We start from the raw sequence: 143,042 nt of genomic DNA on the forward strand, positions 1-143,042 counted from the left end.
CCCTGTTTGCCGCTGACCGCCTTGTGTCCGGTCCTGCAGGTGGTTCTGATCCACTCCCACGCCGCCCTGGCCGACCCGGGCCTGCTGTCCAGCGTGCGGCGCCAGGCCAAAGAGGTTCTGCTGGAGAAAGGGGTGGAGCTGATCCTGGGTGGGAGGAACCTTCCAAACCGACATTTTATCACAGTGACAGCGTCTCAAAGGGGCTTGACATGCGTTTAGAATTCAGATACAGAATTTGATAACGGTCCTGAGACCCCGGAGCGGCACGACAAACCTCCACAAACCCGGAACAGGTCGACATTTGAAAAGGAATTCCCTTTACTGGGATTGTTTTTTTAAATAGTTCCTGAGGAGACAGTAAGAAAATACCAAAACATAAAGTTATAAATAAGACGATAGAAATACTTTAAAACAAGGCACTAACACTGCCAGGGTTAGGGGTTTTATTCATTATAATAATATGGAAAATGTCCTTATGAAATGAACGTTAAAGTGGTAATCCATAAGATTGTTTGGTTTAAAAATGATGTGAAGTGAGCGAGAACGAGAGGAAGCCTGGACGTCTGATGGATTCACACTTTAAACTCATACATGTTTAAAGAGCGTTCCTGTCTGTCTGTCTGTCTGTCTGTCTGTCCCCTCAGGACAGAAGGTGTCTCGCCTCCAGGAGGTGGAGCTGAATGTGACCAGGAGGAACACCGTCCTCTCCACAGACAAGGGGGTGGAGATCGTCACTGACCTGGTCGTGTGCTGCACGGGACAGAGGATCAACTCTGCCGCCTATGCCTCCGGCCTGGGTGAGGCTGCACCACCCACTACCAACACCCAGTGTCCTACACCCACGACCCAGCCACACTCAACGTCCTACACCCATTACCTACACTACCACCAATGTTGTAAACCCAAAGTCCTACACCTGCTCCCTAAACCCACTCCCTACACCCAACACCCTACACCCTACACCCAACACCCTACACCCTCTCCTTTAACCCTCTCCCTACACCCACTACCTACATCGACTACTGACACTTAACGTCCTACACCCAACGCCCTACAGTACACCACCTTATTGTAATTGAATGACTTGAACTTCACTAGATAAGCCAGAGGGATAGAAAGTTACATTTCTTAATGAAGTGACTTTCTAGTTTTGGTCATTATTCATATAATCAATGGAAACACACACGTGTCCATTTGAGAAGGTGGCTTCCCGCCACTAATGCCAAGTTTCAACATTTTGAAACTAAATAAAATCATTAATTTTTACAAACTGTAAAACAAATGTTTTGTGAAGTCAAAATATTATTTGTAAACAAAACAAGTCTTAAAATGAAAACAACTATTTTGCCAAAGTGTCTTTGTAAAGCAGAATATATTGGATTTTTATGCAAATTTTATACTATTTTTGTGTTTTAAGTTTAGTTTAAAAAAAATGTGGTGTGTGTGTGTGTGTGTGTGTGTGTGTGTGTGTGTGTGTGTGTGTGTGTGTGTGTGTGTGTGTGTGTGTGTGTGTGTGTGTGTGTGTGTGTGTGTCCACCAGCCAGCAGTGTGGCGGAGGACGGGGCTCTGAGGGTGAACTCTCACCTCCAGGTGGAAGGACACTCCAACGTCTACGCCGTAGGAGACTGCGCCAACGTCAACGAGCCCAAGATGGCGTACCACGCCGGGCTCCACGCCTCCGTCGCCGTAGGCAACATCGCGAACAGCGTGACAGGAAAGAGCCTCAGCTCCTACCACACAGGTACACAACACAGAATTATTTATCCTGGTTATACTACATACACAAGTATATTCTAAGTATTTTAGAGGATGGTTGGAGGAGTGTGTTCTCTGTTCCCTCGCTGAGCAGCAGCTTGAATGCACATTTTTACTCATGAACATGAGAATCATCTTAATCTTTGTACATGTTTTGTTTTCTATAACATGTTTTACACTGTGACAGTGTTAAGGTCATTTCGAAGCCGGGAGTTTCAGCCAAAAACCTCAAAATGCAATAAAAACTAGAAGTAAGCCTTTGAATTCATCTTTAGATTTTGCTTTGTGGTGGAATTATCCTTCAATCACAGAATGTCCCTCTTTCCATCTGGACGAGCAGAAGAAGCCTTTCTCAGTCACACTTTAAAAGTCGTCTCAGTCTTGGTTTGATTAGATTTCCAGAAGGAATATCAGAGCTCATCCAGGTCTAAGTGAATCTTAAATAAAACATTTGGTTTAATGGGTGATTATCTGGACTAGGACCAGACAGGAGCCGATTAGTCCTCCACCTCCTCAGTCTGGAATTCATCTTAAATGAAGCAACGTCTTTTTAAATTCTGGATTATCTCAAGCAGGATGATCCGAGTCCTGATTTAGATTAAACCCCTCACCAGGTAACGTGACCATGCTTCTGGCCATGGGCCCTGACGACGGCGTGGGCCAGTACAACGCCGTGCGACTCCCTCGCTGGGTGGTCACTTTAGGAAAGAGCAAAGACCTCCTGCTGTGGAAGAGCTGGAAGGAGATGCAGCAGAGCACCACCTGACGGCAGAGCACCACCTACACTGAAGCCAGGGCTGCAGGTGGAGTCGCGATATCAACCTTGAGAACATTTAAGTGTTAACAATCTCATGCACGCACGAACAATGTGTCAGGAAAAAGAAGCTCCAGACGTGTCACTCAGCTGCAGCAGTCTTGAGTTTCACATCTGGAGTCAAACTGTCCCAAGTTATTTCAGTAGCTGTGTGTGCGCTGGAATGAGTTTTACTTTACTTTCACTGAGTGGACGCCAGGGGCTGCAGTCCCTCAAGGTCGCCTACGCCGTGAGAGGCTAAACCCCGCTGGCCTGATCAACTTCCAGGATAAGAGGGTCCCCAAGATCCCACTAGGAAAGATGCCGGCTGGGTTACCACGGCAACACATGCCTCGGCGCTAGCCCGGTAACCATGGTAACTCGGCCGGTCGGTAGCAGGCTAGATTGAGGACTCGAGGCTCAGAGTGTCGCTGATCAGCGTCCGACACCAAGCAGATGCTTGACTTTAGTTCCAGTCGTTAGATCATGACAAATACATCTTCTAGTGCCCTTGTCTTAATGTGTTTGTTGTCGTCACTAAATCTAATGACCTTCACACCCAGTACAACCAGCTGGTCACACCCAGTACAACCAGCTGGTCACACCCAGTACAACCAGCTGGTCACATGGTGTTTACATTTGTGCTTTGTGTGTTTTTACAGGACTTCCTTGGAGAAAGTTTAAAACAAAACATTTTCTTTATTATATTTTTCAAACATTAATAAAAAACAAAAAAAAAAAAACAGCCTGTGTTTCATTCTTAACATTTGGTTACAGTCAACACGTACAGATCAGTGGCTGTGTGTTTGTATTAAATCTTGTCGTCGTCATGATCTTTCACAGTGTCTCCAGCTTTCATTTGGCTGTTTTGTTTTTAGACAAACGTTGCCTTTTCTGCTGTGCACCTTCCCCACAAAACTCAGATGAGGATAAAAGTTCATTACCGCAGCTCACCAGGGCATCATGGGAAAAATAAAAAAATTTGAATCAGACAAACTATAAAAATAAGTTAATATTTAGGTCCAGATATTAAAATATAAGTTTGCATTTGTTCTGGAAGAAGCGTCAAGGAGCTTCATGTCAACTTAAAACACGTCTCAAATAACTTATTACAACTTCATATTTAACAGTTTAAACAGCAGCAAGGTACCGATGTACAACACAACTTTCAGACTTCAATTAGAAAATCCTTTCGACCATTTCCTTCATCAGATGGAAAAGTCAGTCGTCTCCCCCCCGACCCGTCAAAACCACGACAATAAATAAAAAGACAAAACGTTTGAAAAGGAAGTGGAAGAAAGACATGCGAGTTCTCCGGCCACTGGGGCAGCAGCCATCAATGAAATCTCAATAAATTAACAAAATCCCAATGAACAAACCAAACCATCCACCTCAGTGACTCAACGTGACGCGGGCGGGGCAGCTGGAGTTTTGCCTCCACCCTGTTGGCTTCCGGCCGGAGGTGTGTGTGGTGAGATGCAGGGGAACCTGCGTGATTCCGGTTGAACCAGTTGAGAACTGCCCTGCTGGGCAGAACGCAGCCCTGGTTTCGATGACTCAGAAGAAACAAAAACAGTATCACACCCAAAGGAATGTCCCAGGCTTCCGGAACCAGGCGTCGCTGGACGTGACGTGAGGAGGGGAGACGAGTGTCCCTGGAGCCTCGGTGAAAAGCATTCCTCTAGTCCTAGGCAATGTGTCGGGGGACACCAGAGAAGGACGCCTACGCAACGTCCTCGAGGAACGACGCCAGGCGTCCTGATGAGTGGAGCACCGGCTGTGGAAAGTGGTCTGGAGGTACACGAGGTTCACAAAAAATATTTAAAAAAATTAAATTAAAATGGAAAAAAAAAAAGAGGAGTTCTGGTCTCTGCACAGAGAACTTCGAAACGGGTGCAAACCCACATGTGGGCGACTTCAATGTGAAATCCTGAAACTGGCGATGGAGGACTTGAGTTCCAGGCATCGAGCTCTCTTCCAGGAAGGTCGGCCGGAGTGTTCGCTGTTTAGGTTGAAGGAAGTTGAAAAGACAGTTAAATATTACTAAGACAAGTGGGCCAAAGCGTCCAACGAGTCCCAAACAGACCCAAGAGCCCAGCTGAAGACCACCCCAAACCAGAAGTCACTGACCGCCCAGAGACCGGTCCCTCCTCCGTGGATCTTCGTAGAACCTAGTCCGTCTTGGTGGTCTTGGGTGCCCCGCCCCGGAGGTAGGTCTGGTAGAAGAACTGGCAGAACAGCACCAGGTAGCTGAGGTACATGAGCGCCGCCCACAGGATGTTGTCCAGGTAGGAGTGGCAGTCTCCCTGCTGCATCCAGCGGTAGACCAGCGCGCTGACCGTCAGCCCCATGGCCATCTGGGCGATCTGCGCGCTGGTGATGACCACGGCGAAGGGCCGCGGGACACGCAGGCCGGCGGCGCGTGCCGCGTAGTAGCTGTACATCAGGGCGTGCACCGAGTAGTTCATGGTCATGAACCAGCCGCCGCCGGCCACCATGTCCTTGTAGGAGTACCAGGAGTAGAGCAGCACGGTGATGTGGTGGTACCAGTGGAGGAAGATGAGGCGCTGCTTCCTCAGGACGATGAAGGCCGTGTCGCCTAGGGAGAGACGGCGCAAGTTCAAATTAAAAACTCGAGACAGTTATCGACTTGATAATCTGAGCCAGAGTCAGCCGACTGAGTGGTGCAAACCTGCTCCGCGTCATGGCCCTGAATGCTTATATCGCTGACTGGCTGCACATTTTTCTTTCCTTATCCAAGGAATTTGGCTCCAAGCAAAGCAGCGATCGAACACATTTTTTCCCCTTTAATCCCCAGTTCTCACACGAAGGCGTAGTATTGTCCACATGAACCCACCGAGTTCAGGAGCCTTGCTCAGTACGAAGGCGTAGGCCCAGAACTTGCTGACGGGTCCGTTGTAGAAGCTCTGGTGGCAGATGGACTGTCTGAAGCCGCTGGTGGAGAGGATGCAGAACATGCACCAACCCGTACGCAGAGCGCCCACGATGCTGAGGAGGAAGAAAAGAGGCAAATGTGGCATCAGGACACCATCAGGACACCATCAGGACACCATCAGGACACCATCACATCCTGGATGAAGTGTCTCTGCTCTAGTTCGGGAGAGAACAGTGAAAGTGGATCCAAACGGTGATGAAGGGACGTTCTCTACGTCTCGGAAAATAAATAATGGCCAAGTTGAGCTTGTAACCATTTTGCTGGGGACCCCGTGGAACCCCTGAAGAGCCCTGTTTGTCTGTCTGTCTGTCTGTCTGTCTGTCTCCCTGCTCCAAGCCCCGTCTGCCTGTCCCTCCCAGAACCCGGTGTTACCTGAACAGTGCCAGGCTGAGGGACCAGAGCACCAGCGGCCGGCGGAGGTTCATCTTCTGTCGTTCCCTCATGAAGCGCTGTCCTCCGAACACCAGCGCCGCGTACAGAGCGCAGAACACGAAGGCCTTGGTCCTGGAGGGAGAGACAGGCAGAACCTCGGTTCAGACCGGTTGTTTCGGGTTCCGAGGACGTTGACTTAGTACGTCCTTGGAATTGACACCTAAATGATCCGTCATGCATGTGACCGCAGCCTGGCAACCCCCCAGGTTCGCCACACTTTACTCAAAAAAATACTCTGTATTCCTTTGCTGTGACTTCACATTACACTATTACATCACATTAGTCTTACATCATCACAGATATTCTTGAATGAGTTAAATATAGATTATAGGGGAAAGTCTTTTCACTGCCTCAGCAAGAACAGAAACCTTTATTTGTAAAGCACATTTTATACACAACATGTAACGCAAAGTGACTTACATTAATATAAATCAAATCATAATAAAGAAAGGAAAAGAGCTAAATGCATTTAATACACAGTAAGTATCACATTTCCATTTAGGGTCGATTCAGACGGACATTGAAGGATCACTCCCATTAAATCAGGAAATTACTTTCAATCATTACTTCCCTTGAGTTATTGGTCTCGAATAATAAGTCCTGAACTTACAGGTCATCAGGTGCTTGCACTCCTCCAAGCACCTAATGACCTGTTTTTAAGTCTGACTCATCCATCCTTAGAGCTCCTAAAATAATTTCTAACCCAGATTTCCCCCCCGTGACATTTTTACCCAGGCAGGTGAGTTGAACACTGTGTAAACAGTTAGTACTTTTGATTATGATATTATGATTTCCCCCTGGGAAAGTATTTCTGATTCTGACTAAATAAACACTAGGAGGTAAATACACCAAATGTAACCAGGCCTGACGATGAAATAAACCTTGTGTTAAAGTCCTTATGATTTCACAAGCTTATTAAAGGTCCTTATAACTAAATGAACACGGTGTCAAAATGAAAGCAGTCCTTGTAAAGAAGTGAGCTCCGCGTGGGATCCTTCTCACCAGTTCTGCTGCATCCACTGCAGCGCGCTCCTCTCGTCGAAGCGCCGCTCGAAGCCATATTCCAACAGAGGAAGCTCCAGCTCCGAGACGTTCATCCTAAAGCTCCTCAACAGAGAATGACTCCCACCTGCCTGTCTCACGCCCCTACGTACAACAAATCAACCCGTCTGTGGGAAGCGCGGCGGTGCGTGCGTGTGCGTGCTCACCTGCAGAGCTCATAATGAAGCCTCTCGGCGGAGGGCGTGGCCTGACTGCCCTAACCTGCTGCAGGGGCGGGGCCACGTCAGCCGTCACTGGAGGGGGCGTGGTCACTCGCTGTCTTGAGGTCGGTAGCGTGGGGGCTCTCAATGTGGGGTCCGCGGTCCCCTAGGGGTTCTCGGAGGAATTGCAGAGGATCTGCAGCGAAATTATTTTATTTATATTATTAATTCATTGTTTTTGTATCTTTTTTAATCTGTAAATCTGTGAATATGTTAATATTAGGCCACACAGCAGTTTACAACCAACAATCATTGTTTTTGTATCTTTTTTAATCTGTAAATCTGTGAATATGTTAATATTAGGCCACACAGCAGTTTACAACCAACAGTGTGTAGAGTGTTGGGTTTTTTTTTTGGAGGTGGTCCTCAGGCAATGAAGAGGGGTTTGCTGTAGAAAAGTGCACTAGTACAAATCCTAAACAGAAATGAAACATGCACCTATATATATATATATATATATATATATATATATATATATATATATATATATATATATATATATATATGTTATTTTTTTTCCCCCCTAACTTGTGGCATTTATCGAACAAGAATGCGATGCAACTTGACTTTCCAGCTCCACACCACTTTCTATTGTGCTTACGGAATTTGAAAATTGTTAGCGTACCGTGTCATTTCTATTGTTATCGACATGAAAGCCCACGGAGCACAGCCACACCCAGTGAACCTCCACCACTGTTACTGTGATCAACTTCAGCTGCGTTTAACCACGTGCACTTCAAGAAGGCTGCCGAGAAAGGGGAACGTTCACAAGGCACAACTGGTTCTTTATCATTGATTCACACATTTTCTTACTCATTTGTGTGAAAGGTCTTGTTCATAAATCAGACCCATATCCACAGTGGATAAGGGTGGAAGACTCTTCATGTTGTGTATGGATTGGAAGACAACTAACTAGACAGCAGGTGTGAAAACATGGCAGGATGTTCACTTTCTGAACGGGGAATTTTCCACCTCTGCGGTTCGGATTAAATGTTACACTGATGGAGATGGACACAAACAAATGCCTGGATGGTGTTGCTGTAATCTGGGAAGATGTGTTCACGATCAGCCTCAGCCACCTGCAGTCACACACACACACAGTACGAGAATTCTACTAATTTAGCCTCAGTTTTATTCTAGTTTACCAATTGTTTTACTTTTCTTTCGGTTTATTGATCTGTTTCACTGTTAAGTTCATTCCATAAATTATTGTATATGACCACATTTTTCTGATGTATTTTTGGGGTCAATTCTATCCTTTTTTTTATTTGTATTATGTTTGTGTTATTTGATAGTTTGTCATATGTTGTTGATTACAGTTAACTGTTGTTGTTTATTTCCGCATTTTTCCTTATATTGCCATTTTCTAATAATCTATCTATTGCACAAGCAGTACTGAAGATCCAGATGATGTATCCCTGAAGTTAGAATACTGTACTTTATTTTCTAAGCGTAGAGGAGGGTGCTGAAGTCCAGCCCAAACTTAGATTCATTTTGTCTGATGCATGTTTTAAATGAGATAATTTGGTGCAAAACCAATAATACCACAGGTGTGTAAAACCAGTCGAATGTGGTTTCGTGGTTCGTTTTACCTTTTTTTTTTCACTGCGGAATGATTTAAACAAATGATTGAGTATACTCAGCCTTCATTGGATGTGCAGGCTTTTTAATTGTTGACCTGTTTACAGAGTCTGCATTTGGCATGGAAAAATAGACGTGTTTTTATCTTAAATGCCACTCAGTTACACCAGTATTTTAGGTAAAGCCAACGGCAGGTCAGTGCATGCTTAGTGCGGCTGAAAGACAGAAATCAAACCACGATCGCCAGGAGATGATGCTGGTTTGACCTCCTGTGCTTAGTCCTGACTCCTGTCTGTCTGTGGTCTTGCAGATCAGCTTTAATCGTGTAGCCAGAGGAGTGCTTCTTCTTTTACACTTCCCACACCTCTTTAACTCAGATGAAGCAGAGAAACTGCGGTACAGCCCTTTCCACCCTCTCAGCTAGGGCCATTAGCCTGTGTGTGTTTTAACCATGGGTGTGGTTCATACCTTTTCATTCTTGTACTTGAAGGAGAAATGTTTGTTCTCTCTCCCTAAACCTTTGTTGAAATCAGAAAAATATTTCTTATTTTTCTGCTAATGAAAGTTAAGCTGGCTGTGATATACATTTTGTCTGACTACAGTATCACTGACTAAATGTACTTATTGTTACTCTGCTAAGTGATGTAAGGCGGGGATGGCAGTGACACTTTTTGTTTGATCATCAGTAACTCAGTGGTTGTTCGTGCTAGATCTCCCAAACGTTCACACGGTATCTGTATTTGTCTACAACACAATCTCATTCTTACGTCTCAGGGGGGTTAAACCACAGTACACATCTGCTGCTTACTTCAAATACTCAGGAGAGGTATATGAGAGGAATACTCTAAGAGTTGCTCCTGTGCCTCACTAAAGACTCTCTGACTACTAGGGAAGCCTACATGGGGCTGTTCACTCCAGCCCTCTCCTCTGTTTTACAGGCTTTACAGCATCTGTACAGCGTGACTTGACAGATGGAATGAGCCTTGGCACTCACTGATTTTCCCAGCCCGACTTCAATTGCAGCCTGTCTCAGAATGTCTGCAGGGACCGCCTAGGCATGCTGGAAAAAGGAAGCAAAGTACAAAAAACATTCTGAATCATCATCAGGGGAGCTAACCAGACAGCTGAGGTGGAGGCTTGGGCTGCCTGGTTAGCTGAGGTGGAGGCTTGGGCTGCCTGGTTAGCTGGGGTGGAGGCTTGGGCTGCCTGGTTAGCTGAGGTGGAGGCTTGGGCTGCCTGGTTAGCTGAGGTGGAGGCTTGGGCTGCCTGGTTAGCTGAGGTGGAGGCTTGGGCTGCCTGAGACAAAGTTGTTGGCTGTGCACTTCTGAAGGACAGATTTGGATGGCGTTTCATGAAGCCATGGATTTCTCAACCCTTGACTGAAGGTGTTGAGTTATTGTCCACTACCAACTGCTGTGCACACTTCCTGACCTAAAAGCAAGTCAATGGTAAACATGTTGTCCCACATGAATGATGTACGGCCCCTCGGGGCCATCGGTGATAAACGAGCCACAACAACTGTTGTGGGAAAGCTGTTAATCAATGGTCTCTACCTCTTCATAACGGGGACAATAATTGTGGAGTGAAATACTTTCCTTAAACATACGAGTGCCCCGTCTTTTATTTTGGCCAATCTCATTCTTACCTCTCGGGGGTTAAGCCACAGTGCAGGTCAGCTGCTTCCTTCAAATACTCAGTCAAGAGTTCCTCCTGTGCCTCACTAGACTCCATGACGACAGGGGCTGCTCACTTGAACCCTCTCCTCTTTTTTACAGGCGTTACAGTATCTCTACGACGTGACGGGTGGGGTGGGATGAGTCTGGGGTGGGGTGGGGTGGGCCTTGGTGACTGTTCCCACTGATTTTCCCAGAGGCTGGAAAAAGGGAGAAAAGTACAACAAACATAGTCCGAGTCGTCATAGGGGGATGGTGGTAACATCCTAATGAACTGTTAAAACCAGCCCACAGGCAGCCATTACACGCTAACTGTTTTAGCATGTGGGTGTGAAGTTAGCATCAATGCAAAGCGTCGCATTAAGCTACAGAGTCAGCTTCTTTAGGTTACGTAAGCCCCTCCATTGCACCTACAGTACAATGGGGGCTGGGCAAAACACAACATCCCAGATGAAAAACTTCTATTTTCTTACATGTAAACCGTTATTGTTTTGGCGGTAGAATCAGACATTGTCCCCGAGCGGAAACTGGAGGCAATGACACTGAGTTGACCGCCGCTCGTTCCAGATTGGTCGAACCGACAGCGTTACAATGCCGCCCCACAATGCAAAGCGCCAGAAGAGCCGGCGGTGAGGCGAAGGGTCGGGGCTCGGTTCGGGGGCTCGGTTCGGGGGCTCGGTTCAAGGGCTCGGTTCGGGGGCTCGGTTCAAGGGCTCGGTTCGGGGGCTCGGTTCGGGGCTTTGAGTCATTTCTTGGCGGTTGCGCCGACTCGGCGAGGGAGCCCCCCCTCCGCAGCGCCGTGTGTGGTCAGGGTGCATAACACGTTCATTCTGATAACCAGCGTGGTCGCGATTCTGTTGCTGCCCCCTGCCGAAGCGCCCCCCTCGGCCACGACCCTGACCCTGGCCCTGGCCCTGGCCACGACCCTGGCCCTGGCCACGACCCTGACCCTGGCCCTGGCCCTGGCCCGGGCCCGGGTTCGGGTTCGGGTTGACAGGATCTTCCAAACTCCCGCGCTTGGACACGTGAGCGCCGATGGCGAGATAAACGACGCCATTTTCACTTCAGTCAGTTAGAACAATAATATTAGTCTGTTATACCACCTGGTTCTTGTGGAGTGAAACAACGTCCTGCAATCTCAGACTATGTAAGCACACTTTCACAGTTTTCTCATGGGGCTGAAAATCGAGGAAATGTGAATATAAATACAAAATAACAATAATGAAAATCAACATCATCAGAAAAATCCTCCAAACTCTGGTGCGTGTGTGTTACGTCATCATTACCAATGCGGAAATCGGCACGGCCGTAATGCCGCGTTCGGGTCTGGTGGGACGAAGCGTAACGAGGGAAAATAATTTGTCGTCTTCACCCTGTTCTGCTCTTCTGTATTGTTGGAAGCTTATATAACAATACGTGTACGCAAGCGTTCAAACCACAGAACTCACACCACAACTGGTAAATGAATGGCTACGTATATCGGGAGTTAAAAAAAAATCGTGTTTGGTGTTAGTGTGGAAACAAGCGTGCACAATGACTACAACCTTCAATTCAGATTTTGAAACCCTAAAAAATGCTCGCATGCCTTGTAGGTCGGATACACCACAGTTATGAGGAGGTTTTTAATCATTCCTGTGATTCCTGTCCGCTCTGCGGCCTGGACGTCGGGCTGAACAGTGGAAGTGGAAAAAGTCAAACGTCCGTATAACTTGAATGCCGCACGAGCAGCAGGCGGCCCGGCGGCAATGATGAAAGGTTCGATTCTTTTCGTGAGATTCGGTTCTCGACGAGTCACTCGGTTAAAAAGATCCGATCTATTATCCAAAGTTCAAATCGCGCGAATGAGGCCTGGCGCCGTGGGCTTCTCTGCCTTGCGGCCCAGTTCAATGTGGATGGCTGGTCATGTCCCCCGTTCCCCTGCGGGCCGACGATTCGCTCGCTCGCCCGCCCGCTCGCTTGTCGGAGCGACTCCCAAAGCCCGAGTCGTTCAGAAAGGTCCGTTGGTTCGCCAGTCTCGCGTCGGGACTCGGCTGCTCCTGCAGAACTCCACGAATGACACCGCTGCTCCGCCGCTGATACACCGCTGCTCCGCCGCTGATACACCGCTTCTCCGCCGCTGATACACCGCTGATACACCGCTGCTCCGCCGCTGACACACCGCTGATACACCGCTGCTCCGCCGCTGATACACCGCTGATACACCGCTGCTCCGCCGCTGCTTCGCCGACGCTCCGACGGGAAAAGCTCCATGTCAGCGGTCGAGCGTCTCCCGGGTCGGTCCGACAGCGAACGCCCCGCACCCCGAAGGAGGGAGACGGACGGGGGCTCGTTAGTGTCAGTTGTCTGCGCATCTGACGGTGGTTTGTTTCCCAGTTGTGCACAAGTCCAGCGGCGCCGCGGAGGAGGACGTTGTCACCCGATGACATTGTTTTGATATCACTACGTGACACTGTTATCTGAGCGTGTCCACCGATGTGGGTCGGACCGGGTGTCCCGTGCAGACCTGGGACTTGCACCGAGATAAACCGACCCAGAGCCACAAGTCACGAGGAAATCCAAAACTTAGCACCGACAGGTGTTGAATTATTAACGGACGGTGAGTTGGTTTTACTCAGCTTGTCTGTAGTTCTACCTTCCCGTTGTTGCGAAGTTTCGAATCAAGAATAAAACCAATAACGAACGAAGAAAGAGAGCAAGCCCTGCAATGCAGCCCACCCCACCTGAAGTACACCATGACACGAGGCTGATCATCTTATGTGGTTGTTCCTTTTTGTCGACAAGAACCTTAAGTTACAGATTAAAAGCAGCCACCAGCTGTTTGAATGGGTTGAGGTTAGCTTTCTGCAGCAGGGCCAGGTAATAGATGTCATAACCAGGGCTGAAAACAATGTTTACTTGAGAATGATAGTCTATGTGTAGTGATATGTACATTATATAGTCTATATGTAGTGACATGTACATTATATAGTCTATATGTAATGACATGTACATTCGATAGAGACTATATGTACTGATATGTACATTCTATAAAGTCTATATGTAGTGATATGTACAATCTATAGTCTATATGTACTGATATGTACATTCTATAGTCTATATGTCGTCATATGCACATTCTATAGTCTATATGTAGTGATATGTACATTCGATAGAGACTATATGTACTGATATGTACATTATATAGTCTATATGTTGTGAAATGTACATTCTATAGTCTATATGTCGTCATATGTACATTCTATAGTCTATATGTAGTGATATGTGCATTCTATATAGTGTATTTTGTAGTGATATGCACATTCTATAGTCTATATGTAGTGATATGTACATTCTATAGTCTATATGTAGTGATATGTACATTCTATAGTCTATATGTAGTGATGTGTACATTCTATAGTCTATATGTAGTGATATGTACATTATATAGTCTATTTTGTAGTGATATGTACATTATATAGTCTACATGTCTATACAGTCTAAGTGTGTGTTCCTATCCAATCAGGTCTGTTTTGGTCTGTCTGGTGGGAACAACATTGCATCTCCTCCTTCAACAGATTGCAGCAGTAAAAGAGGTAGAGTAACACACACACACACACACACACACTTTTCTCATTAGTTGTGCTGATAATTAAACTGGCTTCATATAAACCCAATATGCATTCATGACACAGAGGTTTTTCCAGATGTTTCTCCTTTCATAAAAATAACTTTAATAGTTTTGATTAAGGTTAAATACATAAAATATGCTCCCCCCCACCTCTAAAATCTCAATTGAACCTTCTGGTCACAATATTATAATCCTGCCTATAGCGATGCTTTATGTTTAGTTATTCTTGTGTAACCATGTCTAGTTCTGAGTTCATGGTCACTGTTTTTTGCATCTAACTAAATGATAAAACACCACCCCTGGTGAATGTAACAACATTGAGGAGGTTTATATTGCATTTCATAAATGATGAGAACAATAAAATAAATGTAAATTTGAACTGAAGCGTTTAGTTTAGCTCCCCCAGTGTATTACAGTCTCTTATTAACGTCGCTGGTTTTGTGCCAAGGACGCAACGACTCCAGTAAGAGAATGAACTAATAGAAGAACTTTTAACCCTCCTCGCGCTTGTGCTGCACAGTTTGCGCAGAGTCTTCAAGGTCCACACACTCCTCTGGACGTCATGTGCAAATTCTGCAGATTATTTGCATCACTTGTGCTTCTAGTATGTTAAGCATTTATTTAATGACTCTGGTCCTTTTTGTATGTTGAGTGTCAGGTAAGTTAGTCTACTTTACAGGTAACAAGTCAATGTCTGGTTGTTATATTCAATTCCAAACATGTACTTAGTGAGTACAATAGTGAGCATCAGGTAAGTAGGTCTACTCTACAGGTAACCAACCATCATCTGGAGCTCCTTTCCTCAACTCATAAACATCTAATCCACTGGTAAAATAGTCAAAGTATCTCCCATGTTGGTCTGTGCTACAGGTTTGATTATCATCTGGTGGTCTTAAGGTGGAGGCTTACTTTAAAAGACACAAGAACAAAATACGTAAGAACCACCCGGGGCACATGTCCCAGAAGACCGTTGTCAGAATACTCAATAAGAAGTTTATTTCTTTCAATTTCATTCCGTGCCTCTGGGGGGGCGCACCCATTTCCAGAGCGAGAAACAGAAAAACAACAATGGCGGTGAAAGAAGCACCAACGCGACATTGAGAGGAGCCGGCTGTGGCTTTGGTGTATTGAAATGTTGAAAAAATAAAAAAAGGGAGAAGGAGGTCGACCCAGAAGGTCCGCCCCCTGTCACGACACAAGGGCATTTGGACCAATCGCGACAAGGGGAGCTCTCAGAGCGAGAAAAAGACAAAGTTCACCTCCGGGGCTTGCACCGAAAAAACACAGAGAGAATTCCTATCATTGAGTCACTCTGTTCTCCTTTTGTTCTGAATGTGTCTTTTGGGTCCAAAAGTTCTACTTCTTTTTAAGTATGTCTCTGCCTTTTTTCTTTTCCAAACATTTACTTGGAAAGTAAAATTGTGGTAAATTATTTTACTCCACAGGTAAGCAACCATCACCTGAAAGTCTTGTTAAGTCTCACCATATAGTTGGCTGGTGAAATGGTGTAAGTATCGGGTAAGTTAGTCCTCTTAACAGGTAACCAACCATCCCCAGGAAGCCCCGTTCCCATCTAACACTCTAGTCGTGCGCTTGGGAATTACCTCTCGTATGTACAGTACCAGGGCGATTCTTTTTCCAGCGAGACCCGTAACAGACCCTGGAATAAGCTTCCTGGTGTAAAGTACTCCTAACCCCTCTTTAACCCCCCAGCCTCGTGGACCATCATCTCCATCTGCCATGGCTGCTTCTTTATCCCTGCCCATTGGAGGGTTTGAGAAGGCTTGTCTGATTCCAACAACATGATTGGACGGGAAGGTTTCCAAAAGGGGGGGTGTTGATGGAGATCAGGGGCGGAGCCATGAAGGGGACTGAGGAGGAAGGGGGAAAGGAAGGAAGGAAGGAAGGAAGGAGAGACAGCAGAGAGAGACACACAGGGGGAGAGAAACTGACAGGATGCAATTGGGATGTTCGAGAGAAGAGAGTGACAGAAAGGAGAACAAGGTGGTTACCACGGTAACTCAGAGGATGTTTGACAGATAAGAACCCAAGGACATGGTCAGCAACGATAGGTGAGCTGTGTGTGTGTGTGTGTGTGTGTGTGTGTGTGTGTGTGTGTGTGTGTGTGTGTGTGTGTGTGTGTGTGTGTGTGTGTGTGTGTGTGTATGTGTATGTGTGTGTGTGTGTGTGTGAGAGAGATGCATGCTGGCATTTAATTGGGGGTTGGTGGAATCCTATTAGCAGGAATAGTAGCTCTGACAGGGCTGCTGATCAGTTCAGTGTCAGGCTACTGTGCACTTGTGTGTTAAAACTACATGTGAGGACCTTTCTTTGTGGTGAAATATTAACTTATTTGACTGCTGTAGTGCCCGTTCAAAACATGGCTGTTAGGGAAAAGTGAAACACCGGGGGCAACACTCTTTCTCACGGGTAGAAAACACACCCAAGTCGTGCTTATGCATAAACTCTCTGCTCGCTTGTTTATTCAAAGTTTATTTGTATTACACATCGCATTTCCACACCCAACATGACTGTTTGGAATGGGCCGGTTGCTTTAACGGGAAGCTCCGCCCCCCGCTGGCTTGCAGTTTCTCACAGTAAGCCCCGCCCCCCGCCGGCTCGCTGTTCGCTTGTTTACTGAGAGTTTATTATTATTACACGTGTGGCGTGTCCAAATTGCACCAAATTTGACACTGCACGTCCATGAGTCCCCAGCAACACACCCGCAGTGTGAGGTAGAATCGGATGAACGGTTGTCGAGATAATGGAGGCACATACAGACAGACAGACAAGAATTCCTTCCTTTATACTGACCTCAGTGAGCCCAAATGTAACCATTAATAGAACAGGACACATTCATGAAGAAGAACATAAGGCTGCACAGTTAGTTTTGTGTTTTAAGTATAACAAGTGTCAGGAATAGTTGCTAGGGTAACTGTCACTGTTTACTCAATTTGCAAGTCTGGTGGAAGCCTGAAAGTCCAAATGGAGTGCAGCAAGCAGCTTTCAAAAACACAGATTGTTATCAGTTCTGCATTTGACTGATGGAAGTAGTTGAGAGGTTGTTACAGACCTGACCAGACATAAAACAAATTCCCACCGCTTTAAGATATTGTAGATAAATCGATTTATGAAGTTAAAGATTTCTAAATTGAACTGCACTTAAATAAACAGAACCGTTCCATCCTGCACAGTACTTCCTCATTTTGGTCATGGTACTTCCTCCACTCACATGTAAGTCACTTTGGACAAAAGAGTCTGCTAAGGAATACATGTAAATTTCCTTCCAGCATTCCAAAGTTATCTTAGACAACTTTCAAACAGTATGTTTAGTTCATACCAGGACAAATCATCTCCTCCTATGTGTTTTTGAGACACACACACAGATAGCTTTCATGAGCTTTCCCTGGAATCTTCTTTGCATTATTATTATTATTATTATTATTATTGTTATTGTTATTGTTATAGCAGTTAGGGTTAGGCTTTTGTTTTCTCTTTCCCCCAAACAGTGAACTGTGAGTCCCTGCAGCCGTCTCTGCTCTGACCCTGATCCCTCATACGGCTTCTGGTCTTTGTGGTTTGATTTGATCACAGCAGCATGAAGGAGAAATGAGAATCAAGCGCAACCTTTCTATTTCTGATTCACAAATTCATTTTTATTGCGCTCAAAGGTACCTTTATTGAGGCTGATGGAATATTCCCCCTTTTTGTCTAAAGAAGAGACCAGGCGTCACCGTTCTTGCATGTTCCAATGGGAGAAAGTAAGCAATCGAAAGTGTAGTCCGACTTAAGGAGAACCAGCAACAGTTCACCACAATGTTACTCTTGTCAAGAAATATTTCAAGCAAAGGTGGCACAACTGCCAACATGTTAAAACATTTGTCAACTCAGCACGGCATTTTACACACAGCTAATGAACAAAGTTCACTCTGATATCTTGAAGGAAACTATAAGTAAGTTATGCGCAGCCAACTTTTATTTGGTGGATTTGGTATAAATATAGGTTATTCTCTGCGGTCTGTCCATCAAAGGTTTACTATTTACTTTAATACTGTTATTGTTACCTGAAGGTATTATTTACAAGGGACCCAAGGTTTTTTTTTGTCAAAACACTTTGCTCAGCTGGCCCCATTCCAGTTCAATGTTTTCATGTTAATATCTCAGCCAATCGGCTAGAAGCAGTTTTGTCACCTCAACACCACTCTAACCCCTCCCGCTCGGTGCCAAGCTGCTTCATCTGACCTATTAATAGAGTACGATTCCAAGTCACATCTGTAGCTGTGAGCCATGCGACCCACATGGTAAACACATAGGAAGTAGTTGCTATAATGGCACTACGATGATGCTTTGTTCAGTACATTATAGAAGAGGAAGAATGAATGTATTTTGTTCTTGATATGTACTTTTTTTAAATGTACCTGGTCTTGTCCATCCTAGTTATTCGGAGCAGTGGGCAGCCATAGTCAAGCACCTGCGGGACCAACTCCAGTTCTACTCTAAGACCAATGCTTTCGCCAAGGACAATGGCAGAAAAATCTTGCAGTCTTATTCTTCTTCCATCGTGGAATTTGAGTGAATTCGATTTGAAATTTAAAGGCTATAAAGGAGCCCTCTCACTTTGCAGTACAGCTCTTAATATACAATTTATATTTGTACTATTTTATTTACATAATTTGTTTTGATATTTATCAGAACCACCTTTTTCTAAAGGTTTTTAACCAGACTTGTGTGTTGAATGACTTTCTGCCTTTTACAATCATTTGAAGCTTAGGGCAGATGTTTGAGAGACACTCTGCATTCCTAAGTGGAATAGTAGCTTGTAAATCAGTGTTAACAGTGGGACATTTAACTCTCCTCTGTCTCTGTCTCCTGCTGTAGGCTAAGGACATGCTGAGCAGATGGAGCAGAGACCTGAGATACTCCGTCTCTTCAGCTCTCATCAAACACTCTGGCAACTTATTGGCTAACCAAGGGCGAACGAAGCCCCAAGGTGGCAGAGAGTTAAGAAACGAGACAATAAGGACGTCCTGATTCAGGTGCAGCCATGTCTCAGGCAGGTAAAGTTCTCCACCTGTACGTTGAGGTGAGGTCTGTTGCTGAGGAGGAAGGGCAGCAGGTGGGAGGTGGCAATAATGGGTCCAATCAGCTGATGCTCCAAGGTCCAGATGTCCTCCCACAGTCCAAGAGAAGTCCCAGCCAGTCCACCCGAGCAGGAGGCTCGCCGCAGCCCCAAGCTAGGAACCGCAACCACAGCCCCACCCCCTCCAAGTCCTCCTCCCGCCACTCGGTCAGCTTCCAACATCACAGCCCCGAAGCTGCAGGATCTCCTACCCAGCTCCCCCAGCAGAACCTGCCCTACGAAAGCCTGGACGAATTACTGGAGGTCCTTAACCCTGGGGCAACCAATCCGGTACATAACAGTTTGTTTGCGCAGGCCCATTCCTCAGACCACGATCCTTACCAGGGGAGGACGCTGTTATACACACCGCCTTTATCCTCTGCCAGGCTGAATGTCACGCCCAGCAGCAGGCCGAGGTCCTGCGACGCCCATGGGGTGGATGCTGAGGATGGGAGGAAGTCAGTGGTGACCTTCAGCTATGTAAAAAAAGCCAGTGTTCGGAATATGGATGGTTCCTGCAAACCTGCAGGCCAAAGGGAACCAGGGAATCCATTCAATAGATTGGAGGAGAGTCCCCACAGTGACTCACTCTGGAATGACTGTTGGCAGGCAACAGATGGCCATGGCCCTAGCCAACTCTATCCACCACAAGGTCACTCTCTGGAGAATTCTGTGAATTCTCCGTACTGGCGGAGGGCCACCCTGGACTCCGTGGCAAGGGAAGCCACCGAGAGGGCATTGGAGGGTTTTGGGTCTCCAGAAATCAGGTGTCGTCTGGAAAACCATGGACCAGGTAATCGTAGCCCAAGCTTACCGAGACACTACCAGTCCCCTCGCTGCCAATCCTGGGCAGGGTCACCGGTTCTGTCTCGCAGTGTCCGAACCTTGCCGCCCAACGCTCAGCTCCGAGACCCAGAACCAGGTGGCTACAGAGGATATGTCAATGGGCTGCCCAGAAGTCCTGCTTCCGACCAGCTCTCCGCTGAGGCCAGGTTCACCTACAGCGCAGGGCCGGTCTCCACCATCAGCCACTACCCTCCACCTCACAGCCAGCACAGACCCTGGCTGGGGGACGAGAGCCCTCGATTGTCCAGCAAATTTCGCCCACCTCTACCTGCAGGAAAACCTACTGACATTCAGCATGAGATTCCTGCTAGCACACACTACAGGACTAGCCAGCATGCTAACAATAGCACCAGACAATATGTTCATATTTGTAACAGCCGTAAGGCTGACAGCAATACCAGCGATAACAGGCACTACAATACGAGTGATAGCCAATGTTTACACAGCAGGGCTCTGTATAAATTGCCATGCTCCAGCAGCAAAGCTGGTGATGTCATCAGCCCTCAAACAATGAGTAGAAGTGTCTCCCCTGCAACAAGCCCTGAGTTGGCACGTAGATTAGCAGTGGAGGCTTCTCAATTGTCCACAGTTTTTATGGACCGGCGTACTCCTTCACCAACCCTTTACCAGGTGGACGCTAACTGGTCAGATAACGCCAGGAATGGGACGGTGACACCCAGGGAATCCCAGCTGTATGCCACTCTCCACAAGCACAGATCCACAGAGCAGCCACCCCTCCCCAATGACAACCAAATGGATAGACCAGTGCCTGACGGCCAACTGAAGGGCATCTCGCCTCTACCTGCTCAAACTGGCCTCTTCGCACCAGCCTCCCCAGCATGTCCGGCCAGGCTGCATCGTGTGGCCGCTTCCCTCTCCCCCACCCTGGACCCCCGGCTGCAGCACAGCCGGTCGTCAGGTGCAGACTCCCCCTCCCATCATAGACAGCAGCCTCCGCAGTATAGAGGGGAGCGAGGCCCCTCCTGTGCCTCAGAAAATAGACAGAACCAGCCCACAAGTGAGAGACCTAGAGTCAGCTCCCAAGTCCCACCATGTGTCCTCTCTGGCCAAAGTGTGGACTCACAAACACTGGCCTGGACCTGCCAGTACTCCCAATGGATGGAGGATGAATCCATACCAGATAGAGACCAACGCATCAGCAGAAGCCATGGGCAGTCTTCTAACAGAGTTCCCTCTCAGTACAGACAGGATGACCAGAGGAACAATGAAGGAGCAGTGAGCAGAGTAGGAGGAGTGATGTTGGGACTGGGTGTCCCTTTGGTGAATGAACCAAGGGTGGAGGAGCATAGTGGGGCTACAGGGACGTCCTCCCAGAGTTCAAGTGGAGTGACGGGAAGTCTGGGGCGCGGTTCTCTATCCCTGCCAGAGAGAGAGGACTGTCTGTCCACTGAGACGTCCAGCCAGAGGAGCTACGATACTGGAGACACTGGATCTGGGCTGCAGGTGTGCTGGACTGGTGCAGTGTTGTTGTGATGCTGATGTGATGTTTATATGGCTCGGCGATATGGAAGAATTTCTTATAATAACCCTTGATGTCTAAAAGGTCCATGTGAAAGAATCAAACTGAGATTCATCGCATTGGACTGTATTTTAGGGCTGGGCATTAAACAGTAAATTCAACAACGCTGAACCCAACGACCACCCAAACCTCAACACCCAGTCATACAGTCACAAGCTTCTTCCCCATCCAGCCTTTGTGCTTCATTTAAATTAAATACATTATGCAGGCCATCAAACACCATGAATACTAATGCTGAACCCCAGTCAGACTGGGATAGCTGCTACCTATCTTTAAAAGGATGTAGTGTCAATCGCTCAGTGTAGAGGATGCTGAAAGTCAATTGTGAATAATGTTTGGGGTGGGGGTGGGGACAAATCCGGACCAAGGAACTTCTTTCATGACTTGAAACAAAAATTATCATTCATTTATTATTGAGTTTATTGTGATTACTGATTTGACTTAATATCGCCCAGCTCTACTCTACTAAACTTAAATGAGAAATCCAAGGTCATTTACTACATTTTCTAATTATCGCCCTGCCGTAGATGGTGTGTGGTGCAGTGTGTATGAGCTCAGGTTAAATGTGTAGAGGTGGTGGATAGAACCTTCAAAGGATGCGCCTTTGTATTTTTGTGTCTGTGTAGTTTGTGTGAGTGCTTGTGTGGGTATTGTTTATGTATCCATGCAGCATGGATATATTTCAGGAGTGTAAATCACATTTCTAAATGTTATTGTACAGATGGAATTCACAACTTGTCATTTCTGCAAAGTGTGCGTCTTAATTTTCGCCTGCTGAACAAACTCTTTGAGCGGGGCGTCCTTTCAGCTGCCTGTTTTCTAGAGAATCAACTTTCAAGCTTTTATTGTGATTGGTTTTACTCTCCATCCTCATTCTGCAATGGTTGTATTTTCTTTCTTCAAACTCTGTCCTTTGTCTGGCAAAAAAACATTCTCTGAAAGCGACCATGGCTAGTTTTTGTGTGAGGAGGAGAGCTGATGTATGTTTGTTTGTCTGCACTGTGTCAGAATGGAAGACCTCTTCAAACCCTTCTTTATATCATTGCAATGCTGGTATCAAAACCATTTAGTTCCTCGTATTCTCTGTGTGTTGTGTTGCAGTCCGATAGTGGTTCTGTATCAGAACCGGCCTCACGATCACAGAAGATCGCACAGGCCAAGTGGGAGTTCCTGTTTGGGACATCAGCAGAGGAGAGGGGCGGCACCAAAGGTGGGTAATGTCTGTGTGCAACTGATGGAAGCTGGGAGCTGCCCAGTCCAGCCAAAGTCTGTTCCCATTCAAACCCCTTAGCAGGTGGTTGCAGTTTTTGCTGCTGTTGCCCTTCTTCCTGTTTCCTCTACCTCTACATAATCTGCATTAGTTATTCCTGTTGTGTAATCAGGCTTCTCCCTTAAACTCTCTCTTTCTGTTTTGCTGTTCTTATTGCACATATTGCCCTCCTATCCATTCATGTAACTGTTTCTTTTTATTTCCCTCTCGGTTTTGGAGAGTGTTTTGGGAGTCTGATGGCTTTAGAACTCAGAGATGACCTCAAACTGCCCTTTAAAGTCTTGACCAACAGAAATTGTTTTAAAGAGCTTTAAAAATATATGCATTTGACTCAATTTGAAACGTAAAATTTTCCGTTCTCCTGCCTCCAAATGTTGAGCAGGTGAAACGTGGGTAGTGTCGTTTGGCTCCCAGCTCTCAGCCTGCCAGGTAAACAAGCAACTCCTTGTATATCTGCTAATCCAATTAGCTGTGGCTTAACAGGCAGCTCTCAGTACATCAGGTACAACCAACCTCATCCATCTTACGCCCTGCCCTGTCTGTCCACTACGCCTCTCTGTCTAGTGAAAATTGTGCGATGAGGAAAAAGATTGTAATGGTAAAAACATAAGAAAGTATCACAATGTCAAATGACACATGTTGGGTATGACCTCAGCAGGGGTCCCCACTGAGCCATACACTAGGCTCCACTACCTTCTGTACTGTATGTAGCATACTGTACCGCATACTTTGTCACTGTTCAGGGTTGTTCGTGATGCCGTATTTCTGCGCCGTACTGTTGTATACTGTGCTGTATTATCCCAAACACTACCTCATTCATCCACATGCCACTTTAATGCACATATCTGTATATACATAATTGCCTATTCCATATACATAAGCATATTCCCTCTATCTATTCCATTTTATTTCATTTTATTTTATTGTATTTTATTTTATATATTTTTATTTTATTCTATAAGTATTCGACTTACTGTATTGCGTTTTAGGAGTCAGTTAGTTGGTCTATTAGGAAATTAGAAATTTTTCCTAGGACGTGTGTTATCACCGGGTGCGTTGCATTACATTTCACTGCATATATGTATGAAAGTATGTATATGTATGTGACTAATAAACCTCTTGAAACTTGAAACTTGTCAGAAAAAAACATGTGCCACGGGTGTATAGAAGCTCCTGTCATATAGAAGATTGGTCAGAACCATCAAAACGGAAATTTTGAACTTTGGACATGCAAAGTCCCATAAATGGTGTCGTCCTTTCACCTTGTGTTGAACCTATAATCGACACCGAGACCAAAAGAGGCCCCAAATGTTGGTGAAGGGTCTGGTGAAGACACCCTAAAGTAATGTCCAGGAGGCCTGCAGTAGGTTCTACCTTTTCCCTCAAAGGAAGGTCAGAATGGTTTACAGTGGTATTACACTGACTTTCTGAGAACCTACTTGTTATAAATTCTCACAAGACTGGTGTCATCTGCCCATGATCCCCATTTGGTTTCCGCTAAAACCATAAAAATGCCAGTGTTTCCCACACATAGACTTAACTTGGGCAGGCTGCCCAGGTATATTCGGTGGCCCATTTTTCTATTGTTATATTTTTTTCTCCGTCCAAGACAACGATGCCATCTAGATGGTTTAACTTGTGGACTCGTTCTCAGGTATTACGTTCGAAAACGCGAACGAGGCTCTCTGGTTGGAAAGGGTATCGGGGTTGAGCGACAGCAGGAAATCATGCCGGGTTCACGGGAACTCGGAAAACTGTAATTTGTGTTTGTTTGTTTGTTTCTGTAGGAGAAATGCACCTTGCTGAAAGGAACATTGGCAGCAGCTTTCAGCAGTGTGTTCAGTTTATCCACTCAGACTTTTTAGATCTAAACTGTTTGGGGGTCACAACCCACAGGTTGAAAATTGCTACTTTGCCATATAGTTGAACTTGAAGGGCAGGTGGAATTTGAATTTGGGATTAGGAATTAATGAGCAGATATTGTGTTACATGTTGGTTTTTTTTAGCATGAACAACCTCATTAGATTGACCTCATGTAATGCTCTTTTCTCCTTTTAGAGGGCCCAGACACCACGCACACCAACGGCTCCCTGACGCACCTCCCTTCCCCCTCCCTCCACCTGAAAGTGACCAATCAGCAGAGTGGGCGGGGCAGCGAGTTATCGCACCACAAGGTCAAGCAGATCGAGGTGGAGCTGGTGACCCTTGTCCCCCGAGGCTCCGACCCCAACACTGGCATCATCCGCAGGAGCATCAAATATTCTGAGACCGATCTGGATGCCGTTCCCCTGCGCTGCTACAGGGAGACGGACCTGGATGAGGTGACTGCCCGGCTGACGTCCCTTCCAAAAAGATCTCACAAATGGAAATTAAATGTTTCAATTCCTCCTTTGCTGTAAACAAGATAAAAGATGTTTGTTTTTTTTAACTTGCATCTGTCACTATACACTAACTAGTAGTGTTCGTGAGAATCTGCTTCCCTTGTCACTGGTGCTCAGGCTAGCTGATTCCCTCTGCAGCCTTGCATTGAGCGACACAGCATGCAGAGCTGGAGAACCTTTAAAATCATTTGGCACTCACATTCAGGGGCATTTGAGGGCCAATAAATGCAGGGAGGAGTTCAGATGTACAGAGACTAGAAAGGTCTTCTGCTTAATTCCTGTCTATTGCGACCGCATACATTTTTATTTTTACTATTTTAATTTCTTATTGTGTTATTATAGTGTTATTTGTCTGCTACGTAGCTGTCCTGTGCCTTCGTCCTACGAATTTCAGTGTCCAGTGGACCTTGGGTTTTTCTGTGCATTTTAAACAACTCTTTGACTTTGACACATCATATTATATTCTGAAGACGAGATGAGCGGGTTTAAACCGGTCTAAACGGATATTTAAGCTGGTCTTAACTGGTCCACCCCTGCCCGTCCCTGGAGCAGGTGATGCGTGCGGAGGCAGAGCAGGAGCTGGAGGAGGACTCGGCCTTCGGCAGCAACCGAAGCATTCTGGGAACGTCAGCGTCCAGCGACTGCCCTACTGAGAGCTTCCTGCGAGGGAGGGTGGAGGAGGCGGAGGGGGAAGAAAACGAGGACGAGAGGGACCAGAGGGAGGAAGAGGAGGAGGTGGCCAGCTGGGCCAGTGTGAGGATGCAGGGAGACATGAAGAGGCAGAGAGCCACCAAAGAAGAAGACGAGGTGTATGGCCTCCGGCTGAGGAGGTCAGAGGGCACACACACACACACACACACACACACACACACACACACACACACACACACACACACACACACACACACATACATACACACATGGCGAGTCCAATGCCAATTTGTTTAATCTAATCTATCTCTTTAGACGTAAAATAACGCGAAAAAATTGCACACATACAGCCGTACGCACCCACACACCAGACCAGATCCACAGGATTGTTATACTTCATAATACATTTTACACTAAGTTGAACAATAGCAAAGGATACAACCCATAATAACCCATAACCGGTATGATTTGACATAGGGCTGCTCGATTGTGGCAAAAATCATAGTCAGGATTATCTTGGTCAATTCTGACATCACGATCATTTAACACAATTACTCATTGACAACATGCATTTATTTAACTTAAAAATAAAATTCCTTGTAACAGGGGATTTTCTTGAACTTTGATAAATGAGATAAATAATCGATAAATTTACAGTATATTGTATGCATTTAAATAAATCAATCTCATCCCCTCTGCGCGCTGCCCGGCCAGAGAGCGCCGCGGCCGGGGAGAGAGTGGAGGAAGCACCGGCGCTGCTGGAACACAACCCTGGTCAGACATCATGTTTGATAGTAACACTGAGTCATTAACTCTGCATAACAGATCAGCACAACGACGCTTTGTGGGATTCAGACATGGAGACCACTGGAAAAATGTCCTTTAGTTCAACTAAACATGCCACATGGTACGTCACACCGCCAGCACACATGCACTAAAACAACCTGTCTGAGAGGGAGTCTGGGAGGGGTGGAGGCGCACCACTGTGAAGAAAAGGGATGAGCTGGAGTTATAACACAAGGCAAAATGAGAGCATCATTACCAAACACAATGCAGCACGATAATCCCTTTATCTTGATTATCTTGTTTTCATAATCGTTGGAAGCCAAAATGGTAATTGAAAATAAAATGAGATGTATCACCCAGCCCTAATTGGACATCAAGCCCTAAAAGTCCAACTTGAAAAACAATTATCACAACCGAAGCAATGCAAATGGTTTGGAATTGAACAGTCAGTCTGTCCATCCATCCATCCGTCAGTCTGTCCATCCATCCGTCAGTCCATCCATCCGTCAGTACGTCCATCCATCCATCTGTCCATCCATCTGTCCATCCATCCATCAGTACGTCCATCCATCCGTCAGTCTCTCCATCTATCTGTCAGTCTGTCCATCCATCCATCAGTACGCCCATCCATCATCAGTCTGTCCATCCATCCGTCAGCACATCCATCCATCTTTGTAGATCCATCCATCCATCCTTCTGCCTGTCCATCCATCCGTCAGTCTGTCCATTCATCCACCAGTCTGTCCATCCATCCATCAGTATGTTGATCCATCCATCCGTCCATCCATTTATCCATCCATTAGTCAGTCCATCCGTCAGTCAGTCAGTCAGTCAGTCAGTCAGTCCATCCATCCAAATTAATAAATCTATATATTCTCATATTTGTAAAGCATCTTATCCCCTTCCAGGTTAGGGTTTTACACTCCAGCTTGTGCTGCTAAATGCAATGTTTTTTTTTTGTTTTTTTGTTTGTTTTTTATCTAACAGCACTTTCGTGTATCAGCAAGCCCAAGAACTTCCTTGCCCTAGTCCTAGTTGGGCCCTAAACTGAGGCCTTTAGGACCTCTTTTGCTGGTTTCATTTGTGAATGAACCTCACTGGCAATGTGCTTCTCATTTGATTAAAACACACTTCCTTACACACACATCGCACCTTTGAGTATTTCTTATGACTAAAACCTTTAAGTGTGCGTTTTCTACAACAAAAGTAACGTATGAACTGATTGATAAATGAGTCCCGTCTCCGCTCTCCCTCTTCAGACCGAGGGAGTCGCTGTCCGACAGCAACACACCGCTCAAGTCGCCCGTCTCCGTCCACAACCCCTGCAGAGCCTCGGAGAGCAACCTGGACACCTTCAGCCGCCATTTTGAAAGTATTGTGGAGTCGCACCGGGCCATGGGTACGTCCTACTCCAGCCTGGACAGTGTTGACCTCCTCACCTCCGGAGCAGCGCCCATCTTCACCTTCGACCTCCCCACACTCACCCCGGAGATCCAGGTGAGGGCTCGTTCTGGCGGTGAATTACAATAACATTCAAATGGAAACTGTAATCAGCTAGTTACAGAGAAAAGTACAGAATTTGGAGTACAAGTACAGAGAAAATCCTTGGTATTACTGAAGATTCCTCTGTTACATGCAAAGATATTTGTTAAACATCGAAAGTGGTCTTTACTCCTGAGGCCTAAACCTCCGTATATGTTTGGCTGTTGTTGTCCAATTTAAATGTATTTACAACACCGGTGGTTCTCAAACTTTTTCGGCGTGTCCCGCCTCTTGCAAGATTTTTACAATGCCTGCGTGTGCGTGTGTGCAGAGCCAGATCAGTGAGAGCGCACGGCAGATCATGGAGTTGAGCTTTGCTCCGTTGGCAAAAGCGGACTCGGCCGATAAGTCGGAGACGTCGCGCTCGGAGCTGGCGCTTCCTGCTGCCGTGTCGAGCCTCGGAGGAGGGTCCAAAGACGACTCCGCCCCCAGAGTACGACCGATGTGGGAGCGGGAGTCATGGCGACGTGCGAACGCCAAAGACAACTTCCACAAAGCGATGTCCGCCCCCTCGCTGCACTGCAGCCCCAGGTGAGTCCGTTCACTGCACAGACATCATGGCCGCCTTGGCTGATGCTGACCGTCTCCTTCTGAAGCCTCTGACCAGCGTTTGAAGTGGTCTTCATTTGGTTGAATTCAAACTAAAAATTCCTGTGCACAATGCAGTGGCTTTTACTGTGCCGATGCTGGTGGGTCACTGAAATGTGTACAAAAAGGTTCAGTTCAGGATCACTTCGCAGTTTTCAGCCCAGATTATCAAAATGTTGGTTCCCATCATTTATCACTTTTCATAGCACAGCCTCGCTCAATGCTTTACTATCGAGAAACTTATCACTCTGTTGCAGCTTCTCACTTTGTTTCAGTAGGTGTTTTCAGACAGAGCAGTTGAGGGGACTCCCTGAGGAGAACCAGGAGCTGGGGAGGTCCTTGAAAACTAGAAACCTTCAAGGACTTTCTCTGGTTGTTTTGGCACTGGAGCTCTGAAGTGACGTCAGCCAATGGGCTTCCAGCACCAGTTCTGTGTCATATTTAACTTTCACTGATTTCACATCATCATTCCACTAAAATCTGTTTCTGAACAAATTTGAGGCGAGTTCTAAGTAACCCAGTTGCTTTTTTCTTTACTCACTCATCAAAATAGTATTTTTATTGTTTTTATTTTCATGGGTTGTTTTCTTATGAGCGCTGAGTGTACGTGGGCTGGTCCCCACCCAGAGCGATGTGACTGGACCGGGCGGAGGCACCGGGGGGGACCGTGCACTTACATCTGGACCAATCCCCGTGCACTCACGTCACTGAAGGTTCCTCTTGTGCCGGTTAGTCCCTGCCCTGCAGTGGGAGCTAAAAAAGTCCCTCAAAACAGAGTTCTAACAACTACCACCGTTCCTAGTTCCTGCAGCGAGGACACCAGAGAAAAGGAAGGTTCAGGATCCAAAAGGTTCTTACAACCATGAAAAGGTTCCTGTGCTGTGAAAATGCCTCATGCAGTTCAATGGTGCAATCATGGCACAAGCCTTTAAACAAAAAATGTGTAACATGAAACTCGCAATATAATCTGTGTGTCATACAAAAACAAAGAGAATGGTTACCTTGCATTTTATAGGTTTTTCTGGGTTTTATTGACTAGATTACACTTCCACATATCAGCTTTTAGCTACATCACTGCTAATGTAATAGACTAGAAAAAGGATGTTTTGGGGCTTTACTTTTTAGCCAACGTTACTCTCTGGGTATGCTGTAGCAAATACAAAAATATGATACTAAAAATATGCTACGTTTCCAGATATTACTGTTATTCAAAACATACAAAAATACACAAAGAAACGTGTGAATATACAGGTGTGCGTGCAGCCTGTTTTCGAAATCGCTAAAGTGTTCAGCCAGATTGTGCTATAGTATCAACAGTTGTAAATTATGGAAACAAACATTTTATTCAGGCCTTAGTAGGGAGAAATACCAAACCTATCCTTTGAAATTGTTTTGCGTCAGTCAGCAGATGGCGACAGAGGACATACTTCCTGTACGTCTTGAGTTTTACACTCCCCCTCCCTTTGGTCGAGAGCTCTTCACTGTGTGTTTTGTGGAACTGGTTGAACTACAGCCAAGTCTGCAGCCAAGACCTGAGACTGGAACTCCCTGAGTTGCCATTCCTTTCATATTACAGCCACGCATTCCACAGCGGTAGGACCTGCTGTCACGTAGCTCTGCCGGTCGGTGGCGGTAGAGAGTCAGCTGTCATGAACAACAAATCCCTAATGATTTAACGCTGGTAGCGTTTTTTGTGTGTGCGTGTGCACGCGTGTGTGTTGTTGAGAAATGAAAAAATACATTTTTAGAATTGGTTTCACATTGAGTTATTGTGTGCAGTCATAACTGGTAAACTGTGTTTGTGGAGCTTTGAGAGAAGGAAACAGAGCCAAGAAGACAAAGAGAGGGATTTTCTTGTGTGTGCTGTGAGTGCGTGCGTGTTATTGTGTTTAGTGTCTTAAACTGTGTGTATTGCGTGCGCAGTGTGTTGCTGTGCATTGTGTTAATCTGTGCGTGTGTTAAGGGATTCACGAGAACAGTTTTGCATGCCACACACACTCCACATGGGTTTAATTATAGCATGGCTTCCTCTCAAAGCCAAGCTTACTGGGGTTTCAATCTCTTCTGACCCAACCCAAACCCCGTCACGTGACTCTAATGACTGCTTTCACTTTCCAGTAAATATGGATGACTACCCCTCCATGCAGGAGACGTTGTAGTCTAGGGATGGGGAGATAAAATCAAATGATCAGTTTTTCTGTTTTCTTTTTGAACACTTTTGTCATCCACATCATGACTCTCAAATCGATAGTGAATTTCCATGTTTTTTGGATGTTTGTCTGAAAACGCCTGCTTCAAATGACGTAATGTCCAGAGCTACTAGAAGAGAGAACGCTGCTAAATATCTGAACTCTATATTGTGGTGTGTAGATTAGGGCAACTCAGAGTTTTTCTTTATTGAGGTCCATTTATGAATCTTAAACAAAGTCAGAGGTCCAGAACAATTCCAGCTAAATGCAACGTCAAACTAACTAACATGGACTAAACGCAGCTTTATACAACAGTTCAATGCAACCAATGCTTTGAACATGAGCACAGAACCATACAGAGGCACTGAAGACAGGCGTGCACACACACAATCAACACCCACAATTCTGGTACAACACAATACGTGGCCTAAAAGCAACACATCATCATTGAAGAGAGGTTACCCGATCTGAAACAATTCTTCTCACAAATTGTTAAAATGTAGTGTTCTCTAGGTAGCTTTGACGGGATCACTTCCACGCGGCAGATGCATTTCTCCGCAGGCAGCAAAACATCATACTACCTGTGGAGAACTTGCATAGGCTGCTGTTACTGTGCGGTATTGTGCACTTTTAGATACAATCAGGAAACATTTTCCTATATTTCATTAATGTCTCATTTTACCTAGATCTGCACTGATTTGCATTTCGACCTGGATCTGGACTGTAGTCCGACCTTTGAGTAGTGTGGATGTAGACATTGAACAACAGAGGCCAAGCACTGAGCCTTGAGGCATTCCACATGTCACATTGAGAAACATGGCGATGGCTTAGAAGCAATGGGCCTATTTTAAAGTACAAATATGCCTTGATAAATTCCTCACAATTCCGCATCAGTTTACGCATATTTCTGTGCGTAAATTCTGCGCGTAGGCTTGCATAGGTCAACCAGGGTCCTGGTCTGTCCAGGCAGCAGTTTATGAACCAGTCAGCTTGTGCTGGTTACCACGGTTACTGAACTCAACATTATGGACTGTGGGATCAGTGGTTTTAAAATAGAAGAGAAGAGGGGTTGGAGGTTGGACACCTTGTTTTGACAGGTTGACCGCTCTTGATCACATGACCTGATAAAGAGTTAGCATACGCCGATAAAAGGTAGCACAGAGTGCTCTTCCTCTGTCCTCTGTGGTGCTGGTGCTGTAACTATAGCAACCTGAGTTACCTGACAATTGTTGGTCTGTCTGTATGTGTTGAAACTGCATTCATTGCGAATGTGAACAGAGCTCCTATTCATTAACAACAGCAGATTAACTTCTCTCACAATGAGGATTTCACATGATTAATTATGAGCTCAAGGTCAGCATCTGCCCTGACCTCAGATCAGTACAGTTTGTCAGCCTTTAACTGGAATGACTCAAACAGTACTTAGTAACTTCCTTGACACTAAACTTTTAATTCAAGTAAGAAAACAAAAAACAGACATTACTGAAGGATTTCAGCCACTCGGACTATGATGTCACCACAGGAAGTCTATTGTCAGAGGTTTCCTCCTGCTCAGTCAAAATAAAACAGATGTTAAAACTCAGGCTAATCTGGAGCACTCGTCCATTTTGACTTTTTAATATAGACAAATTGATTCCTCAATTTGAACTGAAAGACAAAAAAGGAAGGTTCACAAAAACCAATTCGAGTGAGAAATGAATTCCACATGAATTAGCCAGAGAGAGGGAGGCGGAGAAGAGCAGACCCACCCTGTTTTCAGTTGTAGAGTTTGAAAAACGATGTGTTGTTTCTTGTTATCAGCCTGCCCTCCTCCTCCTCCTGCTCCTGCTCCTCCTCCTCCTCCCTCCCTCCATCCCTCCATCTCTCACATCCTGTAGAAAATCACTCTCACATCTTCTTCAGCCTTTCCTTAAGTGAAAATAAAGATGCCCTGATGTGAAAATACCACATTGACATTTCCACTGAAGTAGAAGTATATAAGTACTTGCTCTTAAATATAGTAATTGTAGTGGTAAGTATTAACACTAAAAGTACTTCTCATATCCAGGTCCCTGATATAACGGAGTCTAGAATACAGAAAAAATAGCGACAGTACATTACTACATGTATGACACTCTAGATCTTCCAATATTTCTTTGTTGTTGTTCTTTGTTGGGTCACCGGGGGTCCGTGGGCCTGAACTTTGACCTCCTGAGTCAGAGTTCCTCCTAAAGTTTTAGACAAACAAATTGAAAGCTTTATTGTCACTGCTCCCTGCGTTAGGTCGATCGGAATCCAGTGAACGACTCGATACACTTCAGACATGATGAGGTGATGGAGCTGGAAGGAGGGATGGAGAGAGGGGGTGGGGTAACAAGACAGCTAGAGGAAGAGGGGTGTGTGTGTGTGTGTGTGTGTGTGTGTGTGTGTGTATGTGTGTGTGTGTGTGTGTGTGTGTGTGTGTGTGTGTGTGTGTGTGTGTGTGTGTGTGTGTGTGTGTGTGTGTGTGTGTGTGTGTGAGTGTGTGTGTGTGTCATGCTGTTAGGGACTGCATACCATCTCCCTTCAGCTGGAAAAAACATCCCAGCTGACAAACCATCTGGAGGGGGAGAGGGAGAGAGACAGTCTGTTTATGGCAGATAGAGAGAGGGAGGTAAGGGAGGGAGTGATATGGAGAGATGTAAGGAAAGAAGGAGAGAGAGCCAAGACTAGAGGGAGAGAGAGGTAAGGAAAGAGGGAGTTAACGGCAGACTTGGGGGAGGAGTGGGGGGGGGCAGGGAGTAACCAGGGATCAGAAGGAGAGAAGAAAAAGCAGTGATTTGGGTTTGGTCAGCCCACGCAGCGAGCAGCCGCCCCGGGATTTCAAAGTTTGGAAACGGGAGAGTCGGGGCGTGCGAGAGACGGAGAGGCATGGAGGAAGGGAGTGGAGGGCAGAGGAGAAAGGAGGGGACATCCCCCTCTCTCTCTCGGTCGCTCTCTCTCTCTCTGTGACGGAAATTGGAACCGCTACTCCAGCCGGGAGACGCTTCAGGAGGAAAACTGTGCGGAAGGAGACTTCCTCAGCAAACTAAACTCTCAGAAAGCAGACGGAGAACGACAGGACAGGAGACGGGGGAGACAGGATTTTGACAGGACAGGAGACGGGGGAGACAGGACAGGAGACGGGGGAGACAGGGGAGACAGGACAGGAGACTGGGGAGACTGGGGAGACAGAACAGGAGACTGGGGAGACTGGGGAGACAGGGGAGACAGGACAGGAGACGGGGGAGACAGGGGAGACAGGACAGGAGACGGGGGAGACAGAACAGGAGACTGGGGAGACAGGGGAGACAGGACAGGAGACTGGGGAGACTGGGGAGACTGGGGAGACAGGGGAGACAGGACAGGAGACGGGGGAGACAGGGGAGACAGGACAGGAGACGGGGGAGACAGAACAGGAGACTGGGGAGACAGGGGAGACAGGACAGGAGACTGGGGAGACTGGGGAGACTGGGGAGACAGGGGAGACAGGACAGGAGACGGGGGAGACAGGGGAGACAGGACAGGAGACGGGGGAGACAGGGTTCTGAATAGAGAGAATACATGTGGTTGCCGGGGCAACGGAGGGTTGATTGGCGGCTCTACCTGACCGCTGAGGGGAGGGGATTGGTCTGACACCGGTGGGCGGGGCCAAACATGGCCAGCTACTTCCTGTGCTGGGGGGGCGGGGCTTTGGACGACAGACAGATCTATGCTCCACCTTACCCAGCCGTGTACCGGTGAGTGACATCACATGGTCTGCCCGTCTGTCTTTGTTTCCTGTCTGTCTGTGTCTCTAAGTCTGTTTGTCTCTCTGTACTGCAGTTAGACTGGGTCACATGGTTTCTGGGTTGTAGAATTTGATTGGAGGAATGTTTTTTGCCCCAGAAGTGAACTTGGCTGCACTATACACAGAGCAGCCACAACATTAAAACCACCTGCCTCATATTGTGTAGCTCCCCCTCTTGTCCCCAAACAGCTGTGAGGTGGAGGCATGGACTCCACCAGACTCTGAAGGTGTCCTGTGGTATTTGGCACCAAGACGTTAGCAGCAGATCCTTTAAGTCCTGGAAGTTGGAGGTGGGGCCCCCATGGATCGGGCTTGTTGTTCCAGCACATCCCACAGATGCTCCATCTGATCAGACCCTAACCCCACCCATCCACATGATGTAGAAGAAAAGGTGATTCATCAGACCTCCACCTTCTTCCATGGCTCCATGGTCCAGTTGTGACGCTCACGTGTCCATTGTAGGTGCTTTCAGGGGTGGACAGGGGTCAGCATGGACACTGTGAGCTCCCATACGCAGCAAGCTGCCATGCACTGTGTGTTCTACACCTTTCTATCACAGCAACATTCACTGTTTCAACACTTTGTGCTGCAGTAGTTCTACTGTGGGATCCAACCAGACGGACTAGACTTCACTCCCCACGTGCATCAATGAGCCTCGGGCCCCATGACCCTGTCACCGGTTGTCCCTCCTTGGACCACTACCTTGTCAAGTGGCTCAGATCCTAACCACGCCCATTTTTCCTGCTTCCAACACATCAACTTCAAGAACTGAGTGTTGACTTGCTGCCTCCTGTATCCCACCCCTTTACAGGTGCCATTGGAACAAGGTGAGCAATGTTACTGTTCATTTGCCAGTCAGTGGTTTTAATGTTGTGGCTGATTGGTGTATGTACTGCATATAGCCCATATTTTTGTTAACCTGTTTCTAAGGGTTCTTACTCTAGCCTAGAGTTGGGTTTGTGCCCATTTTAACAAGCCATGTGTTTGAAATGTTTCGAAAGTTGTCTCAAATGAATCGTGATAAAGTTGAAAACCAATCCGTGGACTGGTAACAGAGGAAATGTTTTGTTGTTATATCATTGAGGTTACTTAGTGTGTACCATATAGTTTTGTTCTTACCTATGGGCGTGTGCTTGTAGAACTAGAACTTTGTAGAACTTGTAGAACTTTTGGGATGGTACGGCACATAGAGGCTTGTGAAATACAGGTAGGAAGAGGAAGGTTGGAGGTAGATTAGAGGTGGAGTGGACTCCCTTGTCTCTCTCTTCTGCAGAAACAAAAGATATCTCTCTCTTTTTCACTAAACCTGTTATATTCCAGAACAGGGACTTAGCGTCTGTTTTTGTGTTATAATTACATCCTGTGTTGCCCTGAACTATGATGTGTATTTTGGTTTCTCCAGATGTTTGTGGGCTATTATTGTCCCTGTTTTTTTGTAGAAGCTTTTAATTTGTCCATATTTACTGTGCTGTACCACAAGTTGCCTCTCTTGAAGGCATAGAAGTTTAACACACTCTCATTAGGTACTTCTTGAAGCCAAAATATGTTGCTTTTGGTTGCTGTGATGTGAAGTCACGCATTCGAAGCAGCCAAACAGAAACTGTGCTTCTGTCTGCGTTCACCTCAACGCTGTCAAACTGGTCCAGGTTGTCTGCAGGACCTTGAAGTATCTTACATTCATTTTGACAAATATTTGCCCTTCAAGGGCATTAAATAGTTTCACATTTGAATTTATGAGATCTGTATTTCAATATAAGTATCTGATTTTATTTATTCTTATATTTATTTTTGTCAATATTAGTCAAGTTCTTCTGCATCAGAGTCAACATCTCTGATTTTACAAACCCCTAAACTTACCGCTGAACCCAATACTTCTCTTTATATTTACCTGATCTAGAGGGACCGACACACCTTCATATTTACCTGTGAAGAGAAAACCAAGGAAATCATTTTGTCAATCATGTCGGAAGTTCTGTGTTTCAGATTTATTCCAGTTCCTACTCTTACCTAATCTTGCTATCTGACCCAAAGGAAACTATTCTAATAACAGTTAATAGAGTCAACTTGTTCATAACCTGCCCTGTTTCTACATAATACTTAGCTCTGACCTGTTCCAACATATACATTACTTACCTACAATACTTCATCAATTAACAGAGAGGATTTGTCCAAAAATCGATCCTAAATTCTGTTCAAATGTGACGTAAAAACATCTTTGAAAAGTATGAAATTGAGCTCTGATAACCGCATCGAATCCCTTACAACACGTTCATCAGAGGGAAAACCACTGGGAGAGATATTAATGTGAGTGTCCGTCGGGTTGGAAACGCTCCCTTTAAACAGAGCGGGGTAGGATCTGTTTCCCAAACCGGCCACTAGAGGGCAACAGACTTCTGCCAGCTTCACCAGCACTACAACTTAGTTCAGCTGTGTAGCTCCCAAAGGAGACCGCCCCCCCAACACACACACACTTCCCCCACCTCCCCAGATCTTCAAACTGAATTCCTGATGCGCTTGCTCGTGTCCCAGTTAGCCGAGAAGGTTCTGCTGAATCCAACGTCCTCCGGGCCGCAAATCGGATCTCTAATTTGAAGTCAACTCTGTTTTATTTTTTAAGACTCAATCTATTATACATTAAGGATAGTTGGCTGCAGTTTGGTTGGTGTCACTTCCCCATGTTTAACAGTGTCATGGCCACACAGGAAGTAGGCCTTCTCGGTTTCAATCAGGGGGAAGCGGGGAGAAAGGGTTCCTGTCTGAAAGATGCTAAAAATGTGTATTTGGGAATATGGTCGAGTGTCACAGGATGCGCTTTAGCCCTTCCTCTGCAAAGACACTGACTACTGCCTGTCAGAGTAGTAAGAAGACACTGTGTTTCTAACCACTGACAATGAAAACTCTGGAACTATTAGGTGACTAAAGACTTCAATATAATCCAAAACGGACATGGACAGCGTTGTAAAATACTGACCACCAAACAAAGTTACTTGCTTAGCAATCTCCAAAGGTTTGTCTTTAATTGACAATTGTAAACTTGATTTTTGGCGAAATCTTTGTCTTGTTTAACAAACCTTCCAAAGAACATCCCGAGCGCATGTGCAGTCGGCACATCTGCAAACAGTCTGCATGTCTGCAAACAGTCTACACATCTGCAAACAGTCTGCATGTCTGCAAACAGTCTACACATCTGCAAACAGTCTGCAAACAGTCTGCACATCTGCAAACAGTCTGCACAGTCACAAAATCTAGGAATTGTGCAACATCCGTGCCAATATCTGCTGACATGAGCAGCTGACAAAATTTACTAATATCACTCTTTAGTGATATAGGCTCATGTTATGCTGTACTACAGTTCCCTCTAGGGGCTGATGATTGATGCTCATACTGAGAACCCAAGATTAAAAAAAAAAAAATGAAATATGCCCTTACATGAACCATTAGTTTACCCAGTTTAAAATTGAAATCACTCGTCTGAAAGAGGGTGTACCAACATTAAGTCATGAAACGCAGTAAGTAACTCCCATCTTCCTGGTTGTTTTGAATGAAGGCTGCTTGAATGTCTGGGGGTGTTCATTAGAGGAAGGTTAATGATTTGTTCAAACAGTAAATCTACCCTTCAGCAGTCTGCAGTAGATTGTAAACCAGACCTTAACAAGACTTTCTGTCACTCACACTGTTCTTTACAGGGTGGTTGAATTCACTGGGGCTGATGCACTCTTTATCGTGTGTGTGTGTGTCTGTTTGTGTGTGTGTGTGTGTCTGTTTGTGTGTGTGTGTGTGTGTATGTGTGTGTGTGTGTGTGTGTGTGTGTGTATATATGTGTGTGTGTGTGTGCCTATTTGTGGCAGTGTGTGGTGTGTTTAGGAGCTTCGGTGACTCAGATCTGAAGTGAACAGTGAGAGTTGGTTCTCTGGGGGGCTGCAGTCTCTCTCTCTCTGTTGAGAAGCCTGTGGCTGAAGGATGTGCTGTATAAAGGCTGTTCATCAACCAGATACTCAAAGGAGTTTTTTTGTTTTTTTTCCAAAGATTCACGGGAAGAACAACTTCTGTCAGGTTTCCCTTAGTCTGTGCTATCGTTGTTGAAAGGAATTCTGGGATATCTGCGTCATTCCAGTGAGTGAGTCATAAACCGATGCATCTTCCACATTTTGGGCTGATGACTTTGTCAACTTTGGTTTGGAACACAACATGAAAGATGATGCCAGGGACAGAGAAATACAGGAAATACACAAACTGACGGTCAACGGTCACACTCAATTAAGCTTCTCCCCCTGACCTCTGGACTCCGCCTCCACCTGGAAGGCACCATCTGGTTAGTGCTGTAGGGGTGTGTATGTGTGACGACTGAGCTCAGATGAAACTCTCAGCTCATCAGAGACCATGAGACTCCACAGGTAGGAGATTTTAATACACATCCAGTTTGAAACACGTTGTTTCATCGAATCTAGCGGCACTTAAAGATAAGCTAAGGTAAGATAGTACTAGTACTAGAAGTACTCCTTCAACTCATACTGTACTACTAAGTTAACAAAATATATAATTACAAAATAAAAATAATTAGTAGACGGTTCAAGAAATATACAGTGTATGCCTACAATTCAAAATAAATATAGAATGAAAATAGAAAATAAAGCAATACGACCAACCAGCCAACATGTGACCAGCCGTCATCCTAATCCTCTAATTAGCTCCTGAAGTGGTGTCTGCTCTACAGGCGACCATCACCTGGAGCTCAACATCATATGACTGGGGAAAATAGTGAGGGCACACTATGGGATGTACATGCTACTGTATCTAGTGGATTGACAAGCTGTTCTGAAGTTAATGAATGCAGCCTTTTGTGCTGTTGTACACACACACACACACACACACACACACACACACACACACACACACACACACACACACACACCAACTCTACAAAGACAGTACAAATAACCTCACAACCCCATCACCCTGTTCTCTAATTTTACTTTTACAGGAAGTTCTGTGGGGCTTAGTTCCTGAATCCGGCACATCAGTTCAATATTTCTAGTGTTTAATTTGTTGTCGTGGGGATTTCTGCTGTTGGTTAGTTAATATCGACACGCAGGTTAATTAGAGACCCGAAATATTACAGAGCTGTGTGTGTGTATTGCCCCTCCCTGTTAAAGAATGAATAACTAGTGCTGGGCAGCCCGCCATGGCGGAGGTGCAGGGTGAGCCGCTCTGCGCCTGTAGGTGGCTGCTGTGGGTGGGTGCCTCTGGGTACTGGGGGGGGGGGGCACGATAGAGTCCCGGGCGGGGTCTGTGTGGCCACTGCCCGTCCTCCTACACCCCCGCCTTGATCTGGTTGTGCTTCACCTATCTCAGTACATACACACCACCACCTGTGGTGGCTTGCACCGGGTGGCTTCTGGCTTGCTGCGACCTGGCGGGGCTGTGCGGAGCGCATCGGGTGCTTTCTGGAGCCCCTTGGAGGCTGCTTGCCTTGGTGGGTGTGGGTTGGGGTGAGGGAGGTGGCTGTCGCCGCTGCTCCTGCTGCGTGGCTTCTCTGCAGCGGGTGCCAAGGGTGGTGGAGAGCCCACATATCTGGCTGTCTGTGGGCGGGGGGCTGTCAACCGGGTGTCCTGGGCCGAGCACACTCAGCTACATAGGTGGGCACTTGGGGCTAGTGGTCGGGTGGGGCTTGTGGGCCCCTTTTGGTTCTGGGCTTGTGGGCCGGTTATGGCGGGGTATGGGTCTGTCGGTGCTCTGCTCGTCCCACGGCTCCCCTCACAGGACAGAGTTATTGCAGCAGTTGTTGATGATTAAAGAATGAATAAAGTTTCATTGCAGGTTGACAATTTGAACTCCACTTGCAACTAACTCTGTCCTACATGTATTGGAACAAATACTCTGTGTTGTATGTCCAGAATGATGACATTACAGCGTAAGAAAAGTACATTGTGTGTGTGTGCGGTTTGCCCCTCCCTGTTAAAGAATAAATAACTAGACATTGGGTATTAGTGTGTTATTGGCAATAAGTGAATTCAGAGGAATAGCTTTCATATATGAATAGGGACAATGTAAATAGTTTCATTCAAATGTTGAGTTTTTTGTTTCCCTTCCTTGTTGGTGGAAGTGAACTGTCTTGATTCTGATGTCCTTGGACAACTTTTTAGAGGAGCCATGGTTGTTAACTCCAGACAGAACAGCAACCACAGTCAGATCATTTAGAGGGTATGGAGTGACCTCAGAATAAATAGTTCAGCCCTGGAATTACATTCAGCCGACGCTGAAGCCTACGAGTAAATCACCTAGGTCTGGGAAGTAGCAATCATCTCCTTCAGAACCAACACCAAATCATACAGAAGAGGTCCCAGTCTTTTACCCAGGGCATTCTTACTTGTTTATTATGTAGAAACTGTACAAAAACCAAACCTTGCTTTAAATTCTGAAGAAAGGTATCATGTTTAAATGTGTTCAGTTTAGAGGTCAGGTCAGTTTGGCTTCACTGATATTCATTGCAACGTTCATTTTGAGGCTTTTTCAATCCACTGGGCTCTACCTAGTTGGGATTTTTGATGCACAGTTTGAATGCACATTGTGTGTGTGTGTGTGTGTGTGTGTGTGTGTGTGTGTGTGTGTGTGTGTGTGTGTGTGTGTGTGTGTGTGTGTGTGTGTGTGTGTGTGTGTGTGTGTGTGTGTGTGTGTGTGTGTGAGCACTAGGCCATGCTGAAGGCTGCAGGACCTAAATTGTGTTAAACGGTTCAGCAGTTGTGCTCGTGTGTGGCGGTCCTGATGAAACCCTCACAGTTCACTGCAGATCACTGTCTCATCTTGTTTGCGTGGCTACATTGCTTTTCGATGGAAGAGATCTCACCCCTTTGGCCTTTTTAAGCCGCTTCTGCCTTTGTGTCAAATGTCCAATTTGTACGACCGAAGGAAAAATAAATGTGATTATGGAGTCCGCCCTCCCTATCAAAAATCCCCGACCAAGAGAAGAAGAAGAAATTAATGAAGATGTTCGGGACATCAAAATAGGACGCTTTCACGGATCTTATACAAATGCTTACTCTGTTTTCGTCTATCATGGATTTAGAGCTCAACGCAGAAAAAGCTGTTTTGGCATTGTTCTATGCAGCAATTTCACATCAAAGTTCACCAACGTTGACCAAAGACTTTTATTTTGATACCGGAAGCAAATCTACGGAGCGTGACGATAACATTGAAATGAAAGTCAGGCTTCCCAGACCACGCTGTGAGCGTGGCCCCAGTGCTGCCCCCTGCTGGTTTGGTGAGGACGTTCCCTCCTGTGTGTTGTGTAACGGCGTGTGACGCGTGCGTTTCAGGGAGAGGTCCGTCCACCGGCCCGTGGAGCTGCTCTACCCCCAGGACGATGTGGCCGAACGCCTGGCTCTGGGCAGCAATGATGCCCTGGCCAACGGCACGAAGGCAGACCTGCAGGCGGCCAAGCGCCTCGCCAAGCGCCTCTTCAACCTGGACGGCTTCAAGAAGTCCGACGTGGCGCGACACCTGAGCAAGAAGTGAGTCTGTCTTTCTGCTTGTCTGTCTTGTCTGTGTGCCTATCTGTCCGTCTGTCTGCCTGTCTGTGTCTGAACATCAGTATCTCAGAGATTAGTGTTGAGTACTACTACTACTTGGTTAGTTGGTTCATCGATTACTTTCTCATTTTGTGGTATTTTAGTTTTGTACATCGCTGTGTAGGAGAATAAGTTCATATTGATTTATTGATCGATGCAACCATTTAATGGAACGAGTCACAATTAGGAATAGTTAAATCAATAAGATGTATGACTTCTGTCCCCCCCCCTCTCTCAGTAATGACTTCAGTCGGATGGTCGCAGAGGAGTATCTCACTAACTTTAACTTCAACGGTCTGACCATCGACCAGGCGCTCAGGTTAGTCCTTCCTCACGTCTTACTTACATCTTATCTCACGTCCTACTGGTTTATAACAGCGTAGTAACACAGGTCTACCTTTGTACCTTTCTGCCTTGGTGAATATCAAAACATAAAGAGTCCTTAGCAGTTAATTTGCTCACCTTAAACACAGACCATTATATAATGATTGTGAAAGTGAACTGAACCTCAATGTGTGACTCTGCTTGTTGATCAGGTTCACATTGTGATTGTCTCATTTTTGTGTATTGAGAGGCTGAGGATCAGATCGTCCCCCCAAATGCATTATCATCAATACATGTATTGGTTGCTTGGTTTAAAAGCTGTGCTGATGTGCTGATGTGCTGATGTGCCTCTGGTTCAGGGCCTTTCTGAGGGAGTTTGCTCTGATGGGTGAGACGCAGGAGAGAGAGAGAGTCCTGTCTATCTTCTCCAGGAGATACATGCAGTGCAACCCTGGTGCTGTGCCCAGCCAAGGTACATACACACACACACACACACACACACACACACACACACACACACACACACACACTGTCCTTCATGAGGGTGAGCACATAGAGAGACCTTGAGAGGATGAAGTTGGTGCATGAGTGTCAGTAAAATGTATTTCAATGTGTAGCGTTGTCTCCTTGTTTTTTCATTTATTTTTATTTCCATTTCTGCCTTTGATTCATTGTCTTCGCTACATGATCTTACATTGTGCATCTCTCCCTCTATCTTTCTGTCTCTCTCTCTCTCTCTCTCTACCACAGACAGTATCCACACTCTGACATGTGCTGTGATGCTTCTCAACACAGACCTACATGGACCAGTAAGCGTCCCGTGTGTTTGCGTTTGCGTGTGTCTCCAGACCTTTTTCCACTCGTTAAAGTGACTCAAAAACGTGTGTTTTTGAGATTTTAAACAGATGGATGCGCGATGCAAACTGAATGGATCTGAGCTGAAAGCAGCTGAGACTGGACAGACACCGATGATCAATTCGGTCAAATAATTAATTAAAAATACTCAAATATAAAATAAAGATGTGGGTAGAAAATGTCTCCTCTTCTGGAACCCCCACTCCATTAAAGTTCCCGTTTTATTCCACCAAGTGGCCACCTGTCACAGCGGCTCCCCACTTGCTCCTCTTATCTTATCTGTCCTTGTGAGGGTTTACAAAGGGCATTTACTCAAAATTACATTCAGCCAGCCCTGGCCACGCCCACCCAGCAGAACCCCGCCCACTCTGAGGAGGCGGGACAGGAAGGAAGGAAGCTTGCTGGTTTTAGATCTGCTGGAAAGTGCGTCTCCCGTGTAAAAATCTGGATACATAGGTGTCTTGGAGGGAGGTTGTTGAGCTGATGAACCTGGCTGGCACACGGATGGCCTGTCAAACCCTGCGTACTGATGTCCCGTAGAAGACTCTTTAGTTTGTTCACTGCACCGTTTGCATCTAAAACTCTATCCAAGACTCTGAATGTGGAATATAAATCTATACTTAAAGTTCTGTCATATATATCACATTTGCATTTCATATGTAGCTGGAAAGGGTTTAGATGCTTGGACTCTCCGTTCTGACATGGTTCCTATCATCAACGCGTCTGGTCATCAGTGCTTCCTCCGAGGACGTTTTCACTGTTTTCACACAAACACTCGGCTCGGTGCGACATCGATCACGGCGCTAACGACGAGCGCTGAATGAAGTGTCTTTCTAATGGAAGGGACGTTGTCTCAGAGCGCTCTGTCAGAGGCGGCTTCCTGGGGGTTTGGCTGCAGGATTTGAGGGGGATTGATGAGTGCAGCAAACTGTGTTTTGCACCAGAAAGTCGATCGCTTTTTTCCCCTTGTCTCCCCTTGTAGTTTGTGTCCCATAACTGTGCTGCACTAGCTTGTTGTAGTTCATTCTAAAACATTTAATATTTTCGATTTTATTATTATTATTATTTTTATTTTATTTATGTTTTTTTCCTTGATGATTGATTGGTGACACTGTGTTTATGGTAGAACATTGGGAAGAGGATGTCATGTGGTCAGTTCGTGTCCAACCTTGAAGGACTGAACGACGGCAAAGACTTTCCTAAAGAACTGCTGAAGGTAAACACACACACACACACACACACACACACACACACACACACACACACACACACACACACACACACACACACACACACACACACACACACACACACACACACACAAATAACTATACATCGATGCCTCCTACTCAATGTGTAGGATCCCTTTCACGCTCTGGCTCTATCTCTCACCATCATTACCTCCCACTCCACACTCTGTCTCAGTCTTGCGCCCGTGGTGTCGTTACCTCTTAAACCAGATTTATTCCTCTGTGCCGCGCAGACACCTGCCGCCACACGTGCGTGATGCGCAGCAGAAGACTTGTTGGAGTCTCTCCTCTAACCGCTGCGTCTTCTGGAACCTGCCTTGTTTGTTCCTGACTCAGCCAATCAGACTCGGCACGCTGTTACTTCTTCGGAGCTGCCATCTACACGCCGCAGGGTCTCACATTCCCCCAGAATGCAATGCGTATCTCTACAGATACGTTGAAGTGGATGTTTAGGCCTTTACCTCTGATCTCCATCTCTCTGTGTCAGTCTGTCTCTATTTCTGTCTCTCTCTCGCTCTTCTTGCTCTCCAACCCTCTCTCTCTTTGCTTTAAATGTGCAGTTTTCTTATCTGCACCTCACATTGACTGTGTGTGTTTTGTTTATGTGAATACGTTACAAGGCCAAGGCCATGAGTGTTGATGCTTTCTAGTATTGTGGAATACTAGAAAGCATACTGAGCTCTGGAACTCAGGACGCTGTTTGTGTCTGTGAACCAAGGATCTGCAGGACGTTGGATTGGGACCTTCTCCTTCATTAGAAACGATAGATGTGTCTTTGTCCCGGAGGGGGCCACATACAATTTATGAGAGCGTGCAGAGGATGCTTTGGGATTCATACTCATATTGACATTGACATAAAAGACTTGGTCTGCATCTTTGAAATGGTGTTCACCTATGGGCACCACCCATTCCACCTGCTCCACCCGTGTTCTGTAATTCTATTGGTCCATTTGAATAGGGGTGCAGATGGTTTTGATGGTTTGGTTCAGATGTCAGATACAGAGGATTTGGTCCAGATGATGTTGGGTGCAGAGTGTTTGTACCCTTCTGTACTGTTTTAAATCCTTTTCTGATGTTCAGTAGAGCTGTGTTTCCACCGGCTTCCACCGTCACTTTTGAAGACCATAGATTATTTTCTCCTCTTCCTCGATTTCTCTCCTTCTGGCCTCACTTTCCGTTTCCTACTCTCCCTATCTCACTCTTTACATCTCCTCATCTTTCTCTAAACCCCCCCCCCACCCCCCCCACACACACACACACACACACACACACACACACACACACACACACACACTCCCCTATCCTTCTCCAGTCTCTCTGGTAACAGTGAGTGGTGTGAGGAACGGAGGTGGACTGTCTCCGTGGCGACAGGATGCAGACTATGTTAATATGCTCTATCGACTCATAGTTTTTTATATCGATATTTTCTCCCCCAAGCAAACTCAAGGGTGTGTGTGTGTGTGTGTGTGTGTGTGTGTGTGTGTGTGTGTGTGCGTGTGCTACTTATTAGTTCAAATCCACTCAACAAAATAAAACAAATTCTGTATCATAAGCAGAAAGATTACTAATTATAAGTCAGGAGAGAGAGGGGTGGGGGAGGGGGAAGCGTGCGGTTGATTGATTGTTTAACATGTGATACTGAATAGACTAAGTTTTATTTTTCCTACAGTACTGAAAAGGTGGAGAATTGTGACCCCCAAACGTAGCGAGCCATGACTGTTGAAGCATCATCATACATGTAGGACACCGTACTGTGTACAGAGCAGTACAGTAGATCCAGATCCAGGCAGGAAGCTCTGGCAGAGCAGATACCGTCACAGTCCTGTTGTTTCACTTCCTCAATGATTAGACGTGTCACATGCTGTTTACTAGTGCAAATGTCATTTGACTACAAAGTGAATATTTATTTTGTTAAATGGTGTAGGATCAAAGTGATTTTGTGGACGTACAACAAAACGTGAAAACAATCGCGTTTTTATCTGTTGTCTGGAGATGACAGCTGAAATCCTCATTGGCAAACTACTGCCGGGGTGCCTTTGAGCAGGACACAAAGCACCCCAGTGCACGACTCCAGCCCCGAGAGCTGCGAACAACGAGTGTATAAAAGCAAATATCATGCCCTTGAATAATGGCTCCAACTAAACCACCGTCCTTAATAAGGTGGAGTTGCCACATTGATGAAAGCGTCTCAGTCATCGTGTTGTGGATGGGCGTGCGAGCCACCTGCAGAGCACTCTCTCTCCAGTCTGTGGAGCTGAGGGACACCTCGCCCAGGGGCGGGATCTAGCGCTAACTCACCCTGCGATTGGCTGCCTGGCCACAGAGAAATGCGCATTGAGAGAGAGGGAGAGAGGGAGGGAAAGGGAGAGAAAGCGGGAGGGAGGGAAAAGCCAAGTGAGAGCGAGAGAGCAACGCTGAAGTGTAAAGAGAGGGAGAGGGAGACGGAAAGAAGAGGAGGAGGAGGAGGAGAGACCGTCTCAGAGCAGTAGTTCAGTAGATTCTGAGCAGCTCTGGGGATTCAGGAAGGAGACCTCCGGAAGTGAGAGAAGACACCTGAAAGAGTGGAGGAGAAGGAGGAGAGAGAACGCAGGAGATGACGAGCAAAGGAACAAGTTAGTGGATGGAGAGCAGCGAGGGAGACTGAGATGGAAGGAGAGAGGGGGAGATAGAGGGGTAAGGGCGACAAGAGGGGCTCCTCCCCTGCCCTTCCACGTCCTGACGATCTGTGCCGACCACAAAGCAACGGGACATTCTCCTCACCTGTCGTCTCTTTTGGTTTTCTGGCTGTTCATCCCTTCATCAGTAGTCAGAGCTGGTTGAGGCGTTGGAGAGGGAGCGGTGCTGACGTCACCTTCAGGGTCTCTCTGTGTGGGTGGATTCCTCCAGTCCTCTGCTTTCGGACATTTCTGTGTGTGTGTGTGTGTGTGTGTGTGTGTGTGTGTGTGTGTGCGTGTGTGTGTGTGTGTGTGTGTGTGTGCGTGTGCTGTGATGCTGTGATGCTGAGGTGTTAATCTTTGGGAATCATTTTGACTGAACATCCCTCTGTGTAGCTCAGAGCTTCTCCAGAGCAGCAGGAATTTGGGGATTTCCAGCTGGATGCTTTCTGCAGCTGTGGATTATTTGACTGTGTCAGAATGCCAACGAGGGGCTGCCTGGCTGTTTGACTGCCGCTGCGCCGCCTGACGGGGCTGCGTGCACGGGGGGTGGTGGGCACGGCGTTGGCGGTGGAGGTGTTGCTGTGTGTTGGGGTGTGTTCGTCTGCACCGATGTGTGATGTTTCCGATTTATTGCGCATTGTTGCTGCTGTATTTGAGGGATTAAACTGCGTAGCTGACTGACGCAGCAGCGTGTCCGCACACACACTCAAATACACGACAAAGTTTAACCTTTATGCAATTTTTTAAGATCATAGTTATTCAATTACGATGAAAACAATTTGGCCCAGGTGTTCGCGGTGGGAAAATATGCAGATATAAGTGCACACACATGGCACCGGGACGACATTGGACGTGGGACGCTGGCAGGCTGAGCTGTCTGTGTGAACCCCTCTCTGAAAATACTTCATCTGAAAACAAGTTGTTTACATTCTGACACAGAATGGAGCCAAATACGGACGCGTCACACGAGGAATGACTCTATGAATGAAGACAGAATCCACAATGAAACTGTGAAGGTGTTGGGAGTTTGCACCGTAGGTGTGAAGTGTTGACCGTGGCTGTGGAGCTGGTTTCCTGCAGCAGCCACAGTGCTGGTGAACCGGCCTCCACCCGGGGGGGTCTTCTTCTGTGCTCAAGGTCAGAAATACGACCTTTGCACTTGGATGTAGGGATCTTGTCATTTTTGTTTAGCATCAGCCATAAACAAGTGGTAGAAATGTGTGTAGATAATGATCTCCTGAGGTTTATTTCTGCTGGACCTGTGGGAGAGTTTGTCCGACGCCTTTTTAATCGAGCTTCTACTGAGACACTTGATGATACAGTCGACCAAACAAGAGCTTCTTAATATTCAACCACTTTCCTGCCATTTTGTGAAAAACATCAACAATTTCTTTCTCCGGTGGAGGTCATAAGAAACACTTTAGCAAATACAGGAAGAACATCTCCCGCTCTTCTTTAAGTCCTTCTTGGCTGGATCCAAATTTTCCCTCGAGTGACTGTTGCCAACGGTAACACTGAGGTTGAGGAGCCTCCAGCCTCCCTCTCTTCGTCCGTCCCGCCGCCTGGCTCCGGCTCGCCAAGCCGACATGATCGGCGTCAACAGCATCCACTCGTCCGGGCGCATGCGCTCGCGCTCGCTGTGCTCGGTGCGCAGCGGCCGGGACACCCGCTCCACCGATCCGTTCCAGTATCCTCGGGCTCCCCGCTCCCGCTCCCTCAAGCCGCTGGCGTTCCCAGACCTGCTGGGAAAGACCCAGGACGGACAGAGCCACCCCCAGGCCCGCAAGAAGAAGGTACAACGCCACGTCCAAAAGTTCTTCTTGCTCATTTTTCTCAAAATGTGACAAACGCTTCATCATAAAAAGGCTTCGTGTAGAAGCTGTAACACAGGGAATTCAAATGTCGTCATTATTATTTGATGTGTTTTGCTGCCGTCACTTGTGTTCCTTGTTTGGGTTTTCCTGCCTGAGGGATTCAGGGCTGCAAGAGTTAATATGGAGCTAAAGATAAAATGAGACTTTATTCATCCCCGTGGGGGAAGGTCTGACGTCACAACACAAGCTCTGACGTCACAACACAAGGTCTGACATCACAACACAAGGTCTGACGTCACAACACAAGGTCTGACATCACAACACAAGGTCTGACGTCACAACACAAGGTCTGACATCACAACACAAGGTCCGACATCACAACACAAGGTCTGACATCACAACACGAAGATACAGAAAGAACAGATCAAAAATCACCTTGTGTGTCAACTCGTGCTTTTCCAGGCCTCTGTCCATCATGTCTCCCTCCACCTCCCACATATGTCTGTCATGTGTCCCTCCACCACCCAGATATCTCGGTCATGTATTTCTCCACCACCCAGATACCTCCCTCACACATCCCTCCACCATCATCTCCCACCCTCCAATATTTAGAGCCAGGGTCCAGTCCAGTCGTCCAGAAGCATCAAGTTTCTTTCTGAGTATTATTTGAAATGATGCCACATCATCACCGGTACTACTAGTAGTACCGGTACTACTAGTAGTACTGGTGTTTTATAGAGAGTTTCAGTTTGTTTCATTATGTAAACATTGTATTGGTGACTGATAAGTGGTTATTTGCTTTTGTCTTGGTGAGTTGTACCAAGTCACCTTCAGCTGGATTCTTATTGAGGAACATGATGAAAAGAGGATGAAGCTGCTGAGACGCTGCTTCCTGGAGTCACTGCAGAGCTCATGATAAAAACACAACGATTCATAAATTAACGCTGGAACTGGAACTCACCACGGTCAAAATCAGCCCAAGGAATAAAAGCAGCGGGAAAATAACCTTTTGAGCACATTGTTGAAGGAGCTGGGAGCTTTTTATGTTTCTGTGCTAATGAAACATGTGACGTCAAACAGTGAATGTGGTTTATTTGTCACCTGTAAGAGAAGCACCGTGACTCATGTGAAGCAGAGAGCATGTGGAGCCTCGCATGTGGAGCCTCGCATGGGGAGCCCCGCATGGGGAGCCCCGCATGTGGAGCCCCGCATGGGGAGCCTCGCATGGGGAGCCCCGCATGGGGAGCCCCGCATGGGGAGCCTCGCATGGGGAGCCTCGCATGGGGAGCCTCGCATGGGGAGCCCCGCATGGGGAGCCCCGCATGGGGAGCATCGCATGGGGAGCCTCGCATGGGGAGCCTCGCATGGGGAGCCCCGCATGTGGAGCCTCGCATGTGGAGCCCCGCATGGGGAGCCTCGCATGGGGAGCCTCGCATGGGGAGCCTCGCATGGGGAGCCTCGCATGGGGAGCCCCGCATGGGGAGCCCCGCATGGGGAGCCTCGCATGGGGAGCCTCGCATGTGGAGCATCGCATGTGGAGCATCGCATGTGGAGCCCCGCATGTGGAGCCTCGCATGGGGAGCCCCGCATGGGGAGCCCCGCATGGGGAGCCTCGCATGGGGAGCCTCGCATGGGGAGCCCCGCATGTGGAGCATCGCATGTGGAGCCCCGCATGTGGAGCCCCGCATGTGGAGCCTCGCATGTGGAGCCTCGCATGGGGAGCCCCGCATGTGGAGCATCGCATGTGGAGCCCCGCATGTGGAGCCTCGCATGTGGAGCCTCGCATGGGGAGCCTCGCATGGGGAGCCCCGCATGTGGAGCATCGCATGTGGAGCCTCGCATGTGGAGCCTCGCATGGGGAGCCTCGCATGGGGAGCCCCGCATGTGGAGCATCGCATGTGGAGCCTCGCATGGGGAGCCTCGCATGGGGAGCCCCGCATGTGGAGCATCGCATGTGGAGCCTCGCATGTGGAGCCTCGCATGGGGAGCCCCGCATGGGGAGCCCCGCATGTGGAGCCTCGCATGGGGAGCCTCGCATGGGGAGCCTCGCATGGGGAGCCTCGCATGGGGAGCCCCGCATGGGGAGCCCCGCATGTGGAGCCTCGCATGGGGAGCCTCGCATGGGGAGCCTCGCATGGGGAGCCCCGCATGGGGAGCCTCGCATGTGGAGCCTCGCATGGGGAGCATCGCATGGAAGCTCTCCAGCTGATTCCTCTTTGATATGAACGTCACCTCCTCTCAGTTACTGACGCTTCTGCTGCTTCTGGCGAGCTTCCCTATCACACACTCACACACACACACACACACACACACACACACACACACACACACACTCTAACTCTTCATCTCTGTCCTCAGGCCTTGTACAGCTCCATCAAGAATGAGAAACTCCAGTGGACGATGTGAGTACTTCTCATTTTGGTGTGTGTGTGTTTTTGTGTGTGTGTGTTATTGTGTGTGTGTGTGTGTGTGTGTGTGTGTTATTGTGTGTGTGTGTGTGTGTGTGTGTGTTCAGTATGAGAGATACTGCAATAATTCCTGTTACAATAAAAACTGATTCACTGAAAAATATTATGATCTTTGTTCTTTAAAACAAGAGCATCATGAAAAAAGCTGAATCATCCTTCCAGAGAGAAGAGCCACTTGTACAGATAATGTACTTCAGTAGATATTCAAGATAATGTACATCAGTAGATACTAAAGATAATGCACATTATTACATATTAAAGATAATGTACATTATTAGACATTAAAGATAATGTACATTATTAGATATTTAAGATAATGTACATTATTAGATATTTAAGATAATGTACATTAAAGACATTAAAGATAATGTACATTATTAGATATTTAAGATAATGTACATTATTACATATTTAAGATAATGTACATTATTAGACATTAAAGATAATGTACATTATTAGATATTTAAGATAATGTACATTATTAGATATTTAAGATAATGTACATTAGACATTAAAGATAATGTACATTATTAGACATTCAAGATAATGTAAATTAGATATAAAAGATAATGTACATTATTAGATATTAAAGATAATGTACATTAGACATTAAAGATAATGTACATTATTGGATATTTAATATAATGTACATTCTTAGATATTTAAGATAATGTACATTATTACATATTTAAGATAATGTACATTATTAGACATTAAAGATAATGTACATTATTAGATATTTAATATAATGTACATTATTACATATTTAAGATAATGTACATTATTACATATTTAAGATAATGTACATTATTAGACATTAAAGATAATGTACATGAGATATTAAGGCTTATTTAACTTTAAACATGGTTAAATCAGTCTTTCAGAGCTTTCATCAGACGTGATCTGATAGAAAGTGAGAAGCAGCAACGAAGCAGTCGTCAAAACTGTGTGTGTGTGTGTGTGTGTGTGTGTGTGTGTGTGTGTGTGTGTGTGTGTCTTGTCATTTTGGACCCTGACACCCTCATTTAAATCTCTGTTGCCATGGGGACGGATCCCCTGATGGCCTGGTTGTACTTCCAGGTCGGGGCCTGGACGCTGTGTGTTTCAACACGTTGATATTGAGCAGAATCACAAGTTACTTTGTTGATAACAGCTGAAGTCAATGAACGTTTCAAGGAGCTTTTGATTTGAGTGGAAGTGCTTCCTGCAGGTGAGGTGCATGATGGGAAAACACTGTGAACCCAGCCAATGTTTCCTTGGGGATGGAGGGATGAAAACTTTATTCATCCCTCCATCCCCAGCTCACGTCAACAACAACTACAGAATAAAAACAGGAAAATGAAAAGTGGAGAATAATGGAAAAATAAAGAAACAAGAAAGAACAAACAGGCAGCCTCACAGGTATGAGGAGGACCTCACCTGAACTCACCTGTGTGTGTGTGTGTGTGTCTTGAACACACCGTCAGCAATGTTTTCAGTTTGTATACAAAAGGAGGTGAAACATTATTATGGGATGTGAATACCGCCCCCCCCCCATGTCAATGTCAAGTAATGTGAAGGCCTCGACATCCTGCCCCCACCAGCTCATCCAGCGCTGGAGCAAACCTGCTTTGTTTTGCTTCAACCATCAACTTTTAATCTCCACCTCCTCCTCCTCCTCTTCCTCCTCCTCCTCCTCTTCCTCCTCCTCCTCCTCCTGCTCCTCCTCCTCCTCTTCCTCCTGCTCCTCCTCTTCCTCCTCCTCCTGCTCCTCCTCTTCCTCCTCCTCCTTTTCCTCCTTTTCTCCTCCTCCTCCTCCTCCTCTTCCTCCTCCTCCTGCTCCTCCTCCTCCTCTTCCTCCTCCTCCTGCTCCTCCTCCTCCTCCTCTTCCTCCTCCTCCTGCTCCTCCTCCTCCTCCTCTTCCTCCTCCTCCTGCTCCTCCTCCTCCTCCTCTTCCTCCTCCTCCTGCTCCTCCTCCTCCTCCGTTCTCTCTCCTCCTCTCCTGTCGTTTCACACAGACCCGTAGTTACTTAGCAACAGCTGATGGCCGTGTTGTGTGACTGGCTCTTCTGTCTTCACTCTGACAGTTGGCGTGTCAACACACACCTCTCTCAGCCAATCAGGAGCCTGAATAAACAGGATGGGGCGTGGCTGTTGTTTTCTTCATTGGAGATTTGTATTTCATACAATAACTGCGACACTACACATGAAATCTAAAATCACCGCTCTCTTATTGCATTTTTCTGGGCTTGGGGATCCACACAAATTCCGTTGTTGAAAAATGGTTACGACCTCCGTGTCTCCGTGTCGCTTCCTGGCTACATCCTGTTGCTAATTTCACCTCGGCTCCGTGTTTATCCCACTTCCTGCACGTGTTTGGCCTCTTGCAATAAAAGTTTCTTTGGGACTTATTTTGAATATGATTTTAAACACATCTTTTATTTGGTTTGTGATGAATGAATCATTTTGAAATGCCGTCAACTAAACCTTCCTCAAAAACATGCAGCTTGTGTTGTTTGATAGCAAATCTGAAGACCCTGGTGTTGTTGTCCTTCCTCTAACCCGCTGCACAGCGATGAAGAGGAGTTGAGGAAGTCCATGTCGGAGCTGGCGGACGTGCGCACGGACTCGGCCTCCCACACCATGAAGCGCGTGGGCAGCGGCGGGAACCCTCTGGTGGGCGTGGCCCAGCAGTCTGACGCCGAGCTCTACAAGGAGGGCTTCCTGGTCCGCAAGGTCCACGCCGACCCGGACGGGAAGAGAAGTAGGTCCCGTCTGAGAAACCCTTCGGCAAGAACCAGCGGCACCAGCGGCGTCCCGCAGATGGAGAAGGGTTCATTTGCTTTTGAGCTCGCTCCACCTTTGCGGCACCTAGGATGAAACAAGTAGTGACGGTCGCTGGGCCACCTGCAAAGGTGGAGGAATGGAGTGATGGAGCTGGGATAGTTGATGAGATGGTAGAAGTTTGGGTGGTTTCACACCAGACAGTGAGGGGTCAAACTATTTATTCGAGTCCAGTGACGACTGCCCTCCATAACAGTACATAACAGTATAAATAATAGATGTGATTGATAATGTTGAGGAACCAGCTGGGAGCCCTCGGCAAACCAGGACCAGTTCCCAAGAAAAAAAAAAGCATCAAACCTTGAGAGGTCACTGGAATGGCCCCCAATGTGCAGCTACGTTTACATCAGTATACGTAGTACATTAGTTAAAAGTACCTTCAGAGTGATGAAGTGATGGCTCCGTTCTCTGCTTTCTCCTGATGTCGTGTTTTGTGTAGCTCCGCGGGGGAAGAGGAGCTGGAAGTCCTTCTACGTTCTCCTGAAAGGCCTGGTCCTCTACCTGCAGAAGGTACCAGCACCAGCACCGCTCATCTTCAGCTGGGGCTCTAGTCTAGTGGATATCTAGTACACACTGTGGATAGCGGGTACTTAACGGTGTGTTCCGATTGGACGACGGGCCGCTAACGGTGTGTTCCGATCGGACAGGGGGAATACGGCTCGGACCGACAGCTGAGCGACGAGGACCTGAAGAACGCCGTCTCCATCCATCACTCTCTGGCCATGAGGGCGGCGGACTACAGCAAGAGGCCCAACGTGTTCTACCTCCGCACCGCCGACTGGAGGGTCTTCCTGTTCCAGGCTCCGTAAGCGTCCGCCTGTCTGTCTGTCTGCCTGTCTGTCTGCCTGCCTGTCTAGTAGTGAGAATTCACCGTACAAACACGTGGTGGAGCTGGAACAGGAAGCGACATCAAAACACCTTCATGTTGACAGTTTATCGGCCAGGAAGCAGAGTCACGTCCAGCTCTGATTGGTTGAGGTTGACTCGCTGCTATAGGAACCTTGACGACAGCGACGCTCGTGTGTTTCATAACAGATTGTTACACTGCAGAGACAAGGACGTAAGAAAGAGGAACTCACCTGCCGGTAACCATGGAGACGTGGCGCTGAACACGGCCCAAGCTGTAGCTCGGCTGGTTCCGTGACCTTGTTTCTCCCTATCACTGAATGTGACCTCTGACCCCGACCCAGGAGTGCCGAGCACATGCAGTCCTGGATCACGCGCATCAATGCGGTGGCGGCCATGTTCTCGGCCCCGCCCTTCCCTGCCGCGATTGGCTCCCAGAAGAGGTTCAGCCGCCCCCTACTTCCTGGTTCCAGCACCAAACTGTCCCAGGTACACGCAGGAGTACACGCAGGAGTACACGCAGGAGTACACGCAGGAGTACACGGAGACGTTCTTTCTTTACTACTTGAATGCTTTGTTCTGCTTCTCCTGACCTTCCTGTTCTGGGATCAGATCCTTCACCTCTGGTGTCTCCCACAGGAGGAGCAGGTCAAATCCCATGAGAACCGCTTCCGGGCGGTTTCCTCGGAGCTGGCCGACCTCACGGCCACCACGCCAGACCGCAAGGTCAAAGGTCGCGAGCTGGAGGAGCAGAAGCTGCGGCACGAGTACCTGGAGTTCGAAGTAAGAGACACACACACACACACATTCTAACGTGTGTGTGTGTGTGTGTGTGTGTGTGTGTGTGGAATCCATCTCCATGAAAAGCTGTGAAACGTTCACACTCCAGGGCTCGGCAGTAACACACTAGCAGTTTCTCGGTTGCCCCGGGCAACCAGATTTGGGCCGATGTCAACCATGTGGAGCGGCGTCGCCTCGTCGTCGACCACGTTTGATATGTAAAGGAAATAAACGTCTCGTCAACGTCCTGAGTTCAACATGAACAAAGAAACAAGTTGAACTTGAATCAAGATGTTGATGATTGTATCGTTTATCTCAAAACAAGACAAAGATATTATTATTTTTATTATTATTGTCATTATTATTATTGTTATTGTCATTATTGTTATTGTCATTATTATTATTATTTTTATTATTATTGTCATTATTATTATTTTTTTATTATTATTGTCATTATTTTTATTATTTATTGTGTTGGTCTGAAATGCTACTTATCAGTTTCTAGAATGTAAATCTGATCCTAGAAAGACAGATGGACTTGAATTCATATGAAAAATGGAAATGAAGCTTATTTTAAGTGTTGATATGGAGCCTGTTTGTTATGAAATGATCCACTTGTTGTTTGAGTGAAACTACTTTTAACACGAGGGAGATTTATATGATTAGAATATTAATGTTATTGAATGAAAACCGAAAACTGCAGAATATAAATACTTTAACAAAAGCTGGCTTCCTAAAATGTATCATTATGGATCATGGAATAGACAGCGGGCAAAACATGACACCCCCCCTGACACGCCCCCACCCCCCTCCTCCACCCTCCATCTGGGATCCTGCTTCTGACTCATGGTTTTGGGTTCTGTCACTGAAGCTTTTTTCCCTCCACTGCTTTAATTGTTCTGGATAAATGTAATTTGATGGTGAAATGATCAGATCGTGATATAGAACAATAAGAAACTGAATTTAAATATCACACACACACGCACACACACAGTATGTGAACAGGTTAAAACTCAGCGTTTCTCCTCCGTCCAGAAAACCCGCTACGGGACGTACGCCATGCTGCTGCAGGCCAAGCTCCGCGGCTCCGGCGAGGAGAGTCTGTCGGCGTTCGAGGCTCGGCTGCTGGAGGACTCGGGGCTCCAGAGGGCCCGCTCCAGCCCCACGCTGCCCCAGGACAGCAGCTCCAGCCAGAGCAGCAGCGTGCGGGACAAGAGCCGCGGCTCCAAGAGCTCCGGCACCGGCCGGGACGGAAGCAGGAAGAAGAAGAGCGACGGGCAGCGGGCGGAGCCGCGCCGACAGAGCTCCAAGCAGGCCTCCGCCCAGGAGGAGGCGGAGCCCTAACCGGGCGACGCCGGCGGAGGGAGCCGAAGGATTATGGGTCGACGCCGGACGGCTGTGTTTTTTTACGGTGGACTTCCACCAGCGGAGAGTTTTCTGTTTCATATTTCTACAACGCAGGGGAAGAGGATGGAGAGGTGACGGAGCTGAGGGTCAGGGGCCGACACTGGACCACAACCGACCAAATGAACTGTCAAACCATTCACACACCATCACCATGACAACAAGAGTAGTCCAGTCAGGGTGAATAAACTCCGCCCTTGTTCGCTGATGTCGCTTCAATTTTTAGGGCTTTGTCGAATTTCCTGGAGCCTGGACCTGGAATCCAGCTCCAGCACCGCGGCTGCAGGTGTCTCCAGGAGAAACCTGCAGCCGCGCCCCTTTTTAATCAGGTTCAAGTTCCCCTGCCGGCGCGGACCAGCGCGCCGCTCTGGACAAATGTTCTGGGGAACCGCCAACAGTTACCGTGCCAACCGGCCATGACAGACAGAGCGTGGGACTGTTGCCGTGGCGACGGAGCCGGACGCCGACAACGCACTTGGGGAGTCAACTGGAGTCCAACCTACGCTGTGTTCCCAAGCCAACGCTCCTTCAGGCGGCGGACGACCAGCGCGTCGGCCATTTTGTTAGGTGTTCCACATCACTGCACATTCCTTAAAGAGCCCCGGACACAGGAACCGGTGACGCTGGTGCGTTGAGCTTGAGGAGGAAGTGGTTGTGGTCTGATCTGCTTTTGTTTGTTTTTTCCCCTCGATGAGTCATTCCTTCATGTGAACTGAACCGTAGCGTAGGAAGCAGGAAGCAGGAAGGAGACGCTTCGACAGGCCCCCGCAACGTTCCTGCCTCAGAAGGAAGAGCGAACGTGGGGTCCACACCGGCGCCGGACGGACGGACGGACGGACGGACACTTTTTAACGCGGTACCGAGCTTTTCTCCAATCTGTGTTTGTAGGGTTCTCCTCGCGTCCTCCTGCGCCCTCTAGTGGCGGCTCAGTGGCGCTACAGGACACCGAGGGCGCAGAGTTTTGGGACGGGGTCACAGGTCGTATGAGGAGAGAATAGTTTCTTTGCTTGAAGTCTGTTACTTAAAGACACTTAGGGGTCTTTAAGTTTATTTTAAACTTATTTATTGCTGAGGCGCCATTTTAACGCCGCGCAAAACCTGTTTGGCACTTTGTTGAATTGAAAACAGTATTTCCAGATTCCATCCGTCAAACTGGTGAGGAGCGCTGTGTGCCGCCCCGCCCAGCAGGGGGCGCGGCCTCTCCTGAGAGCTGCGTCCGGGAAGCGGCTGCGGCGTCACACTCGTGGAGGGAGGAGCCGAAAAACGTCGTCTTTGCCATGAAATCAGCGACGCGTCGAGCCGCGCTCCCTCACTCAGCACTGCACCAACCTCCGCTGCGCCTCCGCCCTCGGGGAAACCTTTGGGAACAATTGAGACTTTGCTTTTCTAAAGGCGACGAAGTTGAAGGAAACGAGTCGGTTGAAAGGCTGTTTTTCGTTCTCTTGTGATTCTTGCGATTTGGTTTTTACATGACGTGTACAAGCACCTCCGTCAGGGCTGGAGAGGGTGGAGGGACGTGGCTGCTCCTCTCTCTCCATTATTTAAAGCTGCCACACGGGACAGCGCTGCAGGGCTTTCAAATATCAGCTTCATTTGGTGGCAGCCGTCTCCACCCGTTACCTCATGGTAGATCCTGTTTATTGTAACTGAACAATGCAAAGGATCCTGTTTCAATCAGACTGTAACTTCGTTTGAGGCTTTTGGAGAAAACGTTCTGTACCCAGAGGCCGTGGTCAGCGTACTATCGTACTACTGTTGCTTTTAATTCCAACCCGTCACAACAGCCGCAAGCTGTTAGCAAAGAGGGCGGAGCTGGTGAGACCAAGCGGGAGGCGTTGTGCCTGATTTGATTGAACCTGCACCGCTCATCTTGTGCTTGTAAATGTGCTGTGGTCACAACGCGGCCACAGGGGGGCGCCGCTGCCACAGCGGAGACACGGACACGACTCCCTCCCGTCGTCGGATCTGGACGATGAATCCGGGACCGGAAAGACAATCAACCAAATGGAATAATACATTTAGTGGGAACTGCACGTCTGCACCGCTTCCCTCCAAACCGCTCGTAGCCGACGAGGACGACGGCGCCGTTTTCAGGAACCCGATCATTCCATGTTTCCCTCTGTGCGGACGGGATGGATGTAAATAGACCGATGTTTGTCAGAGAAGCTTCTCTCCTCAGCCAGCAGAGACTGTGATGATTGTCTTCATATATTTAACCTCCACTATGCTGTAAAACCCTCCCATCTACAGGGGCGGGGCTATATTTTCCATATGGTGTTATTTAAATATCCAGCAGTGGGCGCACATTAGCAGCCGCTGCCCTGTCGTGGCTTTTCTTTTGTAAATACTACAAAGGACACGTTAACGCTGAGAAGCCATATTCTAGTCCCGCTGAAATCAGCCGCAGGCGCCGCTGGACTCGTGCTGCGTTCAAGACCCGTGGGAGAGATGGGAACCGCCGCTTCCAACGGACTCTGCTGTTCTTGGTGTGTTTGTAACATGTGAACACTTGCAGGTTGTGTCGCCTCCTCATTCCCACATCACCGCAGCGTCAAAGGACGTCTTCGCTATTTTTCAGCCCCGGTTTTTCCAAATGACGGGGACCAGCATTTGAATAACTGTTGGGAGCACGACCTCGCTGAGCGCTGACTGAGAAACTCAGCGCTCTGCTGCAGCTTCTCAGTCCAGCGTCCAGTGTCCATCTCCTCTTCCAAAGCAGAAAACCCACAATATTGTTGCAGTCTTGGTAGTAGAGCTTCAAACTCTCCATTTTATCAGCTTTTTATTGACCCTTGACTACGGTGATGGAAGCTAGGGACTAGAAACAGGAAGTTGAGTCACATCCTACTGCAATTTACAATATCAAATGCGACCCGTTGGATGTACTGTGGCAATTAAAAACAACTCAATGTGATATGACTGTTTAACGTGTAGTGTCACTACAGTGCGAGGTTTTCAGAAAGGAGACTGAACTTAAGTATTAGACCCCGTGGGAAGTTGCTGTAGCAGCAGCAGAGTGGGTTGTAGTTGCTGCTGTAGCAGCAGCAGAGTGGGTTGTAGTTGCTGCTGTAGCAGCAGCAGAGTGGGTTGTAGTTGCTGCTGTAGCAGCAGCAGAGTGGGTTGTAGTTGCTGCTGTAGCAGCAGCAGAGTGGGTTGTAGTTGCTGTGAACAGTTGTAAGTGATGGAACCGACGTTTAAAGACCTGGTTGAAAAAGAGCAAAGTCGTCATGTAAGGAGGAGGCTGCGGAGCCTCCGTCCACCCCACAAAACACCACCACTGGTTTAGTACTTTGGAAACCGTAGAGGCAAAAATAAACAATACATTTTGAAAAGACCACCTGCAATGTCTGACTTTTTTTTAAATTTTTTTTTATTGAGGTCACAACTAAAAGTTTTACTGACAAAATGAACAGAGGCACTTTACGTAAAAATTCAAATGAGCTGAACATTTGCATGAGGCTGTTGGTCAGTATTTGGCAGGAAACCAAATGAATACACAGTATTAGTAAAGACTCCACCAGCCGCCGGATGCAGATTAAAAACACCAGCGGGCGCGGCCCCGACACCACACCAGCATCAAACCGTTTGACAATTTCTATAACGAGCGTCACGCGTTTCCCCCCCCCCCCCAAACTGCAGCCCTGCAAACCGTCACCGTGACGACAACGACAGCCTGGTGAGTCACACGGGGGGGACTTCTGAAAATGTTTTGCAAAAGATATTTTCAGAAGTGATTTTGTTTTTTTGTTAAACGACCTTTTCAGCTCAGGATCCATCTTAATATTCTTAATGTTCAATTAGAAGGTGAAAACCATGAGGACCATGCAGAGTCCATGTTGGCCACGCCCCTGCCCCCGCCTACATCCACATCCACTCCTATGTCCCCGCCTACGTCCACACCCCCGCCCACAAGACTCCTCCAGACGCTCCGTGACGCTTCTAAGAAGGTGAAGTGGAACCTGCTCGACCGGTGCTGCACCTGGTGTCGACAAACAGGAAGCAGTTTGGGTGTGGACGCAGAGATCATTTCATCCACCTTTCCTACGTCTGGAAGAGGAGGTGGATGTGTGTGGGACCCGCTTCCTCTTCCTCCTCCTCCTCACTGATTGGCCAGCGGCGGCTCCTCCAGCTCATCCTCCATTGGCTGGCTGCCGAAGCCGCTGTCCACCGTTGCGTCTGATTGGATAGAGACTGTAAGTGTGTGTGTGTGTGTGTGTGTGTGTGTGTGTGTGTGTGTGTGTGTTTTACCTGCAGTGTGTTTGTCTTGCTGTAGCTGAGAATCTCTGAGCAGCTTCACTCCCTCGTTCAGTCCCAGTGAGTGAAGAGCTTCGACCAGACCTTCTACCGCCCCCCCACCCAGCTACACACACACACACACACAATGAAATGGATCAATTCTATTATAATACTGGTACTCTGAAATTATGCAGCCATTTTCCACTAAATACATATTTCACAAATGCATTGAAATATTTAGTAACAGTTTTATTTTAAACTGTGCATCAAATGGTGAAACTGGAATGATGGTTGACAGAGTGAGCCGCCCCCTGCCTGCCACACCCCACAGCCCACACCCCACACCCCACAGCCGCCCTGGTAAACTCACATCTTAGAAAGATCATCAGAGCCACAATAAGGCAACGTTTTACTCCCATTAATAATGAACAGTGTTTTGGGGGCGGTGACCTGGTAGTTGTGCAGCAGGTGGCAGCAGGGCGTGGCACTGTCCTGGTACAGGTGAGCCAGCGTCAGCATGCCCAGCCGCTCGGCCAAGTCCCGCCACGGCACCGGCTGCACGCTCAGCACCTCCACCAGGCGGGACAGCGTGTCGGCGTCCAGGACCGCGCCCTCCTGCGACTCTGACGTGAGGAAGAAACCTCGTGAGATGAGATGGTTTTGCTTTTCATGGAGCGCTGACGCCTGCAGCCCGGTGTTTTCCTTTTATTGCACAGGTTCAGGAGGTTCCTGCACATGCGTGTTCTGGCTTTTGTAGTTTTATAGCTTTGATATACTTTTCAGGTGATTAGGATCATCCTATCCTCTATAATGTGTGTGTGTGTGTGTGTGTGTCACACCATTCCTTCGATCACCTCCAAACATTGCCAAAACACCGTGCATGGGTGTGGCCTTTTCAAAGGGGGTTTTTTATTTACATAAAAAAAAAAAAGATTGGCAGTCTTAGTTTAGCTGCCTGACGCCATTAAACAAAAGAACTATTGTTAAAACACATTCAACATAGAAATTCTTAAAATTCCCAAAAAGAAGCGACGCCAAGTGAATGAAATGTTTTGAGCGAACAACCAGAAGAGGTAGAGCTCTCCTGACGAGCTGCTCAACACGTCATGTAACAGCAGTCAGTGCAGCTGTGCAGTCAGTGCAGCTGTGCAGTCAGTGCAGCGTGTGAACACTGACAGGTTGACGTCCCATCTTTCTAAATGACGTTGACTTGTGTTGATGAATGAAGGAGCCGCCATCTTTACTCGACTAAACAATAAACTCTTGATCTGAGCACCGTGAGGACGACCGGTCATGGAGCCACCACCTGCCAATCAAAGGTTCTGATTCTGAGGAAGGACGGTCAGGGTGGGGGGGGGGGGGGGGCCAGAAGGGTCAGGGGTGAGTAATGGGTGGAAGGTGGGGTTAGGGTTTTTGGTGTTTTTTGCTCGTGTTTATTATCCTCTGGTTTGATTCTCACCCTAAAAACAGTGTTGACATCTGCTGAACTGTCTTTCACAGTTCATTGGAATAACTTCTGAAACATTTGATTGTTACAAAAAAAAACCAAAAAAAAAACCTTCTTTCTGTTCAATTAATGATCAAGAGCCTTCACCGCTCCCAAAAACACTCTCTCTCTCTCTCTCTCTCATCTGACCTGCAGAGCTGGACTTGACTTTCTTGTTGCTGTGACGACTCGTTCTGTTACTGAGTCTGGAATCCAACAGGTTTCTAACCTGAGGAGGAGAAATGAATAAAAGACTTTAACTTAGGAAGAGGTGGAGAAGAGGTGGAGAAGAGGTGGAGATCTGTACACAGTGAACTGTTACTGGGTAGATGACACTCTACCTTCTGGCAGGTTGCCAGGTCCAGCGGGGTGTGGCCGGCCGCCGGTCTCTTCCGGGGGTTGATCGGCGGCCGATCCTCCTCTTCCTCCTCTTCCTCAGAAGAGGAGGAGGAGGAGCTGGGGAAGAGCGGCTCGTCGTTCTCCAGGTTCTTATCAGCGCCTGAGAGACAGACAAGATGAAAGCTGCTGCTACCTCAGAGACATGGAGTCAACCTTTTTAATCCTCCGTCGTTGGACTTCATCATGGCTGAGTGACGTTTGTACTACTTCAAGAAAGTATATATAGTACTTATAATGAGGTTGAATTACTGACAAAAGCATCACAGGTGTCATGGTCAGCGAGCCCTGTGTTGGCGTTGTGTGTAAAGAGGAAAATGCAATCCTTCATCTTTCATATTTAATCCTTCATCTTTTCAAAAATAATATAAAATCTTAAAACATTTTCTGTGTGCTTCTCATCAGTAACATCTGTACAGTTGGCTGCTAACCTTCAGGACCGCTCTACATTGATGTGGGGGCCACATTTGGCCCCCGAGCCGCCAGGTGAAGCAGCTTGTTACCATGTGGTGGTGGCGGTGCTAACCTGCAGCGATCAGCATGGAGCAGAGGGTGGGGGAGCCCAGACTGGAAGCCAGGTGGAGCGGAGTGTTTCCCCCAAACGTGCACATGTTGACGTCAGCCTTTAACTGCAACGAGCAACAGACAGCGTCAGCACCACCACCTGACGTAGACGACACGTACGACGCAGACGACACAGACCACACATGTGACGTAGACGACGTGTACCTCTGTGATCAGGAAGCAGGCCACTTTGAACAGGTTTTCCCGGACGGCGAGGTGGAGGGCGGAGCTCCCGCTCTTCTGCTCGGCGGCGTTGATCTTAGCTCCGCCCTCCACCAGGAGGCGCAGGCAGCGCTCACCCCCCCGCCGCACCGCCAGGTGGAGGGGGTACAAACCTGGTGGAGGGAATCCAATTTGAATCATCTGTGTCATGTATGTAACGCTGACATTTTGAGCCTGAGTTTTATACAGACTACCTTTCCCATGAGCACCTTGATTCATGCTTTTATTTTGAAGAGAAAGCTGAGGAAGCCAAGTCATTTTACTGTGCAGTTGTTGGTGTGTGTGTGTGTGTGTGTGTGTGTGTGTGTGTGTGTGTGTGTGTGTGTGTGTGTGTGTGTTTTCTCTCCAACAGCTTCATCACAGAAGATCAAATAAGAAATAACTGCACATTCATTGAAACAGACTCATCCCGCTCACCGTGGTAGTCTGCGGTGTTGACCAGGTGGGCGTGGCGCTCTCCCAGGTGAGTCAGCAGGGGGCGCAGCGTGGCTTCGTCACCCCCCAGCGCCGCCAGGTGCAGCGGGCTGCGGCCATCCTGGTCCACCAGGGTGGGGTCGGCCCCCGCCCGCAGCAACAGCTCCATCACCCGGCCCTGCCGCGTGATCACCGCCAGGTGGAGGGGAGTCTGGAGGGTGGAGAACTCTGGTCATATTAATATCTCCAGGTGGGTTAGTTAGCAGCTGGTTACCATCTCCAAGTGGGTTAGTTAGCAGCTGGTTACCTGTTGGAGCTGGTTGGTGGTGTTGAGGACGTGGTGCTGCTGGCTGCTCAGCAGAGTGTGGATCAGCTGCTGGATGACTCCAGTTTGCTGGTGGATGACGGCCAAATGCAAAGGACTGTGGGAAGGCACCAGGAGACATGTCAACACCAAGGACTTGTCTTCATCATGGGTTCATTGAAATGCATGATGGTGCATGATGTCTGCTTCAGTCTGGTTCTTCGGCTGATATTTTAGATGGAGGAATATCACATCCTGGAAATTTAGCTGTTGTTGGCTTGGAACAGGCTTTGGGCTTTCAAATGTGACGTGAAGCAAGTTGACAACAAGTAAAGAGCTGGATAAAAGCATGACCAACGAAGGATGAGGAATGAGTTTCATTTGAAATGAGGTTTCCAGACCCAGGCCACACCCATCACAAGAGTTTGGGACCATCTCAAATAAAACAACAAGCTGTTAAAAATCTGTCTGAGACCCTAAAGTCCTTTGGTGTGTACGCACTGGTGCCGAAGGAGGAATTGAGAGTGAAGACTCACGTGTCTCCGTTGTGGTCCTGGACCCCACAGAGGTGCCTCTGCAGCGCCAGAAGGACCCGGGCATCGCCCGTGCTGCAGTACTGCAGCAGGGCCTGCGCCGTCTGTCTGGCCGTCTGTCCCGAGCGACTGTGCAGACTTGCGGCTGCACAGAGGACAGAGCAATCTCTGTTTTTGGAGAAGCTTCCACAGACGATACTTTTTACTTTGACTTGAGTACATTCTTAAAGGAGTTCATCTACTTTACACTGGGTTTACATTCTGTCAGTTAATATGTTAAAAACATGTTTTGGTCACATCTCTCCTCGGCCCTCCCTCCATGTTGGTTCTGGTGAGCTACCAAGTTACTGTCAAACCCCAAAAAAACAAAATACTTTGAAGCCACTTTGCTTGAGTTCTGAACTCAATACGACTGAAATTCTACTGACTGTTAGAGGTTAAAACCGATTTGATGAAGTGTAACTTGTACCTAAGTAAATATTTGATTCAATACTTCAGTCAAGGTAGTAATCCATAAGATGGAGCTGCCAAATAAAACTGATTCTGCTTCATACAACACAGACGATCTTATGGATTTCCACTTTAGTCTCTTTTCGGAATAAAAGTACTTTAACTTGAGGACACCGACCGATCTGGAACAGCTGCTGCTGTAGAGGTGACGGGGTCGCTCCGTCCGTCTGCTGCTGGGAAGCCCCCGTCTGAGGGGCGGAGCCGGACAACTGGGCTCCTCCCCTTCCTGCGAAGCCAGTGAAGCCACCGGTGAAGAAGGCTCCTCCTCCGTTCATCTGCTGGTTGAACTGGAATCCTGAGGGAGGACACGGACGCAGCCTGTCAAGCTCAACTCATAATAAACTTCACAAAAAGACACATCTCAGTCACAGTGAAGCTACTTTCAGTATTTATCTCTTTGAACCCCGTCACTCTCCGCAGGTGTTTTGTGACAAGCAGCGTCATCACATGCAACAAACCGAGCGCCATATTCCAGTGTTGTCGGAGGGCGAGCGAGGGATGAAAACAGAACCTGAAAAACTGTGGACGCACGCTCCTGCTGAAAGTAAGTCCTTTCAAATGAGTCTTCAGCTCTCAACACATTATTTATGTACACGCTACATATTAAAATACTCAAAACGGGAGGTTTTAAAAAACTTTTGCCGTCACATAATGTTGCAGAATGAATTGAAGGAATGTTAGAATGCCACTAAAACAGCAAGGCCTGGCTCTGCACTTCCTGTTTGGGGGAATCACCGTGACATCCAGCTTCCTCCTGCTACCAGACAGTAATGGTATTGATCCTCACCTCCACCTCCACCTCCTTCTCCTCCTCCAAAGCCCCCCGCTCCTCCTCTCCAGGGGTCGTAGTGAGGAAGAGGCTTCTGCTTCTTCCTCTGCACCTCCTCTTTGTCTGGGAGACAGAATATTAATAAAAATAAGAATTTTTATTGACCGTCCCCAATCAGAGTTTTAATTTCACATTACAGAAATGTTTTATTGTCAAACAATGGGTTGTTGTTTTTTTTCTTTTTCTTACATACTGCGTATGATCACTTTTGTATTTATTTATTTGTTAAGGTTCATCGTTTGGTATCATTTTTTTTTTTTTATCAAAATGTGACTGAATAGAAAAGACAGAAAGGGAATGAGAGATGAACAGAGTTAAAAAATAATACATTTGCATTTTATTTGTCCTTGAGGGCGATTCAGAATTAACAGCAAAACAGTAAAAACGTCGAAATTAAATTCACTTTATGATCTGAGTCAGTGAGAGACAGATGGAGAATGTAGGAGGGAAAAGGGCGGAGGAGGATCAGAGAGCAAAAGAGAGGGAGGGAGGAGGAGTGAGATGAGGAAAAGAGGAGGAGGAAAGGAGGAAGAAGACGGTGAAAAAAAAAAAGAGTGATGTGTTCATAACCTTTATAGTGTCATGGAGGTGACACCTGAGACAAGTAATGATGAAATGATGTCGAAAACAGGATCACATCATACTCTAGTAATGGTAGAGGTAGAGTACACAGAGTAAACTAGAGGTGGAGGTAGAGTGGACATGGAGTAGAGTAGAGGTAGAGGTGGAGTAGATTAGTGGTAAGAGCAGGAGTAAAGGTTAAGGGTGAGTGGAGGTAGAGCAGTCTCCCTTGTCCCTGCCTTCTTCCTTCTGCAGTTAATCTGGTATTTTCCAGTTCAGGTTTCGATGCCAGATCGTCATCACACCAACGTTAAAATAATTGATTTGTCAAAATTAACAAATAACTTTCCTGAACATTTTCATGATGATCTCACGAAACCGGATGTTCTTTTACCAAAACATCCACATGTGTGTTTCCATTCCACTAGATCAGTAGAGTCACTCTGCTGCTGCACTGGTGACATTTCAGAGGGAAAACACCGAAACCACCACTCCAACCCTAAAAAAAAACCAAAAAAAAACCAAAAAACAAAAAAAAACAAAACACTGTAGCGCAGCGCGTGTGAGCGCAGCGCGTGTGAGCGCAGCGCGTGTGAGCGCACCGTGCACGTGGGGGATGTAGGTGAAGTGCTTGGGGTCACTGCTGTCGCCGGCTTTCTTCCTCTTCAGCTGCAGGAAAACCGTGACGGGACGTTCGATCTCCACACTGTGGTACGGGGGCGTTTTGAACACGATGGCATACTACACACACACACACACACACACACACACACACACACACACACACACACACACACACACACACACACACACACACACACACACACACACACACACACACACACACACACACACACAGTTTTGGTTATTGTATAATTGACAAAATTGCCTTATTCTTCTCACTTATTTTGTTTGCTTCGTTTGTTTTCCTGTTACTTTGCAGTGTTAGGGTTATTGTTTATCATTAGGTTTGTCACATTTTTGTTATTTAAAAATAAATTGACAAACATGTGCACGCACACACACATACACACACACACACACACACACACACACACACACACACACACACACACACACACACACTACCTGCTTATGGACGTCGGTGGGTGAGAAGTCGCCGAAGGCCTCCCAGCCGCCGTCCTCATCCTCCTCGTAGAAACGGATTTCGATGTCATCTGGAAGAAGAAAGGACAAATGAAATAAACAGCAAAATGAGTTTCATCGTGTGAGCTCTGTGAGCAGCGTGTGGCCGCCATCGACAGTCAACGTTTGTTCCAGACCTTTCTGAACTTTGTCGCAGAGCAGGAAGATCTCGTCTCCTCCCTGAACCGACCCGCAGGTTTTGTCCATGCGAGAGATCTTCAGGTTGGAGGCGTTGGGAGATTCTAGAGAAACAGCAGAGAAACAAACTTCCTTCATGCGTTGGTTGGTGACACGAGTCTTTATCTCCGCAGCATCCACAGCAGAAGCGACGACACCAAGATCTCAGGACACTATTAAAAAAGTCCCTTTTTTGACACCGGTGCTTTGCTCTTGGGAGTTTGCTTGGTGTCAACTTTCAAAGCCAGAGATGAAGTTCAACAACATCAAAAACACCACGATGTGTTCTCGCTCCGGCCAAACTCAGAACCAGTGATTCTCAACTTTTTTGCCCCCACATCAAGGATATGGTGAAGTATGGCAAATATGGTAAAGTTTAACTATTAATCACTTTAGCTGGGGACCCCCTGGAACCACTGGAAGGACCCTTGGAGGTCCCCGGGCCCTTTGTTGTCTTGTTTGTTATTGTACTTAGAAATAAAAACATATTACTGTGTGGTACTGTGCAGTACTGTGTGTACTGCATAGTACTGTGTAGTATTGTGTGTACTCACTGCTGTCGTAGATGGGGTTGGACACCACAGGCTTCAGCGCTCGGGTGAAGCCCCCGTTGCTGTCGGTGAGGAAGGCGGTGAACTTCAAGCGGACGATGTTCAGATCCATCACCTTCCCCAGCTCCTTGGCCTCCTTCACCATGGAGCTCTCCTCCGAGTCTGCACGCACACACACACACACACACACACACACACACACACACGTTGAGAACAAGGCAGGAACATATTGCCGTGGTGATCTGGGTTCTTGCTTTGTTCTCTGCGTGAACTGAGGCCAACTTTCTCATTCTCTTTCTCTCGCCCTGAGAGCTCCTCTTGTCGTGATTGGTCCAAATGCCGCTGCGTCGTGGCAGGGGAGGGACTTCAACCTCCCTTTCCAGGTCGTTCAACCTCCTCCTTTAGAAAGCCCAAGCGCACAACATGCGATATAATATATCTAACATAATATAATATGCGCATATGTTAATATACCGGGTCAACAACCATTGTTTTTTTCCGGAGCTGAAACATACGTATACAAACGAATTTCCTAAAACAAAAACGGGAAAACGAGGCTGAATGTGAGTCAGTGTGTGTGTGTGTTTTTGTTCTCCTCCATGGGATGCTGTGTTTTTATTTTAGGATCATTTATTTTCCTTAGTTTCTTGTATGAAACAAACATTTTAAACCAAACTAAGGAACTTTCCGTCTTGTAAACCCCGGTCACTAGTTGAGGAAATACAGGTAATGTCAATAAATGACATTGTTTGGGTTGTTTTAACTATTTTGGTTTTTTTTCATCTTTATGTAAAGCAAAGCCACTGCCAACTCCTCTCGCTGTCCAGTCCGTGCTTCTTCCACTGCCAAGTTCTTACTGAGTTCTCACTGAGTGTACTGCTGACGGTGTTCTTGGATATGTTCTCCAGTGGTTCTTACATCTTTTGTATAAACTAAGTTAAATTAGTTGAAGCCAAGCTAAAATAGGGTAAACTGAGCTAAACTCAACGACACCAAGCTCAGTTCATCCCCGAGGACCCCGTGCACCAGCTCCAGTTTGACATAACGTTGATTCACAAACTGAGAAACGGTTTGGGCCAAGGCAAACTGAGCTCAACTGAACTGAGCTTAGATCAGCTCGGCCAAGCTGAGGTACCTGTGAAGTGGTGGTGCTGCCCTTTCTGGCGTCTGCGCTCGTCTCTCAATCTCCTGGTTAGCACCTCCACCACACCCTTCTTGGTAACATGGAGGATGCCCAGGTTACTGAAGCTGTAGAAGGAAGTAGGACGGGGGGTGGAACAGGAAGTCAGACAAGGCCTCAGTGCAACTTATTGACCTAATCCACATGATCTAATTGAGAAAGAAGAAAGAAGAAGAAACAGTCTTTATTCATCACGCAACACACCACACTACAACACATGCTTGCACACACACACACATGCTTTGATGGTGCCGGTGAAATGGTTCCTCTGCATTGAACCATCCTGGCTTGTCCTTCCTCCGGGGGCACAGCCAGGAGCAGTGGGCAGCGTACGTGGACGCGCCCGGGGACCAGGTGATAAGTGTCCATCGCTGGTCAGACCATGATGGTGCATGTTTTTGGTGGGGGTCCTTACTGACGTGAGGTGGAGGAAACCCCATGTGAGCACGGGGAGAACATGCAAACTCCACACAGAAAGGCTCCTGTTTGGGAGATAACCCACCAGAGCACAGTGCCAACAGCGCCCCAGGCGGGAATCAAACCCAGGACCTTCTTGCTGTGAGGCAGCAGTGCAATGCACTGCGCCACCGTGCCAATTGTTTATCTGTGTCTGGGTGACTCCCACTCCCTCAGGGAAAATCGTTTTGGAAAATTTTGTCAAAGTCTTTCCCGCTCGCTAACTTCCTCTTTGGAATTTCCCTCCATCAGAAAACCGTTTCCTGCTCACTACGAGAAGTTGCTTCTGTCTTTCGCTTTTTCGCTTCTGAGTCTCCAAGATCATTCTCCGATCTTTGTGGTGTCTGAGCTTTGTGTTGTTTGCCGTTTGGGGCGATACGTACGGTGGCCCTGAGAGCTCAATGCAACTTAAGAAAACACAAACAAATAGACAAAACACAAGTGTGATGTGGAGATGGGAGGGTTTGAGCAGCTACACCTGACCTGGATCTAGGTGACTGGGTCAGGGTGGCTGCATACCTGTTCGTTGATTGGTCTAACGAGCAGCAGGTAAAATCCCCATCCTCACACTCACTCAGGAGAGGAGCCCTGTCATGACATGTTCCATCTGCTCCTGGCTTGTTCCAGCTAGCCTCCTCTCTACATTAAACTGCTCCTGGCTTGTTCCAGCTAGCCTCCTCTCTACAATAAACTGCTCCTGGCTTGTTCCAGCTAGCCTCCTCTCTACAATAAACTGCTCCTGGCTTGTTCCAGCTAGCCTCCTCTCTACATTAAACTGCTCCTGGCTTGTTCCAGCTAGCCTCCTCTCTACATTAAACTGCTCCTGGCTTGTTCCAGCTAGCCTCCTCTCTACATTAAACTGCTCCTGGCTTGTTCCAGCTAGCCTCCTCTCTACAATAAACTGCTCCTGGCTTGTTCCACCTAGCCCATTGTCATCTGTGTCTCTGTGCCAGAGGTCCCTGAAATGCCACTTGGAAGGTATGTGGAAGGAGGAACTGCCACAACAAGCAAATCACGAAAAACTCAACCGCATTAACAGAAAACGCAACCGTATTAATGGAAAACACAACAGCATTGCCAGGAAACACAACCGCATTAACGGATTTTCTTCTAAGTTGCAGATTTCCTTTTTAGTTTCACGTTATAAAGTAAGAATGCTGACTCTTACTTACTCTATTAGGCCAACTTCCATATTAGGGTTAGGACAAAATATCGAAACTTTAATATATATCGTGATACTTCCTCTGATACCATCATTGTGGCAAGGTATCGTGATAGTACCATATTCTGCCATTCCCACCCCTATTCCATACAAACATACACCATAAAAATCATGGAAAACCTGATGGCTTATTTGGCGTTTTTGTATTCAACAGTTTAACACTATTTTCACAAAACCTCTACCGAACAGATTAACTCTGAACTCTGTTCTGAAGCCAAAGGAGTAAATCTGTAAATCCATTGTAAATCTCCATGACAACAAAGTGCATTGTGGGTACTAACGAGGCAGTGAGGTCGTTGGGGCCCACGTCCAGCGTGCACGTGCCGTTCTCCGTGCAGTGTCGTCCCACCAGGCTGTGAGCGTGCACGCGGGGCGGGTCGTTGTGGGTCACCAGCTGCACCTCCACCCGAGCATGACCCACATAGTTATTCACCTGGGGCGAGAGAGGAAGAAAGAAAGAGAGGCTTTTGATTGAGTTTTTGTGACCATATCACATCAGACCAAAGCTCTATTTTATCCAATTAAATGACAGAACTGTGTATGTGAATACATATTTCATGCCAATACAAAGAACTATCATATTTAATTATTTCTTTAATATGTTTATTTATTAATTAGCTATTAACAATTCATGATGAATTGTGCGCTTCTCTGAACTAACCCAACCAAAGTGATTCTAAGTTGTCACCTTAACAGTGGGGTAGGTTCTCCTGTTCTTCTCGCTGGAGGCCCCTGGGAGCCCACCGTGAGACGGACCCTCACACTCGTAACGGAAACGAAAGCCTCTCTGCAGGAAAACACAGTTCAATAATAAAAGTTGTGCTCATAATTTGATATTATTCAACTAATAACTAATTCAACAATAACTTGAATGTTTAAGAAAATGGATCATGTGGATTTGACCTCAATGTTCCAAGACTCTTCAGACTAAAGGTTGTATTTTACAATGCTATTTATTTTGTTTTATGTGATGAGTTTTATTTTGTTTTAAGCGTCTTTGGGTACCCTGAAATGCACTATACAAATAAAATGTATTATCATCATCATCATCTATTTATATTATTATTATAATTTTACTACCCTAAGCTTAAATTAGTGTAAATAAAAAATAAAAATAAAAAAACGAATTAGTGAACAAATAATAATTGTGGAAAAACCTAGATATTTTCACTACTATCTGCTCTGTATGTGGATCGATTTGGATGAAACTTCAACCACAAGGTCTTTGTAACAGCCCAGTTCAAACAAGAGGTAAACCATAGTTCTGATAGTATTAGGCTTCAAAATTCCGAGAAATATTTCCTGAACAAAATAACAATTAGGGGCTGCCTTACAATAACAATAGGGTTCCAGCCCTACTAAAACAAGTTACGATTTTCCTTGTTTCCATTAAACGCAACATCGACTGATGTAATGACGCAGTAATGTGAGTTTTCAGAGTCCTGGTGACACGCTGAATTACTACTACAGTGGATACACTTGTTGTGTGTTGTGACTTTATCCTAAAAATGAGAAGGTCCCCGTCTACTTCCTGTCAGGTCCCCGTCTACTTCCTGTCAGGTCCCCGTCTACTTCCTGTCAGGTCCCTGTCTACTCCCTGTAAGGAAATCACTCCGTGTGGAAGTTCCCAACACGATTCAGATCTGTTGCTCTGGAGCTGCAAGCAAACTCCATGTGTGAGCTCAGAAACACGGAATATGTTTTGTTCTGTTTTCCACTCCTACACTTTGTGTTACTACTTGATCCAACGCTGCAAAATAAGAACACGGCACCGGGTTCCATGGAACGGAATGAGTTTATATTTACTAAAAGGGAAAAAGAGATGACATTTTTTTGAGTATTTGAGTATCGGAGCATTTTTACGAGTACAGTACATGAGCGCAGTATTGGGCATGTAAATTTGACCGGCACAGAATCAGATATATCTGACACTGATAGATCTTGAAAACCGGCCAATTCCGGTCACCGGCGGTGCATCTCACGTTTTATATGTTAACATTACGGTCACATTTTTGTGCTTTATTAATATTCTCCCGCTTCCCATTTGACCTCAGCAATGCAGGGTTACACCTAGATGGATAGTCAAGTAGCACTGCGCTCAGTGTGCTGCGTATCAGTGGATTTTGAATGAGAGGAGGAGGGGAGGAGTTACCAGCCAAGGGACGTAGTTTAAATACCCAGTAAATGTATGCTATTGTTTTGTATTGATTGATTTCCGTCATTAACTAAGTATTTTGTCCAAAAATTGCGTGTTCGGTACAGAAAATGCGTGCAGGTTGGCAGGTCTGTGATATGGATCAAACTTGAAACACGAGACGTCTCGGATGTCCGGGTTATAACGAGACCTCAACCATGTCCACGGGTGCAGCGGTTGTCCAGACCCTTTTAGCCCGAAAAATGCCAAAGAGAATAATAACAATAATCCAAATCTGAACAATAACAAGCCCTGCGGGCTGGAACCCTAATAACAGTCTAATAAAAACAAAACATTGCCACAATGCAAGAGGATGTTTACAGTACATGGAAAACACTAAATACTGCACATCGACATTTGACACAAATCATAATTCACTGGAGTGAGACAGGAGCAAGGTAATTCACTCATGGTTATTCAATGACTTTGCCTCATTCATGAGGCAAAGTGTGGATAATACAGTGTATATACAGTAGAAGGGGGTCACTTTACCTGTTTGGGCTCCTCGATGATCTGGATGTAAGGACCATGAGCTGAAAGAGAAAGAGAGAGTTACTGGGCGGAGAAGTGGATTGTTGAACCGAGACAGAAAAAAGGCCCATCCTGTGTCGTGTTTTGGGATGTTTCAGTTTTATACGATATAGTCGTCGTCATCGTCCGTCCCCACCCCCACCCCCCCTCCCCGATTTGATAGGCGCAATGCGGTGGGCAGTTGTATTCTAACCAACCAAACCAACACTCCTGGATTTTTCTTAACCAATATTTGACTTTTAAAAAACATATCAGGTCCAATGCCTTGTGACCCCCCCCCTACAATCTCTGGGGACCCAGGATAGGAATCACCAATATAGTATATAACAAGGTGGATTTTTAGATCCAGAAACTCATTAAAAATGTTATACATGTAAAATATCAATATGAATCACAATGTCTGCTGTCAAATTCAAAATAACATAATAAATAATCTATCTGAGGTGGACCTCGTTGGTAAAAGCAGAGATTTTGAAATCATGATGATACAATAAAACATTGAAGTGACCACGTGTTTCTGTCCAACCTGTTTCGGGGACGTACGGCTCCGTCTTGATGTCCACTGGAGGAATGTAGTCGTACGTCTCAAAGTTCATCAGCAGCTACACAAGAAGTAATTTTAGTTCAGTTCTCTCCAAAGAGTGTTAGTGCCTTGCTCAAGGGAATAGAACCGCTAACCTTGGCTGCGCCAGTGCCTTGCTCTACACACATAACGAAAAAGGAGAAGAGGCTGATGATGTAAAAAAATTATAAATAAATAAAAACCCACCTCATTTTCATAAGCATTCATGTTGTATTGAGCTGCACTCATCCTGCAGGAACAAACACAGGAAGTTAAGTCAGTACTACGATCACCAAATACCGCTCAGAGTATTAGTAACTTTTAAAGCACCTTGTCTCCAGTACAAGCATCATTCAAAATAAAGCCTCGACATAAAAAGATTTGCTCGTGCCTCTTGCCGGGAAAGACTGACACCCGCCACCACAAATGGAAATACCATACAGAGGAGCACATACATAATGCAAATGCATTGAATAGCTGTTTGTTATCAAGTGACGACTAAATAAAGTATAAAATATGAGCTTTTTCAACAAAATAATAACTCAACAGATTAGCGCTAAAAAAAATGTATGTTCTTAAAAGGCAAGACTCAGATAATGTACGTCTGACAAGCAGCGGCTACATCACTTCAGCACGAGCAGAAGTACAGACTGTGGAAACAAATACCCAAATAAAAGTACAAAGACAAAGGAAGAGAATGTACTTAGAGACAGGGAGTAGTTGTACTTAATTACTTCCACTCCTGCGGCTCAGACTCGTCCGTTTGGGTGAGGATCAGCCTTCATCGGTCCCAAACAACTCACTTTCACTTTGTACAGCTCTGTCTCTCTCTCTGTCTGTCTCTCTGTCTGTCTCTCTCTCTCTCTCTCTCTCTCTCTCTCTCGCTCTCTCTCTCTCTCTCTCTCTCCCCCTCTTCCTGGAAGTACAAAACATCAAAAAAACAGAACGCAGAGGAAAGCCCCGAGAATTCCAGCTCAGTGCCGCCGCTCTGTCTGTCACACACACACACACACACACACACACACACACACACACACACACACACACACACACACACACACACACACACACACACACACACACACACACACACACACACACACACACACCTCTTTCAATTATTTCCTGTCTGTCTGTCTCATGGAGAAAAAACAAATAAAATAAAAAAGGTTCACAGCTCCCTGTAAAGAAAACACACCAAATGGGGGATAAAGACAGAAGAGTTGAGGAAAATAATAAAAAAAAGAGGCGTCCACGTCACAGCCAGCTACCGCTTCATTCGCTCAGTTTGAGAGAGAAACATTCCGCTGCAAAACGCTTTTTTTTTTTTTTTTTTTTTTTTAATGGTGCTGCAGCTCAGTGCAGTTTGGCTGGGTTTAATACTAAACAAAACAATACTCAGATACAACTCAATCCTATAATTTCCAATTTCTGAAATGTATTATTTGTTCGGAAGCTTTGCAATAATTTTCATCTTGAATTAAATACCAGCAGAATGACCTGAAATATGTCATTTGTGTATTAGACTGAATTTGTTCAGTGAAATACTTTTGTTAATGCACGTGAGCTGTTGGACTGAAACATTACAGTAGTAGCGGTTATTAGGCTTGGGCCGATATTCGATAATATCCCAATATTTGCCACAATATGCGATATTTTCACTGTATCTACATATAGATGGATAATAAAAAGACAGAGCTAGCAAAACTCCACAGACATCTCTATCATCTCTCTCTCTTCTTTCTTTCCCATCATTGTGTTTTCAGCCACAAGACCTGCAAAGCTAGGTTTGATGGTTCAGGTGATTTGAATAGAGCAGGGTGGAGGTGGTGATGGTGGGGGCGTCCCGACAGCGCAGGTCTGTCCCTCCGTGGAGCCTCTGCTCACTGGACGATCTCCTTTTGTGTGTGTGTGTGTGTGTGTGTGTGTGTGTGTGTGTGATCTTTGACCCCAGCTTGAGTTTCTCAGTGAAATTATGATAAAGTGATTCTGGGAAGCGGCTGCTCCGTGGCAAGGCCTTCTGGGAAATAAAAGTCTGATTTCTCTCTGCATTGTGGGGCTTCTGAGGTGACCTGAGGTGGGTTTTTTTTTTGGTTTGGTTTTTTTTTTTTCTTTTGTTGTTTTTTGTTTTTTTAAATCGGGCTGACAGCAGTCGTTTTGTGAAATAGCTGAGATTTCACAATCATGTGTTTTTCAATTTAAATTTTAGGGGAATTTTGAGGTAATGAGAGAAATGTTGCAACAGATAAAATGTGAGGCAATATCCACATTCTAATGTTCAATGTTCTGCAGCAGGTAGATCCATGATTACGCTGCTGTAAACTCTGATTGTAGCATAAATTAAAAAAAAAAAGTTTCCTGCACAAACATCAACAAACAAGTAGATAAAAGGAAGCTTTTGAAACATGTAAAACAAAATTGATAGACAGGAGCAGCTCTTAAAAACTATAGATAGAACGTTAGACAGATACATAGAACAATAGAGAATGAGAGAACAATAGAAAGAACGATAGACAGACATACTGTATAGAAAGATAGATGGAAAGACAGAATGACATCATCCTCCGTGATGATGATAGTGATGATGATGATGAAACCTACAAACACTCAAAACTAAGCTTCAGTCCGTGGGCCAGCGTCTATAAAAGCCTGAACTGACTTATGAATAAGTAGGAATTTCCTCACATTTAAAAAGTCACATAGTGTAAACACTGTTCTGTTTTGACTTTCTCAGTATTTCAGTCAGAAGTTTGTTATTGAGACTCATTGGAAGTCACTGGAGAGCGAAATAAAATAAATAATTCTAATTCTCCACACAACAACCAGAGAAGCTTTCGGGGGAAAGTGAAAATCGACAGCAAAAAGTCAATCAACTCATATCCAGATAAGAAACAAATATTCAGGTCTCATCCACACGTGTACAGATTTTTCTGAAAACACATTCCTCCCATTTGCTCCGTTTAAAAGAAAAAGCTCTCTCCACACGAGAGCGCAAAAACGATTTATACGCTCACGTTAGCATTCCAGGCCAGTAGGAGGCGATAGTATCACATAAAACTTGATGCCAAACAACACAGAAGAATATTCTGCATGCAGCATATTGACCTTACTCATAATATTCAGACACAACACTGTACGGAAGCTGTTCCTAAAATTGGAGACATTCAAACTTTCAATGGTGACACGGCAGACATCACAACAGGCGTCGGCCGTCGCTCGTAGCTTCTTGACACATGCGCTGATGCGAAAGTCGAGGTTATGACATCAGCGTTTTCGAGGAGCTCCGTTTTACTTCTTCCACACGAATACACGGAAAACTGAGTTTTGAAAAACCTCCACCCTGCAAGGCCTTTTCCAAAAGCTTTGTTTCCAGTTCCTAAAACGCCGTTTTTGTGTGGACGGTGCCAAAACACAGAGAACCTACTACTACGTTTTCAGAAAGTGTGGACGGGGCCTCAGATATTCTACTCACTTCCATATCACTTAAATGTCCCCCTCCTCAAAAATAAACTACTGTTTGGAAATAAGCCCATTATCCATCAATGATATCATCATTACGACTCAAAATGACAGCAATATCGGGCTCCCAACTCAATATTAAAAAAAACTGTTGTATTGTGAGTTTAGCAATTAATTATTAAATATTTATTCAAAATTTGATTTTCTTTTATGCTTAATTATTAAAAGGGTACCGCCTAGCTTTCTTTTCCTCTACACTGTGAAGCAACACTTTGTTTTCATATTGCGCAGTGAGAATTGACATAATCTGAGCTGTAAGTTTCCTCCACAGAGAACCATTGTCTGACATCATGAATGTGGGTGCGGCCCGTGTGCCTCAGGGATATTTTTACTGTTTTTCTTTATATAGGAGGCATAATAAAAACATAATTGATAGTGATTTAGCGTCTTTATCTCTCTGTTATTACCTGATTGCGCCTGCCATGACGGCCAGCAGGACAGCTGTCAGGAAGGAAACGATGAAGACAATAATGAAGAGGAAGAGTCAGCTGCCTGCAAGAGGAGGAAGGTGTTATTACCAGAAGGGTTTTTCCTCTGAAGAAGTATCTCCACGCTCAATTAATTCCTGTGTGTGAATCCAAATAGAACTGCAATATGGGAATTCCCAGCAGCTGCGAAATAATTTGCGGACAAACACTGATATCAACCAACTTGACGTGGTGACGTGATGTGGGTTTTCATTTTATTTTAAATAAAGTCACTTTTCTTTTCGGTGCATCTCTAGTGTGAATACATTTCTACACTACATCCCTGGCAGCAGGTTTAATACCTTGCTCAGAGACACTGCAGCTTACATTCACTGTATATTCAATATATATGTGGTTCAGCTCAACGCAGAGCAGTTTTCCTGTCGTGCATGGAGGGTCAAGTAGTGTTACTCATGCCCTGATCCTGCAATGTCAATTAAATGCATTTGTTACGGACAAATGAATGACATTCACATCGAACAGAGGAATAACCTCTCGTGTTTTACTTTTGTTTTGTGTGGAGGGGTTACTTAAAGCTCTGTAAAAAACGCTGAAATCCTGCCATCCCTGCACATATTTATACACATATTTCTGCATGCATCACAGTGGCATCGGATCCTTTTAAACACATTAAAAACAAAGCGAGGCTGGTGGATTTGGACACAACGAAGGTGATGCCTCTTTATCTGGTGTTGTTCCAAAGTGATTGCAGCATCTACCTTGTGACTGAAAAGTTTTTTATGCCTCAAAATGACTCGGTTTCCTTCATGGTGGTTATATTTGACAGATTATAGTCCAACCCGCCTTTTTTTTTTTTTTACCAGTTGAAATACATTTAAAAAGGGCCAATACCACTCATAAAATGCAGTTTTGCACTTGTCAAAAAGTGATTGCAGCTCCTACCCTGTGACTGAAAGGTTCTCTATGACTCACGATAACGTTGGTTTCATTAATGAGGTTTGTATCGAACAGATTTTTGAGGTTCGTATCGAACAGATTGAGTGATTCAAAGTGATTCTATCACTTTTTGACGAGCGATCATTTTATGGCACGACACCGGCACAGGGAGGCAGCTTCCAGACCATTGTATACACGATAAACTGTCATGGCTGTTATGAACTGTTATGAACTGTTATGAACTGTTATTAACTGTTATGAACTGTTATGAACTGTTATTAACTGTTATTAACTGTTATTAACTGTTCTCCATCTTCTCCGGGTCAGGTGGAAAGGGGAGAGATTGGGGAAGCGGAGTGAATCCAAACGCTGCGCTGCTTTAAACACGCGGCTCAGAAAATCAAATGGAATCAAAACAGACGAAGAGTTATCGGAATAGCTGTCGTGTCCAGCCAGCTAGCTAGCCAGCTAGCCAGCTAGCTGCTGCGACGCCTCTATGTCACTCTAACATGCTGATAATATGAACTCATGTAATACGACGACATTCATTTACCTGAACGGAGTTAAAACGTGTTAATCCGGAGGTTCCAGAGGCTGCGGCGTCGCTCCCTGAGCCTCCCCGAGCATAACCCGAGCCTCCCCGAGCCTCCCCGAGCAGAACCCGAGCCTCCCCGAGCCTCCCCGAGCAGAACCCGAGCCTCCCCGAGCAGAACCCGAGCCTCCCCGAGCAGAACCCGAGCCTCCCCGAGCCACCCCGAGCCTCCCCGAGCAGAACCCGAGCCTCCCCGAGCCACCCCGAGCCACCCCGAGCCTCCCCGAGCCACCCCGAGCCTCCCCGAGCAGAACCCGAGCCCCATCGGAGGAGCGACTCCTCGACTTCACTCGGAAGGCTGCTGCGGGTAAGGCTCTGCTTCCGGTGGGGCGTCTTCACAACAAGAGCCCGAGATAGGCGGCCACAGGTCAGGGCTCAAGCAGAGGGGGGCGTGGCCGCTGCTTCTGCAGCCTCGTGGCGGTGTTACTGCAGTGAACCACCACCTCCACTATCACCTCCACCACCACCTCCACCACCACCACCACCTCCACCATCACCTCCACCACCACCACCTCCACTATCACCTCCACCACCACCACCACCTCCACTATCACCTCCACCACCACCTCCACCACCACCACCACCTCCACTATCACCTCCACCACCACCTCCACCACCACCACCACCTCCACTATCACCTCCACCACCACCTCCACCACCACCTCCACCACCACCACCTCCACTATCACCTCCACCACCACCTCCACCACCACCACCACCTCCACCATCACCTCCACCACCACCACCTCCACTATCACCTCCACCACCACCACCACCTCCACTATCACCTCCACCACCACCTCCACCACCACCTCCACCACCACCATCACCTCCACCACCACCACCACCTCCACTATCACCTCCACCACCACCTCCACCACCACCACCACCTCCACTATCACCTCCACCACCACCACCACCTCCACCTCCACCATCACCTCCACCACCTCCACCATCACCTCCACCCTGCCTGCGGCTTACCAACGCAGCCCCGGCCTTGGAAAAACGTCAAATCAGGTTTTAAACAATGGGGGGAAAGCCAGGGTATTATGGGATGCTCCTGCAGCACCGGGCGGTGCTTTGCTTCTTCAGGGTTTTAGTGGCTGCTCCCGCCGGCAGAGACTAGAAACAGGAGCCCGGGACGCTTCCTCAAGGTTGAAGATGTTTTATTGGTGCCTTCCATTTACATCCTGTCAGACATGTATGCAGCGTAGTGCTTCCTGCTGGGAGCGCAACAACGGCCTCCGCCGGCTCCTCCAGCTGCGGCCACTGGGCAGCTGCTCGGGGCGGAGCGGGCGGAGCGTTGGTGCTTCAACCACTGAGGGTGAAGCAGAGCGACGGTGCCACCACCCGTCAACAGAAGCCGTTCGGCGGTGACCAGCCCTGTTGCGCTTTTATTTTGAAGGGGCGCGTGGTCTCATCCGGGGCTTCCGCCCTGAAACGCGGCTCCTTTGACGAGCTGCGTTGTGATTGGTTGCGCGCGCCCTGGAAAGCCCCGTCGCGCGGGGGGGAATTCCGAGGCCACGTGGTGTACTGCGGGAGCGGGGCACGCCCACTCCACGCTGATTGGTCCGGCACACAGAAGTACTCAGAAGTTTACTTGAAAGTTAAAGTAGAAGTAACGAAAGTAACGAAAGTACTGGTATAGAATGAAAGTACAAGTTGATTGTTGGTTTGACTGTAAACTGGTAATACCTCATTGTTAATCGATGACTTTGGGGTTTACTTTTCTGGGTCATTGAGTTGTATTTCAGCTTGTGTACTGGCAGTGTGGGTTGCACATCGCCATGTGACGCCATGTGACGTCATGTTCTCCCCTGGTTGACCCCTGGTTGACCCCTGGTACGTGTCTCTTTTTTATGGCGCCGCTGTGACGCTGCAATTTGATATAACGCTCTGCCATCTACTGGCCACCACCAGCAACTGCAACAACATGGTACATGGTAAACGCTGCATATCTTACTGATCATCCTTTAAACCCGTTTACTTTTCAAGTTCAAGTTCAAGTTCAAGAGATTATTTGTCACATACATATACATACGTTCATACATATATGCAGTGAACCCAGATAACGAGCTTTAACATTACGACGATGTCAATCAGAACTCAATATGAAACTGTATTTATTGATTTTGTGTAAGAAAATAAAACAGTATTAAAAAACCGGCTTGATTCTGTAAATTACTTCTAAAAATAAAAAGACAATTAAAAGGTCATTATGGAAGATGGCTGACAGCACCCACCCACCCATCATTAAGTCTGTTCCTAAACTGGTATCGGATGCAGCCTACCATCACAACAACGCTTCATTCATTCATTCATTCACGTCCTAGATCTAAGTCCCGATGGGGTCCTTTCCCAAACGGAATCGGGCGTCACCGTCCCGGGAGCTGGAAGTCCAGCAGCAGGAAGTCCTGTGCCAGGGGGACGCTGTTCTCGTCGCACAGGAAGTGGCTGCGCACGGTGAGCAGCACGTCGTTGGGGGGCGAGACCAGAGACCGGATCCTCTCTGCGACGAGACGTACATGTTTGACCTCTGACCCCGGAGCTGAGAGAGGCAGAGGAGAGAGAGATCAACATTCCAAGTAAAGGTTGATTCACAGAGGCAAATGGAGTCTGAGACAGACAGTTTTACAGACAGAGACAGACTTACAGATGGTCTTACAGACAGACCGACAGTCTTACTGACAAACGGACAGACAGGCAGGCGGTCTAACCGACAGACTGACAGACAGACAGGCAGACAGGCAGACAGTCTTACAGACAAACGGACAGACAGGCAGCCGGTCTAACCGACAGACTGACAGACAGACAGACAGGCAGACAGACAGCCAGACTTACAGACAGGCTTGTAGAGTCTCTCTGCAGGCGTCTCCAGCAGCATCTTCTCCAGAAGAAGCGGAGGAACCTGAACACACACCTGATCCGCCCCGGCTGCTGCTGTGAGGAGCACGGGCCTGACACACGGCACAGTGCAGCCAGGGAATCAATCTCACCAACAATCCCTTTTTATTCTCACTCTGATATAAAATCTCTCAGTGTGAATAAAAAGCACTATTTCCTGGTGTCTGTGGCTCCGACCTTTGACCTTAGTATTGACAGTTATTCCTTTATCATATTGAAGAAGGCTGTAGATCGCTGGTGGCAAACCCGGGGCCCATACAGCGTGGCCCGCCAACGGATGGTGAAGAAATTAAGATTTATTTAAAATGAATTTCAAAAAAGGACTTTATTTGATGATAAGAAATATATGTATTTTCTTAAATTAAGCCTTTATTAATGATTTTTCTTTTAGCATATTGGCCAAATAGGGTAATTACATAGTAAACTCTTTTCTCAGAACTTTCATGCGTACATTCATCATTTCTCTATCTACAATTTTCCAATGAAATCTTTATTTTTTATTTCCTATTAGTTCTGATGTGTGCTGTTTTAAACACAGGAATTTCTCGCAGGGATAAATAAAGTACCTCTCTATTTAACCCATCAATCTATCTATCTTTGTGCCACTTTTGGGGTACTTTGCAGTGGGAGTGGTTAGTTTGAAATCAATTTAACACTCCTGAGGACTCTTCAGCAGGCCGGTAGCTCCCCAGCGCCCCCTACCTGTAGTAGCGGCGCACGGCGGTGTGGGGCAGGCAGGGGTAGCAGGGGCGGTAGACCCCGTTGGCATCGGTGTCCAGCTCGGACGCGCAGCGGCCGCAGCCCGTGTAGGTGACGTCCCCGCCCAGCGCCTCCAGGACGCGGTCCAGGGAGGACGAGGCGTCCAGCGGAGCGGCAGGTGCATTCTGGGAAGAGCTGGTCTGGAACTGGAGGGCGGTGACTCTCACTCTGAGCTCCACATTGCCTGAGGGGGGGAGATAAAAGGTCAAACACACACTGAAACACACACAGCTACACAGGGCTTCCTAAACTGGGGTCTGCCGCTGAGTTGAGTGAGGTCTGTGGAGGAATTGCAGCGGGTCTGCTGCAAAATGATTGTTATTAGGGGACCCGAAGGTGGTGGAGACCCCTATTGTTTTTTTTCATGAAAAATTGACGTCATTGGTGTGTTGGATATCATGGAAGCCACAAACCCACAGACACGATGAATACGATTTGTAGTCGGGGCAGTTCCAACACGCTGTCGTCCGAGTATGATCCAAACTGGTCAATTTTTGCAGGAGAAGTTATTGGTAAATGTTGCGTTTCTCATCTCCGCAACGGTCACTGCACTGCAGATTTGGTCACAGACAAGCATGGCTGTGGGGTGGAGATGGGAGGTTTTGAGCAGCTACACCTGACCTGGATCTAGGTGACTGGACAAAATTGTTTTATAGGCACTTTATATATCACTATATCACTTTATATATCACTTTATAGAACCCAGAATCGCGATTGTGGCGCCTCCCCTTGCGGCTGCCTGTGCGAGCACCTTGTGTCGATTACGCACATTTTGGTATTTTATAGTATTTTTAGAGCTTATTGTGCGTAATCACCAGGTGTCATGACATTTCACTGCATGTATGTATGACCGTATGTATATGTATGTGACAAATAATCTCTTGAACTTTGAACTGAACTTGAAAAAATATATTTTAATCTATTCATTGAATTTGTTTGTTTTATGTATTGGGGGGGGGTTGAACATATACATACACTCCATACCTGTGTATTTCTGGGACAGCAGCGTATGCAAGTCCAGCTCCAGACAGGAAGTGGTTCTGTCCAGACAGGAAGTGGTCCTGCAGAACTCCAGCGCTCGGCTGTCGTCTGGGAACACGGGGTGGGCCGAACTCCAGCAGGTGGAGTGGAGCTCAGGGAGGTCAGAGGTCACGCTGTCCCTCACCAACAGCACCCTGAAGTCCCACACAGCACCTGGGCGAGAGAGAGAGAGAGAGAGAGAGAGAGCGAGAGAGAGACACAGACAGACAGACAGACACTGTCAGACAGACAGACAGAGACTGTTGCTTAAAGGCCTAAATGTCATTAAAACCCTTAAAATTTGTAGAGTTCTTCTTGTTCGCTTTTATGTTTCTTGTAAATTGCCATATTCTTTCTTGTTACTTGTTTTTTTTTTACATTTATCTTATTGTTTATCATTAGGTTATTTTAAATTGCCACAATTTATTATAGTTTATTTGTATTGTTTATTATATATTTTTGTTAATTGCATATTGGACTTGGAATTCTCTATCTAAAATAATAACGAAAGGGAAAAAATAAGAAAATGGGTCACTCTCTAATTGTCGTGAGAATTTTGGGACAAAGAAGGTTTAGACCCCCTGCTCTAGGGCATGGCTTGTCATTGACCTTTAACCCCATGGTGTGTGTACCTCTGTTCCTGTTGATGCGCTGCAACCAGGACAGAGCGGCTCCCCACAGGACCAGCGCCCCCTGCTGGCCGCCGGCCTGCTCCACGGTCAGGACAGCCCTCTGCGCCCGGCCGGACCTGGAGAAACCTCCAGCCTCAGCCCGCCACACTGACACACAAACACACATGATTTAACACACACACACACACACACACACACACACACACACACACACACACACACACACACACACACAATCCCTGTGCTACCTGAGGTGCTGTCAGCGTGTGTGACCCGCAGCAGAGCGTGGACCAGCGTGTGAGGCCTCAGGGTGCTCAGCCTGGCGTAGGGGAGGTGCTCCAGCTCCTGGTGGACACGGAGGGGCAGGGAGACCACCAGGGGGCGCTCTTTACAGAGAAACCCACAGAGGACGCTCAGCGTTCGACTGTTCACACTCTGTGGAGCTGAGGAGAGGACGGCATAACAGATGATTACCATGGGACCTCCAACAGTACATGCTTTTATTTCTAATGTTTACCAGGTTGAATTATCGCTCTGGCTCTCTAGCTCCACCTGGTGGTGAGGTGGTGGCAGTGATCTGTCCCAGGTTAAGCAGTCTGCTTCTGTAGCTGGACTGCAGCACCGTCTCTCCTCTCCACCTGTTGTGGTTCACCTCCAGTCCTGACCAGACAAACAAAAGAAAAGATCCATAACACGAGCAAGCACTTTTAGCTTTTACCCACTAGGCTAGTGGGTACATCAGCCTTTACCTCTATAGTGTGTAGAGGTGTAGGGTGGCGTTCAGAGGTGTGGGTGGGTGCTGGGTGGTGCGTAGAGCTGTAGGGTGGTATCCAATGGTGTTTAGGGCAGAGGTAGCTGCATGCTGTACCTGTTATGAGCGCAATGTCTCCGGGGTACACCGTCAGCGACCAGAACGCCGCCTGTCTCCACAACACCACCTTCATCTCAACACCCGATTGGTCCGCCACAACGATGGAGGCCAGAGGAACACAGGACCCCGCCCACATCCCAGACTTTACCTTCAATCAATGAATCACAAAAAAGATCGGAGTTGGGTTAATTGTGAATAATTTAGACCTGTCATTTATCCATTGATCTGTGTATGTTCTGTATATTTTGTCTTTTACTTCGTTACTTTATGACTCTGCAAGTCACCAACACCCAGTATTTGGCCAAATCAAACAAAATCAAGATTCTGATTGAACAAAACGCCTGCGACACCGACCTTGATCTCCTTGAGGTGGCAGGGGTGAACTACACCCACCAGAACCGAGTACTGGACCCCTGGCTTGGTGCAGTGGGCCAGCAGAGTGGTGGAGGTTGTGGTGGAGGCTGTGGTGGTAGAGGCCCAGGCCTCCGTCCCGCTGACCTCCGCTGAAGCCTTCGCCCTCTTGCGTTCCGGAGACATGGAAGGGGAGTGGAAAGCTTCAGCTGGAGACCGATGTGGGCCGGCCAGACCCCCCGGGTTTGGGTCCGAGTCCTGCTGCCCCCTCCCACCCTGTGAGCAGAGGACTCCGTCAGGCGTACTCTCCAGGATCACCCCGCCCTCCTCCATCCTCTGGCCCGTCATGAGGGAGTCGGTGAAGAACAGCTCCATGGAGCCCGCTTGGGGGCTCCACTCAAGCGGGCAAGACAGGATGGTGGTGGCGGGGCTGAAGAGTTCTGGAGTGCTGGAGGACACGGACGGGGGCGTCGGGGTCTGCTTGGGTGGGGTGGTTTTAGGAGGCGGGGTTTTCTCGGGGCTGGCTCCCGATTGGACGCCGCCCCGCCGGTCTCTGAGGACCAGTGCCTGGCTGAGAGTCCATGAACTGAGGAACTGAGTTTGGAGCGACAGGGGCGGCTCGCATGGCGGCACTTTGGGGCCGGTTCCGCTTGGAGATGGTCCTGGATCGTTCTGAGCCGCAGGAAAACAGCTGTCCAGGTAATCCTGAATGGACCCTGGGCACAGATCCTCCTTATCTGCATTCAATTGGTCATCCTGGCCTTCTAAACGGTCTGCAGGTCGGTCCTCTCTGGAACAGAGAGGGTGATTTGCATTCGATTGGACAGCTTGGCCCAGTAAACTCTCCAGAGCCTGATCAGGATTGGTCCATTCATTATCCTTATCAGCTTTCAACTGGTTGCCCTGCCCTGATTGGCTGTCTGTGTCATCTTGGCAGGGGGAATAACTTGTTTGGTGGCCATGTTGATGACAGATGCTGGCGTGGCAGCAGTTGCTATGGTCAATGCGAGCAGGCTCTTCAGAGAAGGTACCAGTCTCCAAAACCTCACCTAAAACAGAAAAGTATTCAAACTATTTTCTAGTTTCAAAGTTTTTTTTATACAAAATACAATTGTAACTGGTTGTTTTTTATTTAATGTATCTTCATTGTTTTTTAAGGGAAACCAATCTTCTTCTTTTTTTTTTTTTTTTTAACCTGTGTTGTCAGCATGCTGGACATACAACACAGAGTATTTGTTCCATTGCATCGAGGACAGAGTTAGTTGCAAGTGCAGTTCAAGTTCTCCACCTGCAATGAAACTCTTTATTCATTCTTAAATCATCAAGAATTGCTGCAATAAACCTGTCCTGTGGACGACCTGTAGAATGACAAGAGCACAGTTTTTGGTTAAAGAGAACCACCACCAACCCCCCTCTTTGGAGAACTATTCATCATGTTTGGGTCTATAAACAACTGATCACTACTCCAAGAGGAAGAATCACCACGGTGAGACAAATAAACATAGAAACAAACAACATTTACATAAAAACATCAACATTGGACGACAACATGTTTTGAAAAACAGTGAATTAGGTCCAGGAAAACTAGAACTACAACTGGTCCCGTGGCCTCTTCCTGTCATAGTTATGGCAGCAAATGAGGGAGAAAAGGAGAGGAAAGCAACCAGGAGGGTGCTGGGGTGCACTCCAAGCAGGTGTGTGTGTGTGTGTGTGTGTGCGTGTGCGTGTGCGTGTGTGTGTCTGTGTGTGTGTGTGTGTGTGTGTGTGTGTGTGTGCGTGTGCGTGTGTGTGTAAGATGTCCACCGGTGAGTGTACATGTTTATCCCAATTGGTTCTGGTCTAGAATGTCGGTATTATGTCGGGGCGCCTCCAAGCAGCAGAAAGGGACCCGAAGGCCCCGAATTCCGCAGCCCTGTGGACACCCTACGGCTGCAGGAAAGCCCCGAGTACCCTGCCCTGCGGCCACAGAAGACCCCCGGGCCCCCAGAGAAGCCAGAGGGCTGTAGAGCAACCCCCACACACAGCCCCGAGGAGCATGGCCCATGCAGTCATAAGACACAGCCGCTGGCACAAAACCTCGTCCGCGGACGTAAGACACGGACCACGGGCCCGGATCCCGGCCCCATGGCGACAGACCGACACCCCGCCCGAGCCGCCCGCCCCACAGCGAGTCGGCAGGACTCCCATGCCCACCCATGCCCCGCACAAGGGGGAGGCCCCACTGCAGACGACCAGACGCTCCACCCGCTGTGAGTGCCAAGTGCCCATACACGTAGCAGCGTGTGCTCAGTGCGACGAAACCAATCTAAAAGGAATTTATATACAGTCATATTACTTCCATCTGGTCAATGTTAGGAAGACACTTGGTCCTTTACATTTTTATTATTTTCATTTTATATCTGATGGCTGACAGATAAGGACAGCAGGGATCTGATGCCCTCCAGTGGCTGCTTTCAGGAGCGTTCTTAACCTGATCCGCTTGCATGTAAGCCAACAGAGTTCAGGCCAAACTTCCCTTTCAAACCAACAAAGCCATTTAAATGCATGAAATTAAACTTGAGGCTTCAAAAGGTCTCTTCAGAAAACAACGGGTGAGGTTACAGGCTCATGTTTGGGCATGTTTTATGTGTTTAAAATGATATGCATCGGAGCCTCCCAGCCTAAGAATTTCACACTAGCGTACTTGCACAACCGGAGTGACAATAAACATCTTTAATATGAAACCGTCTATGGTGTGGACAGGCATGGTGCCACTGGAATTGTCAGCAAGTACTAACTTAACATGCTTCACACCACTGATGTTAAAAATGTTTTTAAAAACTGTTGACGCTGCCTCGATGTACCAAAGACGGAAATCTCCATATTCTGGCTTCAAAGATACATAACATGGTAGGTGGGACACTCTGCTTTCCGCTCCACGCTCACCTGTAGCGGGCCTCAGTCTACCGCTCCGCCAGAGCAGCTCCATGGTCTTCCACTCGGCAGGGGGCAGCTCCTGGGGCTCGGGCCCAGATTCTGGCTCCGGCACCAGGGCCGAGGGAGGAGGAGCACCCAGGAACACGTGGATCTTTGGCTTGTCTGTCATTCTGCTGATTTTCAGTTCCACTGGATCTACCTGCACTGATGGGGAACCCGAAAGATGGAGACCCTGAAGGAGAGAGGAGAGAACAAGGGAGAGCTGACACTTCTGCTGGGTAGTTTATTATTTCAAATTGTAATATTTGAAGAAGGGACCAAAGGCACTTGGCAGATGTCACAAGCGGTAGATTTTTAACGGGTGGTCAGTGGAGGCCGCTGTCTAACACGTCCATCCACATCTCGTCTATGGATATGCTTTCCCGTTCTTTTTGAAACCATCCCCTTGCCTGATGAATTTATATTAGGTTTTTAGGGTCAGTAAAGAAGGTGAGGTCATGTATTGATGTATCTCTCATGAATACAGTGTCATCTATCAACCATCTGGAGGCCGGTTAGTTGCGTTGGAACGTGAGAAAATAAATCCTGACTTGCTGGAAGCAGAATTCAGAATTCAGTTATGTAGCATTCAAACATTACCACAGAAATGGGCAGATTAAACCAAAACTGGCTTCAACTGGTCAAAACAGAAACTCAGCGTGTCACTTAACCAAGGTTAGACTGTTTCTGTTTAGAATTAATTTCTAGTCAAATAGATGAAAACTGCACAAAAACATGAAGTCAAAGTCCAGGGCGGTCAATAACTGATCCCACGGGTCACATAATACAGTGTTTTGCTGCTTTTGGAGGAGAAAGACCTGGCTTTATGTTCTGACGGTTCCTCACTCCATTGGGAGATCATTTTTAAGTATTTACCCCTCGATGGCTCAGAGCCCATTTCAGAACATCACTATTAAAATACAATGTGTTTTCGTCCTTATAGCACCGTGACACCTGGGAACTATTAGAGTCATGCCAGCACCAGGCCCGGAGTCAAGCTGCAGCCTCCAGAGCTGCTGGCGACCAAACGTTTGTCTCGTTTGTCAGAAGCGGTTGTTTTTCATTCATTCGGGTGTATTTTTTAGCAGAGAAACGATCTTAACAAGTCACCGCGACTCCCTGATCAGGACGGGGCCATTACGGGTGTCGGTGGGACACAAACCAACGGTGGACACGGGGCTGTTTGAGACCTTTACAAAAAACTTACGGACACCATGGGTGGGTTACAGATCGTCACACTTACATTTGATTTAACCTACTATTAATAACAATAATACATTGCTATTAGTATTGGAATTGTCCTTACCAAGCCCAAACGACACTATCAACATAGCAGAACACAGTGAGACACCATGGACCCACTGAGTGTCCGTGTACTGTTTGGTACAGGGGCGGGAAGTAACACGAGCTGCACAGGAAGTGATCGGGTATAAAGTACCAGAAAGAAAGAAATACGATAAGAAATTATTAAGAGGTAAGAAATAGTTTTCCACTTTTGTTGACAGTCAATTAATTCTATTATATAATTATAGGACCCAGAATCGCGATTGTGGCGCCTCCCCTTGCGGCTGCCTGCCCCCCGGGTGATTTTTATTTTTTTTTGTCTTAATTGGTTCAATTTTCACAGTTTTTAGGGCAAACAATACATTAAAACATATAGTTATGGATTTTGTTAACATTTAAATTTGAACAGATGCTCATTTTTGGAAAAATGTTCCGTCAGGAATCAGCAGAGGATAACACTGTGAGAAAGAGGTTCTGTTCATGGACTGGCCAAAAACATCTAACCAAATAGTGTACAATATGAAATAAATCTTTGAATCTGGAACCAGGGAACACGTTGGGCCTGCCCAGCCGCTGCAGCAGCTCACCACATGGTAGTCATTATGGAATCTGCACCAAGGTGTCGTCAACCACAGAACATTTTGCCCCGTAAATTGTGTGATTTGTGTAAAAGGCCTTAAACCTGAGTTGTTTATGTGGGAAAGATATCGAAAAAATGACTGTAGTGGATTTGATATTGTTTTACTGCAAATATTTCTGTAAATGCAGTTTTTTTCCCACTGCCTACCTTCCCTTCATTCTTCTTATTTACAACTTAAATAGATCCCAATTCAATATAGTTTATCCATTAAAAGAGTCAAATTATCGCGGGCATGTGAGAAAATGTGGAACACTGACCAAAAAGAAGTCATAGTGATCAAGGAAAGCCCCCTGCAACAGGCCCCCAGCGTCCAGTATGAATACATCTCTCTCCTGGACGGAACATGTTGTGTCCATGTTTGTGACGGACTTTAAACCGAGTCGGTGAAGTCCCTACGAAGCTTCTGCCGTTAATAAGTGACACCGCTCTGTTTGCTGCGTTTCCTTGGACGTTCCAGTATGGGCTGTAATCACGAGCCTTGAAGTTGATTAAATGGAATGGATCACGCTGTAACCACGAGCCTTGAAGTTGATAAAACTGAATGCATCACATTTTCTTGTGTAATTGATCATCTACAATGAACCCAACTCTGTGTTGTATTTTTATCTCATCTAATAAGATCAAACTTTGATTTAGACTTTTCTTAATCAAGAAGCCTGATGACAACTATGTAGGAAGCATAATCCCGTTGCGTTGAGCAATAGGAATAGTTCTGACTAAACAGTCACCAAAGGTACCGTTACCGTAGACAGCGTAAAAGCTGACCATTGCTTTGTGACACAAATTTGACATTGAACAAGGCTCAAAATCCCGAGGAACATGGTGTGCTCCCGCACTTAAGACCAGGCACTGGCTATGGCCCCCTATAGGCTTACATGGAAAGTACAGAGCAGTAATGTACAAATGTACACTATATACACTGTATAAATTATAAACACTATATAAACTGTATACACTATATATACTATATACACTGTATACATTATAAACACTATATAAACTGTATACACTATATATACTATAAACACTGTATACATCTCATCACCATTCTCAGTCTCAAAGTCTGTCAGTATTCACTACACGAGCGTTCGCAATTGCCACGACCCCCTACCATGAAATAACACTTTACATAATATATATATATATATATATATATATATATATATATATATATATATATACACACACACACACACACACACACACACACACACACACACACACACACACACACTATGTATACTATATACTGTATACCAACGCCCTCTTACCGTGAAATAACACGGGTCTTCGCTTATTGGCCAATTGGCTTAACAACCTGGTCCTAGGAACTGAACTCTGTCGTTAACTGAGGAGTACCTGTATAAATATTATGTGTGTGTGTGTGTGTGTGTGTGTATATGTATGTATGTATGTATGTATGTATGTATGTATGTATGTATGTATATATATATATATATATATATATATATATATATATAAATAAAAAAACTTGGTCGTTAACTGAGGAGTACCTGTATTACCATATGAAGGCTGCCTCGGCTGCTCTGCTTAATTAGTCTGTGCTTTTGTCTGGAGTTACAATGGTAAATATAATGACATGGTCTATGACCACCACCACAGGAAGTGATGTCGTTTGGTGCACGTCACATATCAGCTCATCGGGGGTGGAGGAAACTTTTAAAATGTAGAATGGACGATGTGAATGTAAATGTCATTTCTCAATTTGTTTTCTTTGAGTTGGATTTACACCAGGAAGAAAGACAGACATTATTTCAGACTGAAACAATTATAATCATCTACAGAGAATGTTGTTTGGGTAATGGGCAATTAGCAACCATGATTAAAGGGCCAGTACACAGAGGAGGGCGTGCACTGGGATTTTGGTGACACACTACAGTCGCTTGCAAGTAAATCTCATGTATAATAGTATATAATAACAGAGCTCGCCAGGCGTGCCAGGAAATCTTTTTAAACTTTCTTACTTTTAAAACTGCAATCTTTGGAAACAAGCTCTTGTGTTGCAAGATCAAAAGTGTAAAGGCCGCACCGATTCATCTATTCATTCGTTCCAGACGGAGTAGCGACAAGTTTCACTGTGAAAGTGAGAATCCTCAGTAGAAAATAAAAATGTGACTTACTCAATGAGTAAAATGATCAATTATTAGCACAATTATTTATTTGGGTGGAGTGCAAGGAGTAAATCAGTCACGTTCAATATGAATTCTGCCCAATACATTGACCTGTTTTTCCTTGGACTTTGATTTAAGGCTTTGTGATTGCGCTCCATCAGTGAAAGGAGATGGTGTTCTGAACGGAGCAGCGACATGGGGAGAAATACTCTGCACCGCGTTATGGTTCAATGGAGACAGAACCCTCAGAAACACTCAGTTTGAACAAAGAACGTCCTTTTCTGATATCTATTGTTATATCATGGGCATACTTAAAAAACATTTAAGACCTCTCGTGGAATCCCAATCTCATAATACACACACACACACACACACACACACACACACACACACACACACACACACATTTAAGAGAGCAAGTACAGTACTTGTATACTTTCACTGAAGAAGAAATGTCAATACGGTACTTTTACTCAAGTCATTTTGAGTCAAGGTATGGTACTTTTACTTTTACAATCGCTAAATTAAATCTCATAAAAAAAGCCCCAGAATTCCTTTCTCTTTGCTCTATGCCGTCACAAAGTTTTCTCCAAAGTTTTCCAAAGAGTAGTTGTTTCTTTTCTTTCTCGGTGTCTGGAGGTGGTTTGGACGCCTCAACGAGCTGCTTTCACTAACTCACATCATTAACTCACATCACTAACTCCCAGCGCCTTCCTGTGCGCATGGCGGACCCCGCCACCAACAATAGAAACAGCACATCCAGCACCACATGAAGAACGCAATGCAGCCCAGGCTGTTTCTTATAAAGTGAGGCCCAGGCTGTTTCTTATAAAGTGAGGCCCAGGCTGTTTCTTATAAAGTGAGGCCCAGGCTGTTTCTTATAAAGTGAGGCCCAGGCTGTTTCTTAGAAAGTGCAGCTCATGGTGAGTAGAAAACGTGGGATTTATTTGACAACATAATCTCAGGGATTAACACTTTAAGTAAACGCTCTTAGTACTGACGCGACAGCCAAGACATCGCACGTTATTTGAGAAACTGTTTTGAAACTGAAGTTGTTGCACAGAACTAACCGTGCACCGTGCACCGTGTACGGTATTTTGGGCTGTGCGCGTGCACGAGGCGCACCTCCGTCCTCCGGTGCTTTAAACCAGGAAGAGGCGGCGGAACGGGACGGGGAGGAGCCGCCACTTGAACTGTCCGTCCCCTGGTCCGGTACACCAGAGTTAGTCCAGCCTTATATCCCCATCATCTACTACACAATGTACCGGTATGTGGGAGGGCTACTCACCCGGGGAGCAGGCTCCCTGGCCCCGGGTTTCCTGAACGCGGCTCTCCCGGCTTCCTGCGCCCTGCCGCGGCTCCGCCGCTACAGCCAGGCCGTGGACGAGTCGGACGACCCCAACTTCTTCCGCATGGTGGAAGGGTTCTTCGACCGCGGCGCGGCCATCGTGGAGGACCATCTGGTGGAGGACCTGCGGACCAGGGAGACGCCGGAGCAGCGGAGGCTCCGGGTGCAGGGCATCCTGGGGATCATCAAACCGTGCAACCACGTCCTCAGCGTCTGCTTCCCCATCAAGCGGGACAGCGGCGAGTGGGAGGTGGTGGAGGGCTACCGCGCCCAGCACAGCCAGCACAGGACGCCCTGCAAGGGAGGTGAGCGGGGCCGGGGAGAGCGGCACTAAGCCATGAGACAGACGGTCAGACTGGACTGGACTGGAGCGGAGCGGAGCGGAGCTTCTAGCTAGCTAGCTAGCTCGGCGTTAGCGCTGAGGCTAATGGTGGGAATGGGCTATAAACATGACCTTTGACCCCTGCCGAGAACGAGATATTAATAACGAAGTTTGTTTTGTTAAAAAAACACCAAAACCAAAATCCCATATTTGAAACTCTGTTTTCCAAATGGCACTTAGTCTCAAACTTTGTTAAAGTGGCCTAAAAGTCATTAAATGGTCTTGAATTTAGGGTATTCTAAACATGACCTTTGACCTTCTTGGGATTTTAAAGTGGTGAACCGTTATGTTTTTGTTTCAATAAAAACCCATGGATCATGTTTTTGTAGCTGGCACTTTGTAAGAACAGGGTGTCTGCAGTTCCTTTAAAAAGTATTAAAATGTCTTAAATTAAAATACATATAACATACATTTACACATATTAAGCCTCAGAGTTTTGAGTCATTAGGGAATGTAAAGTTTGACCTGTTGCTATGGGTTGCTCAGGACTCCGGTCTCCATTTTTGGAGGATTGCTTCCATTAAATTGCATAGAGAAATAGCTTAAAATATTTTAAATGTTCTAAAATGGAGAAAGGAAGGGAGAAAAAGAAGGGTCGACGATTCACACAAGATGGCTGCAAGATTTTCTGTGGCCGTTTTTCGCCGAACAAGACTTTCAAGCGTCTTTTAAGCAATGTGATGTAAGCTTCACATTCCATATAGTCATGGTCTTTTTACGAGATATTAATTTCAAGTTTAACAGTTTATAATTCCATTTATCCATATATCTCTTTTGTCAAAATTTGTCAGGTTCTTCTGCATCACTCAAATGAAGTCAATATGATGTTCTAAAACCCTAAACAACCTCCCGCTGAACCTAGTACTCGAGGGGCAATTTGTTGGAAAATCAGTCTTAAATTCTGTCTAAAAGTATTTAATTTATGTTTGTATTTTTTGTCTCTCTCATAGGACTTGAATGCAGCACAGTATCTTCAAACCAAAACATTAGGAGATCTATTTAACCACAATTACGCTTGACGTGCCGAGCATAAACTGTTTATTACTTACATTTAATTTGAACGTGCACAAGGACAGCACATTCATAAAAAACAAAAAAACAAGGAAGTCACAGAGTCCATCTGTGCAAGTAGTCCCCCATCATCCAAACTGAACATATATTTCTATATTTACTGTACATATGTCTTATATTGATCATTATAGCTTGGTAGTGACCGGTCCATGGTGTAATCCCGATACTTTTTAGTTGTCAGATCAATCATTTTGCCCTTACATTCAGCAATAAGTCTCTGTGAAAATGATTTTTACTTTCAATCCATTTGACAGCCTCCTGCGTTCAGTTGTTCATTTTACTCGTCCTGTGTGCTTTGCAGTCAGAGTATTCCTCCCCGGAAAGGAATGCTGACGATCCAGTTGATGGGCTTAGTCTATTTGTTCAACTGGGGAGAGACTGTACATAGTGGCAGCGTTTCACATACTGAAAACTCTATCAATGTTGTATTATTTGTCATTAGACATCAACTGTAGGTCATCATGCTCATAATCCAAACGCGATGGGGGGGGGACGGACACGGTCCAATTTCCAACATTTGGAAATGTACGTAGTTTATCTTAAGCAATCTACTAGTAACTAGTTACACCGGTAATTGCAGCGGGTGTAGGTAGATTTAGACCTGATTGCAGTTGCAGTAGTATTTGGCTGTTCACGGAAACAAATGAATTTAGAAGTTGAGGAGTCGGTTTGATTTTTGGTCTTATGCAGAGTTGTTCTGTTTCCAGGGATGGTAGTTACTGACTTTCAGGGACACTGCCTGTGTTGGGGGGAACTAGTTTATTTTAATAGGTCAGCGTAGGTCATACACTGACTAGTCTGTGTATGCAACCGAAATTTTACATAAGCTCGTAAAACTAACTTTTACTGCACACGTGTGTTGGTGCACATTCCTGCTGCAGATGTAGTCCAGACCATCTGACTTGTCAGTCCAGACCCTGCAGCACGACGGGCACTTTGATCGTCTTCACGCTGGGGATGAGGAATTCAGGGAGCACTGTCGTGAACATGACAATCGAAGGAGACTCCATGCTTTTTGATGATGGAGCCGAGTGCGTAGGGAGGAGGGTATTGGGCCCAAAATGGGGCACACCAAAGGAGAAGGGGGGGGGGGGGCGAGGATGAGAAAGTACCCATACAGACTGGGAAAGTTCCGGGGGGGGTGGTGGTTCCGGTACAAAGAAAAGCATTTTAAAGCTGTTCCCTGAATACCAACCCCATGTTCGAGATGTGAAATTAGGACGTCATGAAACGCTCTGGGGAAAACTTCCTGCTGGAGCACTTTAATGTGGGGTGCATCAGGAAGTGTTGTACAGATTGAGACCACACCCAGTTTTCCATACTGTGTTTTTCAGCAAGCGCGGTTGGTGTGGTTAGTAGGCACACACACATGGATGAGCTTCTTTTGTGTGTCTGTCTCTCTCCCTCCCCCCCCTCCCTCTCTCTCTCTTCCTCTCTCGCTCTCTCATTCTAATTATTTTCTTGTAGACTCACTGTATTTATTTTCCAATGCCCGCCCACTTCTCTCTCATTTTGTGGGAGTCTGATTCAAATTAAATGCAGCAGTTTTTGTGGCCTCTCTGAAGCTCAGAATTTTGAGTTGAAATCCAACCAATCATCTAGATGATCCATTTGGAATTATTACCACATGTTTTAAGAGTAAAACTATTCACCATATTTCAATAAAGTATACACAATCACATGCCCTATCCCATTGCTGCATCACTTCCTGTTTAGCAGGAAGTGCAGCAAACTAGCAGGTTAGAGTTATTCCAATAATAATGATAAATTTTGATTGCATTTTTAAACTTAATGTTTTTAAATCCAACTGTTTCGGGTGGATTGCCAGCTGAACTGCAATGGATATTACTGTCAACAAAACTCATCTTGGCAGGTTTTTGTCCGTGCGTCTTCCAGGTATTCGGTACAGCACAGAAGTGTCCGTGGATGAAGTGAAGGCTTTGGCGTCGCTGATGACCTACAAATGTGCTGTTGTTGGTGAGTTTCATCATTCATCCAGAAACATGTTGAATGTAATCTAACTTTGAAGGAATGAATCGGTCTGTATGTATGTCCTTCGATTATCTCGACAACCGTCCATCCGATTTACTTCACACTTGGGAGGTGTATTGCTGGGGACCTAACTAATCAAACAGTGACGTAAACTAATGACAAAGTAATGTCTGAACAAAAGGCTCAGGATTCCCACCGCTCTGAACGCACCGCTTCCAAAGGTTTTTTCTACTCTGCACGAGCTGACGTCAGCTGGTCACGGATTTCCTTATACGGTCGTCTGCTCCATCCCATCCGATTTTCAACGTTTAAATTAAACTAAAAATATATGCGCCGGAAAGTCGTGATGCGGCGTCCGTGTCCAACAAGCTTGGAGCACGGCAGCGAAAGTGGGAACTAACTTTGAAATGAGGCCTCGTAGATCTAATATGAAGAAGACTCAGCAACTGGATTGTTTATTTCTTGCCCCAAATGTGTTCAGAAACAGATTTTGGTGGACTGTGGAGATGAAATCAGTGAAAGTTACGGAATAAATACAACAAAAGCAGGAAGCTATGCTCAAAGGCCATTGGCTCACAGACCTCAGGGCTTCAGGAGGGTGGCTCCGCCCACTGAAACGGCTTGTTTTGGAACAAGAGAGTTATAGAGTCATAATACAATGGCTCAAATGCATAATCTGAGTGGTATGTTCAGCAACAAACTTCCAAAACATATTTGGGGGACTCAGAGACTTATGTTAACTTGTATAAAAGGGAGCATAATAGGTCTCTTTTAATAAACGTTCAATAAACAGCGACCCAGTGGTGTGAGTCACAAAGAGTGTCTCTCCACGGTATATGACTTACCGGCAGTTTCGTCTTACTTTGTGGTACACAGGAATGACTCATTGACATTTTGTTAAACTGTGCCATTAAAATGTCTTAAAGTTTTGGATTTTAAATGGGCATGCACTGGTTTCATTAAAATCAGAACTTGAGAAAGTTATAGAAATGCTTTTCTTAATTATCTATATTTAATTGCATTTTCAGACAAATTAAATATATAATATATATATAAATAAATAATTAAATATAAATAATATTCCAGTAGACTGCAGCAGGGGACACAGGAGAGATGGACAAATCTTCAATTTGCATTCATCAACAATATAAGACACAAGCACAGATCTATTGTGACGACTATTTTACGATTGTATTTTTTCCAGATGTGCCGTTCGGTGGAGCCAAAGCCGGAGTCAAGATAAACCCAAAGAATTATTCTGTAAGTTACTTTGATCTCAAAAGAAAAGGACAAAGTAGATGAAGGCAGGTCCGGACTGACCATCGGGAGCTGCTCTGTTTTAGCGTTACAGTAGCCTAGAGTATCCTTATAGAGTATCCATATTGAGTACAATAGTATAAAGTATCCATATAGAGTACAGTAGCCTTGAGTGTCCATATAGAGCGCAGGAGCCTAGAGTATCCACATAGAGTACAGTAGTATCCATATAGAGTACAGTAGCCTAGAGTATCCATATAGAGTACAGTAGTATCCATATAGAGTACAGTAGTATCCATATAGAGTACAGTAGCCTAGAGTATCCATGCATTATGCTTATGTGGTGGTATCAAGGGCTGGTGTGTTTGTATGTGTGTCTTTGGGCGGGGTGGTGGAGTATCCGTGTGCTGGATATGGTGGGAGGGTCTGAGTAAAAAAAATTCAAGGGCCATTTTTTAGTCACAGTCTGCCCCTGCCCTGCCCCTGCCCCTGCCCCTGCCCTGCCCCTGCCCTGCCCTGCCCTGCCCTGCCCTGCCCTGCCCCGCCCCTGCCCTGCCCTGCCCTGCCCTGCCCCTGCCCTGCCCTGCCCCTGCCCTGCCCCGCCCCTGCCCTGCCCTGCCCCTGCCCTGCCCGTGCCCTGCCCCTGCCCTGCCCCCGCCACTGACCTGCTGCCATACCTAATTTTCTATTAAACTATTTCTATTAAATGTTAGTCCTTGTGTCGTCTTCCTCCTTAACGATATGTACCTTTTGGTTTTCATTTTAGGTTCATAACTATACATTGTACTATGCAGTTGTTGTCTCATTACTTTGTGATTCATATGCACAAAAATTCACCAGAATGCAGGAAATTAAGTCTCTGTAAGTAAGATTTTCATGGTGGGGACCCCCAGACCCCCTGCTTAAAAAGTGGCCTGCTGGGGCTACAATTTGCAATATATTTCCTGGCCTGAATGATTCTCCCTGTCTGGCCCTGGTTCAAGGCTAATATTTTGAGATAATTAATGATGTAATACTATTTTATACTTATTTTTGAAGTGCTATTTAGCTTGTATTATTATTATTATTATTATTATTATTATTATTGTTATTAATATAATTATTATTATTCATCTAGTGTTAGGAAGATACATTTAAAGTCTGTGGTTCATTTAAAAAGAAATAGATGCCTGTAGTGAGCGACCATATTATAAAGTGTCCTCTAAAGTGCGCACTCTCTCACACTCTCACACACACACACACACACACACACACACTATCCAACACTTCTGTGGTGGTACTGGGCAGCTCCCATGTCCACCAGTAGCACACTGTGATACTGATAGGATCTGCACATTTTAAATTTTCTGTGTGTTTCCAGGACAGCGAGCTGGAGAAAATCACCAGGAGGTTCACCATCGAGTTGGCCAAGAAAGGCTTCATCGGTGAGTCGGGAAACTAAAATATCACCATAGATCATGATAGATCGAATCACAATTTCCTGGGGGGACTGATTAGGTTTCTCGTGCAGAAAGAACTTTTATCTCATTGAAACGTCTTGATTTTGAATAAAGCTTTTTAAAAGAACATGGAGGAGCTCTGTCCCCTCAGATCACAGGTGTTGTCCCTCACCTCGGGTTTTTTGTCCGTGCTTCAGGACCCGGTATCGACGTCCCCGCCCCCGACATGAGCACCGGAGAGCGGGAGATGTCCTGGATCGCCGACACCTACGCCAACACCATGGGACACCACGTAAGACACACACACGTGTTTAGCTGTTGGCTTTTATGATGCCGCAGTGGATCGCTGCTTCCCAGGAGCTCAAATACTGTGGGAGGGGTTTGAATCCTGTTCAGGACGTCTGTCTGTGTGGAGGTGCACGTTCACCTGTGTTGGTGTGGCTTTCCTCACGTTCACCTGTGTTGGTGTGGCTTCACTCTAGTTTCTCCAGGTCAGATTCTCCAGGTCAGAGGCAGATTGGGTTTGTAGAGTCCCTGCAGTGGGCTGGCTCAGGTTTACTGGGACTGTAGTAAACTAGGAGACACTCCAGCCCCTCCTTATCGCCAAAATAATAATTATATAATGCAACTTCCAGGTTCAGAAAGTAAAAGTCCTTCCTGGTATTTTGAGTCAACCATCTAGATTTGCTAATCGCCACCGTAGATATAAAAACCTGGATGCCTCGATGTACTGGGCCAGACACTGAAACACTCGAAGACCTCATGTGAACCCAGACGGACTGATCGCTTTCTTTTGAGATTTGTTGCCATGGTGATGAAGGAAGTGCTTTCATGGTTTTATTTATCCTTCTATTTCCTGTCTGTACAGGAAGTCTATCAGTATATTAGATGGTATCAGGGAGCCAAACAAAATAATTGGACCTACTGCCTCAAGGTCTTGGCAAATGTGATCTACATCAAAGAAACTTAATAATAATAATAATAATAATAATAATAATAAATATAGCCACAGGCAGCAATACACAGGGTCCAGTTTAGTCACGTTAGGTACGTATGCCCCGGGGACAGAGCGGAGGAAGCACTGGCTGTTGGTGTCACATGGTTGTTTCCCTGCTCTGAATGTTTTCTACCTTAAATTATATAGTAGAGTATCTCAGCCGTCTTGGATGAACCTGGTCTCAGATTCAATCATGGTGCTGAAACAGAAAATAAATAAACCTGCAAGGGCCAAATCTGGGAGGCGTGATGGTGACGGCCTAATGATCCACCCGACATCCAAAAGATCCACAACCAAGTCCGACCCAGACTAAGATATCACAATCCAACAAATGTCGACATATAGGACTTTTTTAGGCTTAAAAGGCATTTTTAATTGCATAACTGACTAACTACTCACTATAAGGTCTAATGGGTTTTGTCTGACATTCAAGGAGGAATACGGGAACTAGTTTGCCATGGGCTTCCATGTTGCTGAACTGATGCTGTAGATTGTAAATGAAAATAGTTCAAATAATCCAACGTGGCATGGCTCCTCAGGACATCAACGCCCATGCCTGCGTGACTGGGAAGCCCATCAGCCAGGGTGGCATCCACGGGCGCATCTCCGCCACCGGCCGTGGCGTCTTCCACGGCATCGAGAACTTCATCAACGAGGCGGCCTACATGAGCCAGCTGGGAATGTGCCCCGGCTTCCAGGACAAGACCTTCATCATCCAGGTACGCCACCCTCCTCATCCCCCGCACCTGGGGAAAAAAAAAAAATGTGATTGATAAATTTTTAAACAAGTTTCTGATCATGATGGTTGATCACCTCCGTAGGGCTTTGGAAACGTGGGCCTTCACTCCATGCGTTACCTGCATCGCTTTGGGGCGAAGTGCATCGGGATCGGAGAGATGGACGGAAGCATCTGGAACCCCCAGGGCATCGACCCCAAGGAGCTGGAGGACTACAAACTGGTTAGTACCATTTTAATAGGACTCAAACCTAGCTAGTGCTGTTGTAATAGAACTACAAACTGGTTAGTGCTGTTGTAATAGGACTACAAACAGGTTAGTTCCACTTAAATAGAACTACAAACTGGTTAGTTCAATTTAAATAGAACTACAAACTGGTTAGTGCCATTTTAGTAGAACTACCAACTGGTTAGTACCATTTAATAGGACTAAATGCTGGTTAGTACCATTTTAATAGGACTAAAACCTAGTCAGTGCTGTTGTAATTGAACTACAAACTGGTTAGTGCCGTAGTAATAGGACTACAAACGGGTTAGTTCCACTTAAATAGAACTACAAACTGGTTAGTTCGATTTACATAGAACTACAAACTGGTTGGTGCCTTTTTATTAGCACTACAAACTGGTTGGTACCTTTTTAATAGGACTACAAACTGGTTAGTACATTTTTAATAGGACTACAAGCGGGTTAGTGCCATTTAATAGAACTACAAACTGTTCGTTCCATTGTAATAGGACTACAAACTGGTTAGTATTTTTTATAGGACTACAAACTGGTTAGTACCTTTTTATAGGACTACGAATTGTGAGTACTTTTTAATAGGACTACAAACTGGTTACTTCTGGTTTAATGACAATACAAACTGGTTAGAACTGCTCTAATAGGACTGCAAACGGGTCAGCACTGGTTTAATAGATCTATAAACTAGGTGCTTGTTAATTACCACTTCCTGTGTCTCCAGGCCAACGGCACCATCGTGGGCTTCCCCAACTCCACCCCCTACGAGGGAAACATCCTGGAGGCCGACTGCGACATCCTGATCCCTGCGGCCAGCGAGAAGCAGCTGACAAAGAGGAACGCTCACAAGATCAAGGCCAAGGTAAAACCCACCGGAATACCTGGATGTCCAGACACAGTCTGACAGAGCAGCAGTTTATCATTTCTCATCCGCTTCCAAGCTTTAGTACCCTCCCCTCCGGTGCACCTGTGACTGCTCGTCAGCTTTCCACAATTCACCTTTTTATCACACGGCTCTGTGGAAAACCCTTTTTCTGATTGGTCAATAAGGGCAATCATCGGTCAGTTATTTCTGAATAATGACCACTGACCTGTTAATAATAACACTTGCTAGTGGCCCTACACAGAAACTACAATAGAAGACAAAAAAAATAAAATATACACGTGGACACCAAGCAGCCAGGCAGTCATTATGACAGAAGAACCCTCAGAGGGAAACAAGACCTGGTCACCGTGTCAGGGTTTATTTGCCATCATGAGCGTCTGCCAGCACATAAACCCTCACATAACAAGAGCACTATTTACTTAAAGTCTCTCTTAAGCAAAAATAAATGTGTTGTGGGTTTGTCACACCACAGAACAATGTGTTATTAACCACCCAGCCACATATGAATGATTAAAAATCTCGCCTGTGTGTCTAGTTGCTTGCCTCAAAGCGGTGCAGTCTGGCTCTCCGGTGCCCCCTGCTGGCTCCTCCGTGCTAACCACACCCAGCGCGGTCAAACCAACAGGACGGTTCTCTTTTGTTCTGGGTGTCCGTGGCCGAGTCCACTGTCTCCCTGAAGACGCCTTTTACTCAAGGTGTTTATTCCCAAAACAGTATTTTATCCCAAACTCCCAGACTCTAAGCTTAGTTTATTTCACCACTGATCCTCCGGTTCCGACCCCGTGTTTATAAAGTGTTAGGGGCGGGGCCGTGCGAGTATGACTGCTCTACGTCATCGAATCCTGATTTAGTCCCACCCAAAAAAAATCAGGACCAACAAAATATTGAGAAACAGTTTAATGGTTTAATTCCACAATTCAGTAAGACATCATTCAGTCTTTTCACATGTAATGACTTTCTAACTGGTATAGTGTGTTTAGAAACAAACCACTGAATTCACTTTACAAGGACTTTTCCCTGCGCTGGTGTCAGTTGATATCTCTCTCTCTCTCTCTCTGTGTGTGTGTGTGTGTGTGTGTGTGTGTGTGTGTGTGTGTGTGTGTGTGTGTGTGTGTGTGTGTGTGTGTGTGTGTGTGTGTGTGTGTGTGTGTGTGTGTGTGTGTGTGTGTGTGTGTGTGTGTGTGTGCAGATCATAGCAGAGGGGGCCAACGGTCCCACCACCCCAGAGGCTGACAGGATCTTTCTGGAGAGGAAACATCATGGTGATCCCAGTAAGTAGAAATAGATGTAGAGAATCCAATTTCTTATGATATGCGTTGTTTTCACACGAGTTAGTTGAGTGTGTGTGTGTTTGCGTGCACGTAGGACATGTACCTGAATGCCGGCGGTGTCACCGTTTCATACTTCGAGTGGTTGAAGAACTTGAACCACGTGAGCTATGGACGCCTCACATTCAAGTACGAGCGGAGTCGAACTACCACCTGCTCAGTAAGATCACACACAGACACACACACACACACACACACACACACACACACACACACACACACACACACACACACAGACAGACACACAGACACACAGAGTAATGCATGTGCACTTCAGGTCATGCAAGTCACGTTCTTTCTCTCTCTCCCACCGTCCAGTGTCTGTGCAGGAGAGCTTGGAGAGGAAGTTTGGAAAACATGGCGGCGCTATTCCTGTCATTCCCACCTCGGAGTTCCAAGCCAGGATCTCTGTACGGAGGGAGGGAGGGAGGGAGAGAGGGAGAGGGAGAGGGAGAGAGAGAGAGGGAGAGAGAGAGAGAGGGAGAGAGAGAGAGAGAGAGAGAGAGGAGAGAGAGAGAGAGAGAGAGAGAGAGAGAGAGAGAGAGAGAGAGAGAGAGGAGAGAGAGAGAGAGAGAGAGAGAGAGAGAGAGAGAGAGAGAGAGAGAGAGAGAGAGAGAGAGAGAGAGTTTTTAAAGCATCTTTATTTTAACATTTTCTCTAGTTCACAGTTACAGACAATACAACAAACACACTTGGTTCACTAACAGAGTCCTACACGTTAAAAACAGACTGGAAGCACAGGTCGTCCTCCACCAGGGAACAGATGGCGTCGTTAAAACACCACAGCTTGATGAAGAGGTCCAGACTCTTCATCAGTCTGTGAAAGTTAAAATCAATCAAGACTCTGGCCCTGACCAACGCTACAAACACTCTTCCTAAAACACTCTCCTTTCCCCTCAGTTTGTTCCTCCTCGTGAGGTAGATGGCCATCTTCGCTTCCCCTACTAGAAAATTAAGCAGTCGCCATTTCTCTGCGTTGGCCCTGTAGTATCTAGCCCCAAAAATAAAACAGTTTCTGGACCACTCCTCCTTAAAGAGCTTAAAACTTTCCTTTAAAAGACTAAAAAGCTCTAAAAGTCTGTCGCACTCTGCAAAACAGTGAAACACGGACTCTGGCAGTTTGCAGAATGGACATTCATTTGCGACCGTGGGGATTAAAAACAGAAACAAAGCTGTTGACAGCTATGGCTCCATGTAGGACCCTCCATTGGAGGTCCCCCGTCCTTTTCTTGGAGGGAGCTTTGTAAAAACTCCTCCAACACGGCTCCTCCTGTCCCCCCATCTGGAGCCGTCCCCTCCAGACAGTGTCCTGCCGCCCCTCCAGTCCCTTCCTATTTAAAACAACCACACACTCTTTGTAAAAAGCCTTCCCGCTGGCTGTGTGCAGGTCCAGTTCTGCATAACGTGCCCTGTGCAGCAGCTTCCCGGAGGACCCCTCCAGGTTGGGGGTCAGGGTCATCTCCGGAAAGGGATCCTCCGAGTTTGGCTCCTCCGCGCCTTCGCCGTACTCCTTCAGCAGGGCCAGCTCCTCCTCCGTGAGCGTCTCCCTCCACCTCTTGAGCACCAGGTGTACGATCCTGGTGGACCTCACCCCCAGCCGCTCCGCCATGGCCTCGCCGTCCTGCAGGTCGCTCCCCGCCGCCGCCACCACCTGCCTCAGGGTCAGGACCCCCGCCTCCCTCAGGATGCTCCTCAGTCCTGGAGTGGCCCCGTCCTGCACATCCAGCCTGGCTCCTCCGATCACCGGCTCCTCCAGGAGCCAGTGGAGGGAATCTGCGGCCTCCCTTTTCCTGTTCTTAAATAACCCCCATGCTTTAAAAAGCTCCTGGTAAAAACGGGGTAAGCCCGACTTGTTTAGAAGACTCGTGTCCATTAAAAACAACGAGCGGTCAAGTCCCATCCTCCCAGTCCTCTTTAAGACCAAGCCCGCCACGTCCTTCCAAACGTTAAAGTACCCCGTTAACAACTTCTGCACAAACTGTAACCTAAAAGTTGCCACTCTGCTTTTGATGTCCACCACACCGTGCCCCCCTTCCTCTTTAGGCAGAAAGACCCTTTCCTTCCTGACCCAGTGGAAATTCCGCCCCCAAAAGAAGTCTATCAGCTCGGCCTGTATCTTCCTAACTAGCAGGTCTGGTGGTTGGACACAGGCCACTCTGTGCCACAGCTGTGAGGCCACCAGGTTGTTAATAATGAGCGTCCTGCCCCTATAGGACAGCTGTGGCAGTGCCCACCTCCATTTTCTTAGCTTGCCCTGTATCTTTCCTAGCAGTCCTTCCCAATTCTTCCCCACCACACTTTCGCTCCCTAAAAACACTCCCAGATACTTTAACCCATCCCTTCGCCACCGTAAGCCTCCTGGCAGTTTTAAGAGTCCCCCCCTCCATCCGCCCACAGCCAGCGCTTCGCTTTTGCCCCAGTTGACTTTCGCTGCTGATAGCAGCCCAAAGTCCCTGACGATCCCCTCCAGTTTGCTGATTTCGTCCTGTTTCTTTATTAAGACAATGACGTCGTCCGCATAGGCTGATAGAATGTGGCTTCTCTCGAGACCGTTTAGAAACACACCCTCGATGTTCGTCCTTAATTGACACAGCAATGGTTCTATGGCCAGAGAGTACAACATCCCTGAGAGGGGGCAGCCCTGTCTCACCCCTCTACGCACTTTAAAAGGGCCGCTCAGCCCTCCATTAATCTTCAGTATACTCTCGATGTCCTGGTACAAAACCTGGATCATGGCTATCAGACCAGGGCTGAGGCCAAAAGCCTCCAGAGTTTTCCAGAGGTAAGGGTGCTCAACCCGGTCAAACGCCTTTTCCTGGTCTAGCGAAATGAGCCCAGTTTCAATGCCCAGAGAACTAGAGACGTCCAAAATATCCCGAATTAGGGACACATTGTCCAGAATGGACCTACCAGGCACACAGTAAGTTTGGTCCTGATGGACTACCAGGTCCATCACCTCCCTCAGCCTGTTGGCCAGTGCCCTCGACAGGATTTTATAGTCCGTGCACAGAAGGGACACAGGACGCCAGTTCTTGATCTCCTGCAGGTCTCCTTTCTTGGGTAGGAGAGTGATGACTGCCCTCCTGCAGCTGACTGGCAATAACTTATCTTTAAAAACTTCATTAAAAACCATTAAAAGGTCCTCCCGTAACTCCTCCCAGAACTCTTTGTAAAACTCCGCAGGAATCCCGTCGATGCCAGGGGCCTTACCCCCCTTCATGCTCTGCAGGGCCGTGGAAAGATCCTGCAGGGTCAGAGGTTCCCCCAGCACCGCACTGACATCTTCCGGGACCCTGGGCAAATTCCCACAAAAGGAGTAAAGCAGTTCTTTTTGCTCCTCGTACTCACTTCTGTACAGCTCTGTGTAAAAGTCCACGGCTCTCGTCCGGATCTCCTCCGGCCTCCTGAGCTCCTGTCCTGTGTCTGATCTCAGGGCGTGGATAAACCTGCTCTGCCCGTTGCTCTTCTCCAGGCTAAAAAAGAAACTAGATGGTGCGTCCATCAGTGCTGCGCTCTGGAAGCGAGAGCGGACCAGCGCCCCCTGCGCCTTGGTGCCTAGTAGGTCCGCAAGAGCAGCTCTTTTAGACTTGAGGTCCTTAATGTGATCTCGATTCCCAGTGGGTTCCACTACACCCTGTAACTCCACAATGTCAGTCTCCAGATCCCTCATAGATCTGGTGATGTCCCGTGTGACATTGAGAGTATACTGTCGACAGAGCTGCTCTATCTCCCTCTTCCCATAGTCCCACCACAGTCTTAAGGAAATAAAATCCTGCTTTCTGTCTCTAAAACCTTCCCAAAAAAACCTAAAAGCATCTTTAAAGTTGGAGTCACATAGTAGGGTGGTGTTAAAATGCCAATATGCGCTCTTGGGCTTTACATTGGCGATAAAAACACGGCAAACAACCAGGGAGTGATCGGTAAAACCAACAGGCACCATTCTACATTCCTTAAAAATGTTAAAATGGTGCTTAAAACAGTAAAACCGGTCTAGTCTGGCCAACGATAGAAAGGTGCCTCTGCAGTGCACCCAGGTGTACTGTCTTTCATCCCCGTTGGTTCTCCTCCACACGTCCGTTAGCTCGTTCTCGCTTGAGAGCAGCCTCATCGCGTTCTGCGATGCTCTGTGAGGCTCACAGTGGTTCCTGTCTAAAAGGTCGTTCTCGGTGCAGTTAAAGTCACCTCCTAGAAACAAAAACTCCCCAGTACGAGTTTTGCTTAAAACCCCATTTAAAACTTGCAAAAAAGTGACTCTGTGTGGTCCTGTGGTGGGAGCGTACACATTTATAAAGACAAACTTATGATGCTCAAATGCTGCCCTCACCACCATCAGTCTGCCCTCCACCACCTCCTCCACCTCAAAGGATGCTGGGGCAAAGCTCTTAGAAAAGAGAAGAGCCACCCCACCGCTGGTGGTGCTCTTGTGGCTTAGCACCACCCCCCCCCCCCCACTCCCTCTTCCAGTCAGCCTCATTGCCAGAGTCACTGTGGGTCTCCTGCACCAACAGCACATCCAGCCTCTTCTGCTCCATCAGCTCATACAGCAGAGACCTCTTAGCTGCGTCTCTGGCCCCATTCGCGTTCAGCGTGCTGATGTTAAAGTCACTCATTGCAACGGAAAAGGGAAACAGCCCGAACAGCAGCGCCCACCTCCACCTCCTCCCCATCCTCTCCGTTGTTCAGCTCCTTCCTGATCTTCTGCACTATTTTCTTTAACCTGTACACCTCCTGGTCCGTGAACCCTCCTCTCCCCTTACTCCTCATCTGTTGTTGGGCCGCGTTCGCCAGCAACTCCTTGTCTGAGAAGAAATCCTCCACCTTAATCCCTTTCACATTCTTCGTCCTGTGCAGAAACGCTTTTATTTTGCCGACACTGTAGCTTTTTTTGCCCTTTTTCTTCTTTACGCCGAGAAAAACCTGCCCCTCACTGTCTGCAGCAGAGTCCTCCTCCATCCAGGACTCTGACTCCGAGCCTCCCTGCTCCACCTCCTGACTTGCCTTCCCCTGGCTTGCTGTCCCTCTCTTGGCCTGAGAGTCTCCTGCCATTTTGTTGGACTTTCTTTTGAGCCGGGGGACTCTCACCCGATCGTCCTCGTCCCCCATCTCAAAGTCACTTCCTTCCAGTGCCTCCTCCTCCCTAGCTACGTCACCTGCACTCCTTTGACTTTGTTCCGTAGCTTCCTTTCCCTCACCAGTCCCCTCCTGTCCCCCCGCACCCACCTGCCTGTCTTCCGGACCCTCCTCCTTCCCCTCCTGTCCTCCCACCCTTACCTGCCTTCTTTCCAGACCCTCGCCTGCCTCCCCCCGTGTCTCCACGCTCACCTGGCTGCGCTGTCTACCTCCACCCGTTCCCTCCTGCGGCTCCACATTCCCCTCCCCCCCCCCCTTTTTTTCCCCCTGCCCCTCGCCTGCCCCCCTCCTGTGCCCCCACCTTCACCTGTTTCTTCTCCTTTCCTTTCCGCCCTCCACCTGTCTCCCCCTGTGCCCCCACCTCCACCTGTCTTTCCCCTGCCTCCATTTGGCCCTCACCTGCCTCTCCCTGTGCCCCCACCTTCACCTGCTTTTCCCCTCCTTCCTTCTGGCCCTCCCCCGCCTCCTCCTGTGCCCCCACCTTCGCCTGCTTTTCCCCTTTCTGACCCTCACCTGCTCCCTCCTGTGCCCCCACCTTCGCCTGCTTTTCCCCTTTCTGACCCTCACCTGCCCCCTCCTGTGCTCCCTCCTTGTCCTGTCCACCCTTCTGCCCCTCACCTGTCTCGCCGCCTGCCTTCTTACCTGGACATGCCCTGACCTGGTGTCCCTCCCCACCGCACCCAAAGCACTTGGTGGTGTCAGTGTTGACAAACACCACGTAGTCAAACTCATCCGCCCTGATTTTAAAAGCTACGTTTAACTCCGCATCCCTGTTGTTCAACACCATCAGGACGTGCCTCCTGTGCGACACCACATGCTTGAGCAGCGGCGACTTGCACCCCGACGGGACTTTCTTAACTGGCGACACCACCTTCCCGTGCCTCGCCAGTTCCTTAGTGAGGGTCTCATCTTTAATAAACGGCGGAACATTCGCCAGATTCACCCTCCTCGCCGGTGTGGAGAGAGGCAGGACGGGAACAAACATTTTGTTCACCGTGACGCCGCTCGCCACCACCGCGTTCACCTTGTCTACGCCATCCAGGAAGATGACCACCGCGCTGTTCATTCCGCGCTGCGGACACAACGCTGCTGTAGCCGACAGCCTTCCCCACCGCCAGGCTGCAGTCCTCCACCGAGACCGAGGAAGCCACGGGCAACTTAATGCCGTGCTTCCTCGTTAGCTTGGTGAGGTCCGACATGGTTGCGGACCCGCACCACCACCACCACCACCACCACCCCCCCACCCGCTGTGCGCACACCCTACAACCCACAAAAAACTAAACCCGTCACCAACAAATAATTATAAACATGCAATTGATAGAAAAAGTTAGAGAGAAAACCACTCACTCTACCAAACGCTCACACGCTCCAGAGAGAGAGAGAGAGAGAGAGAGAGAGAGAGAGAGAGAGAGAGAGAGAGAGAGAGAGAGAGAGAGAGAGAGAGAGAGAGAGAGAGAGAGAGAGAGAGAGAGAGAGAGAGAGAGAATGTATTATCTTATTTCTACTTGTGATGCGTTCCCAGGGCGCCTCGGGAGAAGGACATAGTTCACTCTGGTCTGGCCCACACCATGGAGCGCTCTGCCAGGGTAAAACTCCACCGTCACACAGCAGAGTCGGCACTGTTGGAAATGTTTTTATTTGATTTAATTTCAATAAGACAAACGAGGGGGAGGTTGGAAAGTGTTGAGGGGGTTTGGAGACACCAGATCAGGGAAGGAGACAAAGATCCTCCTGAGGTGGAGGAGGTGTCAAGATTTTAATGGATTCAACATTGATTTCATGCTTTAAACTTGTTTTGATGATTTCTCCTTCTCCTTTCCCTTCCTCTCCGTCCTGCAGCAAATCATGCGTACAGCTAACAAGTACAACCTGGGTTTGGACCTGCGGACGGCCGCCTACGTCAATGCCATCGAGAAGGTGTTCAAGGTCTACAACGAGGCCGGTCTCACCTTCACATAGATAGAGAGGCACTCAGCGTCTGTTCCTGTCTGTCTACCCCTCCGTCAGTCTGTCTATCCCTCTGTCCGTCCATACCAGACACTAAGGCACCACCCCCTTCCCCCGCGTGTCATGTTAAATTCTCGTATTCTCCCACAGTTCTAGTGCCACCTCCTCAATCTGCTCAGATCCACTGTTTACAGCTCTACGCTGCCGTAGCTCTGTTCAGCTCGTTACGCTCGTCTTCTTTTTAAGTTATTTTTACTTTGGAGTGTGTGTGTGTGTCTCTCTCTCTCTCTCTCTCTCTCTCTCTCTCTCTCTCTCTCTCTCTCTCTCTCTCTCTCTCTCTCTCTCTCTCTCTCTCTCTCTCTCTCTCTCTCTCTAATAACTGTAGTTATAAGCACAATGCCTTAAAGCCAGGGGGGACGTATTCCTACCCTTTACTAGAGCAACGTACCAAAGATCGCCTGCAGTAAACCCTCTGTAATCCCTTCAGGTCGCAATAACGGAGTTCCATAGATGTATACATATATTTTTCTATATTCTAGGGGGCTTCATGTGGATAATATTCCCACTGTTCACCCTCAAGCTGTTTTAAATTGTTACTTTGTTCTGACACTTAATGCTGAGTTCCTGGGTTCAACAGTCCCGCAGAGGTGGAAAATCCAGGTTCAGAAAGTAAAAACTCCACTCCAGGATTTTGTGTCCACCATTTAGATCTTGGAGTTAGCATCAATCCCCCCCAGGGCCGGCTGATGGATCAGTCCACAGCTGGAGCCAAAACATGGAAACTGGATTTCTACTTTCTGAACCTGGAGGTTTCCCACCTCACCTCATGCTGGTAAGGTACCAACTCAGCCCCACCCCCTGGCCCTTGTGACACTTTGGTTGATGCACCTTTGCCCACGGACCTCCCAACACGTCCAGTTAAACTTGAAAACACTCAGTACCTTGCTCATGGGAAATTGGTTTAGGGAAGTGCAAACGTGCGTGTCTATGCCAGGTTTCCGGAGAAGATAAACTGGAACCACTTATTTGATCCAGGGATTTTTATTTTGTTATGAGGCGACCGGAGGTTACCGGGCGACGAGTGCTGCCCCGGGTGAGGACGGAGGGTCAAGTCTAGGTCAAAAGTCTTGTAGCTCAAACCTCTTATAAAAGGAACAAAGCGGGCATTTAGCCTGTCTGCTTGTTTACATCACTAACGCATGTTGAACTGTTGCATGACTTCCCCAGCAAGCGGCCAATCAGGTGCTACCGTTGCTGGATGTCCGACCACCTGCCCAACGGAGCGTTAGCGGGCTCAGTCATCTACAGACTGTCGGCCATTTTGTCCATTTCACTGTTTTCATGCGGTTTCATGGCCTGAGCGGCGTTACAGTCCTCAGCTACCATGTGATTGGTTGAGCTGCTTCGTTCAGGGGGCGGGGCTACAAGCTTAGCGCGGGATGGAAAGAATATATTTGGAATAAAGAAAATGTTGGACTTGGTATTGGCCTTCATTGATTCCGCTCGGGGATTGTGTGTTTGTGTTTGTACTGCCTTTTTGTTACAGAATAAATAAATGCATTCATTGAATGGAAGATAAGATTTCTGGGGTTCTGTATTCTGTGAGGCGCTTCGTATCAGTACTGTCTGTGCTGAAGCTCCGATCCCTGCTCTAATCGATACGTGGTGCTACTTTACAGCGCGAACCTCGGAACAGTATCTTCTAATGGGTCCCATGCTTCAAATGAGGTAAGTGCGATTTTATCTGCCCATCTATAAGTGATATAGATAAATGAAGCTGAGTAGAGATCAATTCAAGCTCTCTATAAATATGTGGGGTGTGGGGATGGTGGTGTTTGAGCAGCCACACCTGACCTGGATCTAGGTGATTGGTGGATCCAGGATCAGTGTGGCTGCATACCTGTTGCTTGTTGGTTGGTCTAAGGGGCAACAGGTAAAACCTCCATCCCCACACTCCTCCTCAGGAGAGGAGCCCTGTCATGACACATGTTTCTATCTGCTTCTGGGCTGCAACTAGCCTCCTCTCTACAATAAACTGTGGCACGGTCCATTGTGGCACGGTGGCGCAGTGCATTGCACTGCTGCCTCACAGCAAGAAGGTCCTGGGTTTGATTCCCGCCTGGGGCGCTGTTGGCACTGTGCTCTGGTGGGTTATCTCCCAAACAGGAGCCTTTCTGTGTGGAGTTTGCATGTTCTCCCCGTGCTCACATGGGGTTTCCTCCACCTCACGTCAGTAAGGACCCCCACCAAAAACATGCCCCCATCATGGTCTGACCAGCGATGGACACTTATCACCTGGTCCCCGGGCGCGTCCACGTACGCTGCCCACTGCTCCTGGCTGTGCCCCCGGAGGAAGGACAAGCCAGGATGGGTCAAAAGCAGAGGAGCCATTTCACCGGCCACCATCAAGCATGTGCATGTGTGTGTGTGTGCAAGCATGTGTTGTGGAGTGTCGTGTGACGATTAAAGACTGTTTCTTCTTCTTTCTTTCTTCTTTCTTCTTCTTCTAAACTGGTGTTTACAACCCCCTGTTGTCTGTCTCTGTGCTGGAGGTCCCTGAACACTCCACCTGGAGAGCAGGAGGGGAGAAACTAGAGAACTGCCACAATACTGCACATATCTGTATCTACAAATAGCTTATCACTATTCCCTTAACTTGTATTTTGTACCCTCACTCTGTATTATCTTTTTGAGTCTTATTTAATTTAATTTAAATTATTCTTTTCACTAACTGCATTATATTTTGGGAATCAGTTAGTTTCAGTTAGTTAGCTAGGTAGGAATTAGGTTAGTTATTATGTTCGGTTTGGTAACTATTGTGCATAATCTCCAGGTGCCTTGCAAAGACATTTCACTGCATATATGTATGAAAGTATGTATATGTATGTGATAAATAAACCTCTTGAATCGTGAATATGCTTGCCTTGGATACACATAATTTGCTTTCATTTTGGCCTCTTATGGGGGGGATATACTAGCACCACCCTTGAACAAGATGAAACACTTCTATAATGTTTAATTTATTTAAAAATTGATTGTTACAATAGTACATGTAGATAACATTCTTAACATTCAGAAATTTTGTTTTCCTAAACCCATCCTAGAATCAAACTCTTATAAATAGATAAGTCTTTATCTTGTTTTAGTATTTTTATCAACAACATTGATGGTTCAGTTGCTTGACTTGAAGACAAGTTTTGTCACTCGGGGGATCTGACCAATCACGTTCTGTGTCTTCCCCAGAGATTACGTGATTGGTCACATGCTTCAACTACAGAATCTCTAACAGTATTTGAATGGTGACGGATCATCGGTAATTTTCCCAAAACAGGTTGGCTATTTCTCTTATTAGACTTGACAGGTTGAATGTGTTGTGAAGAACTGGAGCCACCAAATGAATAACGTTGTCAGTGCTTTAAGTATTTTTGACCATTTTGAAGAACTGTTCAGCTGCTTGATCAGCCGTCCCCTGTGTTTTCAGCGATCCACTTCCTTCAAGGATGTGAAGGATGGATTTCAAGCTAAGATCAAGACGTAACCCGTAATATTCTCCCGAGGCTCGGGTCCAGTCGTCCAGGCGAGAAGGTTCTTTTCAGGAGAAACAGCTGTTGGAGGAGAAGAAGTTGGAGCTCCAGGGCCGCGGGCCTCTTAACTCTGTTCGGACATCTCATCGGCGACGTCCCCGAGGGTGTCCATCAAACTCAAATCTGAAAGACAAAGGGACAGCGACGTCTCTTCATGGACAGAAGGTACCTTCGAGACCCGAGGAGAAGGGAAGTGCCTTTAAAACCCCTGATAGGGGCCACACTAGCTTTTATTATTGCACGGCTGTGTTAGGTCAATGGCGGAGCTCAGCAGCCAGTTATTTCTGAATAACAACCACTGATCTGTTAATCATGGTCGCTGCCGCGGCAACCACTTCTCTATCGGGTTTCACGCCCCTGGTATGACTCCGCTAGTGGCGCCAACTAGTGACACTACACAGAAACTTCAATGAAAGACTTGAAGATATGAATGAAGACATCGATATCAAACTCCCCAAAATACAATCCAGCGTCTCATTCCACAGTTTATGTAAAAGTCCAATTTAACATTAGTAACAGTTATTAGGTTTGACATACTGTACGTCGGGTGAATCTTTTTTTGTGGGGTGAATATCTCACTACGTAGTTGCAATGTTAGCTGCGCCTCTTGACGGGAGCTTTTAAAATACGTAGGCAAAAGTCCAAGTCAGTATTCTGTCTGTCCTTTTTATTTGGTGAGAAGCTGTGTAATAAGCGGGATAATGTGCAGTCAGTCGGTCGTTATGGCAACATAACCCTCTTCAGAGAGATGACTTGTCCCGATCACAGCTCTGAGCAGCTTTATTTTTGTTGCTGTAATTGTAAAGATACGTACCTCCTCCACCTCCTCCAATTTCTCCACTTTCTCCACCTCCTGCAGTCTGCTGTTCAGAGAAGAGACCGCTCCAGCCTCCTTTATTCTCCTCCTCCTTATCACCGCCAAATGACAAGAGGCCTCCCAAACCGCCCTTATCATCATCATCATCCTTCTTGTTGCCGCCAAATGACAAGAGGCCTCCCAAACCGCCCTTATCATCATCATCATCCTTCTTGTTGCCGCCAAACGACAAGAGGCCTCCCAAACCGCCCTTCTCCTCTTCATCCTTCTTGTCACCACCAAAGAAGCCTCTTAAGCCTCCTTTCTCCTTGGAGTCCCCTTCAATTGCATCACTTATGGCGTCTTTGGCGGCATCAGCTGTTGGGAAAAGAGCAATTCAAAGGTTAGCACGGCCATCGCACATGGATCAGATGCCTCCTTCATGATGTGTTTACTTCGTCCTCTGTTGGGCATCGTGTGGGCGGAGCACAAAACAAACTTCCAGTCGACTGGTACGAAGAAGTTGAGGCAATTTACACAACCTCTCTCTACCTCTATGCTACATCTACTCTACGCTACCTCTACTCTACCTCCCTCTACCTCCACACTACCTCCACCTCTACGCTACCTCTACTCCACCTCCACGCTACCTCCCTCTACCTCTACGCTACCTCTACTCTACCTCTACTCTACCTCCAAGCTACCTCCCTCTACTCTACTCTACCACCACACTACCTCTACTCTACCTCCAGGCGCGTGCAGAGGGGGGTGCAGGGTTCCCGAGCACCTGCCTCTTTGCCCCATGCTGCACCTTTTTATCAGGTGCATTTCTTGTTGCCCAACAACAGACTGCCCAGAGCAGCAGGAAGCCTCAAACCAGAGCAGCAGGAAGCCTCAAACCAGAGCAGCAGGAAGCCTCAAACCAGAGCAGCAGGAAGCCTCAAACCAGAGCAGCAGGAAGCCTCAAACCAGAGCAGGGGTGTTTAGTTTTTTCTACCACCCGCCCCTCTTTACATCTGTGCACAGGCCTGGCTTCCTCAGCTGCACCACAAAACAACAAATGTAGATGACATTTTGAAGTGTGTGTGTGTGTGTGTGTGTGTGTGTGTGTGTGTGTGTGTGTGTGTGTGTGTGTGTGTGTGTGTGTGTGTGTGTGTGTGTGTGGTCACACAGGTATAACCTGCTTTCATTGCTTTCTTTCCTCGTCTCTAAAGTTCTTCAGTGATTTGCTTGTTCGGGGAGTGAAGTTGATTCTCATTGTTCTCACATAAAGTGGAAGAAGATTAGAAAAGCCTAACCCCAACCCTTTGACCTCATCTTTTGTTTAAGTTTGCTGCTGCTGCCGCTGCCCATGGTTTAGTCCAAACTCCTGTGACAGTGAGTGTAACTGCGTACGACATGATCAATGTTGTCACGCTGGGAAACACAAATTCTCTGAAAGGAGATTATAGTTTTTATTTTCAGGATTTATTTAACTTAACCCAATTTACGTTTTTTTTATTGAAGTGTATTATTTTCAAGTCGGACTTCCCAGCTGTTCCGTTGCCCTCGACCGGGCCTGTTCAACTGGCGGCCCACGGCCCCAAATGTGGCCCTCCTGTTAATACACACCGGCCGGTACCTGAAAGTGCATAAAAATGTACAACCTGAGAGAATATTATGACGGATGTATCAGTTGATTGAAGCTGTGTTGTCAATTGATAAAGGGAATTTATGTTGTTTGTTTGTTTGTTGTTGATGTGGCCCCAGCAGACTACAGTGGAACAACTCTGATCCAAACTTTTCCTCCAAAGTGATTTAAAATAGCTTTCGTTCAAAAATTCAATTTTTCTCAAATTTGCTCACAAAGCACACTGTTCACTCTCTGCCATCGAACCGGTCCAACATGCAAAGTGGGATTATCACCACACACACACGCACACACACAGAAACATACACAGAAATATACGCACACACACACACACACAGACAGACACAGAAACATACACACACACACAAACAGAAACATAGACACACAGAAACATACACACAGGAATATATACACACACACACACAGAAACATACACACACACAGGGGGATGGTAGCTCAGGAGGTAGAGCTGGTGGTCTAGTGATGTAAAGGTTGCTGGTTGGATCCCAGGCTCCTCCTGCTAGCATGCTGTAGTGTCCTTGAGCAAGACACTTAATCCCTCATTGCTCCTGATGGCTGCGTCCGTCGGTGTTTCAATAACTGTAAGTCGCTTTGGATAAAAGCGTCTGCTAAATGTAATGTAGTTTAATTTAATTTAAAAACAGAAACTTACACAGAAACACACACAGAAACATACATACACACACACACAGAAACATACACAGAAATATATAGACACACACACACACAGACAGACACAGAAACACACACAGAAACATACACACAGAAACACACACACACACAGAAACACACATACACACACACTGTACTCACCAATTTTATCAACAACTGTCTCTGCAATGGCTGAATTGCCGCCCAGGAACTTGGTGAACAAGGACATGTCTGTGTTTGGAGCGTAATGGAGCCTCAGACTGGAAACAAGGTTTTCTATAAAGGTGGGAATCCGCCCCGGCGGCCGACGCCCATCGCAGCTCACCTGATTGGCCGGCGATGAGAGAAGGGCGAGGTCACAGCAGGTAACCAGGGACGACAGCAGGGAAAAGAGAAAGAAGCAGGACGGAGCGGTCGGACGGCTTTGTTCCTCTGCTTCTGTTCTGCGGGAATCCTGTTCTGCAGGAAACCAGAGCGATGACTCAGTGATGTTGTGACGGATGCACATTGATGTATCTGGGTGTAATCAACATATAAACATATCAAATTTACACTTTTCCAACTCTGTCAACAAAAACTGAACATTACAATGTTCATAAAAGTAGAATTCATGGCAGAGCTGGTGTATTGGATTATATTGGATTGTACAGGTCTATCTAATGAAGTACACCTAATGATTAATATATAAAAAATATTAATATATATGAAAAAATTGTACGTATATGTGTGTGTATGTATGTATGTGTATATATATATACTGTATACATACAAGTGACTACAGTTCTCTCAAGTCCCTAAAACATGTCTTGGAGGATTTTTTGTAGCTGAAAATACCACTTAGATGATGCATTCTAGCCATTCTAACATGCCTGTAACCCTCTACACCCTTTCTGTGTATGTCGCTCTAAATGCAAATGCGCTGCTGTTCCCCGAAAAGGTATTTTTTACCTTTTTTTCAGAAAGGTTGAGAAAGCCAGGGATCAAACCGGCAATCTGCCAAATACTAGACGACCTGCTGGACCCCCTGAGACACTGCCCCATGTACTGGTTGGAATCAGCCACAAAGCTGCAGGGAGGAGGCTGATGTAGATCAGTGCTTTTAGTGGATCTCTACATCACAAATAATAATCAGGGCCGGCCCCAGACTTTGAGGCCCTGAGCGAGGGGGAGCGTGAAGTTGCCACGCGTGACGTGACGCAGGATGCACGGGGCTTTTGTTTGTTTTGCAACGGAGACAGAAACGGAGGAAGATAAATACATCTACAATAAAAACACTTTTTATCTGTTTTGTTTGGGGAAACTGGGAACAGGGACGCGCAGCGGACCAGAGATCACCAACTCTGCATTACACAATTCAGCTGCTGTCCGCACCCCCCTCGTGACCCCACTGGGGGCCCCCCGCCCACAGCTCTTGGGGGGCCCTCGGGTGGCCACACGAGCTCCAAGCAGGCGCTTAGTTCGCTGATGCGTCAGGCCGGCCCTGATGATAATAATAATAATAATTATTATTATTATTATTATAAAAAGATAATAATATAAATAATAATAATAACAATAAATATAATAATAATAATAATAGTAAAAAAATAATGAAATAAATAATAATAATAACAATAAATATAATAATAATTAGAAGAAGAAGAAGAAGAAGAAGAATATTAATAATAATGATAATAATCATAATAATAACAATTATTATTATTATGAAAATAAAAATAATAATAATTATTATTATGAAAAATAATAATAATAATGAGTCAGTCCCCATCCTTCATTGACTGTTCTTTTCAAACCTTCTCGGAATCAAGACACATTTTCTTCTTCTCACGGTGATAACTGTGTGCTTGTCAAAATTAGACAGAATTGTGTTGGAAAGCACCAGTCCCTTTGTAGGGAATTTCAAACTCCATGACTCCCTGTGACCATGCAGACTCTCCTCCTCTCCTTTTCTTTCCCCTTTCAAAAAAAAATGCAGAGAATGCTGCAGGTAACTTGGTGGACTGGATCAGCCAAATACTGTAAGCACCACTCCACCCCAGCTGTTACCAAGGTGGAGAGAAACAAGCACACTCCCCCTGTTATTGATGGATAATATGTCGTTATTTAACGTCTGTGTGTGTGTGTGTGTGTGTGTGTGTGTGTCTGTGTGTGTGTGTGTCTGTGTGTATGTGTGTGTGTGTGTGTGTGTGTGTGTGTGTATGTGTGTGTGTGTGTGTATGTGTGTGTGTGTGTGTGTGTGTGTGTGTGTGTATGTGTGTGTGTGTGTGTGTGTGTGTGTGTGTGTGTGTGTGTGTGTGTGTGTGTGTATGTGTGTGTGTGTGTGTGTGTGTGTGTATGTGTGTGTGTGTGTGTGTGTGTGTGTGTGTGTATGTGTGTGTGTGTGTGTGTGTGTGTGTATGTGTGTGTGTGTGTGTGTGTGTGTGTGTGTGGTGACAGCCCCTGTTGAACACCAGCTCTGTATTGATCCCACAAAGCAGCAGCAGCATGGTTGGTATTTGTTGTGTAGAAAGTGATTGAGGAGCGATGACACGTCTGTAAACGTCCGTTGTCACGTAGCTCTGAAAGGTGGGTGTGTGCGTCGGTTCCACACCTCTTAGTCACCATCGCTGAGATTCAATACGTGTTACAATTTGAATGGAGGTACCAACTAAAGTACTTTCTGTACTCAAGTATATTCAGTTTCAAGACTTTTACGACACTTCATTTCAAAGAAAACATCTTTACATTTTACTGCAATAAAACATACTGTCTGGCAACTGAGTTGTTGTAACCTATGATATTATTTCAGTGTTTTTTTGTAGTAGTATGTAGTAGTAGTATGTAGTATCTCATATTTTTGAACAAAATATTATTGAATCACTTTAATACGTGACAACAACAGAGTATTGAGGGGATGTCGTGATGCAGTAACTTGCCACGCTCCAGGTGCGTTCAGTGCTGGAGCAACATCTTTATTTGTCCGGACGCGTCGCGGTTATTCATTTTTTGATGAAAGCCCAGAAAAATCACTCAAATAACTTCATTGTTAAAAACCACTCGGCCAGCCTTGATTACTTGAATATTTCAATGACCTCTTTCCCTTCTCTGTGAACGCGTGTCCCAGTTCATCTGGGACGTGTTTTCTGGTGCTTTCATGGGAACGACCCGCTGAGCTTCTCCCGGCGCTCGCTGCGTTTGAACCCTTCACTCTTGAATGCTTCTTATTGCTCGTCCTCGTAACAAAGATCACACAACGCAGTTTGGATTTCAAGCACCGTCCACTTTATTCCAGTTGTGTTTTATAAAACAAGAGGCCAAGCTGATGTCAACTGCAACCAACATAATGGTGAGTTTGTTAGGTTCTGCAAACTGTGTGTGTGCGTGCGTGTGTGTGTGTGTGTGTGTGTGTGCGTGTGTGTGTGTGTGTGTGTGTGCGTGTGTGTGTGTGTGTGTGTGTCTCAAAATGACTTATGAGTGAAGTTTGTTGTTTGTGATTTGTTTTAAACTGTGTATTTGATCAGACTGTAAGTTACACTGAGACGCAACATGAGTTTGATGGTTTCATGGTTTACAGTTGCCATGGTGACGGTGCGCGTGACTGCAGGACTAACACGTGTTTTAACGTACAAGGAACAAGCTTCTTGTTTCTGATGTCAGGCTATCTGCACGTACAGTGTTAGGGAATTCAATTTAAGACCTTTTATTTTATATCACTTTTAGTGAAAATGCTTTGATTTTTGATTTGAATATTGTCTCTGTTGGGTTTAAAAACATGTTTCATCCTCCCCCTTTACAACATTAACTTTAAATAATATCACAGCCTTTTTATTCCAATTCATTTTTTTTTTGCCAAAATTGCTTTGAAGACTTTTTAATGAGCTGCAGAAGCCCTGCAGGGTTTGTTGCCATAGCAACGCAAAGTTACCGCTCAAGCTAAATTTCTTAAAAACTCCTCATTTTCTTAACTAAAAGCAGCATTTTCATGTCATCATTTTCACATTGAACCCAAGCGGCGTCTCTGAGCAGGTTAGTCATCACACCAGGGAAAGCGGTCGTCAGAGCTGTGGGGTCAGTGGGTCGGGGGTCAAGGGTCACGCTCCACTTCCTATCCCGTAGCTTCCTCTTCCTCTCTGGACATTAAGTGACCGGGAAGCAACCGAGCCAAGCTCTGGAAGAGACTAAAAGAGAGAGAGAGACAGAGAGAGACAGACAGAGAGAGAGAGACAGAGAGAGAGAGAGACAGAGAGAGAGAGGCAGAGAGAGAGAGAGAGACAGAGAGAGAGAGAGAGAGAGAGAGAGAGAGAGAGAGAGACAGAGAGAGATTTTTTTGATTTTTAAAGCATCTTTATTTTAACATTTTCTCTAGTTCACAGTTACAGACAATACAACAAACACACTTGGTTCACTAACAGAGTCCTACACGTTAAAAACAGACTGGAAGCACAGGTCGTCCTCCACCAGGGAACAGATGGCGTCGTTAAAACACCACAGCTTGATGAAGACGTCCAGACTCTTCATCAGTCTGTGAAAGTTAAAATCAATCAAGACTCTGGCCCTGACCAACGCTACAAACACTCTTCCTAAAACACTCTCCTTTCCCCTCAGTTTGTTCCTCCTCGTGAGGTAGATGGCCATCTTCGCTTCCCCGACTAGAAAATTAAGCAGTCGCCATTTCTCTGCGTTGGCCCTGTAGTATCTAGCCCCAAAAATAAAACAGTTTCTGGACCACTCTTCCTTAAAGAGCTTAAAACTTTCCTTTAAAAGACTAAAAAGCTCTAAAAGTCTGTCGCACTCTGCAAAACAGTGAAACACGGACTCTGGCAGTTTGCAGAATGGACATTCATTTGCGACCGTGGGATTAAAAACAGAAACAAAGCTGTTGACCGCTATGGCTCCATGTAGGACCCTCCATTGGAGGTCCCCCGTCTTTTTCTTGGAGGGAGCTTTGTAAAAACTCCTCCAACACGGCTCCTCCTGTCCCCCCATCTGGAGCCGTCCCCTCCAGACAGTGTCCTGCCGCCCCTCCAGTCCCTTCCTATTTAAAACAACCACACACTCTTTGTACAAAGCCTTCCCGCTGGCTGTGTGCAGGTCCAGTTCTGCATAACGTGCCCTGTGCAGCAGCTTCCCGGAGGACCCCTCCAGGTTGGGGGTCAGGGTCATCTCCGGGAAGGGATCCTCCGAGTTTGGCTCCTCCGCGCCTTCGCCGTACTCCTTCAGCAGGGCCAGCTCCTCCTCCGTGAGCGTCTCCCTCCACCTCTTGAGCACCAGGTGTACGATCCTGGTGGACCTCACCCCCAGCCGCTCCGCCATGGCCTCGCCGTCCTGCAGGTCGCTCCCCGCCGCCGCCACCACCTGCCTCAGGGTCAGGACCCCCGCCTCCCTCAGGATGCTCCTCAGTCCTGGAGTGGCCCCGTCCTGCACATCCAGCCTGGCTCCTCCGATCACCGGCTCCTCCAGGAGCCAGTGGAGGGAATCTGCGGCCTCCCTTTTCCTGTTCTTAAATAACCCCCATGCTTTAAAAAGCTCCTGGTAAAAACGGGGTAAGCCCGACTTGTTTAGAAGACTCGTGTCCATTAAAAACAACGAGCGGTCAAGTCCCATCCTCCCAGTCCTCTTTAAGACCAAGCCCGCCACGTCCTTCCAAACGTTAAAGTACCCCGTTAACAACTTCTGCACAAACTGTAACCTAAAAGTTGCCACTCTGCTTTTGATGTCCACCACACCGTGCCCCCCTTCCTCTTTAGGCAGAAAGACCCTTTCCTTCCTGACCCAGTGGAAATTCCGCCCCCAAAAGAAGTCTATCAGCTCGGCCTGTATCTTCCTAACTAGCAGGTCTGGTGGTTGGACACAGGCCACTCTGTGCCACAGCTGTGAGGCCACCAGGTTGTTAATAATGAGCGTCCTGCCCCTATAGGACAGCTGTGGCAGTGCCCACCTCCATTTTCTTAGCTTGCCCTGTATCTTTCCTAGCAGTCCTTCCCAATTCTTCCCCACCACACTTTCGCTCCCTAAAAACACTCCCAGATACTTTAACCCATCCCTTCGCCACCGTAAGCCTCCTGGCAGTTTTAAGAGTCCCCCCCTCCATCCGCCCACAGCCAGCGCTTCGCTTTTGCCCCAGTTGACTTTCGCTGCTGATAGCAGCCCAAAGTCCCTGACGATCCCCTCCAGTTTGCTGATTTCGTCCTGTTTCTTTATTAAGACAATGACGTCGTCCGCATAAGCTGATAAAATGTGGCTTTTCTCGAGACCGTTTAGAAACACACCCTCGATGTTCGTCCTTAATTGACACAGCAATGGTTCTATGGCCAGAGAGTACAACATCCCTGAGAGGGGGCAGCCCTGTCTCACCCCTCTACGCACTTTAAAAGGGCCGCTCAGCCCTCCATTAATCTTCAGTATACTCTCGATGTCCTGGTACAAAACCTGGATCATGGCTATCAGACCAGGGCTGAGGCCAAAAGCCTCCAGAGTTTTCCAGAGGTAAGGGTGCTCAACCCGGTCAAACGCCTTTTCCTGGTCTAGCGAAATGAGCCCAGTTTCAATGCCCAGAGAACTAGAGACGTGCAAAATATCCCGAATTAGGGACACATTGTCCAGAATGGACCTACCAGGCACACAGTAAGTTTGGTCCTGATGGACTACCAGGTCCATCACCTCCCTCAGCCTGTTGGCCAGTGCCCTCGACAGGATTTTATAGTCCGTGCACAGAAGGGACACAGGACGCCAGTTCTTGATCTCCTGCAGGTCTCCTTTCTTGGGTAGGAGAGTGATGACTGCCCTCCTGCAGCTGACTGGCAATAACTTATCTTTAAAAACTTCATTAAAAACCATTAAAAGGTCCTCCCGTAACTCCTCCCAGAACTCTTTGTAAAACTCCGCAGGAATCCCGTCGATGCCAGGGGCCTTACCCCCCTTCATGCTCTGCAGGGCCGTGGAAAGATCCTGCAGGGTCAGAGGTTCCCCCAGCACCGCACTGACATCTTCCGGGACCCTGGGCAAATTCCCACAAAAGGAGTAAAGCAGTTCTTTTTGCTCCTCGTACTCACTTCTGTACAGCTCTGTGTAAAAGTCCACGGCTCTCGTCCGGATCTCCTCCGGCCTCCTGAGCTCCTGTCCTGTGTCTGATCTCAGGGCGTGGATAAACCTGCTCTGCCCGTTGCTCTTCTCCAGGCTAAAAAAGAAACTAGATGGTGCGTCCATCAGTGCTGCGCTCTGGAAGCGAGAGCGGACCAGCGCCCCCTGCGCCTTGGTGCCTAGTAGGTCCGCAAGAGCAGCTCTTTTAGACTTGAGGTCCTTAATGTGATCTCGATTCCCAGTGGGTTCCACTACACCCTGTAACTCCACAATGTCAGTCTCCAGATCCCTCATAGATCTGGTGATGTCCCGTGTGACATTGAGAGTATACTGTCGACAGAGCTGCTCTATCTCCCTCTTCCCATAGTCCCACCACAGTCTTAAGGAAATAAAATCCTGCTTTCTGTCTCTAAAACCTTCCCAAAAAAACCTAAAAGCATCTTTAAAGTTGGAGTCACATAGTAGGGTGGTGTTAAAATGCCAATATGCGCTTTTGGGCTTTACATTGGCGATAAAAACACGGCAAACAACCAGGGAGTGATCGGTAAAACCAACAGGCACCATTCTGCATTCCTTAAAAATGTTAAAATGGTGCTTAAAACAGTAAAACCGGTCTAGTCTGGCCAACGATAAAGAGGTGCCTCTGCAGTGCACCCAGGTGTACTGTCTTTCATCCCCGTTGGTTCTCCTCCACACGTCTGTTAGCTCGTTCTCGCTTGAGAGCAGCCTCATCGCGTTCTGCGATGCTCTGTGCGGCTCACAGTGGTTCCTGTCTAACAGGTCGTTCTCGGTGCAGTTAAAGTCACCTCCTAGAAACAAAAACTCCCCAGTACGAGTTTTGCTTAAAACCCCATTTAAAACTTGCAAAAAAGTGACTCTGTGTGGTCCTGTGGTGGGAGCGTACACATTTATAAAGACAAACTTATGATGCTCAAATGCTGCCCTCACCACCATCAGTCTGCCCTCCACCACCTCCTCCACCTCAAAGGATGCTGGGGCAAAGCTCTTAGAAAAGAGAAGAGCCACCCCACCGCTGGTGGTGCTCTTGTGGCTTAGCACCACCTCCCCCCCCCACTCCCTCTTCCAGTCAGCCTCATTGCCAGAGTCACTGTGGGTCTCCTGCACCAACAGCACATCCAGCCTCTTCTGCTCCATCAGCTCATACAGCAGAGACCTCTTAGCTGCGTCTCTGGCCCCATTCGCGTTCAGCGTGCTGATGTTAAAGTCACTCATTGCAACGGAAAAGGGAAACAGCCCGAACAGCAGCGCCCACCTCCACCTCCTCCCCATCCTCTCCGTTGTTCAGCTCCTTCCTGATCTTCTGCACTATTTTCTTTAACCTGTACACCTCCTGGTCCGTGAACCCTCCTCTCCCCTTACTCCTCATCTGTTGCTGGGCCGCGTTCGCCAGCAACTCCTTGTCTGAGAAGAAATCCTCCACCTTAATCCCTTTCACATTCTTCGTCCTGTGCAGAAACGCTTTTATTTTGCCCACACTGTAGCTTTTTTTGCCCTTTTTCTTCTTTACGCCGAGAAAAACCTGCCCCTCACTGTCTGCAGCAGAGTCCTCCTCCATCCAGGACTCTGACTCCGAGCCTCCCTGCTCCACCTCCTGACTTGCCTTCCCCTGGCTTGCTGTCCCTCTCTTCGCCTGAGAGTCTCCTGCCATTTTGTTGGACTTTCTTTTGAGCCGAGGGACTCTCAACCGATCGTCCTCATCCCCCATCTCAAAGTCACTTCCTTCCAGTGCCTCCTCCTCCCTAGCTACGTCACCTGCACTCCTTTGACTTTGTTCCGTAGCTTCCTTTCCCTCACCAGTCCCCTCCTGTCCCCCCGCACCCACCTGCCTGTCTTCCGGACCCTCCTCCTTCCCCTCCTGTCCTCCCGCCCTTACCTGCCTTCTTTCCAGACCCTCGCCTGCCTCCCCCCGTGTCTCCACGCTCACCTGGCTGCGCTGTCTACCTCCACCCGTTCCCTCCTGCGGCTCCACATTCCCCTCCCCCCCCTCCTTTTTTTTCCCCTGCCCCTCGCCTGCCCCCTCCTGTGCCCCCACCTTCACCTGTTTCTTCTCCTTTCCTTTCCGCCCTCCACCTGTCTCCCCCTGTGCCCCCACCTCCACCTGTCTTTCCCCTGCCTCCATTTGGCCCTCACCTGCCTCTCCCTGTGCCCCCACCTTCACCTGCTTTTCCCCTCCTTCCTTCTGGCCCTCCCCCGCCTCCTCCTGTGCCCCCTTCTTTGCCTGTTTTCCCCCCTCCTGACCCCCCCCTGCTCCCTCCTGTGCCCCCACCTTCGCCTGCTTTTCCCCTTTCTGGCCCTCACCTGCCCCCTCCTGTGCTCCCTCCTTGTCCTGTCCACCCTTCTGCCCCTCACCTGTCTCGCCGCCTGCCTTCTTACCTGGACATGCCCTGACCTGGTGTCCCTCCCCACCGCACCCAAAGCACTTGGTGGTGTCAGTGTTGACAAACACCACGTAGTCAAACTCATCCGCCCTGATTTTAAAAGCTACGTTTAGCTCCGCATCCCTGTTGTTCAACACCATCAGGACGTGTCTCCTGTGCGACACCACATGCTTGAGCAGCGGCGACTTGCACCCCGACGGGACTTTTTTAACTGGCGACACCACCTTCCCGTGCCTCGCCAGTTCCTTAGTGAGGGTCTCATCTTTAATAAACGGCGGAACATTCGCCAAATTCACCCTCCTCGCCGGTGTGGAGAGAGGCAGGACGGGAACAAACATTTTGTTCACCGTAACGCCGCTCGCCACCACCGCGTTCACCTTGTCTACGCCATCCAGGAAAATGACCACCGCGCTGTTCATCCGCGCTGCGGACACAACGCTGCTGTAGCCGACAGCCTTCCCCACCGCCAGGCTGCAGTCCTCCACCGAGACCGAGGAAGCCACGGGCAACTTAATGCCGTGCTTCCTCGTTAGCTTGGTGAGGTCCGACATGGTTGCGGACCCGCACCACCACCACCACCACTACCACCACCACCCCCCACCCGCTGTGCGCACACCCTACAACCAACAAAAAACTAAACCCGTCACCAACAAATAATTATAAACATGCAATTGATAGAAAAAGTTAGAAAGTCACTCACTCTACCAAACGCTCAGACGCTCCGCTCGCTCACACCTCCAATCACTCAGAGAGAGAGAGAGAGAGAGGGAGAGAGAGAGAGAGAGAGAGAGAGACAGAGAGAGAGAGACAGAGAGACAGAGAGAGAGAGACAGAGAGAGAGAGACAGAGAGATTTTTTTGATTTTTAAAGCATCTTTATTTTAACATTTTCTCTAGTTCACAGTTACAGACAATACAACAAACACACTTGGTTCACTAACAGAGTCCTACACGTTAAAAACAGACTGGAAGCACAGGTCGTCCTCCACCAGGGAACAGATGGCGTCGTTAAAACACCACAGCTTGATGAAGACGTCCAGACTCTTCATCAGTCTGTGAAAGTTAAAATCAATCAAGACTCTGGCCCTGACCAACGCTACAAACACTCTTCCTAAAACACTCTCCTTTCCCCTCAGTTTGTTCCTCCTCGTGAGGTAGATGGCCATCTTCGCTTCCCCTACTAGAAAATTAAGCAGTCGCCATTTCTCTGCGTTGGCCCTGTAGTATCTAGCCCCAAAAATAAAACAGTTTCTGGACCACTCCTCCTTAAAGAGCTTAAAACTTTCCTTTAAAAGACTAAAAAGCTCTAAAAGTCTGTCACACTCTGCAAAACAATGAAACACGGACTCTGGCAGTTTGCAGAATGGACATTCATTTGCGACCGTGGGATTAAAAACAGAAACAAAGCTGTTGACAGCTATGGCTCCATGTAGGACCCTCCATTGGAGGTCCCCCGTCCTTTTCTTGGAGGGAGCTTTGTAAAAACTCCTCCAACACGGCTCCTCCTGTCCCCCCATCTGGAGCCGTCCCCTCCAGACAGTGTCCTGCCGCCCCTCCAGTCCCTTCCTATTTAAAACGACCACACACTCTTTGTAAAAAGCCTTCCCGCTGGCTGTGTGCAGGTCCAGTTCTGCATAACGTGCCCTGTGCAGCAGCTTCCCGGAGGACCCCTCCAGGTTGGGGGTCAGGGTCATCTCCGGGAAGGGATCCTCCGAGTTTGGCTCCTCCGCGCCTTCGCCGTACTCCTTCAGCAGGGCCAGCTCCTCCTCCGTGAGCGTCTCCCTCCACCTCTTGAGCACCAGGTGTACGATCCTGGTGGACCTCACCCCCAGCCGCTCCGCCATGGCCTCGCCGTCCTGCAGGTCGCTCCCCGCCGCCGCCACCACCTGCCTCAGGGTCAGGACCCCCGCCTCCCTCAGGATGCTCCTCAGTCCTGGAGTGGCCCCGTCCTGCACATCCAGCCTGGCTCCTCCGATCACCGGCTCCTCCAGGAGCCAGTGGAGGGAATCTGCGGCCTCCCTTTTCCTGTTCTTAAATAACCCCCATGCTTTAAAAAGCTCCTGATAAAAACGGGGTAAGCCCGACTTGTTTAGAAGACTCGTGTCCATTAAAAACAACGAGCGGTCAAGTCCCATCCTCCCAGTCCTCTTTAAGACCAAGCCCGCCACGTCCTTCCAAACGTTAAAGTACCCCGTTAACAACTTCTGCACAAACTGTAACCTAAAAGTTGCCACTCTGCTTTTGATGTCCACCACACTGTGCCCCCCTTCCTCTTTAGGCAGAAAGACCCTTTCCTTCCTGACCCAGTGGAAATTCCGCCCCCAAAAGAAGTCTATCAGCTCGGCCTGTATCTTCCTAACTAGCAGGTCTGGTGGTTGGACACACGCCACTCTGTGCCACAGCTGTGAGGCCACCAGGTTGTTAATAATGAGCGTCCTGCCCCTATAGGACAGCTGTGGCAGTGCCCACCTCCACTTTCTTAGCTTGCCCTGTATCTTTCCTAGCAGTCCTTCCCAATTCTTCCCCACCACACTTTCGCTCCCTAAAAACACTCCCAGATACTTAAACCCATCCCTTCGCCACCGTAAGCCTCCTGGCAGTTTTAAAAGTCCCCCCCTCCATCCGCCCACAGCCAGCGCTTCGCTTTTGCCCCAGTTGACTTTCGCTGCTGATAGCAGCCCAAAGTCCCTGACGATCCCCTCCAGTTTGCTGATTTCGTCCTGTTTCTTTATTAAGACAATGACGTCGTCCGCATAGGCTGATAGAATGTGGCTTCTCTCGAGACCGTTTAGAAACACACCCTCGATGTTCGTCCTTAATTGACACAGCAATGGTTCTATGGCCAGAGAGTACAACATCCCTGAGAGGGGGCAGCCCTGTCTCACCCCTCTACGCACTTTAAAAGGGCCGCTCAGCCCTCCATTAATCTTCAGTATACTCTCGATGTCCTGGTACAAAACCTGGATCATGGCTATCAGACCAGGGCTGAGGCCAAAAGCCTCCAGAGTTTTCCAGAGGTAAGGGTGCTCAACCCGGTCAAACGCCTTTTCCTGGTCTAGCGAAATGAGCCCAGTTTCAATGCCCAGAGAACTAGAGACGTCCAAAATATCCCGAATTAGGGACACATTGTCCAGAATGGACCTACCAGGCACACAGTAAGTTTGGTCCTGATGGACGACCAGGTCCATCACCTCCCTCAGCCTGTTGGCCAGTGCCCTCGACAGGATTTTATAGTCCGTGCACAGAAGGGACACAGGACGCCAGTTCTTGATCTCCTGCAGGTCTCCTTTCTTGGGTAGGAGAGTGATGACTGCCCTCCTGCAGCTGACTGGCAATAACTTATCTTTAAAAACTTCATTAAAAACCATTAAAAGGTCCTCCCGTAACTCCTCCCAGAACTCTTTGTAAAACTCCGCAGGAATCCCGTCGATGCCAGGGGCCTTACCCCCCTTCATGCTCTGCAGGGCCGTGGAAAGATCCTGCAGGGTCAGAGGTTCCCCCAGCACCGCACTGACATCTTCCGGGACCCTGGGCAAATTCCCACAAAAGGAGTAAAACAGTTCTTTTTGCTCCTCGTACTCACTTCTGTACAGCTCTGTATAAAAGTCCACGGCTCTCGTCCGGATCTCCTCCGGCCTCCTGAGCTCCTGTCCTGTGTCTGATCTCAGGGCGTGGATAAACCTGCTCTGCCCGTTGCTCTTCTCCAGGCTAAAAAAGAAACTAGATGGTGCGTCCATCAGTGCTGCGCTCTGGAAGCGAGAGCGGACCAGCGCCCCCTGCGCCTTGGTGCCTAGTAGGTCTGCAAGAGCAGCTCTTTTAGACTTGAGGTCCTTAATGTGATCTCGATTCCCAGTGGGTTCCACTACACCCTGTAACTCCACAATGTCAGTCTCCAGATCCCTCATAGATCTGGTGATGTCCCGTGTGACATTGAGAGTATACTGCCGACAGAGCTGCTCTATCTCCCTCTTCCCATAGTCCCACCACAGTCTTAGGGAAATAAAATCCTGCTTTCTGTCTCTAAAACCTTCCCAAAAAAACCTAAAAGCATCTTTAAAGTTGGAGTCACATAGTAGGGTGGTGTTAAAATGCCAATATGCGCTTTTGGGCTTTACATTGGCGATAAAAACACGGCAAACAACCAGGGAGTGATCGGTAAAACCAACAGGCACCATTCTACATTCCTTAAAAATGTTAAAATGGTGCTTAAAACAGTAAAACCGGTCTAGTCTGGCCAACGATAAAGAGGTGCCTCTGCAGTGCACCCAGGTGTACTGTCTTTCATCCCCGTTGGTTCTCCTCCACACGTCCGTTAGCTCGTTCTCGCTTGAGAGCAGCCTCATCGCGTTCTGCGATGCTCTGTGCGGCTCACAGTGGTTCCTGTCTAACAGGTCGTTCTCGGTGCAGTTAAAGTCACCTCCTAGAAACAAAAACTCCCCAGTACGAGCTTTGCTTAAAACCCCATTTAAAACTTGCAAAAAAGTGACTCTGTGTGGTCCTGTGGTGGGAGCGTACACATTTATAAAGACAAACTTATGATGCTCAAATGCTGCCCTCACCACCATCAGTCTGCCCTCCACCACCTCCTCCACCTCAAAGGATGCTGGGGCAAAGCTCTTAGAAAAGAGAAGAGCCACCCCACCGCTGGTGGTGCTCTTGTGGCTTAGCACCACCTCCCCCCCCCACTCCCTCTTCCAGTCAGCCTCATTGCCAGAGTCACTGTGGGTCTCCTGCACCAACAGCACATCCAGCCTCTTCTGCTCCATCAGCTCATACAGCAGAGACCTCTTAGCTGCGTCTCTGGCCCCATTCGCGTTCAGCGTGCTGATGTTAAAGTCACTCATTGCAACGGAAAAGGGAAACAGCCCGAACAGCAGCGCCCACCTCCACCTCCTCCCCATCCTCTCCGTTGTTCAGCTCCTTCCTGATCTTCTGCACTATTTTCTTTAACCTGTACACCTCCTGGTCCGTGAACCCTCCTCTCCCCTTACTCCTCATCTGTTGCTGGGCCGCGTTCGCCAGCAACTCCTTGTCTGAGAAAAAATCCTCCACCTTAATCCCTTTCACATTCTTCGTCCTGTGCAGAAACGCTTTTATTTTGCCCACACTGTAGCTTTTTTTGCCCTTTTTCTTCTTTACACCGAGAAAGACCTGCCCCTCACTGTCTGCAGCAGAGTCCTCCTCCATCCAGGACTCTGACTCCGAGCCTCCCTGCTCCACCTCCTGACTTGCCTTCCCCTGGCTTGCTGTCCCTCTCTTCGCCTGAGAGTCTCCTGCCATTTTGTTGGACTTTCTTTTGAGCCGGGGGACTCTCAACCGATCGTCCTCATCCCCCATCTCAAAGTCACTTCCTTCCAGTGCCTCCTCCTCCCTAGCTACGTCACCTGCACTCCTTTGACTTTGTTCCGTAGCTTCCTTTCCCTCACCAGTCCCCTCCTGTCCCCCCGCACCCACCTGCCTGTCTTCCGGACCCTCCTCCTTCCCCTCCTGTCCTCCCGCCCTTACCTGCCTTCTTTCCAGACCCTCGCCTGCCTCCCCCCGTGTCTCCACGCTCACCTGGCTGCGCTGTCTACCTCCACCCGTTCCCTCCTGCGGCTCCACATTCCCCTCCCCCCCCTCCTTTTTTTTCCCCTGCCCCTCGCCTGCCCCCTCCTGTGCCCCCACCTTCACCTGTTTCTTCTCCTTTCCTTTCCGCCCTCCACCTGTCTCCCCCTGTGCCCCCACCTCCACCTGTCTTTCCCCTGCCTCCATTTGGCCCTCACCTGCCTCTCCCTGTGCCCCCACCTTCACCTGCTTTTCCCCTCCTTCCTTCTGGCCCTCCCCCGCCTCCTCCTGTGCCCCCTTCTTTGCCTGTTTTCCCCCCTCCTGACCCCCCCCTGCTCCCTCCTGTGCCCCCACCTTCGCCTGCTTTTCCCCTTTCTGACCCTCACCTGCCCCCTCCTGTGCTCCCTCCTTGTCCTGTCCACCCTTCTGCCCCTCACCTGTCTCGCCGCCTGCCTTCTTACCTGGACATGCCCTGACCTGGTGTCCCTCCCCACCGCACCCAAAGCACTTGGTGGTGTCAGTGTTGACAAACACCACGTAGTCAAACTCATCCGCCCTGATTTTAAAAGCTACGTTTAGCTCCGCATCCCTGTTGTTCAACACCATCAGGACGTGTCTCCTGTGCGACACCACATGCTTGAGCAGCGGCGACTTGCACCCCGACGGGACTTTTTTAACTGGCGACACCACCTTCCCGTGCCTCGCCAGTTCCTTAGTGAGGGTCTCATCCTTAATAAACGGCGGAACATTCGCCAAATTCACCCTCCTCGCCGGTGTGGAGAGAGGCAGGACGGGAACAAACATTTTGTTCACCGTAACGCCGCTCGCCACCACCGCGTTCACCTTGTCTACGCCATCCAGGAAAATGACCACCGCGCTGTTCATCCGCGCTGCGGACACAACGCTGCTGTAGCCGACAGCCTTCCCCACCGCCAGGCTGCAGTCCTCCACCGAGACCGAGGAAGACACGGGCAACTTAATGCCGTGCTTCCTCGTTAGCTTGGTGAGGTCCGACATGGCCGCGGACCCGCACCACCACCACCACCACTACCACTACCACCCCCCACCCGCTGTGCGCACACCCTACAACCAACAAAAAACTAAACCCGTCACCAACAAATAATTATAAACATGCAATTGATAGAAAAAGTTAGAGAGAAAACCACTCACTCTACCAAACGCTCACACGCTCCGCTCGCTCACGCCTCCAATCACTCAGAGAGAGAGAGAGAGAGAGAGAGAGAGAGAGAGAGAGAGAGAGAGACAGAGAGAGAGAGACAGAGAGACAGAGAGAGAGAGACAGAGAGAGAGAGACAGAGAGAGAGAGAGAGAGAGAGAGAGAGAGAGAGAGAGAGAGAGACAGAGAGAGAGAGACAGAGAGAGAGAGAGACAGAGGTTTTTATCTCCACAGTTAGTTGCTTTCAGGCTGGTTGACATGTTTTGGAAGTTGGTTCTCACAATATAAACAAACATTTAATCCTAAATGTTACACTTGTTCAGGGCAGGTTGTGTCTGACCGTTAGGCGCTCTGGTTGGTCAGGTCTTCTCCTCCCTCAGTCTTGGAGAGATCGGCCTAAGAGGCAGACGGGTGGACAGACAGACGGGTGGGAGCGACAGATGGGGGGACAGACAGAGACCTGTGGTCAGAGGTGTGATTCTCATCATGAACAGTGAAGCTGCTGGTGATGGAGGCAGCGTGAGAGCTGTGCAGCAGGTTGGAGCTGGAGGACGGAGCCTGGTTAGTGCCGCTCGTTAATAACGTGGTTGTCAACAGCGACCGCAACGACTGGACGCAACAACCGCTTCAACCCGACCCGGCCGCAATGTGCGGTGCAACATGGTTGCGATTACCCCGTTGCACTAGTTAGTACAGCTGGGCGGTGCCGCTCTCCACCCTGCATCCATTTCAAAGGCTGTGATACCGTCACTCGTCAAGAAAAGGAGGCTGAGGTGAAAAAACAACACCAGCGACGTTTTCCTTTTGAAAAGCGGCATCAGTTGAAATGGCCGAGCAGGAAACCCTGATGTGGCTCGACCAAACCTTTGCCCTGCTGCGGTGCCTCTGGTTGCCATGGCATCACAAATCGGGGACACGTTTGTTGTACCCTCATGCCACAGGTCGACCAGACCGGCGGTAAAAGGAGATCAAAGTCATCTCAAAAACAGTCGGTACCAGAACAATGTGTTCAACTTCAACTTGTTTGTTTTGGTCTTTGCCAGGACCCCCTCCCACGGCCTCATGGGAAACCCCACGTTGACCAATCAACCACCGAGTGGCAACAACCTGACTTGAAGCGAAGGCACTGAGCCGCTGCCTAGAAAACATATTTCCTAAAATTGCTACAGATTTGAAGTTGTACTAGAAACAGGGGCGGAGGTGTTTCCTGTTCCTGGAGAACCTGCTCCTCTTCTGTTCTATGGATGAAGCTGCAGCACGTTGAGGCTCCTTGCTTTTGGGGCCTTGAAAGGAGGGTTATCTGCTGTGTTCTCTCTATTTTCTACCGTTTATTTGTTTAAAGAGTTAACAAACGAAGCAGGTTATGACCCTAAAAAGAGCAGCTAAGTCTGAAGAAGACAAGATCAGTGACGAAAACCAGACGTTCACTCAGTCATGTGAGTGAACGAGCACCAAGCGAGCACCAAGCTCTATGCACATGTTCCATCACGTCAGTGCTATCCAAAAGAGGGAAGCAGAACATCTGAGGAAGCGTCGCTGAGATTAGAGTGAAGCGGAGCGTCGTCAGCAGAGTTACAACAGCCGGCAAATCAGAGCAAGAAACATTGTGACGGCGAGAGAAACGCCAACATGGATGATTTCAGTTCACTCATTGGTTCATTGGAATTGGAATTGTCTTTATTTTTTGAAGCAGATGTTTATTAAAGACACTAGATGTTATTTAGGGTGTAGATGTTATCTCGGGTGTAGATGTTATTTCAGGTGTAGATGTTATTTCGGGTGTCAAACGCTCGTTAGGCCACAAGCAACGCGTCATGCTGTGCACTCGGTCAACCCCCACCCCCAACCAATCAGGCACCTCCTCAGCCCCTGGTCCCGCCTCCTCCTGTTTCCAGCCAGTCACCACCAAGATGGAGATGGAAAAGACAAACAGTTTTGAGCAGAACAGTAGATTCAAACATTCAAACGTTAAGTAGCAGTTGAGGTTCTCAGAGTGGACGTCCTGCCTGATCTGCTGATCACTGTTTTTCAGTCGGATCTTTGGATCGAGGTCATTTAGCAAATCCACATGGTTGGATAAAACAATAATCAGGGCCGGCCTAAGCCTTGAAGCGGCCCCAAGCAGGGCCCCATCAAGTAGTGTAGTAGAGTCATTTAACTTTTCATGCAGCGGTGTAGGAGGAGAAGTGGAAGTCCTCAACACATCCAAACAGAGAGGAGGCTCCTGCTCGCTGCAAACAGCACTCAGTGTTCAAAGTCCTTCAAATGCAGCTTTAGCATCAGGTTGAAGCTCTGCAGGGTCACGTGCTGTGATGTCATACCCTCGTGTCCCAAACAAATGACTTTAACTCTGTCCAGTCACAACTGATGACTGTCTTTCTCAATCCTGCTTGTTGTGTTTTGGTTTAAGCTAAATGCTTGATGTTGGTTTCATTCTGGCTTTGTCAGGCAAATTCCATCGCAAATTTAAATCACAGCATCTAAAAGTTATGATGACACGTCTCTGTGGAATATGCTGTTCTGATTGGTCAACAGCAGCTGCTGGTGGTCAGTTGATCAGTCACTTTGTGAATGATCAACACTGATCGGTGCATGAGCACTGGCTCAGGAAACCACTTCTCCATCTCGTATCGCTCCACCTTGATGTCCCTGCGGACGCTGGTGGTGCCACCGTGTGGCGCCAAACAGACACTACAGGGGAAGCCTTGAAGAGATGATGACACATCCATGTCAAAGTCTTAACCTTCACATTTCACCATGTCCAGTTTGACATCAATAACAGTAAATGTGTTTGTGGTGTCCAGGGCGACGGGTGTTTTGGTGAACACGGTGCAGCACATGCTTTCAGCGTTCGCATTGTCGTGACTCATTTTCTCAGCCAAAGCTCTTTAACTAGACAAACTAATTCTAAAATATTTTCATACCAATATTCCTTGTGTGTTCATCTATTTAGTAATTAGCCGTGTGACAGGCAGGATAATGTGCCGCCGGCCGTTCATTATGGCTAGAACAAGCCCTGATCACCGTGTCCTGGGATGTTTTGTGGATAATGACCGGCTGGCGGCACATGGTCCCTGACACATTCTACCATTTAAAAAGTCCTCGTGCTTGTCTCGCCTCATTCAACTACAAACGTCCACTAAGACGTGACGGCGCCATGACTCACCGCTTGGACCAACCCGCTGGACAGGGCGGCGTTCTCCACGCCCTCCACCGCGGCCTGGGCCACCTCATTGGCTCCCGTCACCGCCGTGTCCGCCACCACGTTGGCCTGCTCGGTCGTCTTCTGGGCCACTGGCCGGTGGGAAACCGGAAGTTGGAACACGGGGGCAGGAAGTTGTAGCAGGAATAGGACGTTCACTGAAGCCATTGCACGGAAACCGGACTTACCTGTGTTGACGCTGGAGGCCACGCCCTCCTTGGTCTTATTCCCTGCAGCAAAGGGTGTAGAACCAGTGTCACGCGGCTGAACAGGGGCTTCCAAAAACAACTTTACACGTTGGTAGGTGGAATGCGTGGGGCAGCTAGGGAAGATTTATTTGCAGCAGAAAGCGAATGCATTTCGCACCCTTGTTCAAAGTGAATGGGAGCGACCAATCAGAGCAGAGCAGCTGTGAGGGGAGGTGGTGCACAGTCAGAAGGACTTGGTGGTGCTGGGGCTGCTTGGCTTATTGCTGCTGGAGCTCTTGGCACCGCTGCTTGAAACAGTTTTCAACCTGGGTTCACACATGGGGATTAGATTGTTTTGGGGTTTTTTTGTTGTCTTTTTTGGAATTCTGCTGATATCGGTTTTTGGGCGAAGGCCAGAGAACTGGGCAGGACGAGCCACTCGTCTTGGCTTATTAAACAAGGTCATAATCATACTTTACAGAAAGCTCTTCAACAAATTGACCAACGTCCCAAACCCCATGTCTGCAAAAAGCATGGAGGTCATTTGGGTTTAGAATGTGAAATATTCAAGCATGCCTTTATGGTATTTTTGACTTATGTACTTTATGTTAATGTGTTAAAAAAGAAAGCAATCGTCTGATCATTTGTTATTTTCTGTACATTTATGCTTTGGTTACATGTTCCTTTATTGAGTCTTTTGGGTTTTTTTTAATCAAAACCTGTTTCCAATAAAGCTAAGTGGAATGGAAATGGAGAGAGGAGTTCAGGGAGCAAAGAGAAGGAGAAAGTGTTTTATGGGACGAGGAGAAGTGTTTGGACGGAGGTTTGCTGGTTGCCGTGGTGAGAGAGATGGGCGAGCGAGCCGGGCTGACATGGAGGAGAAAGGTCTTTTATATTCCCCCATTTTGTCCCCTTATCCCCCCCCCCCCCCTCTCTCTCTCTCTCTCTGTCTCTCCTTCTCTGTATCTCCTTCAGCTAAATCCAACAAGCATTATTTATCATTGCATGCAATTTTGTGTGTTTCTAAATATTTTTTTACTGAAATGACTTCAAATGAAGCAGTTTAAATGAAGTTTAAATGACTAACCAGTAAATCATATATTTTAACATTACATTTGTGTTTTCAGGCATCGTGGTGAAGGCAAACACACACATTCATTTATATTCCTCTCTCTCTGTTGTGTGCCAACGCTCAACATGACCTCCTGCCCACCACCAGCTGATCTGCACACACACACACACACACACACACACACACACACACACACACACACACACACGCACACACACACGCACACACACACACACACACACACACACACACACACACACATTCTTCCACACTAAAATATGCATGTCATACACCACTTAATGTGTCTCCTCTCTTAAACTCATGTATTTATTATCATTTATGTTTTTAATGTCTTGTTTTCATGCATTATTTTTGTCAAGCACTTTATTCTTTATATATCATCCAAATAGTTACACAAATTCTGTGTTATATTATGTCATATATTGTAAACTATGAACATAACATAATGTCATTCATAAGAATTATTATTATACAATGAGTGAAATGTCGGAAAATTAAGATAGAAGGTTTAAAATGTGTGTGTGTGTGTGTGTGTGTGTGTGTGTGTGTGTGTGTGTGTGTGTGTGTGTGAAATCTATTCTCTTCTATACAATGAGAGATGAGGTACAAGAGGTACAAGGTAACCCACCATGCCCGTGCACATTATTTCCCTTCATTTTCTTTCTCTCTGGTCCCAAGCAAAGTCAATGAGTGAGTCAACTCACACACACACCCTCAACACCCAATCCCCTCTCTCTCCTTTCTATAGATTATTCTATCCATATCTACACTACAGGCGATTATAGTTCCACTCATCCTTCCAGTTACTGCTCCATCCATCCACCATCCATCCATCCATCATCCATCATCCATCCATCCATCCATCATCCATCCATCATCCATCATCCATCCATCCGTTCAGTATAATAATAGTAAAAGAATGGTAGAATAGTATTCAACTGTATGGAATGTATTAGTAGTAATAAATTGTGCAATATAATAGTTATATAATTATGATAAACTGTATGATCTAATAATAAACTGTATAGAATGTTTATGATATCAAGATAGACTGTACAATAATGCAATAGCAAAATAATAACCCTATACTATATGACTGTATTGTAGAACAAACTGTGTTTTTACAGTACAGCTTGGTTTTCACTCCTCTTACCAACGTACATCACCCCCTCCTTGGTCTTGGCGGCGGCCTCCTCCACCCCAGCTTTGGTCTTCTCTGCGGCCGCCACCACTCCATCCTTCGCCATGGAGAACCCCTTCTTAAAGGCGTCCATCTTCCTCTCCTCCGCTCCTCTCTCTCTCTGCGTTCTTCTTCTTCTTCTTCTTCTTCTTCTTCTTCTTCTCCTTATCGGGTGGGGTCCAGGTGGCAGCTGGAGTCTGTGTCTTTATGTGTTTGTCAAGGTTGTGGTGCTGGGTCGATGCGTCTCCAGATACTGGATGATGCTGCTGCTGCTGCTGCTTTGATTCAAAGTGTGAGTGGGTGACACAGAGCGAGAGAGAGAGAGGGGGGGGGGCAAGAGAGAGAGACAGAGAGAGAGAGAGAGAGAGAGAGAGGGAGAGGGGGGGGCAAGAGAGAGAGAGAGAGGGGGGGGGGCAAGAGAGAGAGACAGAGAGAGAGAGAGAGAGAGGGAGAGGGGGGGGGCAAGAGAGAGAGAGAGAGGGGGGGGGGCAAGAGAGAGAGACAGAGAGAGAGAGAGAGAGAGGGAGAGGGGGGGGGCAAGAGAGCGAGAGAGAGAGAGAGAGAGAGAGAGAAAGAGGGAGAGGGGGGGCAAGAGAGAGAGAGAGAGAGGGGGGGGGCAAGAGAGAGAGACAGAGAGAGAGAGAGGGAGAGGGGGGGGCAAGAGAGAGAGAGAGAGGGGGGGCAAGAGAGAGAGACAGAGAGAGAGAGAGAGAGAGGGAGAGGGGGGGGCAAGAGAGAGAGACAGAGAGAGAGAGGGAGAGGGGGGGCAAGAGAGAGAGAGAGAGGGGGGGCAAGAGAGAGAGACAGAGAGAGAGAGAGAGAGAGGGAGAGGGGGGGGCAAGAGAGAGAGACAGAGAGAGAGAGAGAGAGAGAGAGAGAGAGGGAGAGGGGGGGCAAGAGAGAGAGAGAGAGAGGGAGAGGGGGGGGCAAGAGAGAGAGAGAGACAGAGAGAGAGACAGAGAGAGAGAGAGACAGAGAGAGAGACAGAGAGAGAGAGAGACAGAGAGAGAGAGAGAGAGGGAGAGGGGGGGGCAAGAGAGAGAGAGAGACAGAGAGAGAGAGAGGGTGGGGCATTGGAGTCAGGTGGCTTGGGACCAGAGAGAGAGACAGAGAGAGAGAGAGACAGA

At 47.3% G+C, this 143,042-nt stretch overlaps 7 protein-coding genes and 1 long non-coding RNA gene across 11 annotated transcripts in view; 2 read left to right on the forward strand and 6 right to left on the reverse strand.

Annotated features, from left to right (window-relative positions):
- aifm2 (AIF family member 2) overlaps positions 1-3,282 on the forward strand; it is a gene marked incomplete at its 5' end in the record, with an annotated part of 5,412 nt that extends 2,130 nt beyond the window's left edge. The window contains 5 exons of one of the 2 annotated variants that reach the window (XM_080016164.1): positions 40-148; positions 645-797; positions 1,541-1,741; positions 2,370-2,558; positions 3,211-3,282. In XM_080016164.1, the coding sequence (XP_079872290.1) occupies positions 40-148; positions 645-797; positions 1,541-1,741; positions 2,370-2,521 (615 nt within the window). In that variant the 3' untranslated portion in view covers positions 2,522-2,558; positions 3,211-3,282. The other variant, XM_080016163.1, reaches the window with a different exon arrangement.
- Positions 3,283-4,126: 844 nt separating this feature from the next.
- LOC307241842 (very long chain fatty acid elongase 6-like) lies at positions 4,127-7,033 on the reverse strand (the record flags this gene model as incomplete). The annotated part of the gene is made up of 5 exons (XM_080016085.1): positions 4,127-4,550; positions 4,679-5,147; positions 5,406-5,557; positions 5,877-6,008; positions 6,939-7,033. 4 exons carry the CDS (start codon positions 7,031-7,033, stop codon positions 4,720-4,722), a joined length of 807 nt encoding a protein of 268 aa, XP_079872211.1. The 3' UTR covers positions 4,127-4,550; positions 4,679-4,719.
- Positions 7,034-60,915: 53,882 nt separating this feature from the next.
- Positions 60,916-81,125, reverse strand: nfkb2 (nuclear factor of kappa light polypeptide gene enhancer in B-cells 2 (p49/p100)). 3 transcript variants are annotated; one of them, XM_080016889.1, is made up of 24 exons: positions 81,055-81,125; positions 79,545-79,629; positions 75,826-75,868; positions 75,583-75,658; positions 75,018-75,058; positions 73,020-73,118; positions 72,613-72,764; positions 70,609-70,721; positions 69,477-69,635; positions 68,883-68,987; positions 68,689-68,777; positions 68,202-68,340; positions 66,997-67,101; positions 66,328-66,504; positions 65,703-65,844; positions 65,170-65,284; positions 64,866-65,073; positions 64,392-64,561; positions 64,189-64,291; positions 63,608-63,765; positions 63,417-63,495; positions 62,231-62,403; positions 61,793-61,904; positions 60,916-61,720 (listed from the first exon to the last, which is right to left on the reverse strand). In XM_080016889.1, exons 2-24 carry the CDS (start codon positions 79,559-79,561, stop codon positions 61,644-61,646), a joined length of 2,652 nt encoding a protein of 883 aa, XP_079873015.1. In that variant the 5' UTR covers positions 79,562-79,629; positions 81,055-81,125; the 3' UTR covers positions 60,916-61,643. The 3 variants fall into 3 exon arrangements, with proteins under 3 accessions (XP_079873015.1, XP_079873017.1, XP_079873016.1); XM_080016891.1 differs by lacking the exons at positions 79,545-79,629; positions 81,055-81,125 and adding an exon at positions 76,322-76,396; XM_080016890.1 differs by lacking the exons at positions 79,545-79,629; positions 81,055-81,125 and adding an exon at positions 76,353-76,392.
- A 2,240-nt stretch (positions 81,126-83,365) lies between these two features.
- Positions 83,366-90,715, reverse strand: shld2 (shieldin complex subunit 2; the record flags this gene model as incomplete). Its single annotated transcript, XM_080016496.1, has 10 exons — positions 83,366-83,641; positions 83,935-84,050; positions 84,700-84,940; positions 85,741-85,950; positions 86,409-86,555; positions 86,657-86,851; positions 86,961-87,068; positions 87,277-87,427; positions 87,634-88,679; positions 90,556-90,715. 10 exons carry the CDS (start codon positions 90,713-90,715, stop codon positions 83,469-83,471), a joined length of 2,547 nt encoding a protein of 848 aa, XP_079872622.1. The 3' UTR covers positions 83,366-83,468.
- Positions 90,716-95,797: 5,082 nt separating this feature from the next.
- On the forward strand, positions 95,798-114,973 carry glud1a (glutamate dehydrogenase 1a). The gene is given in 16 exon segments (XM_080017130.1): positions 95,798-96,294; positions 99,339-99,419; positions 100,639-100,694; positions 102,052-102,115; positions 102,328-102,422; positions 103,667-103,846; positions 103,949-104,086; positions 104,826-104,963; positions 106,177-106,239; positions 106,241-106,258; positions 106,353-106,452; positions 106,455-106,475; positions 106,634-106,725; positions 112,968-112,976; positions 112,978-113,031; positions 113,285-114,973. Coding segments are annotated over 16 exon segments (1,623 nt in total). The 5' UTR covers positions 95,798-95,900; the 3' UTR covers positions 113,405-114,973.
- On the reverse strand, positions 103,740-105,751 carry LOC307242613. Its single transcript, XR_013844595.1, has 4 exons — positions 105,531-105,751; positions 104,808-104,907; positions 103,985-104,076; positions 103,740-103,873 (listed from the first exon to the last, which is right to left on the reverse strand). It is a non-coding gene; the product is annotated as an uncharacterized lncRNA (long non-coding RNA).
- Positions 114,974-116,402: 1,429 nt separating the features above from the next.
- Positions 116,403-120,307, reverse strand: LOC307242553 (uncharacterized protein). The gene is made up of 3 exons (XM_080017057.1): positions 120,237-120,307; positions 117,791-118,150; positions 116,403-117,099 (listed from the first exon to the last, which is right to left on the reverse strand). The coding sequence occupies exons 1-3, from the start codon at positions 120,301-120,303 to the stop codon at positions 117,041-117,043; spliced, it is 486 nt and encodes a 161-aa protein (XP_079873183.1). The 5' UTR covers positions 120,304-120,307; the 3' UTR covers positions 116,403-117,040.
- A 3,033-nt stretch (positions 120,308-123,340) lies between these two features.
- On the reverse strand, positions 123,341-142,035 carry sncga (synuclein, gamma a). The gene is made up of 5 exons (XM_080016330.1): positions 141,889-142,035; positions 139,643-139,684; positions 139,419-139,546; positions 136,593-136,648; positions 123,341-124,231 (listed from the first exon to the last, which is right to left on the reverse strand). The coding sequence occupies exons 1-4, from the start codon at positions 142,007-142,009 to the stop codon at positions 136,595-136,597; spliced, it is 345 nt and encodes a 114-aa protein (XP_079872456.1). The 5' UTR covers positions 142,010-142,035; the 3' UTR covers positions 123,341-124,231; positions 136,593-136,594.
- Between the last annotated feature and the right edge of the window lie 1,007 nt (positions 142,036-143,042).

The sequence above is a fragment of the Zeus faber genome (genome assembly GCF_960531495.2).
Source record: "Zeus faber genome assembly, chromosome: 16".
NCBI classification, from domain to species: Eukaryota; Metazoa; Chordata; class Actinopteri; order Zeiformes; family Zeidae; genus Zeus; species Zeus faber.

What these genes read in the sequence shown, in the direction of transcription:
- sncga (XM_080016330.1), bottom strand. Translation starts at nt 142,009, where the DNA reads ATGGACGCCTTTAAGAAGGGGTTCTCCATGGCGAAGGATGGAGTGGTG. An exon ending in GGAGGGGGTGATGTACGTTG is followed by an intron (nt 139,685 to 141,888) that starts GTAAGAGGAGTG and finishes CCTTTGCTGCAG; the next exon opens with GGAATAAGACCAAGGAGGGC. An exon ending in GGCCTCCAGCGTCAACACAG is followed by an intron (nt 139,547 to 139,642) that starts GTAAGTCCGGTT and finishes CCCACCGGCCAG; the next exon opens with TGGCCCAGAAGACGACCGAG.
- LOC307242553 (XM_080017057.1), bottom strand. Translation starts at nt 120,303, where the DNA reads ATGTCCTTGTTCACCAAGTTCCTGGGCGGCAATTCAGCCATTGCAGAG. An exon ending in GACAGTTGTTGATAAAATTG is followed by an intron (nt 118,151 to 120,236) that starts GTGAGTACAGTG and finishes TTTTCCCAACAG; the next exon opens with CTGATGCCGCCAAAGACGCC. An exon ending in AATTGGAGGAGGTGGAGGAG is followed by an intron (nt 117,100 to 117,790) that starts GTACGTATCTTT and finishes TTTGTCTTTCAG; the next exon opens with ATTTGAGTTTGATGGACACC.
- nfkb2 (XM_080016889.1), bottom strand. An exon ending in CAACCCCATCTACGACAGCA is followed by an intron (nt 68,988 to 69,476) that starts GTGAGTACACAC and finishes CTGTTTCTCTAG; the next exon opens with AATCTCCCAACGCCTCCAAC. An exon ending in CTACATCCCCCACGTGCACG is followed by an intron (nt 67,102 to 68,201) that starts GTGCGCTCACAC and finishes TCTGTCTCCCAG; the next exon opens with ACAAAGAGGAGGTGCAGAGG.